The sequence below is a fragment of the Oryza sativa genome, chromosome 4 (genome assembly GCF_034140825.1).
Source record: "Oryza sativa Japonica Group chromosome 4, ASM3414082v1".
In the NCBI taxonomy this organism is placed as follows: Eukaryota; Viridiplantae; Streptophyta; class Magnoliopsida; order Poales; family Poaceae; genus Oryza; species Oryza sativa.
The window spans coordinates 5,795,342-5,939,520 of NC_089038.1; the positions used below are offsets into that span (position 1 = coordinate 5,795,342).

The window sequence follows — 144,179 nt, forward strand, 5'->3', positions numbered from 1 at the left end:
GCACGGCTAGGGTTTTGCTGGGGGAGGGGACTGACAACTAGGGTTTCTCACGTGATGCAATACCTCCGCCGGTCACACCCCTCACGAATATATAGGATCCATCACTCGGGCCTCCAAGGCCCGTAGGACTCCTCTTCGGATCCCTATCCGAATTAAGCTCATATTGGATCTCCATCCAATCCCCTTATTCCGGCCCATTAAGCGTGCGACCTTATAAGTTCATGTACACTCGGCTGTAACCCGAAAACTCCTTTTCGGTCCATGCGTCAACAGCGGCCTCTAGCAGAATGTATTGACCCACCGGGCATACATTAAGATCATATCTGCTGAACTTTTAGTGTATACTTGTATGAACCCCTTTGCCTCACGATATCGATTAAGCTCAAGGCTAAATATGTGCCATCCTCTAATAGCTCAATCATTCACTCGAACCTGTTGATTGATTATATAACTTCTGATTGACTCCTCAATCAAATTTGGCATGGCCATGAACTTCCATAATCTACAACATCGAGGGGCCCAGATATATCTCTCCATAGGAGGGGAAATCCCATCTTGATTGTTCATATCCCACTACATGTTTCATAGCATACCCGAAAACTACTTTTATAATTACCCAATTACGGAGTAGCGTTTAGCAGTCCCTAAGTAAGCTACTACACATGTTGGGAACTATAATAATTTCAGGTCTAAGGATTCAACACCAACACTAAATGAGATAACTGATGACACAACACATATGGCTCTTGCAGTGTCTCATGTTGGGTCTATCCAACAACATGTTCACCAACATGTGTCCACATTATTAATTTGGTATCTCTATACCATGATCCATGAGACATGAACATCAATTAATACATGTGTTGATCATCTAAACATACTAGGGGATTCCCCGCGCTTTGCTGCGTGAATTACTAAGTAATTTTCAATATTATTTTTTTCTTACAATTCAGCTAGGAGTAAAAAGAAAAAAAAATCAAATCTTAGGGCTTATCAATATTTATCATGAAACAAATGAAATTCGTACTTTAATGTAGAACATGTTGATAAGTATATATTAAATATTATAAAAATGATAGAGAGATTTGTAAAACTATTGTGGAAATGATGTGAGAGGTGGTGATTGAATATGCTTGCATGATAATTTGTAGAATTAAATAGACTGTAGATGCTCTTGCATGCTTGCATGAGGTTGAATATGTAATTATTGTTAGTGGCATGTGATGATGTGGCATGGTTGCATGTTAAGCTTTAGAGTTAGTGGGTTATAACTTTATAGAAAGTAGTATAGATTTGTTCCACATATAATATTTGATCAGTGATCCTTTAGAAATAGCAACACACAACATAAAGAGTCTCATGAAAGAATCACATATTCATTAACCAATAATGAGTTATCTATTTCAAGGAACAAAGTCGGATAAATATGTAAACATAGTATGTGATACAATCATCTCTATGATTGCCTCTAGGGCATATCACTAACATGATCCTCCCATGCAGCTGCTCGTTCTCGCGTTGACGGTTTGATATATCTCCGTGCCAACAGCAAGACATGGCCGTGGCTGAGATTTCGAAAAACAGATCAAGCTCATCAATTTGATTTGATTTTTGGTATTGATGAATGGAAACAGATGAGGGGCAGAAGGGACGAGCAGGGAATTGAGGGAAGCATCATGACCTTCATATATAGCAAAGCAGAAACATCGTGCTTGAAGATGAAGCAGTAGCCAACGTGGTGACTTTGGCTGCACATGGCACTACGTGCACACACACGGTGTGTCACGGTTGGCGTGGAAGTAAAGCGGGGCGGTGGCTGCGCTGGTTAAACAAAGAGGAAAGGAGGAGGGGTGCTGCAGCTATATATAGGGAAGAATAGGAGCTAAGCAGCCAGGAGATGAGGAGTCACTGGCTTTTACAAAAATGGCTCATGCTCATGAAGGTGATTTAATTTTTGGTGTTAAATAATGAGATTGGTGAGGGAGAGGGAGAGATTAATTAGTGGGAGGAGGAACTCGAGGAGACAGCTCAGTTTCCCGGAAGATCAGTAATGTGGCTGAGGGAGGACGAAGATGGAGAGTTGAGAGAATTGACTGGGAATTGGAAATACAGGTTTGTCTCGGTCATGGTGATTCAATTGGAGATAATGTAGTGTAATATGATTTGGTGCTTGGTCTGCTTTAGTTTCTTGGTTGATGATCAACAGATGATTAAATTCATGGTGGATGGAAAGTGCAATCAACTAGAAATTAAATGGCTAACGTTTGCATTTGACGCGGCTGTTCATCGTCTCTGCGAGATGCGCGTGTGGAGGAGGAGGTGAGTGGTTGGGAGATCAGAAGTCATCAGGAATTGCAAAAACGGATTCAGATCGACAAGTTGGTTCAATTTTTAGTGTTAGTGGAGAAAATTGATGAAGGAGAGGAAGAGATCCGTGAGGAATTGAAAGAGGCGCTGCTGTTTTGATGGAGAGGTAGAAATGCCCATGGATGAAGACGAAGCAGAAACACGTGCGGGGCAGAACACATGTGAGCGGCGCTTGGGCTGGCTCCTCCTGGTCGGGCCCTGGTGCAGACAGAGAAAGAGAGATCGCGGGAGAGATTAGATTGAACGAGAGATTAGAACACACAAGGGATGTATCAACCAGGACTTAAGGAGGAAATGGAAAAAGAAAGGAATAGGCGAAAAAAAGAAAAATAGAAAGCAAGGAAAATGATAACGATTGGGATGCTTTTATGGAAAAGTATGAACTTGGAAGGATTTGGAATTTTGACATTTTCTGGATTTGGGACTTATTTTTTTTAAGGATTTGACAGAATTCATGAGAACGAGCTCCACTTCCAAAAGCCAAATAAAAATCAAATAACTCCAATTACAAACGATAAAATAAAAGGGTGGCGTAATTAATTTATTTAGTCAAATTAAACCCTTTTCCATTTATGAAATTTTTATTAAGCTATTTTAGGCGAATAAACGCGAATGCTAATTTTCAAAATTAAGCAAATTAGAAGACACGAAAAACGGGACGTGACCAGCGGGGTTCGGCCGAACCTAGGCTGGGCCCTCCCGGCCTGGCCTTCGGCCTGTGGACTCCCCTGACCCTCCTCTGCCCATTTCTCGGAGTTTTGGGCTGAGTTTCTGATATTTTGATAAAGTTCACAACCCATCCTTGTATGGATACATGTTTCTCCTCACTTTAGTCTAGATTTCTTCCCAACTTCGGGGTTTAACACCTGCATACAAATATACACCAACACTTGTGAAATATGTGAGATTAAACAACTATCACTATGTTGGATGTTTTAGTATTTGAACTTTATGCATATGTTGGCGGTATAGAATCGACATTTAACAGCCTCCAACAACCACCACCGATATCAGCTCTAGGGACAATCTAGAGCAATATGTTGCTTCTAATTTTCCAGTTTTTTCCTTTGGGTTCAACGCAGCATTGTCTTTTGTTATAGCTATAGAAACCTATGGCTAAAGCCGAGTTGGGTCCCAGCTATCATGTTCTTGTGCCAACGGCATGAACAAGAGGCCATATGACCGTTTTACTGTTCCAATGACATGGAAATGGAGATGAGCAAAGCTCCAGTAGAAATGACGCATATGAAGTCCACATGCTCTGGTAGAAACAGCTATATGTGTCCGAAACCGTTAATCGTAAAAAAACCATAAATTATTTGCCATGAAGGTAACCTCCTAAAGTAAAATTGTGTGGTTCAGGATCACACAAACATTTTCTCATGATTAACATTTTTCTTTTGACTTTCATGATGGGTTTGTGAGTTTTGTTAATGTTGCATACAAATACAATGTATAGTTGTGAAATATTAAATTCAAATTGTACAACATTCATAATGTATATTTGTGTGCGGGTATGTACGAATATACATATGCAAAGCCCTTTAATTAGAGCAACTATATATAAATATCCAATTTGTAAATTGCAATACAAAGCAAAAGAGACAATTGAACATATCAGTAGGTCTTATCTAGCCATATGGCTCGACCAACAATGCTCTGATCCAATGTGACCAAGTCATTAGCATGAGAAAGACTACATGAAAAAACCCGGCAATTACATTAGTTTAAATAATAAAAGCATTACATTAGGGATATATCGTGATGCTACTTGGTGCATCAGGTGGTAGTTGCGGTAGCATGTTCCATCTTCGTTGATGGATGGATCAGATGAGGTGTTGCTTGCTCAAGTGATTGGAGCAGCGGCTGCTTTAAATGTTTCATCCATTACCCTAAGCTTGTCAGCGGGCGCGGCTGCGTCAACCGCATCAGCAGCAATCATGTAGACGATGGAAACCGCGGCAACTTTTTTCTTTTCTCCTGTAGCCTTGGCCATGTTGAGAGTAGAGGCAGCAACCGTAGCCTGCTTGGACGTGGCCTCCAAAGTTTCCGCCTTATTTGCTGGTAGTGCAACAGCAACAACACCATCGAGGGCCTTTCGGATGTAGGAGCATGTATTACTTATGCACGTGTCAACATTGGCGGTGCAATCCTCCGTTGGCACTAACATGGCCACTTTAAAGATATCAATCATTGTCGTAAAGTTTTAAGCGGATGCTAAAATAGGGACGGCACCAGCAATCTTGTTGGCGCATTCCACGGGTGAGGCTAACAAGGTTGACACTGTAATAACCACAAGCATAAGTGCGATGACCTTGGCCATCATGAAGTATATATCCTAATGATTTGATGAGGGATGATTCAATGCAACAAGAACTAGCTAACCTAGATCAACGAGTTGCTTGCTATTATGAAAGTGTGACGTGATTGCTTTAAATAGTCTGTATGGCGCGGGAGCTTTGTGGTCATAAATTGGTTGGTTGCATGCATATGTGCCATGTCTGTGGGTCACCGTGCATTTCTCCCAATAACATGTCGTTACCGAGCAGCCAGGTGTCCAGTGGATGGCCATGGTAATAGGCTACTTGTTTTAGATAATCGAAGCTTTTATTAAACTCGTTCAATTACGTCAAAGTGATACAACTATGCTAAGAACACTATCGACCTCTCTATAACAAGTATGCGCCTAGCTAAAACACACGCAAACCAATTTAAAAGAAAGGAGGTCCAAGAAGCATTAAGGACCATCACTACCAAGAGTAAATTGCCACCAATTTACCTAGGTAAGACACTCATTCGCCATCTCCTGCAAGTGTAGACTCCCTGCAGTAACCAACTCCTGCGAGCTCGACTTTTTAGTATAACCTAGGTGCGTAACCAATGTATAGTTAAAAATAGCTCCATCAAGGGAGAAGAAACAACTTGGCAGCTTCTTCTAAATCTGATTAGAGTGCAACGGCCAAAGCTACGGAGCAGCCTCTATCGCTTTCCCTACTGTTCTGGTTGAACTAGGGCTTCGGCTGAGCGACCTCCTTCTTCGAGTATTCTTAGCTTACTATCTGCTTCCTGCCTAAGCGGTGCTGACTGACTGTTCTTGCTTGTCTTGGGCCTGCTCTAGTTTTGGTGCAGCTAACTAAGGGTTGATTTTCGTGATTTGATGAAGAGGAAGCCGAGTATCTTTGGTCATGAAACCATATAGTTCCTGCATAAGCAAGCCAACCTACACGTGTTAGCCACCCCATATGGTTGCATATCTTTTTAAATACCTGACAGCCAACTAGTGTGAACACATGTGAAACATTATCAGGTGGAGTAATTCTAGATGGCATATAAATGATGGAACAAACTAAGTAGGCTGAGCAACATTAAAAGAAAAGATGTCTAATTGCCTCCTTATTGGTAGAGAAATAACAGTTTTGATCGCCTTGCCAGTTGCGTTTTGTTCCACCTTTAATATCACAAAATTCAATTTTTTGTGATGCAATTCATGTACTGTCTCGCGTAGATTAACAATACCACCTTGGATGTTGCATCCTCGCATGACGGCAGTTTATGTGGAGCTCACGACATGACCAGTCAGAGAATTAACTGTATTAGTTGCAACCTTGGTGAAAATTTCAAGACCGACATTCAACAAAAATATTGGTCTATATATTGGTGTATTATGTATGCATCTTGAACTTTCGAAAGGGGTGTTATTACCGTAAAATTAAGGCTGGACAGTGGGAGGACTTCCGCATAAAACTCGTTTAATATATTCATTAAAACCTCTTTAATGATATTCCAAAAGTTTTTATAGAACTACACTGAAAAACCATCCGGTCTAGGGGCCTTATTATGTTCTATCCCAAACACAGCTACCCGGACATATTTTTCTGTAAAGGTGTCATAAGGAACTCATTTTTCAACTTCGTAACCTAGGACAATCCTCTGTTCTTTATTCATCCGCTGTAAAATGAGAGTCCTCAGGTTGACTAAAAAGTTGCTTGTAGAAGCTGGTAATATAAGACTTGGGTGATTGTACAAGTTCGCAATATAAGAATTTTTTTTCCTATGTTTACTATTGGTAACAGGTTGTTATAATCCATTCTCAACATAGTACTTAGGTTTGCAAATTGGAATGCAGAGTTTTAGGATCACAAGTGTCCCGTGACGCAAGTAACATAGAAATCATTATTAGAATGGGCTCTAAATGTATATAGATGGTTACATGTTTAACTTACAGTTTTTTATAGTATAAGGTCGAGTTAGTGTGAGACTCTTGCACACCTACCTTCTAATAATTAATTATGCAAGGAGTATTCTTATTCTCTCATGGATGAATGACCATCCTCACCTAGAGTACATCACTATTGCTCTTGCTTTCAATCAGCAACATCGTCACCACAAACAACTTGATTTCTGCCACGGCTTAATCCCAAAGGAAACACTTCTAGTTATTTCCTCGCGCACCACCACCGATACCAATTCTAGGGACAATCTAGAGCAATCTGTTGCTTCCAATTTTCAATTTTTTTTTCCTTTGGGTCCAAGCATAGCATTCTCTTTTGTTATAGCTGTTGATACCTATGGCTGAAGCCAAGTTGGGTCCCAGCTATCATGTTCTTGTGCCAACGGCATGAACAAGAGGTCATATGACCATTTTGCTGTTCCAATGACATGGCAATGGAGATGAGCAAAGCTCCGGTAGAAATGATGCATATGAAGTCCACATGCTCTGTTAGAAACATTTATATTTGTCCGAAACCGTTAATCGTAAAAAAACAATAAATTATTTGTCATGAAGGTAACCTCATAAAGTAAAATTGTGTGGTTCAGGATCACACAAACATTTTCTCATGATTAACCTTTTTCTTTTGACTTGCATGATGGGTTTGTGAGTTTTGTTAATGTTGCATACAAATACAATGTATAGTTGTCAAATGTTAAATTCATATTTAACAACATTCATAATGTATATATATGTGCGGGTATGTACGAATATACATATGCAAAGCCCTTTAATCGGAGCAACTATATATAAACATCCAATTTGTAAATTGCAATACAAAATAGAAGAGACAATTGAACATATCAGTAGGTCTTATCGAGCCATATGGCTCGACCAACAACGCTTTTCTCCAATGTGACCAAGTCATTAGCATGAGTAAGACTATATGAAAAAAAACGGCAATTACATTAGTTTAAATAATAAAAGCATTACATGAGGAATATATCGTGATGCTATTTGGTGCATCTGGTGGTAGTTGTGGTAGCATGTTCCATCTTCGTTGATGGATGGATCAGATGAGGTGTTGCTCGCTCAAGCGATTGGAGCAGCGGCTGCTTTAAATGTTTCATCCATTACCCTAAGCTTGCAGCGGGTACGGCTGCGTCAACCGCATCAGCAGCAATCATGTAGACGATGGAAACCGCGGCAACTTGTTTCGTTTCTCCTGTAGCCTTGGCCATGTTGAGAGTAGAGGCAGCAACCGTAGCCTGCTTGGACGTGGCCTCCAAAGTTTCCGCCTTATTTGCTGGTAGTGCAACAGCAACAACACCATCGAGGGCCTTTCGGATGTAGGAGCATGTGTTACTTATGCATGTGTCAACATTGGCGGTGCAATCCTCCGTTGGCACTCACATGGCCACTTTAAAGGTATCAATCATTGTCGTAAAGTTGTAAGCGGATGCCGAAATAGGGATGATACCAGCAATCTTGTTGGCGCATTCCACGGGTGAGGCTAACATGGTTGACATTGTAATAACCACAAGCATAAGTGCAATGACCTTGGCCATCATGAAGTATATATCCTAATGATTTGATGAGGGATGATTCAATGCAACAAGAACTAGCTAACCTAGATCGATGAGTTGCTTGCTATTATGAAAGTGGGACGTGATTTCTTTAAATAGTCTGTAAGGCGTAGGAGCTTTGTGGTCATAAATTGGTTGGTTGAATGCATATGTGCCATGTCTATGGGTCACCGCGCATTTCTCCCAATAACATGTCGTTAGCGAGCAGCTAGGTGTTTGGTGGATGGCCATGGTAACAGGTTACTTGTTTTAGATAATGGAAGGTTCTATTAAACTTGTTCTATTACATCAAAGTCATACAACTACGCTAAGAACACTCTCGACGTCTCTATAACAAGGATGCGCTTAGCCAAAACACATGCGAACCAATTTAAAAGAAGGGAGGTCCAAGAAGCATTAAGGACCATCAGTACCAAGAGTAAATCGCCACCAATTTACCTAGGTAAGACTCTCATTCGCCATCTCCTGCAAGTGTAGACACGCAACAGTAACCAACTCCCGTGAGCTCGACTTTTTAGTATAACCTTGGTGCGTAACCAATGTATAGTTAAAAATAGGACCAGCATGGGAGAAGAAACAACTTGGCTGCTTCTTCTAAAGCGGATTAGAGTGCGACGACCAAAGCTACGGATCAGCCTCTACCGCTTTCCATGCGAAGAACCCTAGCCTGGCCTAAATGGACCACAATTTGGAAGGTGTGCCTCCTGTAGATTCCTCGGTCCTGTGGTGTGGTGGTTGTGCCCATTTGGTGTTATTTCACTGGATTTATAAGCCCATCAACCTATAAGTCTACCTCTCAATGGAGTTCAATTGATTGTTCGGTTGATTTCCATCGATTCTCCTCCAATTACGTAATTTTCTCTTCAAACAAATAAAATTTCAAGTACTAGTGGAGATAGATTATTCTTAAACAAAATATGCATGCAAGCATAGCTAGTTCCCCTTTATTTTGGATATATTGATGGTCGAAATTTGTCTATAACGACCGTCAGCACATGTTCTTCTTTACTTTTTGAGTGGATAAGGATGTCATCAAGAAAGACAATGACAAACTTATCAAGATAATCCAACAGTGTGTGATTCATCAATCTCATAAACACAGCTGGAGCATTGGTAACTCCAAATGGCATAACTGTGAATTGGTACAGTCCATACCTTGTTGTAAATGTTGTCTTTCGCCTATCTTCTTTCTTAATCATCTATTGATAATATCCTGATCTCAGCTCAATCTTAGAAAATATCTTGGCACCTCTCAACTGATCCAATAGATCATCAATATCTTGGCAACTATCAAATCAATTTGATGTTGTGACTGATCGTCGATTCTGTTAGAAATTAATCTTGTCGTTTGTTAATTTCAGCATGTTTATCTATATGCATGTGTGTGTTGCATGGCCTGGAGAGCTAGCTATATGTACGTGGGTGCTGCTGTGCTGCATGGCTCAGTGAGTAGTGGTTGGCAGTGAGTAGTGAGCCAATAAATTAAGAGCCAGGAGATGAGAGCACATATATGTAGCTTAGTTAGTTAGCCATGCATAATTGTGGGCAAGTGATTAGCCGAGTCTTGCATGGATTAGTTAGTTAGGCCTGCACGTGGTGGATTAGTTCTCCTAGATGCATGCAGCTAGCATATCGCCAGGCCTTGAGGAGATGCGGCCAAGGAAGTGGGGCGTCGTGTGCGAAGAAAGTGGATCAAGTAGCTCATCCAGTGTATGTGTGCATTAGTAGCTTATAAATAGCTGCTCATTGTAACCGTTTAGTGTGTGGAGTAAAGAAAAGAAAGAGAAAAGGCACAAGTTGTGCGTGGTGTCACAAATACTCTGTGTGTTGTGTTCTTCTTCTTCCTTGTACTCTTCACGTGTAAGTGTGATTTGTGTCCACTGTGTTCACATGAGTTGCTTTGATTCCCAACAGATTCATGCCTTCTGCATTATGGTTGTTTGATCTATATATTGAAGTGTATCCATATATTCATGCATGATTCAGTGAGTAGATTAGATACATCGTACCTAAAATAATACACATCACGAGTTGTTGTCTGGTCGTTTCATTGGTGCTATATATGTGTGATCATCTGACTATTCTGGTGCGTGCATGCAGGGTTGTTCTAAGCTTCTGAAAACAATAGAAGAACTATGATCTTGCGTGTCATTGCTACAATTTTGATTGTCCACTGAACTAGATTATGCCTGATTCATACGATCAACATTTGTCATTTCACCCTAATATACACCATGAAATCCCCATCTAGATTTTCTATGAGTTTTCATGATTTTTTTGTTTTTTCAACCTGTAAGCATCGCCTATCCTATGCAATGCTCATAGCCTCATAATATTTGTTCAATCCACTAATCCTGCCTACTCATAGTGTAGAGCAAAATTTCATCTTGTAGGAGCATATTTTAACCCAAACAATGACACATGCAGGTGCATCAGAAGATGAAGTGCACTCATACAGGTGATCTGAAAAAATATTGTCACCAATGCTGAACTAAATGAATAACTAATAATGCATTTCAGATGGTGATTTCTAAATCAATCCTTTTCAGGCACTACTAATAATCCCGGCGACCTGCTCCATCCCAAACTCCCGATGCTAGCTTCATGTTTTCTTGGCGTAGTGCTATGCGTTATTTTTCATGTTAATTCTATGGTGGTTCGTGTGTTCTCGTTGTGTTGCCGACAGTGCTATGTATGTACTTGTATATATGCTGCCTTGCTGTCTCCTCTAGAATGTGAGAATGGTGACGGTTTGGATTGCCACGGCAGCCGTCAACAAGACAGGCGGTGCTATAGCTTGTTCCATTTGTATTATTTTTTAAAACTTTTTGCAATCATATAATTCGATGTAATAATATATTTTGTAAATAAGTTACTGATCGTTTTATTCTTCTCAGTGCAAAAGTTTAACCCTGAATATTGTCTCGTAGAACGGAGTAAATATATTACTAATTAGATTTTCAACCTGAATATTTCAGTAAATAAATTATTCCCTTCACAATGTCATATTTTCAGTTAGTAAAAAAGTTACTATCAAACACACCGAAAGTGATGTGAAAAGTATAAGGGAGTGAATTTTTTCTGACCTTGACAAGTATTATCGACCTCTAACTTGCATGGAGTAAAATTTTTACTACATGTAGATATACGCCTGATTTCGCTCAGGAATCTTTTAACTGAACTACTACCGGATGAATGTGGGAGAAAAAAATACAAAAGATTAATAAAACGATTTAATTACTTAGAGGACAAATTTTCTTAGCAGATAAAAATGGATATGACACGTAGTAAACTTTTTACTTTTAGAAGTTGGTTGATAGTCAATTTTTTACTAAACAAATCTGGTGAACCTAATTAACTGAACAGAGACATAGTAATTTTTTTACTCAAGTCACAAGTCTGGTGGAGAAACTAGTGGTCATGGCCTAGTAACTTTTTAACTTAAGGAATATTTTTCTTTACTACATGAACCAAACAGGGTCCGGATGATTTTTTTTTTTACTCGTTAGAATAGAAACGGGATCGATTTTGCTATATATTTGTCGACAAATTTTCCCCAAAAAATTAGACAGATGTAATTACAGTACAATCGTAGTGTAATTACACTGTAACTTGCATGTAATTACATTATAACTATAGTGTAACTTGTATGTAACTTTCAAAAATCTGTCCATAACATGTTATTTCGGTAAAATGGATGTCGTGGGAACAAATTCTTTCACATATGTGTGTGCTATGATTTGTTTTCTTCCTCACCGAAACAAATCTTGTAATAGATCTAACGATTCAAAATTATGTGAAACTTACATATAAGTTACACTGTAGTTACATGCAAGTTACAGTGTAATTACATATAAGTTACAGTGTAATTACACTACGATTGTACTATAATTACATCTATCAAATTTTTAGGAGAAAATTTGTCAATAAATATACAGGTAGTCCCAAAGGGGATATACGCTTGGAATCAGGAAACCGGGTCAGGGGGAGCGATCATGGGAAAAACGGAAAATCAGGAGGTTAGGCGATGGGACCGTATGAAAAAAAGGGAAAACACAGACGGGGCGCTCCTGCGAGTCGCTCCACCAAAGCAACGTGGCACACACCGTTTGTGTCGCTTCACGTAGCGCCACACACAGACACACACTGGGCTTACAAGGAATATAGTTTATCAAGGAGGTTTCATAACAAGCCTATCATAAATAGTATTTCCCTACTTTATAAAACATTTCATTTGCAAATAGTTGTAAAACGTCATTTTAAAATGGTAGCAATATTAATCACCATTCATCCTCATCTTCTACATATTTCATATGTTTTAATTTAAAAGCTACTCATACCATGATAAATAGGAATCACCCAATGACACAGCTTCTTAACCGGAAGCACGGCACATACGAATGATTCAAGACTCATCTCTACAGAGACTGCCCAGCTTTACCTGCATGATGTCAATAGTTCGCAAGTCTGAGGACAACATAGCTATTCGAGAGTCCCACTTACTACTAGTTACTGCCCAGCGGGATATTGATCTGTCCTAGTAGTCGGGCACTTGCTGGGCCTAAGCAATGCTAGATGATCATTGCTTTCACGGGTTCGTACTGTTATGGATTATGTCAACCTGGCGGAAGCCCCTTCCACAAGTCCACCCCAAACCTGCTCATAGAGTAACCCTGCAGTCTTTCATACAGTGGGACAATGTACTAGTCTAAGTCTGATTACTTAGTCCTGTGGATGGGCGCAAAATTACAACATTTTCCATGGCATAAGAGGGTAGTCCTTATATCCGGGGAAAGCCACCAAAGCTAACACAGGCCCATGCATACTCCAAGTGTAAATATACACATTCCACAAAATAATTATAATAATATGCACGGCCTCACAAACCACAACATCCATCTTCACACGGTATTAATCTTCCATATCACTCCAGGGGAGTGACTTATATCAAATAACCAATTTTATGTCACTCGACACGCCACCATGTGACGACGGGTAAAATAAGTATATGATTATAGATATTTGGTGGTCTTATCCACTACAATGTTATTGTGAAGTATATAAACCTACACCTAGGTTATCAAAGGACACGATATAGCAATTCGTGGGTTTGGCCAATAATAACAACGTAATAATGGGTAATAACTATACTAACAAATTTATTCAAAAATAAATCATACGCAAAATAATTTTATAAATACTCAATGCAAAAAATAATTAAGTGGTTCTCTACTAGGTTTCAATATGATCAAAGATTGGAACTGTGTCTTGCCTTGTGGAACGTGGCCTTCTGAAGCTTCAACGTAGCCTTCTAGGTCCACTTCAGTTCCTGCAGGTCCGGTGGGATCTCCGACACGATCCAACATACACATACGAATAAACGACCAAATAATCCTATAATAAAAACTAGCATGGTGGCCCGCGCAGATTGCGCAGCTAGCATCATTATACTTTTCTCATATAATAGCATATATGTTTTCTTATTATATTATTGAAATATATTAAAATGACAACATAATTTTAATTTTTGCAATAACTTTACAAAACTACTAATGTGTAATATTCCTATTATATTTTATATACGTGTTAATTATTAATTATTTTTAATATCAAGTTTTAGTTATTTGTAAATTATATATATTCGTATCTGGACTATAGACTCATCTTTTAATATTTCTTTTTTTAATTCCGAATTTTCTGTAAATTGTATTTCTATATAGACTCTATGCTCTTCTTCTAATATTATTTATTTTTATTTCTAAATTTTCATATTATATTTTATATATGTGTTAGTTATTAATTATTTTTAATATCAAATTTTAGTTATTCGTAAATTATATATATTCCTATATGGACTCTAGACTCGTCTTTTAATATTTCTTTTTTTTTAATTCCGAATTTTCTATAAATTGTATTTCTATATAGACTCTATGCTCTTCTTCCAATATTATTTATTTTTATTTTTGAATTTTTATTATTTCTAATTGTATTTCTATGTGGACTCTAAACTCATCTTTCAATATTCTTTAATTTTTAATTTCGAATTTCAGTTACTTCTAAATTGTATTCCTATATTTGTATTCTTATATTGACCTTAAACTTTTCTTCCCATGTTTTTATTAACTTCGAATTTTAGTTATTTGTAAATTGTATTTTCATACAGACTCTAAACTCTACTTTAATTTTTATTATGTTTATTCTAAATTTTAGTTAGTTTTAAATTCCTATATGGACTCTTTACTCTACTTATAATATTCCTTATTTTTTAATTCTGAATTTCTATTTTTTTTTCTTAATTGTATTTCTATATGGACTCTATACTCTACTTCTAATATTTATTATTTTTAATTCCAAATCTATATTATTTCCTAATTGTATTTCTATATGGACTCTATACTCTACTTCTAATATTCCTTATTTTTAATTCCGAATGTAAGTTATTTCATAATTGTATTTCTATATGGACTCTATACTCTACTTCTAATATTCCTTATTTTTAATTCCGAATTTCGGTTATTTCCTAATTGTATTTCTATATGAACTCTACTCTCCTCTTCTAATATTCCTTATTTTTTAATTCCGAATTTCAACTATTTCTAAATTATATTTCTATATGGACTCTAGTCTCCTCTTCTAATATTCCTTATTTTTTAATTCTGAATTTCAGCTATTTCTAAATTGTATTTCTATATGGATTCTGCCTTTTCTTTTTCTCCGATTAATGTGAGAATTTTTAGGTCATGAGAGCGAACGTGGAGGCTCTTTTTTCTATTCCTTTAATAATATAATAGATACTACAAATATACGATAAAATAAATATTGTGAATTGGAGCCTGAACAAAAGAAAACGATAATCAAGAGTTAACTTGATTTGGATGGCAAAAGATTTATCCTAGCGTTATGATTCATGGTCTGTGAAGTAGTGGTTGCACTTTGGGATTAACGCTATAGATAACATAGGTGAAAACTGAAATCGATTTGGTTTTTTAGGCTTGAATCGGAGGTAAACCGAACGAAAACTCTAATATATAATAGTTTGGACTGGTTTAATTGTGGTTAGGTACTATTTAAGTGGGTTTTGATGAAGTTGGTTGGGTTCAATAGGAAACAGTGCCAACCGGCACTGTTCGTCTTCTTCCCCTAGCTCTCACGTGAGCAACAGAGGAGGAGGGAAGGACGCCGGAACTCCAGTGAGGAAACAGCGACAGAGATGGTAGAATGATGTGTTCCACAGCCTGACACCCCCCGCAGGATCGGACGTGGACGCTGGGCTGGAAGACAACAGAGCTAGCCGGAACGCGAGTTCCAGATCTAGAGCTATGTTGACCTCAGGCATGGAAGCGAACGCAGACGGGTGAGCGAGTCAAAACGTATTCCCGGACGAGGAGATTCAATTTTTATGGTTAGTTGATAGAGATGTGGCGCTGGCCATGCCGACCATGGTGGCGGCCATGGTGGCGGGCAGGAGCATGCGAGGAGCTCAGTACAAGCATGGAGAAGAGGGGAAAAAAAAATGAGGAGATGGCCTCACCGGCTCAGGAAGAGGCTGGTGGCTAGCGGCAGCGGATCAGCACACGACCACGGCAGCGTGGCTTGAAGAAATTGGAGATAGGGGTGATCTGGAGACTTTGATTTCTTCTTGGGCAAACAAGTACCATGCTTGCTTAAATGGTTGGGCAGTGAAGATGGAGATTGTTGGTGGCAGTGGTGCTTGCTCGATTTCAAGATTGGTGCAACAAAGACTGCACCGTCTGATCAAGTTCCTTCGTGCGCGTGGCGGCGTGCGGAGGAGAGCAGCCAGGAGCGAGGCGCTAATGGGCGGCTGGGCGCGCGTCCAGCCCCACGCGCGGCGCAGCCTAGTACTACTAGTAATATACTACAGTTACTACTACTATACTACTACAATAAAAATATATTCTTTATAAAAAAATATACATGTATGCAAAGTTTATATACGATATACGTATCCAAAGTTTATATATGACGTATACAAATTAATTTTATATATGTACATATTAAAAAAACTAGAAAATACATCACGTATACATAATTTATACACATATACATATACAAAGTGTGTATATGTACGGGATACAAATTTTATATACACATATAGAAAATACATCACGTATACATATACAAAGTTTATATACGTACGGGACATGAAGTTTGAATACGCGTACACAAAGGACGGCGCGAGTGGCGGCTGCCTTTGCTGGCCCAACAGCAGCCATGGGCCAGCACGGCCCAAACAGAGGGAGAAGGTGGACGATGATGGGCTGGGTTGCTAGGAATTCGGCCCGAGAAGAAACACAGCGATCTATTTGAATTTTTGAAGAGATTTTTCTATAGAATTTTGGCAGGATATTTTTAACAGGAAACGATGAGATTGGGGATTTTAGAATATTTGCACGGTGACTCCGAGATAACTTAAAACAAACACGAGCTCTCTGATGGTTTTAGGAATTTTTCTCTGTGATATCTTGGATTTGGCTTGGAGAGGAAGCTAAAAGAAATTATGTGGAAGGTGGAAACTCAGAGGGAACAAAAGGAATATTGTTGACGAAAAATCCGCGCTCAGCCGACAGAGCCAGATCTGTGTTAGCGTGAACTAAATCGACAAGAGCAATGGTCTGGGAGATCTGCTTAACTACAGTGCAGGTCTAAAAATTGATGAGATACGAGCGTGCCAGTCAGTTTGATCCTACAACTGACAAGATATATAAAATAAATATCAAATAGCCGATCGGCTGACAACCCGATAGAGTAATTGCAGCCGATGCCGATAGGGTTTTGAACAATTGGCTATATATCCAATGTATATTCTGATACTTGAATAAATAATAATACAATCCAGTAGAAATCAAACAGCTAATAATAATTATGATAGAATAAGTGATCCGATGGTTAAAGCATACATCGGCTGAAGGTCCGATGTTAATAAATCCAAACGATTAGATAAACAATAAAACCTTCGCCGCGATCAACTAAATTGAACTTGTATGTAATCCTCGTAAGCCGATGCAACATCCAGATAACTCACCGGCTAAAACCCCGATGAAACCCTTATTGGCATTCAAAAAGCAGGCTAAAGATTATGGTTCTAAACACGACTGGGGTTGATGCAACGCAAAGTATGAAAAGAAACATAATATGTAGACAATCAAGCCTTTGACTGATTTTCAGGTTGGTGGATACCTTACTTAATCTAATCTAGCAAGATAATTTAGTCGATACCAGCATAAACCCTAAAACGAATCTCAGCCGATATGATCAAATTAAAATGCTAAGCTAGATTAACTAAGATATATACCAACTGCTGTAAAAGATAGATTAGAATATCTAAAGCGACGCCCTAATATGCCAACGCAAACAGCTGAGACAAGTCATACCTCTTATCATAAGATCGAAGCTGATGCCCTAACTCGAAGCAAGAACTCGCCGAAAAAGTAGAAAGGTAAAAGGTGGCCATGTGCCGAAATTTTATTGATCGAGAGATAGTTTACAATGACCCCTGGTGTACATATTTATACCCATGGGTAGATACTAGTCCTTATTGGACAAGAAAGAAACTTACCTAAAGATATAAGGAAAACATAAAATCCTTATTGGACAGCAAACACACTATCCTAAAGATAAAAGGAAACTAACATATTCTTCCTAATTAATAGATAATCTGCTATGCCGCATCCTTCTTGAACTCGGACTCTTCTAGATAAGCTTCCCTTAATTGACCAATTTCCTTAACCGAATACAACTACTGGCGACTGATAGTTTCCATCGGTCGATTCTAGGACTCTTAAGCCGATACTGACTCTAGGGCCGATGATGACTCCAGGGCTTACCAAATTTTGGCGTTAACAAGTACATAGATTGGGAGGCTCCAATTCGAAACAACGAAGAACAGTGACTTTAAAGATTTTTCGCAAAATTTTTACCATGAAAAATCTAGTATGTTACAACTTGTCCCCCATCAGTGTTACTGTAGTTTTTTTTCGTCTCGCTACTAAAACTGATATCTCTTGTTACTGCAGGACTATTTTTCCCCTACATTGTAAAACTGCTATGCCACCTCCATGTTCAAATAACCACTGCCAAGATGTTAATGGCGAAATTTGGTAAGCCCAGAAGTTGTCATCTTCCTAAAATCAATATCGTCTACAGAGTTCTAGAATCGGCCGATGGGAGTTATCAAGTCACCAGCAGCCGGATTCTTGGAGGATTCAGTTCAGGAAACAGATCTATTCAAGGAAGTTTATCCAGAATAACCGAGTTAAGGAGGATGAGATATGGCAAGTTATCTATTAATTAAGAATAGTCCGATAGTTTCCTTTTTATCTTTAGGAAAGTGTGTTTAGTGTCCGATAAGGACTTTATGTTTTCCTTTTTATCTTTAGGAAGATTTCTTTCTTGTCCAATAAGGACTTGTATCTACCCATGGGTATAAATATGTACACCCGGGGTCATCGTAAACTATCTCTCGATCAATACAAATTCGGCGCATCACCACCATTTTTATTTTTCAACTTTTTTCGACGAGTTTATACTTGTCATGGTTGTTTGCATCGGCGGGGCTAGGGCTTCGACAATCTGATCTCGTCAATGTAAGCACCTATCTATCATATATCTTAGTTAGGCCCTATTTGTTTCAGCTTAAAATTATTGTACTCTACATTATTGAGTCAGAGTACTATAAGCTGGATTATACTAAGCCGATATAGAATAAGTTGTTAGCCATTTGTTTCTTTGGATTATTAGCTAGTTGTTAGGTGTTAGCCACCCAATAATCTAAAAAAGCACCTTTAAAGTGGATTACTAGATTATAGTAATCTGGCTTATAGATTATAATAATCTATCATAATAAGCTATATGTTTGTTTCAGCTTACTCCTAATAATCCAGATTATAATAATCCTAAGCTGAAACAAACGGGGCCTTAATCTAGCTTGGTAGTTCGATTTACTTATATCGGTTGAGATGCGCTTTAGTGTTTATGCCGGTATCGGCTAAATCGCTTTACCAGATTATATTAGCTAAGGTATCTACCACCCTGAAAATTAGTCAAGGGCTTGATTGTCTAGATATTATGTTTCTTTTCATACTTAGTGCTGCATCAGTACATTTGACCTACTAAGTCGTGCTTAGAAACATAATCTCTGGCCTGCTTTTGATTGCCAATAAGGGTTTTATCAGGGTTTCAGCCGATGAGTTATCTGGACGTTCCATCGGCTTATAAGGATTACATACAAGTTGGATTTAGCCGATCGCAAAAAAGGTTTCAATGTTTATCTAATCTTGTGGATTTTATGACATCGGACTTCCAACTGATGTATGCTTTAACCTTCGGATCAATACTTGTTCTATGGTATCATTATTAGCCGATTGGTTTGTACTTGATTATATTATTGTTATTTATCATCATCAGCCGATTGTCTTTATTTGCATAAAGTGTCGGAATCTACATCAAACATATAGCCGATAGCTCAAAACCCTATCGCTATCGGCTAGTATCGGCATCGGATGGAATTGCTCCATCAGCTGGTCAGCCGATCGGCTATTTGATCAACTGTTTACATATCTTGTCAGTTGCACGATCAAACTGACTAGCACGCTTGCATCTCATCGGCCTTTGGACATGCACTAGAGCTAAGCAGATCTCCCATGCCGTTGTGTTTGTCGACTTAGTTTGTATCAACATAGACCTGGCACTATCGGCCGAGCACGGATTTCTTGTCAACACTCTTTTGGCATGCCTGGTGGGACACGAGTTTTACACCTACATGTCTGAATAAGTCAACGCCAATATCCTGGTCGCAATGGAGAATTTGATGGTGGAACAAAGGTAATAGATGGATCAATCAGTGCCTGATTTTCAAAAGCATTGTCTTCGATGTTTCGTCATAACGCAACAAGGGCTGATTCAGTGGCTGATTTTCAAAAGCATTGTCTTCCCAATCCGATGATTGAAACACTTCAAGATATAGTTGATGAAGCAGTTCGTCGTGCTTTGCTTGATGAATCTGGAGTTTTGGTGGATACATTGTGAAATTTGATCAATGGAACAGTTGATGAATTAATTGTTCAAAGACGCCAGCTCGCGCCGGGGGGGGGGGGGAGACTGAAGAACAACAACAATATCGGCTTGGGGTGATGGGGAGTTACTCATTGCATCGGCTTGACCATATTATATACCACATTTAATTCATAGACAAGAACATCAAGATACAACATGAACACACACATAAACATCAAGAACATACAAACATCAAAAACACAACATCAACATAAATAACACATCAATCCTTTATGTTCCTGCTGCCGGGTGAGAGGGCGCCACCACCACCGCGCACTTCCCGTCGGGCCGCTACCGCACGTCCCGTCAGGTCGCCGCCTCCTCTCCCACCGGATCTGGTGGAGGGGAGGGCGCCATTGGACCGTCGTTGACTCCCCTCCCAGCCGGATCTAGCGGAGGGGGAGGCGCCACCACCTCCTCCTCCCCTCTCGCCACTGCCAAGGAAGACGTGCCACCACCGGATCTAGCAGAGGATAGGGCGCCATCGGGCCGTCATTGACTCCCCTCCCGGTTAGATCTGGCAGAGGGGAGGCACTGCCGCCCCTCCCATCGCTACTAGGGAGGACGGGTCACCGCCGCACCTCCCATCGGGCCACCACTGCCCATCCCACAGCTGTTGGGTGAACGAGAGAGAGAGAGAGAGGGAAGGATCGAGAGGCTGGAGGTGGCCTTATCCTCTCCATAGGGGTGTGGGCCCCACTGGGTCAAAAATATCCCCTCGCATCCCGTCGGCTCGGGTTGATCTTATGGAGTCGGTATTTTAAAAATCGGCACCTATATTTGTCGTTTTTCTAATAAACCGACACCTATAATAGTGCCGGTTATTTTAAAAATCGACATCTATATTAGTGGTGTCGGTTTTTCTTTAAAACCAACACGTTCGCTTAAAGGTGTCAGTTTTTCTTTCATCCTTTTGAAGGTGAGAAAAGTACTATAGGTGTCGATTTTAGCTATTCCGACATCTATAGTGCCAGCTTGTATGTGTCTTTTAGTAATAGTGAGACCGATTGATTGTAGCCATCTCCAAATTGATAAGTATTAGAGTATATAGCCACCCAGCATACCAGTCCAAGTGCACCAGGAATGTCATTGGTCCATTGTGTTTTTGCTGTAGGCTACTGTTCTCCTTTTCCTAATTCTTGGATTGGCTCCATCAAGCCAACTGTCCTCCTAGAAAAGGATAGGAGGTTTGACCATTACCCGGGGTGGATGACAAGGAAGCCGCTACGATTCTACGAAGCTTAATTTGGTGGTCTGAGAACCAGGGAGCTCAAGTCCTGCCGAAGCTTAAGGTCTATCAGTAATTATAAATACGAAATTGGTGAAAAGGAAAACATTGACTATCATGCAACAATCACCCTTGCACGTGCTCCTATAGAGACACAAATTAATACATAAGTGAGAGAAAAAGAGATTAGGTTAAAGTTAGTTATTTAAAATACCAATCTTATAGGTATATAATCTATTGTAATTCTACCTCCATTCTTTTTTACTTGTGTTGTACAATGACAAGGTCTTCAATGCAAATGTTTTATCACAACTATTTCTAAAAGCTATTAAAGTATATATAAAAGTGCTTTTCAAGACAAATCTACCAATAGATTCGTGCAGATCGAGAGAGAAAAAAGTGTGCAGATCGGATTTGCTTTATTATTTTGTGTGGTTCTTTTCCACAAACTTTCGGATTCGGTCACATCAAGTTTCGTGCAGATTGTGAGGAAGCCTATGGAGCTAACCAACTGGTCGTGCAAGGTATTTTCATGTTAATTATAAACTAGTTATGTAACTATACTATAATTCACTACTTTAAAAATGGAGCGTTGTTACGGTACAGCGGTCGGTACCAGTATTGCTCGGTACCAAAATCCTAGCCGTTGGATCTGGCCAATCCAACGGCTGGTAGAGTTTGGTACCGGGCAGTACCAATTCTATCCCTGGTGCAGTGCCACGTGAAGAACTGAGGTGGAAGGGCTAAAACGTAACTTCGCGTGCAGTGAGAACAGACTGTAGCCCTAGAAATCCCGATCCGCCGCCACCGTGTTCCTCTTCCGCGCCACTGCTGTGTTTCTCTTCCGCTCCAGCGCCACCGTGTTCCTCTTCCGCTCCGTCGTCGCCGTGTCCACCACTGCCGTGTTCCTCCTTCGGCGCCGCGAGATCGGCGTCCGCATCGTCGGCGGAAGCGGAGGCGGAGGCGGATGAGCTGACGGTCTTAAAAATGATGTATGCAGACAACCCCTTTTAATTTTACAAATGGGCCAAAAGAAAACCCATATGTAAAAATTTTCGGGTCTCCCGTATTAACCCACTTGCGAAAATCAATTCTCACAGGCAGGCGTATTAAGAGGTCAGTCTAAAAAAACAAACCTATTCTCACAGGTAGACATCTTAACCTACTGCGTACAGGCGCACGGACCGACCTGATCAACACAACCTTCTCTTCTTCTCTCTATATATCACCCAACCTCTCTCCTCTATCTCACTATTTTATCTCTATCTTCCTCAGCTTCTTATTTTCAACCTCTCCTCCTCTACCCTCAGCATCTCCATTCTCTCATTCTCACTCTACCCTCGGCATAGTCGATGCAGGTCTGTGATGCGGCGGTGGCACCGGCGGAGGTTGGAGTTCGTCGGCTGAGGCAAATCTGGTGGCGGTGACGAAAGGCAACAGATCCGTTGGCCGTGGCCCTAGCTAGGAAGGATCCGGCATCGGCGGTGACAATGGGAGGGGTTGATCAACCAACGACCTCTTCCTTCCATCACTGTTGGTATTTCTTAACGACATTAATAGAAATATAATTCCTAGCAATGGCGCAGAAATACTCCTGGTATATTATGGTTACAGAGTTCATACGCAAGCGCATGGATATACCATTGTAGCATTTCACCCTAGAGTATTCCAAGGGTATCGTATTTATTTTATCCCGTGGGAAGATCATGTAGAGAGAACTTGACTAATAATTTATATATTACTTGTGATAATCATATTCTAAGCAGGGGTTAAGATAATCCAAGGGTAGAGTGACACACAAGCATCAGCTACTCATTCTCATAATATATTATCTAAGCTAAGTAGAAAGAAAAGAGAAAGATAATCTATTCCTATACTTCTAATATACATAGTATATATACATACATTCTAGTTAACTGATATACTAGCTAATACCATATATCCGATGCCCTCCTGGTACTTCGAGAAGCCACCCCTGACTGCCGAGTTCCTTATAACAGCCCGTCATGACCATACAACCAGGGCTAAATACAGAGGAATACCCTCCCTATGGAATTAACTTAGGATTATATACACGCGCGGAGGAATACCCGTAGTGAGCTGTCACCATCAGCGGCCCACCTCTCATCCGCAGCATATAACCCCAAATAATGATATCCCGTAATCTAGACACTACGTCTAAACTACCAGATACTACTCTAATATCATCGTCATGACATAGAGTAATTGCATATGCAAACATTATACCCGCACCAAAGCATCTCCCAGATAAGCTAGCAGTATAGTCAGTATAATATGAACATAATATAAAGTAGGCATTTATATACTCGGAAAGTATTTCAATATCATAAATGTATAAAGAAGAGTATTCTAATAAAAGTACAAAGCTTACAAAAGAGGAAAGGAAAGCTACTAGAGCCATACCCGAACTCTTCCGAAGACTTCCGGACTCCTGATTTATACTCTATTCCTATGAGAGAGAATATGAGAGAACTAAACTAAACTTGAGAGAATATGAGAGAGCTTTGCTTAAGGTGTGTGAGTGAAGTGAGAAGGTGAGGGGTTTATATAGCCTCCCAATGACGGTTATGACGGTTGGAATGGTCGGAAATACCCTCCAACCGTCATTGGGAGCTAATCCACACCATCCAGAAGAAGCCCTGCATCCAACGGCGACGAGGGAGGTTCGGCTGAACCTGGGGCCGGCCCAACCAGCCCATGGTTTGGCTGGCGGACTCCTCTGTTGTTCTTCTCCGCAGACTTGTGATTTTTAGCCCAGTTTGTCATGTCAATTCTGAGTTCTTGGCCCATTTATACATAAGTCTGGTTCTCGACATCGTCCGATTGATTTATCGTTTGAGTTGATGTCGATTCTCCTCCACTTTATGGTTATTCTCTGCAAAAGGTTAGTGAACCTAATACTAGTGGAATATTATTATTCTAACATATATATGCATTGCAAACATCACTAGTTCTCCTCTATTTTGGTAATATTGACGGTCGAAACTGGTCGATAATGACCGTCAACAATCACTTCCCATTCCTAGTGCGTAGATCATCCGGTGGTGGCCACTAGAGCGCGGACCCGCCGCTGTTGGGCACGGGAGCAGTACAGACGACCACGGTGACCTCTGGAGCGTGAATCCCTCATCGCTCGGGAAGGAGCGACGACGGCAACAGCCGCGGCCTCAGGAGCATGGATCCACCACCGCCAGGAATGGGAGCGGCGACAACGACCTCAACATCCTGGGAGCGTGGATCTGCCGCTATCGGCTTCTGTAGCAACGGAACCGTAGTCGCTGAGCTTGGCAGAGGTGACGATGGCGGTCGAGCATGAGAGCAGCGACGACAATGGCCCTCAGTGGAAGTAAACCGGAGGTAGGGTTTCAATTTTTGGATTTTTTTTTTCTCTTTTTGATGATTTTTTTTATTGTAGGCGGGTGGCACAACTTAACCGCTTGCGCACGGCACATACGACTGCGGCGGCCTCTACACGCGTGATTGCGCTGCCCGCTTGAAAAAGTATTGGCTTTTTAAAAACATCTTGGGGAGGCAAGCCACTGGCCATTTGCGAAAATATGTTTTTGACCATTTCTGTAGTAGTGATTATACTGCACTTGCATTTTAAAATTTTTCATCTATAAAAAATACCGAATATCGAAAAGCTACTTGGTTTTCTTCGAGCAAAGAGAAGAGAACATTTATGCGACAATTAATAATGGAGAAATGGGGGCGTCGTCACTCGTCAGGCGTCCCACTGCTCCGCTGCTATAAGAAACCCACTGTTTTCCACTACTTAGTGTGCTTACTCATGGGCTCATGGCGTTCGTGTCTGAATTAACCAACGCAAAATAAACACGAGTCTGCTGAGACACTGCTCACTGCTTACTTTACTCATGGCTCAGCGGCGGCTGCTACTCGCCATCATGGCTCTCGCCGCCGTCGCCGCCGCCACCGGCTTCGAGTTCCACGAGGCCACCGTCGACGCCATCCAGCTCGGCTTCAGCAACGGCAGCCTCACCTCCACGGCGCTCGTCCGCTTCTACCTCGACCAGATCACCCGCCTCAACCCGCTCCTCCACGCCGTCATCGAGGTCAACCCCGACGCGCTCGCCCAGGCGGCGCGCGCCGACGACGAGCGCGCCACCGGTCGCCGCTGCGGGCCGCTCCACGGCGTCCCCGTCCTGCTCAAGGACAACATCGCGACACGCGACCGGCTCAACACGACGGCCGGGTCGTTCGCGCTGCTCGGCTCCGTCGTCCCCCGCGACGCCGGCGTGGCGGCTCGCCTCCGCGCCGCCGGCGCCGTTATCCTCGGTAAGGCCAGCCTCACCGAGTGGTCCGCTTACCGCCCCGCCCCGAACGGCTGGAGCGCCCGCGGCGGCCAGACACTGGTAACACCAACCACCGCACCAACAATTTCTGCTTCTTTCTCTTCTCTATTTGATCGTATAAGCTCACAAGGTGTTTGTGAAATTGTCCATGAAGAATCCGTACGTGCGCTCGTTCACCCCGTGCGGATCGAGCAGCGGTTCGGCGGTGGCGGCGGCGGCGAACATGGCGGCGGTGACGCTGGGGACGGAGACCGACGGGTCTATACTGTGCCCAGCGTCGCTGAATTCGGTGGTCGGGATTAAGCCGACGGTTGGGCTCACCAGCCGCGCCGGCGTCGTCCCCATCTCCCCTCGACAGGACAGTGTTGGGTAATCACAAGTTTCATTTTCAGTTTAAAAATGAACACAATTTTTCTGGTTAAAAAAGTGCTAACACAAGGTTATTTGTTAGCTTTTTATTCTTTTGATGCCAAGTGCCAAAGGCGTTGCTTTTGTATGAAACAATCTCCCGGTTTAGCTAAAGATATTTTCCAAACAACTCTACTCCACTAACAGCACAAAGTATATATTGTCGTTTTATTCAAAAAATTAATATAAATATGCTAAAGTATAGGTCATAGTTAATGTTTTTAATGTTAAAACATGCAAAACAAAATAAATAACATTGATATAATTTTTTTAATAAAATGAATGATCAAACATTATGTAAAAAATTAACGGTGTCATGTATTAAAAATATTTATGTATTTTTTTAATAAGACGAATGATCAAATGTTATGCTAAAAATTAATGGCATCACATATTAAGAAAACGGAGGGAGTACAATTTAAGCATTAACACAGATTCAAGTGCCCAAAAGCATCAACAAACTCAATTTTGACTTCACTCTTACTAAACCAAACAGATTCAATCACAGTTTTCAAATGTTCCCAGGACCTTAGCTTCTGGAGTACCAAATGATCGACTAAAGGTTAAAATCTCGTCACCTAGCCTCATAACCTCACTAACTATGATGTTTTGCTGGTTACAAATCTCGTAGAGCTCATGAAAAGTGGGGGTTCTATTTCAGTTCAAAAGAGAAATAACTAACACATGTTTGTTTTCCATAAACTATGTAGCTTAGTGATACGGTTGTGTATCTAGTCCATTACATTTTAATTCTAGATTTGTCATCATTTTTTACTGATTTTATATACGCACGCACGTTCAATGGATATGACATTCTAAGCAAGGAAAAAAACGTGTGCATTGAGTCGTTACGGCATCTGTATATCAGTATTTGTCCAGATATATTTAAAATAGAGATACTTAAACATTTTCGGGCTAATTTAGTTTTAACTATTGGTAACTTTTTATTATTTGGTAACAAAAGTTACTGCATTAAAATTTACTTCATGGTAACTACACAGAAAAACAACTAGGACTGTGACATACTATAGGTGTTATATATGGAAGACTATGTATGAATGAGTGGACATTTTGCAGTAATTATATACTATTAACATTTTTAATCTGACAAAATATAGGCCAATATGTCGGACAGTGTCGGATGCTGTCCATGTGTTGGATGCCATTGTTGGGTATGATGCACTTGACGCTGAAGCCACTGGAGCAGCATCCAAGTACATTCCTAATGGTGGATATGGACAATTCTTAAGGATGGATGGATTCAAAGGCAAGAGGATTGGTATTCCCAACGGCTTCTTCACTCAAGAAATATTTGAGAAGAAACAGCTGAGGGCATACCAAAAACATATTCAATTAATGAGGTACACAAACACAAAGCACTTCTAAAAGATAATACATATGCTAGCATATGTGCATTCAGTCTATAAAAGATTTTGGTGATATTCGTATTAGAAGCATCATTTATGAAGAAAGAAATTGTTGCAGTAAAATAATATTCTTTCTATGATGTTTGAAAGTATAATAAAATGTTATAGTCAATATTGTTTGTTTCTGGCAATCTGGCATAAAAATGAGAAAAGAAAGTAAGACTCAGTCAATCATATTAAGCACTGTAATCAGCAAATGATCGATTCAATAATATGATAAAAACTATCGCATATACAACAAATTCTTTTGTTTATTTATCTGGATATAGTAGGAAAATATGCATGTGGAAAACATAGAACAAATTATTTTGTTTATTTATCTGGATATAGTCTTGCAAATTGAGTGGTATACAATAATAAAAAGTGTGCCATATTGTGTAGCGCAGAACCATTAAAATGTTGGCTAAAATAGCTCAAAATGAATTATACTAGCATTCATCGTTTATTAAGTCATATCTTCTTAATGTTCTAAAAAACGTCATTTCTTCTTAATGAAAGGAAACATGGAGCCATGGTGATTGAGAACATCGACATCGCAAAAAATCTGACTGAAGTACAGAATGTTCTTTTTTCCAACGAGCATATCGCAATGATAGCAGAGTTCAAGTTAAGCTTGAATGCTTATTTGTCCGACTTGTTGTATTCCCCAGTTCGTTCCCTTGCAGATGTCATAGCATTCAACAAGGCACATCCGGTGGAGGTATGTATGGGAGCTACTTGAATTAATTAATTAATCTTGCATCACAAATTCTCTTGGCTTGAAAAATTATAAGATTAGATATGAATTTGTTCTTGAAAGTGCAAATTTTGCAACCCAATGCAGAAAATTAAATTTGAGCACACTCTTGTTTAATTACGATTTAATTGCCAAAAAAAAAAGGTACGCAAGAACTTAGTGTTGTATGACGCTTTGTTACAGGAGAGGCTTAAAGATTTTGGACAACCCTATTTTATTGAAGCCGAAAAGACCAACGGCATTGGACCGGTGGAGAAAGCTTCAATCCAACATCTCAATAAGCTGTCTGCTGATGGGCTGGAGAAGTTGATGAGGATGCACCAGTTGGATGCGATTGTCACGCCCAATGACAACGGGAGAGTCTTCTTCGCCGTCAGTGGCATGCCAGCGATCACCGTGCCGGCTGGGTACGACAGTCAAGGAGTGCCATTTGGTACTTGCTTCGGTGGATTGAAGGGCTATGAGCCAAGGCTGATTGAAATGGCCTATGCTTATGAGCAAGCTACCAAAGTTCGAATGATGCCTGGCTTCAAGATGTAGTGTATATAAAATTTGTGTTATATAATTCACGGAGCTTTTTGATCCTTGCCCAAATAAATTGATGGAACTAAATAGCCATCTAGTTTTGTTGTCCAATTCAGGGATGCCAAAAATTTGGTAGTCCAGAGTATTATATGTTCAATGTATTATAATAATTTATAATTCAAAAATTAAATATCTGGTAAATAGGATATCCTATTTTGAAAAAGGATGGACGCTAACGCTGATAGCGTCAAGGTTTGGTTGGGACGCTGCTTTCTGTAGCATACTAGTGTGGTGCATATAAGTGATCTAACCCACAAACAAAGACCGGCATCCATCTACATATCTATGTCCCCATCTACATATCCACTATAAAACTTTCGTTTCACCATTCACCTGTGCTACCGGCAGCCCTAGTGCCTCTTATCATGAGGAAAAAGGGCGAAGTGTATGGGTGGATCTCACCTACAGCATGCACACAGCCTCTTAACTTAGATGTTATACACTACTTCCTCCACTTTTATTTATGAATCACTTTTGGCCACGCCACATACTAATGCAATCAAGTTTAAAATGACCAAAATGCCCCTAGTTAAGTGGGAGTATTATCTTAGGCTCAGCAAGGACAAAATAGGAATCACTACCTTGGTAAGCTTGTTGTGTCAAGTATTTGCAAACCTAAAACGTGGTCAAAGTGACAAGTAAATGAAAACTGAGGTAGTATTTAAAACCATTTTTTCAGACATCCCAATAACATTTTTATATGAGTAAATTGTATTGGTGATACACGAACTTGATACTTTGATTTTTTTTTTTGCAGGGAATAGGTTGATACAATTTAGTACACGAACTTATAAAACGCTTGATTCAGTGCACAAATTTGTCCGGTGCATGTGAATCAAGGCCAAAATAACACATTATAACTAATCATACTCTGTTATAAGCTAATTAGAATGTCGTGTGCACATGTGAGGGGGCATTGAGGCATGTTATAAGTGCAAATAACCTATACATGATACTTATTTGGTCCTTCCATTGTTCTCAACCCATTGTATCCTTTGTCTATATTATACTTTCTCCGTTTCACAATGTAAGACTTTTTAGCATTGCCCACATTCATTTAGATACTAATGAATTTAGACATATAGAGAATTGTGGAAGTAAACAGACAAAGTGACACCCTGTCAGTTACATAGAGCGGACAACAAATAATAAAACAACAATCTTACATCTCACGTTATCAAAATAGAGGACTCAAACAAGTACAACCTACGAGACGACCAGAAAAGCGACTTATAGTTTACCTGGTCACTATAGCTTGGCTTTTTCCGTAGCTTTGAGATACAACTTCAGGCCAAGTTGGAAGCTCCCGGTTGAAAACCCGATTGTTCTTTCCTTTCCGTATTATCCAAAGCTATCAGGGTGTCCAAGATCCTCCATTTTTCCCGCTAATGAAAGCGGCAGGGAGGCGATTGTTTCCAAGTTTTGGTCGCCAAAAGGCACATTGGACCGGAGTTAACAGATTGCACTGTCGTAGCTGATCAGAAGTCCAACAACAACATTAAAGGGCCGCCAGTCGGCCCAGTCATTGATCTATAAGATCTGCAAGACTGCAACTAACTAGAAGAAATATTCAAACCAAACAAGTTGAATTGGTAGTATAAATTGGTATGATTTAAGTACTACCGGTCACTTCTGTTCACTTATGCATATGCATATCCCAACTGATTATTACTACCTCCGTCTCATAATATAAGTCATTCTAGAATGTGGAAAGTGCTAGAATGACTTACATTGTGAAACGGAGGAAGTAGCAAGTAAAAAATAATTTATAAGTAAAACTTTTATATATATGTCCTTAGTAATTCGAAGTTTGATGTCCTTAAATATGTCCTTAAATAGCATCAACACCAACATTAATGGTGAAAAACTACAACATCAACACCAAAATTTGTCTTACAAATTAAAGTTTAAAATTTAAAATTTGTCTTACAAGCACATGCGTAAGCGAAATATTGAGTACTTCCTCCGTTTCACAATGTAAGTTATTTTAGCATTTTCTCACATTTATATTAATGTTAATGAATCTAGATATATATATATATATATATATATATGTCTAGATTCATTAATATTAATATGAATGTGGAAAACGCTAGAATGATTTACATTGTGAAACGGAAGGAGTAGAAAATATAAAGGCAAAATTTTCCGTAATCATCGTAACTTCGTGGTTTTAGTTCTTGCACATGACAAAAGTCAATCTTTGGATCAAAATATGGTTATTTGTTACTAAACACCGCACCCATTAAAATATTATTTTTGTTTGAATATGAGAGAGAGAAAATATAAAAGGCCAAGAACGCCCCTAGCTAGCTAGTCCCACTGGTCAGATCCTTCCTTTTCTTTCCTCCCTGATTCCCCAAATCTCTACATTTCCTTGTCTTCAGATCATGCACCATCACCCGCCAGCTTCACGCACAGCAAAATCATCCTCTCAACCTTGGTCAATGTCAGTAATTGTTGTGGCAGATCGGTGTCTTCGCGGAGTCCTCTTGGACTTTGATGGATGTTGAGTGGTCACCGGAGAGACAATCTCACTGCTGGCCGTTGAGGTTGAAGGAAGCAGTGGTCAGTGGTCAGTGGAGGCATGTAGGCGAGGTGGATGTGGACATTGTGCTTGTGCCCGAACAGGCGATTTATGTGAGGGTTGTGTTCATCTCCCTGGCTTTCCGCTCGTACACTTTTTAAATTGTTAAATAATATTTTTTAGAAAAAAAAATATATTAACCCATTATTCATAAGAAGAGTTTGCAGGATGCCGGTGTGGGCGCTGCCGGCGCTGTGGAGGTGAGGAGTTCGACAAGCTGTTCATCGATCTTGCTAGTCTGTTGAGAGGTGGACGGTGCAGAGAGGAACTTTTCTTAGAAATAATACGATTTGAATGAAAATCACAAAAATATAGGTCGTTCAGATGAAATCGTAAGTTTAACGCTTGTCAAATAATGGTGGTTCAATAGGACCTGTCGATCCACCGTTGTTCGACAGGATCATGGGCTCAGGAAAATAATACTCCCTCCGTCTACTTTTGATAGTTATATTTTTAAATCTGAAAGTTTTATTTTTGATAGGTATATTTCAATCCAACAACCTATCATCTTAATGATTTTCTCGAATTTAATGTGTGACTCTCCATTCTTCCACACATGATTGGCTACATGGGCATTGAGAAATGTAAATATTAATGAATCACTTCTTTACAAGAAATGACTAGTAGCATGTTTAAATGGATAATAAGTAGAATTACTTATCCTTGATCTGTGTGTCAATATGAAATATGACTATCAAAAATAGACAGAGGGAGTAATAAAAAGTGCATGCATGCAAGGGGCATGTCGAACATCCCATGTTCGATAGGTCTTAATACAAAGCCCCTACCAAACAGCCGTTGTTCGAGAGGTCCCTGTCGATGAACCATGGTTGTTCGATAGGGTGCTAAACTTACGATTTCACTTGACCGACATATAATTTTATGATTTTTCATTAAATCATACTCCCTCCATCTACTTTCAACAACCTATCATCTTAATGACTTTCTCGGATTTAATTAATGACTCTCCATTCTTACACACCTGATTGGCTATATGGATCTTAAGAATTATAAATATTAATAAATCGCTTGTTTACGAGAAATGACTAGTATCATATTTAAATGGATGATAAGTAGAATTACTTATCATTATTCTGTGTGCCAAGATGAAATATAACTATATCAAAAGTAGATGGAGGGAGTATTACTTCTAAAGAAAATCGAGCGCGTACGTCAGGTGGCGCCATGCCACACGCAAGCCCTCATCTGACATCCCGAGGATGGAGGCCACACTGCCGCACACTAACAACAGGACTCCCTTTTCCCTTTCGTGCCACGTGCTCGTTGACGAAGTGCAGGTTGGAGAGCTTGAATTGGTGCGCTTCGGACAGCTGAATTTTTTACAATCTGATCCTACTAAAAAACTTATTTCACAAATAGACCCTTAAAAAAATTTATCTAAAAAATGGTTCTTTTGATGGCGCCAGAGTGGCTGTCGCCGTGGTCGAACGGGACAGCGCCAGGATGATTGGTACAGTCCCCCGCCACTGTGGCACACGTGAACCGACGTGGTAGGAGGAGGGAGCCAGCATGGCTAGCGCCCCCCTCCAATCCTGTTTCTCTCCGTGGAGTTGCGACCTTTTTTTTTATTTTAAACTCGAACGAATAAAATATGTGGCCAATAGAATTTTTATGTGAACACATTAGATTAACATAATGCGCTCAATAGATTAACTAGTCAACGTTACTAAATATTTAATCTAATTCAAAATATAACTACATGAAATGATAGCCATAATTTACTTGAACAATATTTTCCAGCAGTCAATAAATTAACTAGTCAACGTTACTAAATTACCATGATAAAAGTGGAACATTGATACATCAAATCCTTGTCACCTTACAGCAACCTTGTCTCCCAAGGGTTTTGCATGCTGGCGCCCCCCCCCCCCCTCTAATTCTACAATCTTGTTCTCTCTACATAGATGCAACTTTTTTACTTTTATTTTAGTTTTTTTATATTTTTTCACACTTAAGAGCACAAGAACCAACCATAAAAAAATAAACTCAAATGGACAAAATATGTGACTTATAGAATTTTCTAAAGCTCTACCGAAAAGCTTCTAGCCTCGAAAACACAATCTTGCAAGCGAAATTTGGAGGTTCTAATTTGTAAATGACCGTGGATATATTATTTGCCTGATTCCGAGTCCGTATGAGAAAGTTACGCCTGTTTTAAGAAATGGCACCCAAATGTAACAAAAAAAATACAAACCCCAACTTTTTGTGTTTATAGGATATAAAAGATGTAAAAAAAGGCCCAAGAATGTTCGAAATCTACAAGTCACATGGTTGGTTCTTGTGAAGAAAATACCAAAAAAAATAATACAAAATAAAAAATGTTGCACATCTACACTAGAGAGGAGAGGAGAGGAAAAATGGTGGGCGGGCTGGGGGGATGGGCGGCGCCAGCCACATTAGTGCGCTCCCCCTGCCACCTCGGCACCGACCAGCTACGGTGGCTGGAGGACGACAACGGCGCCAGCGACTCTGGCACCCAAAAAGGATCATTTTTAGGTAAGTTCTTTTGGGATCTATTTGTGAAATAAGTTTTTTAAAAAGACCAAATTGTAAAAATTCCAGCCACCGACAGCTCGCCTCGGGGCCGATCAGAGAATGGAAACATGGAGGAAGGGGCTAAGGGCAGTTTTGATATTTCGCACAACTTCTTTCTCCTATTCTACTAAAAATAGATAGATTAACTTTTATCATGTTCAGCAGCTAAAATCACAAAATCACAATGCCTTCCAGTAAATTTTGCCAAATATAAACAGTTTGGATAGATTTTATCACTGCAAGAGATCATTATAAAACACCTCGTCTAAATTAAACTGTTACCGTTCTCCTACTCTTAACTCTCGGAGACTCGGATTGGCTCCATTAAGCCAATTGTCCTGCCAGAAAAGGATGTTTTGACCATTCCAAAGTAGCTAGAAAGAAAAAAAAGATATATTTTACTTGCTCGAACTATTTCTTAAGTACAACTTATCCTTCCGCTGTGCTACCAACCCGGCATGGACGACGACGCGTTTAATCTGCGCGACAGCCAAGATAGACGGGAGAGATGAAGGCAAGGTCTCCTCTACCGCTTGTATTGGACCTCTATCCAATGGGCCTAAGGCACTACCATATAAACACACAAAAAGGATGGTACCATAGATGCAGGAAATGATAAAATCGACACTCATAAACCTTTTTCCACCTATGCAGGTTAAAAAATATACAAATGGCACTTTTGAGCAATTATAGGTGTCGATTATAAAGAAAAATCATCACTGATATTATTGGTAACTTTTTTTAAAAAATAACACCTACAATATATTATAGGTACCGGTTAATTAAAAAAGGTACTGTTAACGATCCTTAAATCATAATATCTGACCGTCAATGTCTACATATAATAATATAAAATATGATATCCAACTTAGTAGTAGGGATTATTACTAATTATTTCCACTAGTGTTGGTGAAATATGAGTATGCAGGTATTTTAAGGAGAAAACACACCAGTCATATAAGAAAACATACATCCGGCCAATTAGACACAAGTACACGGATTGAAGGACCCACAAGTCAAGTGAAACCATCATGGAATGGGTCATAACTGTCGTAACTGCCATCAGGACCCACCACTCAATCTCCTAGCTAAAGGAGAGGCTAGGAGGTGGGGCCCAGGGTTCGGCCGAACCACCACTGGCGCCTTTGATCCTGGTCTTCCACGTGTATGCTACTGATAACTTTACAAAGATGGTTGGACGGCATTTTGGAAATTTCGCATACCTATAACCATCATATGGAGCAAATAAAAGGAGTAGCTCATCTCATTTTTAGAACACACAACTTTAAGCTGAATTACAAGAGGATCTATTGTATCTTTTGTATATTAGAGATAGGTAGAGAGTCAGGGAAAGCTCTGGAGAAGTGCTCGGAAGTTTGGTGCTCTTTCCGATTTCTACCTCGACGAGTGTAGTTTCCTAGGAGTAATTCTGTAAGAGTCCAGGTCTTCTATTAAGTAAGTATTCGGGATCCTTTCTAATATTATTTAATTATTTCATCTAAGAAAGATAGATTTACATCTTTACAGGTTCATTGTTTAGTACTCGTACTAAGTGCTATAGTATTAGAACTCCAGATAGAGAAGGAAGTTCATGCGCAAGTATTAGAGAAGTAATTAATACTTAGGCATGGTCCAGCCGGCACCAGGGGTGAGGCGGCACAGTGGGCGCTATGGATGCCCACGCTGCGAGTGGTGGAGCGGGTAGATGGCCATGGTGGGCGGCCGACGTCGCGAATGGCCAACGCTGCAAGCGGCTGGAGGGTGAGCGCGGCCGGGGCGCCAGGCATGGCAACGCGGCGGGCGCAGGTGCAGCCGAGAACTGTGGCGCGGGTGGATGCGATGGGTTCGCGCAGGCGCGACAGGGCGATGGCTTTGCCCATGTGTGGCTGTTGGGGCCGGGCGACGACGCCGTTTGACCATGCGGTGGCGGCGTGCGCGACATCCATCACTCCATCATCGCCTTTTTCATTTTTTTCCATTTCTTCCTCCTTTTTCATGGTTTCTATTTTTTTTCTCTTTTCTTCTTCTTCTCTTTCTTATCTCTTTCTCTCACCCATTTGTTTAGTCCGGTCATGGCGTGGCAGCTCACTGCCATGGGGCAGATCCCAGCGGCATCGGTGCGACTTCAGCAAAAGCAAAACGCAGCTCTTTCTCTCTCTGTTTTTATAAAAATAATAAAATAGTGTGTTCGGTGTCTATTAGCTAATTACCACTATTTTACAGTGTTCCATAGTTAATTTATGTCTTTACGGTATCTCTTAGTTAATTGTATTTTTTAGCGTTCCGTAGCAAATTTTGCCTACGAACATTCGTGGGATTTGGTTAACTAAAGAGCACATTTGTGCGAAAATTAGTAATAGTGGCGTCATGGCATATGTGTCGTATCATATACTCCTCCACTGCTATACCTATAAATTCCCTGTTCGGTGCTTACTCTTACTCATGCCGTTCGTGTCTCGATTAACAAACGCAAATAAAAACATACTGACACTAAAAGCACGTGCATTATGTCTCACCTGCCGCTGCAACTCGCCGCCGCTATCATGGCGCTCGCCGCCGCCGCCACCGCCTGCCGAGCGTTCCAGATCGAGGAAGCCACCTTCGACGCCATCCAGCTCGGCTTCAGCAACGGCAGCCTCACCTCCACAGCGCTCGTCCGCTTCTACCTCGACCGCGTCGCCCGCCTCAACCCGCTGCTGCACGCCGTCATCGAGGTCAACCCCGACGCGCTCGCCCAGGCGGCGCGCGCCGACGCCGAGCGAGCCTCCGGCCGCCGTGGCTTCGGGCCGCTGCACGGCGTCCCCGTCCTCCTCAAGGACAACATCGCGACGCGCGACCGGCTCAACACGACGGCCGGGTCGCTGGCGCTGCTCGGCTCCGTCGTCCGCTGCGACGCCGGCGTGGCGGCCCGCCTCCGCGCCGCCGGCGCCGTCATCCTCGGCAAGTCCAACCCCGCCGAGTGGTCCAGCTTCCGTCCCTTGACGAACGGCTGGAGCGCACGCGGCGGCGAGACGCTGGTAAGTGGTGGTAGTGGCAACCCCAAAACTCTGTGCATGTCATCTCCCCAGCATTTCATCGCGTAAACAAAGTGTTTGTCGAATTGTCCATGAGGAAGAACCCGTACGTGGTCACGGCTACCCCGTGCTGGTCGAGCAGCGGTTCGGCGGTGGCCGCGGCGGCGAACATGGCGGCGGTGACGCTGGGGACGGAGACAGATGGGTCGATAATCTGCCCGGCGTCGTGGAATTCGGTGGTCGGGATTAAGCCGACGGTGGGTCTCACCAGCCGGGCCGGCGTCATCCCGATCACCCCTCGACAGGACACCGTTGGGTAAGTAACCAAAGCATTTTTGTTTTTCCAGCTATTAGACGACGCCTCGTCGAGCACCAGGAGACAAGATGACAATGGTGCAGAGGAGAAAAAAGAGAAGCGGTAGAGACGGAGAGGAGATCGAGTGGAGAGTTTGATGGAGAAATGAGTTGGTGGTGGTGAAGAGTTGATGTCACCATGGCTACTACGGATACATCCGTTGCTCACATCATGGATGAACAACAAGATATCAAGTTCGAGTCCTCCAAGTGCCAAAATCCAATTCGGCCACCTGCTACACTGCTGACTTCAAACGGCCGCCGAAGCTCCATACGACCTCCGTTTTCGGCCCGTGAGTACTTGATGGAAAGCTCTCGGAGTCCTCTTTCCAATGCATCAAGCCTCATTGCCAAATTCCATCTCAGTCGGCAGCAACTAAAGAAACAAGGTGCTGCGACACCTGTAATGGGCCTATGGGCTTGTAACTTCATTTGGGACCCCGGCCCAGGTGGGGCCCATGTGGGGTGCGCCCCAAGCTGGTGGAGCACGACCCTAGGCACCCCTAGGTCGTCCTCCCACCCCTATATATAGCTAGTTACCCCTCAGGGTTTCTGGGGGGTTTTGTTAGATTAAAGTTTAGCCATTGCTACTTGTTTGCAGCGCGCGTGTCGGCTAGACCGTCCGTCTGCTTGTTCTTCGGAACCCCAACTTATCATTTGTATTAAATTCCTATTTGCAATATCAGATTGCTTTTTATCTTGTTCTTGCTTGTTTCTTCGATTTGCTTGCAGGAATAGGGTTGATCTGCACCGGCAAGATCAACAACCCACGGAGAGGTGTATCGATCGCTAAGGCGCAACACAACGTCTCGTACGGTTGTAATCGGATCGTCAACGTTTATCCCAAATCGTAGTTATCACAACTCACCGAAAGATCGGGCCAACAACAGCCTTGAGTGTCGAGAGGAACTCAGGGTTCATCAGGTGGTATCAGAGCTTTCGTTGCTCGGTGAGTTTTTATCTTCCTATAACCAGAAAATAGCCATACAAAAAAATTCGTATTACTTACCTAGCCATATTGTGCCATTGCATTGTTCTTTTCAGTTTTTGCTTTGTTGAATTTTGTGTTGCATCGTCACGTCGTGTTGCTGGTCTTAGCGTCTAGTTCGTTTAGAGTTTCGAGTTCTGGTCACGTTTTGTACCACAGTCGTCGCTGCCACCGTGTCTCTGTTGTTGTCGGGACCTACGAAAACGGAATCGGCTCGCTGCCACGGTTCTGTTTTTGTAGTTTTCAGAATTTTTTATCGGTCAGTTTTGGAGTTGCATTTAGGATTTGCTTGAGTTTCTGGTTTGCCCGTGAATAGATCGGCCTGTGCTTGTTGCCGGTGTAGAGAGGAGGAAGAAGAATTTCCAAATCTGTTTTTGGAAGTGCGAGAGTTTAATCTGGAAAGAAATAGTAGATCAGATTGATTGAAATCAGTTTCCCTTTTTCTCTCACCATAACCGGACTCCTAGGTAGTGCCGCATCCTTCCTTTCCTCACCCACCACCGCCCCGGGTCCGCGACCAGGCCGAGTCCGAGTGTCTCCTCTCGGTCACGGTTTCAATCTATACCGTGATCTTGCATACTGCTTGGTGAAAATTTTTCGAGTATCGGATTGAAAATCCGTTTGCAAAAACGGAACCTACAGGACGAGAGGATTCCATTTTTGTATAGTTCTAATTTTGGGTTTTAACTTTTACATTTGAGTCCCTGTAAATTTTGTATTTACGTTTGAGTCCCTGTAATCTTACATTGAGGTCCTTTAATCTGTTTTTGTAAAATAAAATCAAAAAAAAAAGAAAGAAAAAAAAGGCAGAATGGTGCATAAAAAAAGAAGAAAAGAAAAGCCGCACCCAAAAAAAAAAGAAAAGAAAAGGAAAGGAAAAAAAAGAAAGAAGAAAGAAAGAAAAGAGAAAATATTGTTATGTTTGAGCTGAACTCATATATCAGAGTTGTGCATGAGTTGTTCCTAGTGCTATCTTGTGGTATCGTTTGTGTCTAGGCTCGCGTCTCTAGTACGTTCTAGCCTAGGACCAGCACGGTGCTTGACTTTGAACAATTATTCAACTTTGCATTCTCTGATTTGAGCATTTGCTATTCCTTTGCTACATATTTAAGCCTACCCAGAGCTCCACAGATTTGATTGCAGCCGTACAACAAGTGTTAGCCAAGGCATCGATACATCCAACCTCCATTGGGGTGCTTGGTTGAGTCGGTGTATGTCACCATTCCGCTTGCATTGGTAAGATCTTGTAAGAGCTTGGTTAAAAGCTTGAGTGTGTGTGATTTTTGAGCTGCCACTACCTAGTAGTTAATAGGAACGCGCATATTTTTGTATATGTTTCTTGTTTTCTACTAACAATGGCAGGGATACGCACGATAATTGGGGATAGCTATGCTCACCATCGACATCTTCGTCGAGACATGAGGAGTGATCAACATGACCTTTATGAGGTAAGTGACGATGTTCTAGGTAAGATCAAATCTGCACTGCCTTATTTCGAGGGAAACTATGATCCTTATGCTTACATTAATTGGGAGCTAGCGGTTGATAGTGAATTTCAAAGGCATGTCTTGTCTGAGAAACAAAAGGTTATGTGTGCCTCTAGTGTTTTAGTTAAACATGCTTCTAATGATTGGAAACATCTTTGTAGGCATAACAAAATACCACAATCTTGGAAAGACCTGAAACGATATTTTAGAGATGTTTATGTTCCCATGTATTATGCTGATATTCTGCTCAACAAACTGCAATGTTTAAAACAAGATACCAAAAGTGTTACTTCATACTATTATGATATGCATGCTTGTTTATTACGTTGTGGCTTAGATGAATGTGAAGAAGCTACAGAATTGAGGTTTTTACGTGGACTTAACAAAGAAATTCAGGACACGCTTGCTTGTGAAAAGTATAGATCTCTTTCTCATTTGTTACAACTTGCTTGCAATGCTGAAAGTAAAATAGAGGAGGATATGAAAAAGAAACACGCTATGTCTTTGCCTCCAATTACTAACTATTTGCTGGAAGTGCGTAATCACGAAAAGGAGGAGAGAGACATGAAAGAGCCACCAATTCCATTGTTCACACTCAAGTTCGAGACACCTCCATCATCTAAAGAGGACATCCAAGGTAAAGTAAATGGTACTGAAACTAATCAAGGTGAGTGCATTGTTAACGAAGTAAATTTGTCCACTTTTCATGCAAAAGTAGAGCAACCGTTAGTGGAACCAAATTCTGGAATTCATTTGTCACAAGTTGATTTACTCGCTGTTCCTTGTGATAAAGAAGAGTTGTGTGATAATGCTTCACTTATATCCATGCCACAACTAGTGAATGAACATGCTATTCCTAGTGTTTCTTTGTGTGCTGATTTTAAGCATGCTGTTCACATTGCTAATGAAGTTGAGGAACGTAAATTGCTATCTTCTTTAAATACTTTGGGCTATATTCAGTTTGATGATTTTTGTGAGCTCGATAATTTGAAGGAGAAATTATTTGCTAAGTCTGATTTGCTATGTCCAACTAATGCTATTTTTCATATCTTTGGCAAATATAATGATAGAGGAATATATTTGGTGCATATAGTTTTCATTTGTTCGGATTTAGAGAAACATGTTATTGCTAATCACACTACTTCGAGTTTCTCCAGTTTTGATTGGATGAAACAGGTTATTTTGAATGGACTATATGAAGAACACCATATGGAAAAACCGAGGACGGTTTTCTGTGAAGAAGGGGAGCATGATGTGACCATGGCTACTACGGATACATCCGTTGCTCACATCATGGATGAACAACAAGATATCAAGTTCGAGTCCTCCAAGTGCCAAAATCCAATTCGGCCACCTGCTACACTGCTGACTTCAAACGGCCGCCGAAGCTCCATACGACCTCCGTTTTCGGCCCGTGAGTACTTGATGGAAAGCTCTCGGAGTCCTCTTTCCAATGCATCAAGCCTCATTGCCAAATTCCATCTCAGTCGGCAGCAACTGAAGAAACAAGATGCTGCGACACCTGTAATGGGCCTATGGGCTTGTAACTTCATTTGGGACCCCGGCCCAGGTGGGGCCCATGTGGGGTGCACCCCAAGCTGGTGGAGCACGACCCTAGGCACCCCTAGGTCGTCCTCCCACCCATATATTTAGCTAGTTACCCCTTCAGGGTTTCTGGGGGGTTTTGTTAGATTAAAGTTTAGCCATTGCTACTTGCTTGCAGCGCGCGTGTCGGCTAGACCGTCCGTCTGCTTGTTCTTCGGAACCCCAACTTATCATTTGTATTAAATTCCTATTTGCAATATCAGATTGCTTTTTATCTTGTTCTTGCTTGTTTCTTCGATTTGCTTGCAGGAATAGGGTTGATCTGCACCGGCAAGATCAACAACCCACGGAGAGGTGTATCGATCGCTAAGGCGCAACACAACGTCTCGTACGGTTGTAGTCGGATCGTCAACGTTTCTCCCAAATCGTAGTTATCACAACTCACCGAAAGATCGGGCCAACAACAGCCTTGAGTGTCGAGAGGAACTCAGGGTTCATCAAGAGTGGAGACAAAGGGCATGTTGTCGCGCCTGGAAAAATACATTTTCCTGAACGGTAGTGTATTTATCCCCATCCTTGAAAAGCCAAGGTACACCACACAAACATGATACAAAAGACACATCTTTATTATATCGATAATATTTACATTATTACAAAGGCACTTAAGGCCTGACAAACACAAATAAACAGTAGCGGACTAGCGGGCCTACGGCTCCATCTTCACTGGCGCTCAACTGGGGTATAAGACAGGACTCTACCTAGGACTTTGTTGGTATTTCTTAACGATATTACTAGAAATATAATTTCCAGCAATGGCGCAGAAATACTTCTGGTATATTATGGTTGCAGAGTTTATCCGCAAGCGCACGGATATACCATTGTAGCATTTCACCCGAGAGTATTCCAAGGGTATCGTATTTATTTTATCCCGTGGAAAGATCATGTAGAGAGAGATTGACTAATAGTTTATATATTACTTGTGATAATCATATTCTAAGCAAGAGTTAAGATAATTCAAGGGTAAAGTGACACACAAGCATTAACAATTCATTCTCATAATAAATAATCTAAGCTAGGAGGAAAGAAAAGAGAAAGAGAATCTATTCATATACTTATAATATACATAGTATACATACATTATAGTTAACTGATATACTAGCTAATACCCTCTATATGATGCCCTCCTGGTATTTTGAGAAGCCACCCCTGATTGCCGAGTTCCTTACGACAGCCCGTCATGACCATACAATCGGGGCTAAATACGGAGGAATACCCTCCCCAGGGAATTAACTTAGGATTATATATAGGCGCGAAGGAATACCCGTATTGAGTTGTCACCATCAGCGGCCCACCTCTCATCCGCAATATATAACCCCAAATAATGATATCTCGTAATCTAGACACCACACCTAAATTACCAGATACTACTATAATATCATCGTCATGGTATAGAGCAATTGCATATGCAAACATTATACCCGCACCAAACCATCTCCCAGATAAGCTAGCCGTATATTCAGCATAACATGAACATATTATAAAGTAGGTACTCATATACTTGGAAAGCCTTTCAATACCATAAATGTATATAGAAAAATATTCTAATAAAAGTACAAAGCTTAGAAAAGAGGAAAGGAAAGCTACTAGAGCCATACCTGAACTCTTCCGAAGGCTTCCGGACTCCTGATTCCTATTCTATTTCTATTCCACCAGCTAGATACTACTAAATTAAACTTGAGAGAAATGAGAGAGCTATTGCTTGAGATGTGTGTGAAGTGAAGAGAGTGAGCTCCTTATATAGAGGTAGTTATGACGGTTGTAGAAGGGGAATTGTCCGAAGTGCCCTCCAACCGTTATTGGGATGCAATCCTGGACGTTGACGCCAAAACCTGGATCCAACGGCGCCAGGATTGGTTCGGCCGAACCACCAGGTTCGGCCGAACCTAGGGCTGGTCCAATCCAGCCTAATTTCGGCTGGTGGCCTCCTCTATTGCTCCACTTCGCAGACTTCTGAATTTTGGCCCAATTCATCGTGTCAGTTCTGAGTTCTTGGCCCATCTATTCATATGTCTGGTTCCCGACATCGTCCGATTGATTTATCGTCTGAGTTAATGTCGATTCTCCTCCACTTTATGATCATTCTCTGTAAAAAAGTTAGTAAACCTAATACTAGTGGAATATTATTGTTCTAACAGATTTATGCCATTGCAAGCATCACTAGTTCTCCTTTATTTTGGTAGTATGAACGGTCGAAACTGATCGATAACGACCGTCAACAGACTTCTTCTCCAAAGCTTCTCCTACTGAAAGAGAGAGAGATAGAGCAAGAATGAGTACAACCACAGTATTCAGCAAGTCACACAGGGAGATGCATGATTAATGCAAGGGGGTACAAGGGGTAATAATATAGGGTTAGGTTTTGCAGTAAATAGCATTTAAAAGTCACTTAGTTGCCCAAAGTTATTTTGTAAATATAATCCTAGAGCTACACAATATTATTACTCAAGGCCGTGAACCCATACGAACCTGCCATAACCCAAGGCCTATGATGATTCCGACCGAACTGGCAACCCTACCTGGGTCCCAGTTCGTCCCAAGCCAACCCAGGCCAACCATTCCACGTTTTAGTTGTTAAGCAAGTTTTAAGAAGTAAACCACTAACTTGGGTACATTGCTAGGCTTGCCCATAACCGAGGGAGCGGCTATTCGAATAGATTATACTCTGATCAGAGGTGTACATCTTTACCCACAAGTGTTGACAAAAAAATCGAACACACTGGCCTGGGAGATCTGCTTAGCTCCTGTGCAGGTCCAAAGGTTGATGAGATGTGGGCGTGCAAGTCAGTTTGATCCTGCAACTTACAAGATATGCAGATAGTAGATCAAAGTAGTCGATCGGCTGATAAGCCGATGGAGCAATCTCAGCCGATATCGATAATAGCCGATGCCAATACCAGCCAATAGCGATAGGATTTCGATAAATCGGCTATATGTCCAATGTAGATGATGATATAAAGGCAATCGGCTGATGATAATATAATATTGCAATATAATCCAGTATAAACCAATCGGCTAGCAATGATATGATAAATAAGCATCGATCCGAAGGTTAAAGCACACATCGGCTGGAGGTCCGATGTCAAGAAATCCACAAGATTAGATTAAACAGTGAAACCTTTGTTGTCATCGGCGAAATCCAACTTATATGTATGTGCAATCCTTATGAGCCGATGCAACGTCCAGATAATTCACCGGCTGAAACCCCGATGAAACCCTTATTGGCAATCAAGAAGCATGCTAGAGATTATGGTTTTAAGCACGGCTTAGTAGATCAAACTTAACTGATGCAGCACTAAGTATGAAAAGAAACATAATATCTAGACAATCAAGTCGTTGACTGATTTTTAGGGTGGTAGATGTCTAAGCTAATCTAATCTAACAACACGATTTAGCCTATACCGGCAGAAACCCTAAAACGAGAAGCAGCCGATAGAGATAAATTGATTTGCTAAGACTAGATTAACATAGACATATGATAAATAGGTAGACAAAAATATCATCCAAACCAGAGCAATCCAAGAGGTCGAATGTACTGATGCAGCCTTGAACGACGCCGACGTAAACGATAGAATTGCCTAGGCCTACGGAACATTGGACTTATCCCTTCGCCGAAGATCGAAGACGATGCAGCCCCGCGTCGGGTGCCAAGTTCCGCCGGAACGTAAAAAACAAAAGTAGAAGTAAAAAGGGTGGCGATGCGCTGAATTGTATTGATCGTAGAGATAGATCACATAGACCTCGGGTGTAGATATTTATACCCATGGGTTGATACAAGTCCTTGTCGGACAAGAAAGAAACTTTCCTAAAGATAAAAGAAAAAAAATAAAGTCCTTATAGGACACTAAACACACTTTCCTAGAGATAAAAGGAAACTAACAAACTATTCCTAATTAATAGATAACTTGCCATGCCGCATTCTCTTTGAACTCGGTCTCTTCTGGATAAGCTTCCTTTAGTAGATCAATTTTCTTAACCGAATATAGCAAGAATCCGACAACTGACGACTTGACAACTCTCATCGGCTAATCTCAGGACTTCCAAGCCGATGCTAACTCTAAGCCGATGACTACTCCGGGCTTACCAAATTTCACTGTTAACAACAAGACACGCCTTTACTCTGCATTCCCTTGCAAGTGGAACCCATCATAAAAAACGTGACATAACCCTTCACCCATCCTAGCCGTGAACAAAAGCACCGACCCAACCCTGCCTACGACCGGTATCCCGGGACAGGCAGGCCAGGATTGAGCCCCTAGCAATAGGACCTAGACCGGGTGCACCACACACATAGAGGTGAGACCACCCGCGTGCTAGTCCAGTGCCATGGCATCTCGGCTAACGGACACCGGCCCGTGTAGCCTTCATTTGCCTACATATCTCGACTGCCGAACCGCAGCCCGTGTAGCCTACATTTGCCTCAGAGATATTCATCATAACGACTTCATCCATCTCTATCCGTGTCGTTTTGTTCAGGACTAGACTAAACACCGAGTTAAGCCTTACTCATTAGACAAGTGGTTAGTACGGTAGTGCTTTGCAATAGAGGCCCGAAGACCGGTCCTTATGATGGCCGAGGTGCTACTATCAAAACCATGCACCTCGAGCCCAACCTAAAACCATTTTGGGGGTTTTGAATAGAGGGGGAGGTGTGTGTCCAAATGATATGAGAACTCCCAAAGTCTAAAGTTATAAAACCACCTAATGTTGCCTAATTAATCAGCGAAGCATCTACCTAAGTTCATACTAGAGGAACCATGCATAGATTACCCACTAGTTGGGGTTTTATTTTCCTAGGGTGAACAAGGTGATAATAAACAATAGCAATGATAAGGCTATAACAAGGATTAATAGGGAGTGCTAAATAAAACAATAATAACGCAAAAACTTAAATAAAGCGTTAATGCAATAATTTAAATCAAAATAATTTTATAAACTGGGATTCAATATGCTCAAGGATTATGCGACTTGCCTTGCTTAGAGAGAACGGCCTTTCGAACCTTCGGCGACAACCACGAACCACACTTCGGGAACCTCTGGAACAACGGAAGCTACGCGAAACACACAAGCTAAGCTACAAGCCTACAAAGAAGCAATAACAATACATAAAAAGAAAGGCACATGGTTCTTTAGGTTATAATAAACATTAAGAGACTTGAACAGGTCGATTCGGAGTTCGTATGACCAGGACGTGGTCATCCGAAGTTTAATGCTGTTATACGGAGATTTGTGGATTATTATAATTAAGCTTTACAACTATAAAACATGTGTAAGCGCTAGCCTGGAAAAGACAAGAAGGCTGCGCTGTTGACATGCGGACCCCACATGTCAACCTAAGGGACCACGGTGGACCGGGTACACAGAGACGGTCCACGGGTTGACGGAAGCGGACCCTGTGTGTCAACCGAGGCCAGTGGCCGACAAATGGACTCCACTAGATACCACGCGGGCTACACACGTGGAAACCACGCGGCTACCGAGCGGGCACACTAACACGGTCACCACACGCACACACGAACGACTACCGACACTGGTACACGAGTACCGGGGTCGACAACCGCACAACAGGCACGGGGCGACACCGAAAGGGCGAGGACGGGGCAGCCAGTAGAGTGGTCCTCACCACAACGAGACGGGGCGTGGAACGACGATGACGAACGGGCGCGGCGGAGACGGCTCAGGGACGACGGAGGCGAACGACGAGAGGACGACTTCGGCGGCGGTCTTTGGACGAAGGCGAGACGCGGCCAGTGCAGGGCTTGACGACGCGGAGCCGAGGACGAAGACGACGACGGGGCTGCAGCACACTCTGACGAAACGCGGGCAACGAACGAGCACGGCTTGATGGAGGAACGAACAGCACGACGACCGGTAACGACGAGAGGACGACGACGACGACCGGGGCCGGCGAGGAGGCGAAGATGGCAGCCGGCAGCAGCTGCACGGAGGCAAGTACGGCATGGAGCATGCCGCTGCGATGCCGACGACGGAGGCGGCACAACGGGATGACGAGCCGACGGAGAGGAACGACCGACCGAAGGGGACGTTGTCACGCCCAAAAATTCACGAACCAGAATTTCTAAGCTGAATGTGCATTAAACCCCTGTCCAGAACCAGCCAGGGTACACAAACGACAATTGTTGACATACAGATCCACGTCTTACAAAAATACAAAAGATTACAAATGCAGCGGAAAAAGATAAAAGCGAGCTAAGCCTGAAGGCTTGACTCCTGCAGCGGGCGACTCCATTCCACAGGCATCCTTGACGGCAGCGACGAAACCAACCTCTTCGAGACATCTTCAACTGAGAAGGACTTCAACTCTGGTGTGGGGGAAAAGAGAGCAAGACTGAGTACTACCCACTGTACTCAGCAAGTCATACCGGAAGAGGAGGTATGATGCAAGATATAACCAAAGGAGGCTACGGGGTTCATTTGCATAAAGCAGGCATTTAAAACCAGTAGTTGAAAACAGTAAAAACAGTTGTAGTAATTAAGCAATGTTAACCAGTCACTATCCAACGCTACGCCACGTTGCAACAGGCCCAACCAACCACCTGGACTACACCAGTTCATTAAGCTAAACTAGGGGTGAGACTAATCACGGTGAATCTGGTCGACCGCCCATAACCGCGGGCACGGCTATTCGAATAGTTTAACTCTTATCAGAGGTGTACAACTGTACCCACAAGACACAGCCCCACGACACGTTCCCGTGCGCCGACATGCCACCACGACATACCGGAAAGAGGCCGTGACAGGACCGTTCGCATAACCCTCTCTAACCGATCGCACCACACCTTAGGGTTCGCCCCCGTCCCCAGCAGGCAACGGGCAACCCCCCTTTCGTGCCACGGTGAATCCGGAAGCCGATCAACCGGACACCCCGGCCGACCCAACTCCATCATGCCCACCCTCGCCTGGGTACGTCAGCTAGAGAAAAGCTACACTACAAGCCCAGCCGTTGCCCACGCTGGCTTGTGGTAAGTACGATAAGTTCTTCCAGGGCATCCCGCGAACCGGTCCTTAATCGCCATGGGCACGTCTAGCAAAACCATGCACCCACAGCCCACCATGTAGTGTATTTTAATTAACCAACACCATTGCAGTGGCACTAATCCAAAGCTATTGCTAATAATCAAAGCCTATACTTTAATGTGACCCCCTTTTGTGCACTAGTTGAACTAAGCATGGCTAAGCATCTCTGTCACGCCCGGAATTTCTATCCAAAATTCCAAACGCTTACATGTGTGTGAACCCTCGTCCAGGAATCAGCCGAGGCACACAAGAACAAATTGATAATAGAGTACAATTATTACTCTAATGATTAAGCGTATAAAATGTCATTACAGAGGTAGATAGTTCCTCTCAATCAATAAAGATCTAAGCAGCGGAAAATAAGATAAACGGCGCAGACGGCTCCACTCCACAGGCAGCTTGACCAGGGCTACACCTAATCCTCCACACCATCAGCTTCACTGTAGAACTCTTCCTCTGATGAATGATTGCAAGGTGAGTATATGACATACTCAGCAAGCCACGCAGCAAATATGCAAGTGCACAGGATAACAAAGGATGGCATAGTAGGGTTCATTTGCAAAAGCAGCATTTAGCAAACATTTGAGAATTTGATAAAACAGTTAAGTAATTAAACAATATTAATCCAACGCTATACAACATACCCTGTTGCATAGGCCCAACCATTCTGAACAACCATCCCGGCTGCACAGTTCTATCTCCAAACCAGGAATATACCATTCCAAACCAGGAGCTAATCAAATTATTACCAATTGAAGCATCATTTACTATGGTGAGAAGGGTGAGACTAATCACGAAAGACATTGTTAGACCCGCCCATAACCGCGGGCACGGCTATTCGAATAGTTTTACTCTGATCAGAGGTGTACCACTGTACCCACAAGACACAACCCCACATCATGTCACCATGTGCCTCAATACCACCACGGTACCTCGGAAAGGAGTTGTGACAATACCCCTTGCATAACACAATCCACTACGGCGCACCTTTCCTGGATCATAATCACCCCCTTATAAACAAGGTATGGACTCCCCAGCGACCCCCGTGGGCTTATCTCCGCCACTTCTCAGTCTGGTGCCCCGCAATGAACCATGCTACACAAAAGATAAAGCCGTTGCCCATGCTGGCTTGTGGTTGGCACGGTTAATGTTTCACAACCGAAACTCGTGAACCGGTCCTTAATTGTCATGAGCACGACCATCAAAACCATGTGCTCACAACCCACCATTACCAGGTTTTAGTTGGCACATTAATTAATTAACTAATCACGATTGACCATCGTGAACTATCATTCAGCCATCATTAAATAACAGTGAGTCATAAGTTAACCCAATAGTGAGCTAATGTTTCTAAGCAGGGCTAAGCAATTATATCTAATATCTAGTTGAACCAATATATAAAGCTCAACTAGTCAAGTTATAATAACCCAAGGTATCAAGGAATAAAGTAATCAAGAACAAAAGGGTTGTAACAAACAATAGGTTATTTCCACCCAATGACATTCGAAAATAAATGCAATAGTTGAATAAAAACAGTAGCTTTAAATAGGATCAACATGCTCAAAGGGTTGTTTGGGATCTGTGTGACTTGCCTTGCTGGCCTTGGAACTCTTCAAATTCTTCTCCGGCGAAAACGGACTCTCCGGAAACGACGGAATCTAAGCAAAAAGAAGCAAAAACACCAAAACAGCACATAAACAAGCATGAACAGTATATGTGGATATTTTTAACATGTATATCTCAATTTTAGAAAAATTTAGAGACTTGAACCAACTAAATCGGAGCTAAGATGAATTAGTTATGAATTTTTGAAGATTTAATCGGATTAAAACACTTAAATTGATTTTAATTGAATTATGACGCAATAATGAATTATTTTTGAAAAGGAAAAGGAGGATTATTGCGTCAGCGGGCTAGGGTTTCGGTGGACCGGGCGCACGGCGGCGGTTCACGCGAACGGACGGCCGAGATCGACTTGATCCAAAACGTACGGCCGAGATCGATCGGTCCACGACCGGCTCACGACGGACGGGGACGATGACGTCAGCGATGACGTCACCACCGGCGGCGGCGGCTCGGCGGCTCGGACGGCGCACGCTCGCCGGCGAACGACAGTGCGAGGACGCAAACGAAGGGCACCAGCACGTAGAGGACGACGCGGCGAACTCACCGGTGACCAAAACGGCGGCGGAAGAACAACGGACGACAACGGCGACGAGGTTGAAGCGGCGGCGGTCTTCGGCTTGACGGCGGCGACGGTGCTCCGGTGATCTTCGGCGACGGCGAAGGGGCGGACGAGGACGGCGACGACTTGGCGACCATGACGGCGGTCTTCCCGAGCGACGGCGACGTCTGGAACGGCGGCGGCGCATGGCTGGAGCGACGGCGGCGACGGCGGCGCTAGGGCACACGGCGCTAGGGCGAAACCGACGACGAGAGGCGAAGGCGAAGGGGGCGGCGGGTAGAGGAGAGCTCGGGGGTCCTTTTAAAGGGGCTAAGAGGCGGCGGCGAAGGCCCACGGCGGCCGGCGACGGCGAAGGAAACTTCGGGAAAAACGAATCCGAATCCAACTCGAATCCAACGGTTTCCAAACCGATTTAGCCGATGTTTCCAAAGGAGAAAAGGAAGAGGAGATCAAGAGGATCATTTCCCCTCTATCAATTCGGCCGGAGATGGAAAGGAGCGACGGAATTTTGGAAGGAGACGGCGGCTGCAACGGCTAGGGTTTCGGGCGGCGGCGGCCGAAGGAGGAAGACAGGCCAGACAGGTGGGACCCACCTGTCAGCGGGAGAGAGAGAGAGAGCGGCGGCTCGGCGGACTGGGCCGAACTGGGCCGAGGGAGAGAGAGAAGAGAGGTTTTGGGCCGACTTTCGGCCCAAAGCCAAAAGAAGACTTTTAAAAACCTTTTTCAATTTAAATTATTCATGAAATGCAATTCCATTTATTAAAAATACTCCCTTAGCTCAAATAAATCCCAGAAAAATCTAGGAATTATAGAATTAAGCAAAGTATTTAACAAAATTTTATCTAGCCCAATTTTATATTGAGATTTAACAAATTAAAATTAGATCTTCTCTTTTAAGCTTTTAAAATCATTTCTAATAATTCCTTTTAAACAACAATTTATAATTTAAGGATTTTAAACAAGAAAAGCACTTAACAATTATAATTAGATCATTATTGATCAAATAATTACTGAACTGTTCTTTGTATCATTTAGGAATTGAGCTCTGAAAAATCCGAGAAAATTTCAGAGAGTTGACTTAATCATGGAGAATTTAATAAAAATTAAATCCATCCATGCTTTATATTAAGGAAATTTTGTTTCCCACATTTAACTTCACTTGTAAATTAAAGATCATTTAATATAAATTCTATTAATAATTTATTAAATAATTTATAAACCCTAAAACAAAAATCAGGATGTGACAATCTCCTAAACCAACGTCTAGTGATTTTAATACCCAAGTTATCAATGGCGTAAGGGAAACAACATATAGCTGAGTAATAGGACCCATCCCACATGATATTTTAAAACAATGCAATATTTAATAGAAATGCGGGACATTTGTAAATTGCGTACAATATGATCAATTGCAATGTATGACTTGCCTTGCTCTCGCACTGATGGAACCACAGCAACGTCTTCGAGAAACCACGAATCGACGAAACGGGCGAAATCTACGCGACAAACAAAGCACACAAGCAAGACATGCTATAAGACTACTGAAACAGGAAACAAAACCATTTTTAATGGATTCTATACATTTTTATGAATTTACTGAGACTTGAATGGACTTAATCGGAGCTCGGATGAATTAGTTATGATTTTTAGAAGATTATCTGTGTTTTTACTATAAAAGAAAAACCCTTAATCAATTTATTGCGCAATAATTCATCCCAGGGCTGACGTCAGCATAAGGAGGGGTGGCGCCGACACGCGGGACCCGCGGGTCAGTGACTCAAGGAGAGAGAGGGGCGGCTGGCAAGCGGGCCCCACCGAGCGGCGGCTCAAGAGAGAGAGGGAGGGGCGCCGGCACGTGGGCCCCACTGGCAGTGGCACAAGGCGGGAGGGGCGCGACTGGTGGCTCGGCTCGGCTTCAAAGCCGGCAGGCCAAGCATGGCGAGCGACGGCGGCACGCGCGGTCGCCGGCGACGGCAACCGGCGGCGCGGACGGCAACGGCAGACGGCGCGAAAAGTGGCGGCGGCGGCCGAAGACGACGGTGCGCGCGCGGAGGACGGCGACGCACACGGGAGAGAGGGAAAGAGGGAGGAGGGGGAGTTTTTTCACCGAGGTTGGCCGGCGCGAGTGGAGACGACGGCGAACGACGACGACGAGCGACGGGAGGACGACGGCGACGGGCGAACGATCTCCGGGACCTCCTAGGGAACAAAATGGGAAGGATTAGAGGGAGAGGGGTGGTCTACGGCGGGCGGAAACCATGGCCGAAGGCGGCGGCAATGGTGGTACTCACCGGCGCGCGGGGAGAAGCGGGCCCCGACGGCGGGATTGGATGGGGATGCGGCGGCCGGGGTAGCTTTGGCGGCGGCGAAGCTAATGGCGGCAGCAGATTGGCTCGGCGGTGGCTCCAGCGGCGGCGAGCTGCGACCGGAGGAGTGGAAAAGGCGGCGGCGGCGGGTGTAGCGGTGCGGGAGTGATGGAGGGCAGGGGAGAGAGCGGCGGAAAGAGGAAAAAGGTGGAGGGGAGTGCGGGGAAGCTTTATTGGGGCTCGAGAGAGACGGACGAGGCCGGGAGGCGGCCGGATTTCTCGCCGACGTGGGGAATGGAGAGAGAGAGAGAGAGAGAGATTCGAATTTGAATCCCTCCGTTGCGGGGTGCACGCGCGAGTGGGAGGAGTGGGGATGGTGGGCGGCGACGTGGGCGCAGGGCGCGGAGTGGGGCGCGGAAGGCGGGGGAGGCGGGCGGCGATGGGTGGTGGTTTCGGCGGCGGTTGGCGCAGGCGTGGGCTGCCGGAGGTTAGGGAAAGGGCTGACAGGTGGGCCCCACCTGTCAGCGCCCGAGAGGGAGAAGGAGGCCGGGTGAACTTCGGGAGTAGGAGGGAGGAGCGAGCCGGCGCGGGAGGAAATGGGCCGGGCCCAAGAAAAAGGAAAAAGGAGGGAAAAGAAAAGATAAAAAGGAAAAAGGATTTTCCCAGGGATTTAATATTGCACTTTGCTTATTTTAATTGGTTAAAATTATTTCCAAGGCTCTGAAAATTCAACTAAAAATCCTGTTAGAATATTTTGACATGTAGAATCCAAGAAAAATTCCACATGTCGATTCCGATTATTATTTGCATTTATTAATTAGGGATTCATCTCTAGGTTAAATTAAACAATTTCTTCGGACGATTTATTTTATGAATTTAGAGCAAGGGAGGGGAACTTCAGGGCGTGACAGACGTCGATATGGAGGATGGAGAAGCCGACGCGGCACGGTGGTCTCCGGACGAAACCGAGGGCAGGCCGGGGTGGAGGTCGACGCTTCGACGCCGGAGGAGGAGACAACGACGTCGGCCGGCGCTCTGGCGCGGCAACCAGAGCGGCTGGAGGCGGCACAGTGGCGGTAACGCCACTGGACGTCAACGAGGACACCGTTCCGGCGAGCTTAGGGCGAGGGGACGGTGAGGCCGGCAGAGGGGGTGGCGTCGCAGAGCCGAGGAAGGTGGTGGCGACGTCGGCCGGTGCACAGGCGAGGCGGCACAGGCGGCTAGAGGCGGCCGGCGGCACGGGAGAGAGAAAGAAGGGCGGCGGGGAGAGGTGGTGTGGCCACGGGGGAGCTCGGGAAGAGGCAAAAACGAGAGAACGGAAGGAGGAGGCTCCATTTTATAGTGGAAGGGAGCGATCCGGCCATGGGAGAGGCGGGGAACGGCGGCGGGATTTGGGGCCGACGGCCATGGAAGGTGGCCGGGAATGGCGCGGCTGTTCCGGGCGGTTGAGAGCACGAAGCAAGGGGGAAATTAGGGGGAATTGAAGAGGAAGGAAAGGGTATTAATTCCCCCCAATCAATTTGGAAAGAAGGGAATTGATTCGCGCGGATTTGAGGGAAGAAAGGAGCTAGGGTTGCACGGGGGAGAGAGAGGAGCCGGCGGGAGGAAGGAGACGACCGATGCCTGGGCCCCACGCGGTCGCGCGGTTAGCGCTCGTGCGCACGCGGCTGACTCGGCTCGGCCTGGCTTGGGCCGAGGCAGGCCGGGAGGAGGAGAGGAGGAAGTGGAGGCCCGGGAGAGAGAGGGGAGGAAAAGAGAGGGAGGGAGGACACACTTTGGGCTGGGCTCGGTGTCACATCCTGATTTTTGTTTCAGGATTTATAAATTATTTAATAAATTATTATTAGAATTTATATTAAATGTTCATTAATTTACAAGTGAAGTTAAATGTGGGAAATAAAATTTCCTAAATATAAAGCATGGGTGGATTTAATTTTTATTAAATTCTCCATGGTTAATTATACTCTCTGAAATTTTCTTGGATTTTTCGGAGCTCAATTCTTAATTTTAATCATACAAAGAGCAGTTCAGCAATTATTTAAATATTAAATTAATCATTAAATGGTCTAATTATAATTTTGTTAAGTACTTTTAGTGTCCAAGTATTTTCAGGATTTTTCTTGGAATTATTTGAGCATTGGAAGTATTTTTAACAATTGAAAGATCATTTAAGTGATTATTTTAATTGAAAAAGTTTTGAAAATCCTTCCCTAAGTCGTTGGGCCGATTTCGGCCCAACATCCTCTCTCTCCCGCGCGGCCGAGCCGGCCCAATCGGCCCAGCCGACGCCGCCCGCTCTTCTCTCCTGTGGAGACCGACAGGTGGGCCCCACCTGTCGGGAGCTCCTTCATCCTCCGGGAGTTTTTTTTGTTTTTAGATTTTTTTTTTTAATATTTACAGAAATATTATAGCGCCGAAAAAATTTGCAAAACTAGACCCTGCCGCCCTTCGCAAGGGCGGCAAGCCGACGTGGCACACGGCGCCGTGTGCGTCTTGACGGCGCGCACGGGCCGCGGGGAGCCGAGGGCTTGCCGCCCTCTGCAAGGGCGGCAGCTTCCTCTCTGCACAACGGCTGGAAAGGACTCCTGTTTTTGGAAAACGTAACAGCGAAGTGTAGGAATGCGAGTCCCGAATATAAACAACAACATATTCAGTTTACAACCATATAGTACAAGAATGTAAAGAAAAATAAAGAGATGTCTGCTCTACTGGCCGTGACTCGCGCCGCGACCCCGCTTGGTCCTCCGGGCCTGTGCTCGCACGTGGTCCTGGGAGTACGTGAAGCGATCCGGTGGGACAGCACGGGTAGCGCGAGGGTCTGGGAGTGGGGTGGAGGGCGACTGCTCCTGCGTGTGCACCGGCGGTGCGCCTCCAAGCTGTGAGGGACCGATAATGTCCGGGAAGTCGAAGTCACTAATGTCGAAGTGCGTGGCGGAAGCCCACCCGTGCTCGGACGAAGTCCCGGTAGGACCCTGCCAAGACGTGCCGGGCGGCTGTGACGAAGTCCCGGCGTCCTGCCAGAACTACGCAGACAGCGAGGCCGACACACCTGCCTGTGACGATGACCCCGCAGCCTGCCAGGAGTGGGCGCCCGGCGTCGTCCCAGGCTGAGCGAAGCCTACACATCGACGACGCGACACTTGTAAGCTTACACATAAATTGAGTATCAATTGATTGATGATGTACAAATAGACCTTGAATATACGTACCTCCGAAGGGAGGGGGTGTCGGCGTAGGAACGTGCGCAGCTGGACGAGGAGCAGTCGGTCGGGGACGCACCTGTGGTGCTGCGTCTGCCTGAGCAACGTCGGCAGCACGACAGGTCAGCGCACGGAGAACCGAGCGCATCGAGTCCCGTATCCGCGTGTACGTCGACAGGTGCTCGTCTGCCCCCACCTCAATCCCCGCGCCTAACCGTTGGATCGCCGTTGTAGCATCAACGACGACCCTGTTGCACTCAACGGCCTGCACGGTTAATTACAACGTAAATATTCGTAGCCTTTGTCCAACAGAAAGGATGATGAGACGATGGTGCGATGCAAGGTACTCACCGCACGAGCGAAGTCCTGGTCGCGGTGCCTGGCGTAGAGGTCTCTGGCGCTCGCGGCGTGGGCCTGTTGCTCCGTCGGAGCGTAGGTGACTCTAGTACGGGTGCGTGGCTGATACCAACGTAGGTACGCCTCATACCCCTCCTCCGTGTGTGGCTCTCCCGCGTGGTCCACGACCTCCTCGGTAGCAAGCAACCAGTCGTCGAGAAAAGGCCCCAACTTGGCAGGCCAGTGACCAGCTGAGTGCTGACCCTTGCGCGAGTACCTGCAAATTAATGTATTGTATTAGGGCAAACGACAAACAAAGCAAATTATTATGGACAGCCCGATGTTAATGCAACATATTAAATCGTAGTAAAACGGCTTACCGGTGAACGGCAGCCGTGACGCCCGCCGGAAACGGGACTGGAAAGGACTGACGGAAGCCGAACTGCCGCATCACGCGGTAAGGTGCGTGCGGCTCGACACAGATGTCGAACACCATCGGAACCGTAGTCATCCAGTACGCCTGGTCCCTCGTGCAGAGTGTGGACAGGCCTAGCGGCGCCCGACTGTGGGTAAGCAAGGCACTGTAGGGCTCCCACACTACGTCCGTCGGCAGAAGGCGGTCGAACTCCATCACAAACTCCGCGTACGACCGCCTAACCTGCACGTGAGCCCATCGGCGCTGCAATACAATAAGGTCAGTGTGACGTAGGATGAAGTTAACAATAGTAGGACAACATTACCAAATACTAGCGACGTACCTGACGCCGGCACCACAGAGTACCCATCGTTGGGTAGTCGACCGCCGGTCTGTTCTCGTACAGCGACGCGTCGTAAGGGTGGTGCTCCACAAGGGGGCGGCCGATCGCAATCCTCTCAGCCGCCCAAAGAGAAATGAAGAGAGGGCACCCACCGAAGATCGCGCCAGGGTCCGTCCTGGTACAAGCCTCGCAGAGGCCACGGTACTGAGCCGCCAGCAACGCGGAGCCCCAACTCCACTGAGGCACCTCACCGACCGCGGCGTCGGCGATGCTCCTGGCGTAGTGCACGAGACCCCGGTCGACCGAGTGTCCGTGACTACCACAGAACATCACCCACCCAAAAAGCCACAACAAGTACGCCTCCAAACAACGGCTGAAGGAGTACTCGTCGGCCTCCTCCGGTAGCTGGTCAACCTGCAAGCGTTGGATGAAATGTTAGGCACTTTACAAGTTACGTACATAATACACGTCAGTTTAGGTAGAAAGAACTTACAGTGAACTGAAGCAGCCACCTCTTCGTAGGCCCGGTGTTGCGGTGCTGCTGCAACGGCTCGAGCGGTAGACCTGGTAGGCGCTGCACGGGTGCGAAACGTGCCGTCAGCTCGTCCTTCCAGTCGACACCCATGTCAACTGGCCCGACAGCGTCTCCCGCGAGCGGTAGCCCCAACAAGTAAGAGACATCCTGCAGGGTAGGGGCTACCTCACCGCACGGCAGGTGAAAAGTGTGCGTCTCCGGCCTCCACCGGTCGACCAACGCTGCTAGGAGGGACCTGTCCGGGTCCCAACGTCTCGTCACGTCATCGTCGCCGGTCGCGGCCTCAACTAGCCGAGCCAACGGTAAGAGACCGGCCTCACGCAACCTGCGAAAGCGAAATAATACCAGACGTTAAAATGAACACATTGCTAAGCCCCCTCCACCGTAGTAAGGTAAGCCCGGTGTCGTGAACACAGTAAAACCATACCTCTCGACGAAGGAGTCGTGAACCAAAAGTCGCTCACGTGACGACCGTGGACGGAACGTCCCAAGCTGAGCCCCCTCCACCGCAGTAAGGTACGACCGGTGGCGCTGATCTATCGCCGGATCCAACAACTCAGGATGTGCCATCTCTGCAAGTAACGTGTTACATGTTAGGGTAAATAAGAAGGTAATAATATAATTGTAAAAACAAGTTATCTGAAACGGAAGAATACTTATAGAGACATGCAAGAGTGCAGATTATTGAGAACATAACTTTCGTTACACAAAGGCACGTAACGAGAATGAAATAACATAAAACAAAATTACAAGCCGTAAAACATAAAGACATTACATGCGGAAGTCTAACAAGTGGTTCGCAACACAACACAATGCGAACATATCGATAAGTTCGAACGAAATTACAAGCAAAGCCTTTTGCCAACATACAACACACGAACTACACCACGTAACCGGTCGTTCCACGAGAACGTCTAGGACGGGGTCGCCTTGAAGTAGTGCCTTCACCCGTAGGGCGAGCTCCATCTGCTGCTGATCCTGATAGACCTGCCTCCGCCGCACTTGGTTTTTCCTTGTCTTTAGGACAATACTTGTAGGTGTGGCCACGTTCATCGCATTTGCTGCACCGCTTCACCCTGCCTGCCTCCGACTCATCCATATCGTTGCGGATGCGCCGAGTCTTCCTCCGTCCCGCCTTGTCTCGGAGTTTCGTTGGGTCAGGAATATAGATTATCAGATCGTTAATATTTGTGAACTCCCCAGCTACACCGAAGCCAAAAATCTCGCCACTCCATGTGTGATATATTGCTTGCTTGGAGAAGTATTGTGACACATATACTGCATCTTGGATGCCACACTCAGATGCCGCGGAAATGACATGGGTGCATGGCCTGTGGAGCAGCGTCGGCTTTCTACAGGAGCAGTGACATGTGCCGTCGTCTTTGAGAACGCACTCCTGCTTTACTCTCTTGCGGTAGATACCCCTGCCTGCCTTGTCTTGGCAGAGTACCTCAAACCTGTGTTGTTGGGTACCTTGCACTAGAGCTCGATGTTTCATGGCCTTTGCACGCCACTCCGCTAGTTTTTTCTCCATGAAAGTTCCAAATAAAATGTTGTTGTTCGGCATAGAGGGAAAAACTGCTTGGAACCGCTCCCTGAAATACTTGCATGTCCCATGTAAAATGAACTCCACTATACCAACTAGTGGGAGTCCACGGACACCGCGCATCACCCAGTTGTAAACTTCCGCCAAATTTGTTGTCATTATACCATATCTAGCACCACCTGTGTCATAAGTCTTAGCCCATTTCTCTTTTGGCTCATTCTCAATCCACTGAGAAAATTTTCGAATTTGCTCCCCAGTTCTTCTAACCAATGTTACACTGTCTGTTGGGAGAGCTCCGAGTGCTTGAGGAGGGTCAGGTACAGCGGCCGCTGGTCTTGTTGCACGCTGGTCACTACATTTGCCTGTCAACTCATCTAATCTCTTCCAAAGCTCATTGAATTTTTTCTCCTGGTTCTGATTGCATAGCCTCTTGAACATGTTCATCAACTCCTTGTTCTTAAATTGCTTGAAGAAATTAGCTCCCATGTCGCCATGCCCCGAAGTATCACCATGATACTGCAAAGGGGGAAATCGTGACAAGACCCTCCACATAACCCTCCCCTAACCATCCACACCACGCTAAGGTTTCACCCCCACCCCTCAAAAGGCAGTGGGCGGTCCCCTCTTGCGCCGCGGTGAATCCGGCAGCTGGACAACCGGACACCCCGGCCGACCCAACTCCATCACGCCCACCCTCGCCACCGGTGCCTAGGAAAGGGTCGAGCTATACTTCAGATCAAGCAGTTACCCACTCCCGCTTGTGGTAAGCACGGTAAGTCTCCCAGGGTTTCCCGTGAACCGGTCCTTAACTGCCATGGGTGCGACCAGCAAAACCATGCACCCACAGCCCACCATTCAGTGTATTTTAATTAACTCACACCATTGCGGTGGCACCAATCCAAAGCTATGCTCATAGTCAAAGTCTATGTAATAATGTGATCCCCATGTGTGTGCTAGTTGAACTAAGCATGGCTAAGCATTTCCTAAACCAACATCTAGTCATTTTGATACCCAGGTTATCAATGGCATATGGTAAACAATAAATGGCTGAGTAGTAGGACCCATCCCACATGATATTGTAAAAGAATGCAACATTTAATAGAAATGCGGGATATTTGTAAATTGGGTACAATATGGTCAAACGTATTGCATGACTTGCCTTGCTCTCGCACTGATGAGACCTCAGCAACGTCTTCGAGAAACTGCGGATCGACGAAACGGCCGAAATCTACGCGACAAACAAAGCACACAAGCAAAACATGCTATAAGACTACTGAAACAGGAAACAAAACCATTTTTAATGGATTCTTTGCATTTTTCTTGATTTACTGAGACTTGAATGGACTTAAACGGAGCTCGGATGAATTAGTTATGAATTTTAGAAGATAAACTGTGTTTTTACTAATAAAGAAAAGTCCTTAATTAATTTATTGCGCAATAAGTCCCAGGGCTGACGTCAGCGGAAGGGGGGCGGCGCCGACATGCGGGCCCCTCTGGTCAGCGGCTCCAAAGGGAGGGAGGTGGCGACTGGCAGGTGGGCCCCACCAGGCGGTGGCTCAAGGGGGAGGCGAGGGAGGCGCCGGCATGTGGGCCCCACGGGCAGCGGCTCAAGGGGGAGGGAGTGGGCGGCGGCATGCTCGGCACGGCTCAAGCCGGCCGGCCATGGCGAGGCGACGACGGCGCACGACCGCCGGCGGTGCGGGGAGACGGCGGCGGACGGCGCGAAAGGCGGCGGCGGACGGCCGGAGCGGCGGCACGGCCAAAAGCGGCGGCGCACGCGTGAAGGGGAGAAAAGGGAGGGGGAGGGAGGTATCGGCCGGGCTCAGCTCGGCCTCAAGACCGAGCGGGGCGAGGCGGCGGCGAGGCACGACCACCGACGGCGGGGACCGGCGGCGCGGGAAGCGGCGGCGGCGGCCGAAAGGTGGCGGCGCATGGCCGAAGCGCGGCGATGCACGTGCGGAGGGCGGCGGCATGCACGGGAGAGAGATTAAAGAAAGAAGGAGAGAGAGGTAGTCCTCACCGGCGATGTGGGGGAATCGGGGTCCGGCGGCGGCGGACGGAAAACGAGCGGCGGCCGAGGTGCGGGCGGGCTCGGTGAGCGCGACGGCGGCGATGGTGCGGCGCGGCGGCGGCTCTAGCGGCGGCGGCTCGCGGCCGAAGGCGGCGGCAAGCGGCGGAGCTCGGGTGTGACGGCGCGGGCGCGGTAGGGGGCACGGGAGGAGACGGCAAGTGGGGGAAACGAGAGAGGGAGCTCGGGAGAGCGATGTATAGGTGCGGGAGGGGGCGGACGTGGCCGGGGAGGTGGCCGATTTGGCCGGCGACGTGGGGAGGAGAGAGAGAAAGTGGGGGATTCAAATCCCCCACCACTTGCGGGCGCGCGCGCGCGGGAGATGTGGAGGGAGAGGGCGGCGACGTGGGCGCGAGGTGCGGGCGCGGAGTGGAGGCGCGACGTGGAGCGGAGAAGGCGGCGGCGATTGCCGGCGGAGGCGGGCGGCTGGAGGAAGGGGACGGCCTGACAGGTGGGCCCCACCTGTCAGCGTCCCGGAGAGAGGGGAAGGGGAACGGGCCGGCCCAAACGAAGGAGGCCGAGCGCGGGAGGGAGTGGGCCGACGGCCCAACAAAGAAAAAAGGAGGGAAAAGAAAAGAAAAAGAGAAAAAAGATTTTTCCAGGGATTAAAATTGCACTTTGGTGATTTTTAATTGGTAAAAATTATTTCCAAGGCTCTGAAAATTCCACTAAAAATCCTGTTAATATATTGTGACATGTGGAACCCAAGAAAAATCCCACAATGCCAATTCCAATTATTATTTGCATTTATTAATTAGGGAATTAGCTCTAGGTTAATTAAGATAATTTCTTCGGACGATTTATTTAGCCAAATTTTTTTTTAAAGCAAGCAAAAGGGGAAACTTCCGGGCGTGACAAACCTACCCCCCTTAAACGGAATCTCGACCCCGAGATTCGGAAGAGCTGGCGAAGAGGTGCGGGTGGGTGGCCTTCAACTCATCTTCTCTTTCCCAAGTGGCCTCTTCCTCTGAGTGGTGGCTCCACTGAACCTTGCAGAATCTTATTACTTTGTTTCTGGTCCTTCTCTCGCTGGTTTCGAGGATACGAGTCGGCTTCTCCACATATGTCAGATCTTCCTGAATTTCGATGTGATCCGGACTTGCCTGTTCCTCAGGAACTCTCAAACATTTCTTCAACTGAGAGACGTGGAACACATTATGGATGCCAAGCATGTTGGAGGGAAGCTCAAGCTGGTAAGCAACTTCACCTCTACGTTCCAAGATCCTGTATGGTCCCACAAAGCGTGGTGCCAACTTTCCTTTGGTTTGGAAGCGATGTACTCCCCTGAGCGGAGTGACACGGAGATACACATAATCCCCTGTTTCGAAAGCGAGCTCCCTTCGTCGGTTGTCTGCATAGCTTTTCTGCCGAGATTGCACGATTCTCAATCTTTCCCTGACAGCTCTGACTTTCTCTTCTGCCTCATTTAAAACTTCTGTACCAAACAACTGGCGTTCCCCTGTCTGATCCCAGAAGAGCGGGGTACGACACCTCCGTCCATACAGTGCTTCAAACGGTGCCATCTGCAGACTAGCTTGGTAGCTGTTGTTGTACGAGAACTCAGCATACGGCAAGCTTTTGTCCCATGCCCCACCAAAGTCAAGCGCACAGGCTCTCAACATATCCTCTAGTATTTGATTGACTCGCTCGGTCTGGCCATCTGTTTGTGGATGGTAAGCGGTGCTGAAATTCAACCGGGTTCCCAATTCTTCTTGTAATTTCTGCCAGAACTTTGAAGTAAATTGGCTTCCTCGATCAGACACGATCTTCTTAGGTACACCATGTAAACACATAATTCTTGCCAGATAGAGTTCTGCTAATTTCTTCCCTGAGTAGGTAGTGTGCACCGGAATGAAGTGAGCCACTTTGGTGAGTCGGTCAACGACTACCCAAATAGAATCATGCCCCGATGATGTCCTGGGCAAACCGGTGATGAAATCCATTCCGATTTCTTCCCACTTCCATTCTGGAATCTGAAGTGGCTGTAGCAAACCTGCTGGCCTTTGGTGTTCTGCCTTTACTCGTTGACAGACGTCACAGAGTGCTACGAATTCAGCTATTTCCCTTCTCATGCTGATCCACCAAAACTTCTCTTTGAGGTCTTGGTACATCTTAGTACTACCGGGATGAATGGAATACTGAGTTTGATGAGCCTCGGTTAGTATCAGGTCTTTTAATTCCTTGTTTTCGGGTACACACAATCTTTCTCCCATCCAGATTGTTCCTTGTTCATCCTCAACAAAACCTCGGGCTTTTCCAACTCTCATGTTCTTTTTGAGCTCTGCTATTTCAGGATCACTTGCTTGAGCTATGCGAACCTGCTCCACCAGTGTGGGCTGTGCCTCTAGGGCAGCCACGAATCCGTGCTCAACTATACCAAGGTTCAGATGTTCCAAATCGCGTTGAACCTCACAACATAGTTGCTCTACCCATGCAACATTGCAGTAGCTCTTCCTGCTCAAGGCATCTGCAACCACATTAGCCTTGCCGGGATGATAATGTATTCCCATATCATAATCCTTGATCAGCTCCAACCATCTTCGCTGTCTGAGATTCAAATCAGGTTGAGTAAAGATGTACTTTAGACTTTTGTGATCTGTATATACCTCACAACGGTTACCGATGAGATAGTGCCGCCAAATCTTTAAAGCATGAACGACTGCGGCCAATTCCAGATCGTGCGTCGGGTAGTTGCCTTCATGAGGACGCAACTGCCGTGAAGCATAAGAAACCACTTTGCCATCCTGCATCAACACACATCCTAGCCCCTGGCGAGATGCATCACAATAGACCTGAAAATCTTTCGTCTGATCAGGCAGGATTAAGACTGGTGCAGACACCAACCGTCGTTTGAGTTCTTCAAAACTCCGATTGCATTCAGCAGACCAGATAAACTTTTCTTCCTTCTTCAATAGCTGTGTCATTGGCTTAGCAATTTTAGAGAAGTTCTCAATGAACCGGCGGTAATAACCCGCAAGTCCTAAGAAACTCCGAACCTGAGTGACTGTCCTTGGTGGGGTCCACTTGGTAACTGACTCCACATTTGCTGGATCCACAGCTACTCCTTGAGCATTCACGATGTGACCGAGAAACTGAACTTCCTTAAGCCAGAAGTCGCACTTGCTGAACTTGGCATATAGCTGGTGCTCTTTTAACTTTTCAAGTACCAGCCGAAGATGCTGCTCATGTTCTTCCTCGGACTTGGAGTAGATAAGTATGTCATCGATGAAAACCACGACAAACTTGTCTAGAAATTCCATAAACACCTTGTTCATCAAATTCATGAAGAAGGCAGGTGCATTAGTAAGTCCGAAAGACATAACTGTGCATTCGAACAACCCGTACCGAGTGATGAATGCTGTCTTTGGAATATCCTCTTCGCGGATCCTCAACTGGTGATAGCCTGATCGCAGGTCTATCTTAGAGAACACAGTAGCTCCTTTCAACTGATCAAACAGGTCATCAATCCTTGGCAAAGGATACTTGTTCTTGATGGTGACCTCATTGAGTGCGCGGTAGTCAACGCACATCCTCTTGGTTTTGTCTTTCTTCTCCACAAAGATAACCGGAGCACCCCAAGGCGACGTGCTCGGGCGGATGTATCCCTTCTGTAACTGTTCATCAACTTGCTTCTTGACTTCCGCCAACTCGTTGGCTCCCATTCTGTAAGGCCTCTTGTGGATCGGTGCAGTTCCAGGTACCAAGTCAATCCGGAACTCGATATCCCTTTTTGGTGGCATTGTTGTCAGATCATCCGGAAAAACCTCTGGATACTCTCTGACTATGGGAATATCCTCCAGCTTCTTAGTGGTTTTCTCCACTGCTACCTCTTGTTCTTCACCAGCAGCCTGGTTTAAACTGATCCCTGGCTTCCGCGGCACTGGAGACTGGAAGGTTACCACCTCTCCTTTTGCATTGGTCAACTTGATGGTGCGGCTGGCGCAATCAATCACTCCTCTGTGCCTTGTCAACCAATCCATTCCAAGTATGACATCTAGGTCCTTGGATTCGAGAAGAATGAGGTTGGCTGGAAAAATCAACCCTTGGATTTCAACTGTCACAGATGGGCAGTAGTGAGTTGTGGTCATGCCACCTCCAGGAGTATGAACTCGCATTGGTATCTTAAGCTTCACTAAAGATAACCCATGTGCACCAGCAAAACGCTTGGAAATGAAGGAATGGGTTGCACCAGAATCAAACAATATTACTGCCGGTGTCGAGTTGACGGGAAATGTGCCCAATATAACCTCTGGTGCTGACCGCGCCTCCTCTGCAGATGCATGATTAACACGGGCCTGAACGAACTTGGGTCCAGTACGTCTTGGCTTCGGGCACTTTCCAACCGTGTGTCCGGGTTTGTTACAATTGAAGCAGAGTTCGGGTTTTTCTCCCAACCTCTTGGGCTGTTCTGGCAGAGCTGGCCGAACTGATTGAGCTGGAATCTTTAGTGAACTCGGAGTAGGGTTGAGACTGTGCTGCTCACTGTTGTTGTGACTGCCACTATGGTGGTTCTTGTTGAAGCTACCCGGGTGGTAGGGACGGTGCGGTCGGATAACCATGGTGGAAGGTCCACCGTGATGTCCCATTGTGAAACGAGGCTTCTGACTCTTCCCCTAGGGAGTCCTGAACTGAGCTGCCTTCCTCTTACAGTTTATTTTGTTACAGTGCTCCTCCTGACGGATAGCCTTATCCACCAGCTTCTCAAAGTCCTCATAATCTCTAGAGATCAACTGGTTAGTCAATTCATCATCAAGACCAGACAGAAACTTCTCCTGCTTCTCGGCATCGGTACGCACGTCCTCAGGGGCGTAGCGCGCGAGGCGGTTGAACTCATGCAAATACTCTATAACTGTTCTGGTTCCTTGTTGCAGAGAACGGAACTCTCTCTTCTTTTGTGCCACAATTCCCTCGGGAACCTGTGCTTTATTGAAACTATGACGAAACTCTGTCCAAGTAACCTCTGCCCCAGTTGGACGGGTCACCATGTAGTTGTCCCACCAAACAGAAGCGGGGCCTTGCAGCTGGTGTGTAGCAAAAGCAACCTTCTCCTGCTCGTTGCATTGCAAAAGATTCAGCTTCTTCTCAATGGCATGAAGCCAGTCGTGGGCTTCGATTGGGTTGGTGGTGCTTGAGAAGGTGGGCGGCTTGACACGAAGAAATTCTAACAGTTTGGACTGAGGAGGTGGAGGACCAAACTGCAGGTTCTGCTGTTGCTGCTGTGCTTGCTGCTGCACCTACTGCATCACCTGATGGTACTGTTGCTGCATCTGTTGCATCATCATTGTCATCATCTGAGTCTGATTGTCCAACACCTGAGCAATTGTTGGGTTCTCGGGCGGTGGGGACGGACTGTTGTCAGATGCACCGTTGGCACGTGCTCCATTGATCGGCTCTTCGCTGCCACTAGCGTTGTTCGAGTCGCGTGAACCATTCCTTGTCTCCATCTGAAGGGGATAGGTAGAAATATGAGAAAAGAAAGAAAAACAGGGGGCTCAGAAACTAATCTTGCTTATGAATTTAAGTGCAATTATCTTAATCTTGATTAAAACACTGAAAAAGAGGCACGCAACTCCTAATTGAGGCAGTCATACCACTGACACATGATATCGACCGCCGACTAACCCACAAGCAACAAACCTAAACACGAAAACTAGCAAGCAAACAGACTAAGAAGGCGATAAAGCTAAGGGCGGCGACTCTGAAGCTTGAGGCGGCGCTTGCAAACGAGGGATAGGACTGACATCTAAAGTAGACAAGGGATAGGGACCAACTCATGCTCAAATCCAAATTAAACAAAGCAAAAGAAGACTCAAATAAATAACCGAGCATGATGATTTTTATGCATAGAACATTTTTCATGAACTCAAATAAAGATACTAATGCAACTAAACAATAAATCAATACATAGACTAGTTGCATGGAAAATGATGCGCATAACATTGCCCCCATCGAATATAGACACGACCTAATGCATAACCCCCAATAAATTCCCGACTGACTGTCGAATAAACTCCAACTAAAATTTTTCTAAAGCCCTAGGCTGAGCTCATTTTTAAAAAAAAAAATCCGATCCGAATGAACGACCAAGATTTTTCCCGCAAACCAAAGAGGCGAAACTCCAAATTTTCCCGAAACAATTCCAGGTGCAAAAAGGCATATGCAGATGAAAAAGGGGTTCAGAGGGCTCTTAGGGTTTCCAGTTGGCTTGTCCTACGGTCAAGGTCGGCTCTGATACCAACTTGTCACGCCCAGAAATTCTCAAACCAGAATTTCTAAGCTGAATGTGCATTAAATCCCTGTCCAGGACCAGCCAGGGTACACAAACGACAATTGTTGACATACAGATCCACGTCTTACAAAAATAGAAAAGATTACAAATGCAGCGGAAAAGATAAAAGCGAGCTAAACCGGGAAGCTTGACTTCAGCAGCGGGCGACTCCACTCCACAGGCAATCCTTGACGGTAGCGACGAAACCAACTTTGACAAAACAGCTCCAACTAGGAAGATCTTCAGCTCTGGTGTGGGGGAAAAGAGAGCAAGACTGAGTACTACCCACTGTACTCAGCAAGTCATACCGGAAGAGGAGGTATGATGCAGGATATAACCAAAGGGTGCTAGAGGTTCTTTTGCATAAAGCTAGCATTTAAAAGCAGTAGTTGAAAGCAGTAAAACAGCTGTAGTAATTAATCAATATTAACCAATCACTGTCCAACGCTACACCACGTTGCAACAGGCCCAACCAACCACCTGAACTACACCAGTTCATTAAGCTAAACTAAGGGTGAGACTAATCACGGTGAATCTGGTTGATCGCCCATAACCGCGGGCACGGCTATTCGAATAGTTTTACTCTGGCCAGAGGTGTACAACTGTACCCACAAGACACGATTCCACACATGTCGCCATGCCCCGAAGTATCACCATGATACTGCAAAGGGGGAAATCGTGACAAGACCCTCCACATAACCCTCCCCTAACCATCCACACCACGCTAAGGTTTCACCCCCACCCCTCAAAAGGCAGTGGGCGGTCCCCTCTTGCGCCGCGGTGAATCCGGCAGCTGGACAACCGGACACCCCGGCCGACCCAACTCCATCACGCCCACCCTCGCCACCGGTGCCTAGGAAAGGGTCGAGCTATACTTCAGATCAAGCAGTTACCCACTCCCGCTTGTGGTAAGCACGGTAAGTCTCCCAGGGTTTCCCGTGAACCGGTCCTTAACTGCCATAGGTGCGACCAGCAAAACCATGCACCCACAGCCCACCATTCAGTGTATTTTAATTAACTCACACCATTGCGGTGGCACCAATCCAAAGCTATGCTCATAGTCAAAGTCTATGTAATAATGTGATCCCCATGTGTGTGCTAGTTGAACTAAGCATGGCTAAGCATTTCCTAAACCAACATCTAGTCATTTTGATACCCAGGTTATCAATGGCATATGGTAAACAATAAATGGCTGAGTAGTAGGACCCATCCCACATGATATTGTAAAAGAATGCAACATTTAATAGAAATGCGGGATATTTGTAAATTGGGTACAATATGGTCAAACGTATTGCATGACTTGCCTTGCTCTCGCACTGATGAGACCTCAGCAACGTCTTCGAGAAACTGCGGATCGACGAAACGGCCGAAATCTACGCGACAAACAAAGCACACAAGCAAAACATGCTATAAGACTACTGAAACAGGAAACAAAACCATTTTTAATGGATTCTTTGCATTTTTCTTGATTTACTGAGACTTGAATGGACTTAAACGGAGCTCGGATGAATTAGTTATGAATTTTAGAAGATAAACTGTGTTTTTACTAATAAAGAAAAGTCCTTAATTAATTTATTGCGCAATAAGTCCCAGGGCTGACGTCAGCGGAAGGGGGGCGGCGCCGACATGCGGGCCCCTCTGGTCAGCGGCTCCAAAGGGAGGGAGGTGGCGACTGGCAGGTGGGCCCCACCAGGCGGTGGCTCAAGGGGGAGGCGAGGGAGGCGCCGGCATGTGGGCCCCACGGGCAGCGGCTCAAGGGGGAGGGAGTGGGCGGCGGCATGCTCGGCACGGCTCAAGCCGGCCGGCCATGGCGAGGCGACGACGGCGCACGACCGCCGGCGGTGCGGGGAGACGGCGGCGGACGGCGCGAAAGGCGGCGGCGGACGGCCGGAGCGGCGGCACGGCCAAAAGCGGCGGCGCACGCGTGAAGGGGAGAAAAGGGAGGGGGAGGGAGGTATCGGCCGGGCTCAGCTCGGCCTCAAGACCGAGCGGGGCGAGGCGGCGGCGAGGCACGACCACCGACGGCGGGGACCGGCGGCGCGGGAAGCGGCGGCGGCGGCCGAAAGGTGGCGGCGCATGGCCGAAGCGCGGCGATGCACGTGCGGAGGGCGGCGGCATGCACGGGAGAGAGATTAAAGAAAGAAGGAGAGAGAGGTAGTCCTCACCGGCGATGTGGGGGAATCGGGGTCCGGCGGCGGCGGACGGAAAACGAGCGGCGGCCGAGGTGCGGGCGGGCTCGGTGAGCGCGACGGCGGCGATGGTGCGGCGCGGCGGCGGCTCTAGCGGCGGCGGCTCGCGGCCGAAGGCGGCGGCAAGCGGCGGAGCTCGGGTGTGACGGCGCGGGCGCGGTAGGGGGCACGGGAGGAGACGGCAAGTGGGGGAAACGAGAGAGGGAGCTCGGGAGAGCGATGTATAGGTGCGGGAGGGGGCGGACGTGGCCGGGGAGGTGGCCGATTTGGCCGGCGACGTGGGGAGGAGAGAGAGAAAGTGGGGGATTCAAATCCCCCACCACTTGCGGGCGCGCGCGCGCGGGAGATGTGGAGGGAGAGGGCGGCGACGTGGGCGCGAGGTGCGGGCGCGGAGTGGAGGCGCGACGTGGAGCGGAGAAGGCGGCGGCGATTGCCGGCGGAGGCGGGCGGCTGGAGGAAGGGGACGGCCTGACAGGTGGGCCCCACCTGTCAGCGTCCCGGAGAGAGGGGAAGGGGAACGGGCCGGCCCAAACGAAGGAGGCCGAGCGCGGGAGGGAGTGGGCCGACGGCCCAACAAAGAAAAAAGGAGGGAAAAGAAAAGAAAAAGAGAAAAAAGATTTTTCCAGGGATTAAAATTGCACTTTGGTGATTTTTAATTGGTAAAAATTATTTCCAAGGCTCTGAAAATTCCACTAAAAATCCTGTTAATATATTGTGACATGTGGAACCCAAGAAAAATCCCACAATGCCAATTCCAATTATTATTTGCATTTATTAATTAGGGAATTAGCTCTAGGTTAATTAAGATAATTTCTTCGGACGATTTATTTAGCCAAATTTTTTTTTAAAGCAAGCAAAAGGGGAAACTTCCGGGCGTGACATTATTCCTTTTAGAGAATGATTTTTATTTCGAGATGAATTTATTAGGACGTGACACATGTATGGGGAGTTTCCGGCAGTTACAACTAGTTCTAGAATCATAAGCACCCCTAAATAGTCTAGTTTTTTCATTCAGATTTTAAAAAGCTATGGTTATAGAACCCGGAAAATAAACTACAATCCAAAAGCTAGGGTTTTCAGTTTCTCTAAATTCTCTAAATTCTCAAAAACTGACTACCAATCTTGCTAGAATTTTAAAATTCCCAAACAGGGCCAAACAACCAATTACAATTTAATATGCATAATATTTTTCACCTTTTTTACCATTTATGAAAATAGAGTATACTTTTACAGGTGTTTATTTAATGGTCCACCTATAAAAATGGAACCTAATGTATTTGGAAAATCATTTTTTATAGTAAGATCTATAGATATATGTATCTAAAAATAATTGATTATTGTTTGTAGTGTTAATTTACTGTCAGTATCTTTTCACTTTGCCAATAGTTACACCATTAAAATTTAACCCATGGTAGCGATAGCAAAACTACCGAGTACACCCTCCATCCACAAACAAATACAAATAATCCAAGTATTTATAAATTAACAACAAGTATAAGCATAATAACATTTTAGAGTACTACTTATTTAAAAAAAACTCGACCGCCGGGTAAATAGCCACCCACACGGCATTTTATTAAGAAAAAGAAGTCTCACCCAAACCGGCGGACAAAAGCCACCCCAAGACCAGCGTGTTCCTTTTTTAAAAAAAGTTCTAAAATTCGCTCCCGTAAGAAGTCAAACCTTAGAACTAGAGATGCTACTTGAGCACTGTAACCGCTAGGCTATAGTGTAACAGTCGGTCTCCAGAATGCTAGGCTATAATGTAACCGTCTATCCTCTAGAACCGCGTCGCGCAGTTCGTCCAACGAACGAGCCCACTTACGCTTTAGTTCTCTCTTCGTGTTAAAGGTTTAACCCAAAAGTGATATGATTGTAAGGACATGTATTTATAAGTTAGTTCCGCTCTGGCTCGACTAAAAAGTTGATACTATTCAATGTGCGCACAATAATCATGATCACACAGGCTACATCTCAATTGGATTAGGATGTTACGTATATGCATACAGCAGTTTAATTAATCAACTCTCATTAAATTCATCCTCATCTTATCCCCAACCACCTTTTAACCCCCAACCATTCCTCATCTAATGAGAAGCACCCAAATCCTTTAGGACAATTGCGTTCATGCCCTTACTTTCAATAGCAATTATGATTTTACCCCTATTTTTTAGGGTTTGCGATTTTACCCTAGTTCTTTTGAAAATACAGCAACATGTTACCCCTGATTTGGATGGTCAGTTTGACGGTGTTAAATCAGTGATGAAAAGATATATTTACCATTGTTTGTTATTGCATATTTGCCCTACTTCTATGCATTGAAATGTGTATTTATCCCTGTTTTGGACTGATATTTATCGAACTTCTAGCAAGCTTGATGATATGACAAAATAGCATAAGTATTCATGCAAAAGAGGCACAGAAACCACAGAGTAGAAGCAACGTTGGGAATTAATGTTTTGAGCAAGGTCAGTAAGAGAGCCGGCTGCCGGCTCTAAAAAAATTAAATTGCCGTGTCATCTATAGTAAATGCAGCTAATATCTACAATAACAATACTATAACAAAATATTTTACTATCCTTGTGAGGTCCACTATTTTGTCCTCGTTCTCCTTCTTCCTCCTACCCCTCCCATCTTGTTTCTTCTCTTCCCATCTTTTCTTTACCATTCCGTCGATGACTCCTGTGAAGATGATGTGGGCTTGAGCAGGTGGATGACGACGGCCATCCGGTGCACGCAGGTGATGGCGGTAGTCCAGCAGATACATGTGAGTGTGGTGGCTAGGCTAGATGACGATGGCCATGGCGGATGTGCGCCGGAAGCGGGATGGCGATGGCCGAGCGGGACGAACGCCGAAGCGGACGACAATGGCCGGACTTTAATTTGCGGCTAACACGGTATACGTCAGCGGTCGGGCAGGACAAAGACGGCAGTCATGTAGCGAACGACGGCGGCCATGCGACAAATGGCGGCGACCGCGATGAAGGAGGCGACGGACGCGGGAAACGGCGGCGGGCGAGCCGGGCGACGGCGGCAGTCCGACGGACGCAGCAGATGGCGGCGACCGAGCCGAACGACGGCGGCCACGCGGTTGACGTTGCAGACGGCGGCGACCGAGCAGGACGGCTGGCTGTGTGGCGGACGCGGTTACGGCGTCGACCGAGAGGGACGAATGCGGCGCGTCGGCGGAAGTGAGGAGACGGCGGCGGCTGGGTCAACAAGGTCCGCGGTCGCGGTAGAGGAGGAGCGCTGCTTTCCCATCTACGGTGTGCTGGCGCGCTGCTTTTCCATGATTCCATCTACTGGCGGGCCCCACAATCTTGGACTGCGTGTGCAGCTGGGCGACAAAATAGTCGCCCCGCTCCTTCTCTCTCATTTCTCCTCTCTCCTCCACGTCATCCCAAAATTATATGTGGAGCTGGTATCGCCCACTATTGTACCCGCTCTCATCAAGAAGCCGCCGAAGCCTCCTGCTGTTGTTGAGCACTAGCAGCGCCGGCCTGCTTGCCTTGCATCGGCTCGCCACGCGGAGCCGCCGAAGCCTCCTGCAGTCCTGCCTTGCCATTGGCTGCTCCTGCGTGCCCGCTCGCTCGCCTCGCCTTGCAATTGGCTTGCTGCGCCGCCTCTTCACCCTGCAGGTTGCAGCCGGCTGCTCCCGCCGCCACTGGCTCGCCAAGCAGACTTGCCCCACCGCCGCCCGTTTTGCCTTGCTGCACCTGCCGGCTTGCTAGAGCCTTCGCTGCTTGTTGTTTCTCCTCGCTAGGATTCGGGGATAGGGAACGGATAGGGAATTGTAGAGCTTTAGGTTAGTTCATACCTTCAAGGGTAAAGCGGTAATCTGGTACTCCCTCCGTTTCTAAATATTCAACACCGTTAACTTTTTAAAATTATATGTATACATAAAAGTATTTTAACAATGAATCAAATGATAAGAAAAGAATTAATAATTACTTAATTTTTTTTAATAAGACGAATGGTTAAACATATTTAAAAAAAGAGTAAATTATATTGGTGGTACACAAACTTGTTAGATATGTGCAATTTAGTACATAAACTTGTAAAATGCTCGTTTCAGTACACAAACTTGTCTAGTTCATGTGAATGAGGACCAAAATAACTTGGCAATGTTAATTTTATGAAGCTGATGTTAACTACGATGTGACGTGCATACGTGTAGTGAATGTGCATAAGATATTCAATATTTATAAATTTAGTCTCTACTTTATTTTCATCCTAGAATGATGAATTTTATATATTTCTAACTTTTATATCATTGCTCGGTTTTTTTAATCTTTTTCTACTATCATTGTATCTCATTCTATTTTTTAGTGAAGAGGTGTATGTCTAATAGCAACCTTCCCAAATTTATCCCCTAAATCAATAAGATTAGCCATGTAGTATCTTCTTGCCTTCCTCCGCACGCACCAGACAAGTTCATGCACCAAAACGAGCATTTTACAAGTTCGTGTACTAGATTGCACCCGCCTAACAAGTTCGTGTACCGGCGATGTAATCTACTCTTAAAAAAATCAACGGTGTCAAATATTTATAAGCAGAGCGAGTATATCAAAAATCATTTGTTTTCTTTTTATTTTCAATTCTTTAACTCGCAATTGTGGGACCCATATAACTGTCGTCCATTATAGGGGCAAACGGCGATTTCATTTTCAAAAACATGGTGAAATCGTAAACTCTAAAAAATGAGGGTAAAATCACAATTACAATTGAAAATAGGGGCGAAGTGACTAAAACTAATTGAAACTGTGACAAACAACAGTAACGTGATAAATTCGTGTGGACAAATTCGTACTTCCTCCGTTTCAGGTTATAAGATGTTTTGACTTTGGTCAAAGTCAGACTGTTTCAAATTTAACCAAGTTTATAAAAAATAGTAATATTTTCGACCCAACATAAATTTATTATAAAAATATATTTAAGGAAAAAGTATGAATTACCCCCTAAACTATTGCGGTCGTCCGAATTACCCCCTGAATCACAAAACCGGATATTCTTCACCCCTAACTATGCAAACCGGACGAATTACCCCCCTCGACCCAATCTGCGGTGGTTTTGGTCTACGTGGCGTACGCATGGTAGTCTAGTCAGCAATTTATTTATTTAAAAAATGTGGGACCCACATGTCATTCTCCTATTCCACTATTCCCTCTCTTTCTCTCTCTTCTCTCTCACTCTTCCTCTCTCTTATCTCACTCTCTGTCTCATGCGCACAGCGGCAGGCGGGGGGCAGCGAGCAGCGGCGGCGGTGGAGGAGGCGAGCGGCGGTGGGAGCTCACACTGCTCGAGCGAGGCGAGGCGGCGACGGAGGAGGAGGCGAGCGGCGGGGGATGAGGCGGCGAGCGGCGGCGGGGTGCGGCGGGAGCTCGCGCTGCTCGAGCGAGGCGAGGCGGCGGCGGAGGAGGAGGCGAGCGGCGGGGGATGAGGCAGCAAGCGTCGGCGGATGAGGCTGCGAGCAATGGCGTGGTGCGGCGGAGGAGGCGAGGCGAGGCGGCGGCGGCAGCAGAGGAGGAGACCCCGCGGCCACCGATCCGGCGGAGGCGGGCATTCGCCTCGCACCAACACCTCCACGCTCCACTTCCGCCTCGCCCACCGCGAGCACTTCGCGCTCAACGTTGCCATCCGCCGCCCGCCCCCGTGCACGCCTGCAAACAGAGAGAGATTGAGAGAAAGAGGGGAGGAGAGAGAGAGAGATTGAGAGGATAGTGGGGAAGAGAGAGAGGTGGGAGAGTATGAAAGACAGGCCCCACCATTTTTTAATTAAAAAAACGCTAACTGGGATGCCACGTAGACCAAAACCACCGCGGATTAGGTCGAGGGGGGTAGTTCGTCCGGTTTGTATAGTTGAGGGGTGAAGAATGTCCGGTTTTGTAGTTCAGTGGGATAATTCGGACGACCGCGATAGTTCGGGGGGTAATTCATACTTTTTCCTATATTTAATTATGAATTTAATAAAACTAATTTTGTAATGCAAATATTACTATATTTATTAAACTTAAAGCCGTTTGACTTTCTAATATAACATTATGCAGGCCAATATGCCGTACAGTGTCGGATGCTGTCCATGTACTGGATAACATTGTTGGGTATGATGCACTTGATGCTGAAGCCACTGGAGCATCATCCAAGTATATCCCACCTGGTGGATATGGACACTTCTTAAGGATGGATGGATTGAAGGGCAAGAGGATTGGTATTCCCAATGGCTTTTTCACTAAAGAAAAATATGGGAAGAAACAATTGATGGTATACCAAAAACATGTTGCATTAATGAGGTAAGCAAAGCGCGGCTAAAAAATGCATCCTAGCATACATGCAGTCAGTCTGCATAATTTACGAACAAAAGAGTCGTTGCAATATATTGATGATATTATCTTCCATGGTGTTCGAATGTATAATCAAATGTAATAGTTAATATTGTTTATTCATGGCCTAAAAATGAAAAGAAGCAGAGTCAGTCAATTATGTTATAATCAGTTAATGATCAATCTCTCGTTCACCTTTCTGGATAAGTAGGCAAATATGCATGTGGCATATGACTTTTTCCCCCATGCGCTGGTGGATCTAATTAACCATAAGTTTTTATAGAAAATGGAACAAATCATGGTCTTTGCTTCCAAGAAACTACAGCTACTTGCTACAACCAAAGTTCGCTCGATAGAGAGCAACTAAAATATTCCAGAAAATGGGAGTCAAAAGACTAGCAACTCCAACATATAAGAAGAAATACGTTTATATTTGTACATTTTCATTCGAAGTTGGCAAATATTTGTATAACTATGGAGTCCAAGTTTCGACATGCAAAATATATTAGTTTTTTTTTGTTTTCGTCACACCTTTTTACTTGTGCCTAGAACCGAATTCAGTACGTTATCCTGAAAAGTATTTACATATAAGATTTAGATGAAGATTTATGAAAAGCTATATCATAAAATGGATACTCCTGCTAGAATAAGTTTCTTGGTCTTCAAGTCAATACCCATGAGACAATTCCTACACATATGAGAAATACTATTTGAAGGTTTTCGGCTAAAAAGATATCTGTAAAGAAATTTAATAAATGATGAATAGTCTTATTTTCATAAAAAGCATCATCTCTTGCTACAATTCCAATTTATTCTCTGTAAAATATCTTTGGTTAAAATTTGTTCTTAAAACATATACCACATAAAAATCTTTATTTTAAGATGCATTTAGTTTCCAAAAAACTTATTCATGTCTATGTGTCCATTGTTGATTAATGCTAAATACATATAACGGATTGACCATTTTGATGAATTCCATCTAAAATGCCTTTTTCTTTTACTTGAAGTACTGCCAAGGCTTTGCCTCGTAGTGTGAATTTTATAAAAAAGAACTCAAAATATTTACAAGTTACAAGTTACAGAAGGAGAAGGAAAATGATTACACAGTTTGTAACCAATCAAAAACTATCTGCTTTAAGGGCCCCTTTGAATCGCAGGGTAGAAAAAACGGAGGAATAGGAAAAACACAGGATTCTGACAGGAATTGAAGTGTAAAACAGAGGATTACAAAACACAGGAAAAACACAGGAATGGTCGTTTGATTGGAGCGCAGAAAAAACGCAGGAATCGGATGAGAGAGATAGAGTCAGAGGAAATGTTCCAAGAGGTTAGACCTCTTGCTAACTTTCCTCCAAAATATGTATAGGATTACCCATTCAATAGGAATTTTAAAGGATTGGATAGGATTCAATCCTTTGTTTCAAAGGCCTTCATAGAATTTTTTTCCATAGGATTGAAATCCTCCAAAATTCCTATATTTTCCCTATAAATCAAAGGGACCCTAAAGGATCCTTCATTCTACACATGCAGAAGAACATCTGATTTGAACAAGGCCCTCCAGGAATTGAAGGAGGGAAGTTCATTCTGTTTTTAAAATGCCGTTTTTATCATTCAAATGAATATGAGCAACTGGAGCAACTAAATTATACCAATTAATTAAGTTTTGATCTATCAACACTCTTCGAAAGAAAACATAAAGTGAAATAGAACTAATAACAGTTATAATTGACACTACGAGAATGGGTCTTTACTGCCGGTTCGTACCCCCTTTATTACTGGTTATAGCAACCGAGACAAAGAAACCGAGACTAAAGATCTCAATCTTTAGTACCATTTGAAGGAACCGGTACTATAGATATATACTAAAGAAAAAAATATGAGGGATTGTGGGGATTCAAACTCAAGATGTCTCACCTCAGCCCTCACGTGCGTTACCATTCTACCTACTACACACATCTGATTTAGATAGAGATGCTTTTGCTTTCTTTTTGAACTAAACATGAAGACATCTTTAATACCGTTTGGTAACACCAACCGATGTTATCAACCGGTACTAAAGATGCATTTTTAGTACATCTAATATATTTGTGTTTTGGGGACTAGGATAAAAGATGAGCTCTCTAGTAGTGTGAAACATTTTTTCTTCAAATAATATATAAAAAGATGGGTATCTATCATTTAAGAAAGAATTCCCTAAACATTTATCCACCCAAAATCTTAATCTTACTTATTTTTGCTCTGTAGAGTTTAGTAAGCGTAGGCCTAATCTAAAGGCAAGACAGTGCGGGTCAAACATTATAGTTACGTTCGTACAGTATATAATTGGTTCATTACAGTAGTCATAGTCTTGAAAACTTAGTGGTAAACAATTATAAAAATTGTTCCACATCATGTCAATTTTTTTTAGCAAAACGACTAAACTAGCGCTGAACAATTAAAATGCTGGCTAAAACAGCTGAATTTGCATTTATTTATTAACTCATATTTTCATCAAGGGAACATGGAGCCATGGTGATAGAGAATATCGGCACCACAGAAAATCAGACTGAAGTAAAGAATCATCTTTTCGAAATTGATCTTGTCGCTATGAAAGCAGAGTTCAAGTTAAGCTTAAATGCTTATTTGTCAGACTTGCTGTACTCCCCAGTTCGTTCTCTTGCAGATGTCATAGCATTCAACAATGCACATCCTGTGGAGGTAAGTGTAAAATTTGCTTTGAATAAGTAATCTTTCATCACAAGTTCTCATGCCTTAAAAAAATCATGAAATTTACTTTCTTTTTTTTATGTATTTCATTTATATGTTCTGAAAAAATATATTATTTTTGTATAGATAAACTGGAAATTAGTTTTGTGCACACTGCAATGTTTATGTAATTGCCAAAAGAAGCTCATGCAAGAACTTATTGTCGTATCACACTTCGTTGCAGGAGAGGCTTAAAGATTTTGGACAGAGCTTTCTTACTGATTCCCAAAAAACCAATGGCATTGGACCCAGGGAGAAAACTGTACTCAAGATACTCAAAGAGATATCTACTGATGTGTTGGAGAAACTGATGAAGAAGCACCAGTTGGATGCGATTGTCACACCCAACTCTGACGCCTCCACCATTTTCGCCATCGGCGGCATGCCGGCGATCGCTGTACCAGCTGGGTATGACAATCAGGGAGTGCCATTTGCTATCTGCTTCGGTGGATTGAAGGGCTACGAGCCGAGGCTTATCGAAATGGCCTATGCTTTTGAGCAAGCTACCAAAGTTCGAAGGATGCCACGTTACAAGCACTAGTGTATGGGCATTGGATTTCGATCATGCCAAAAATAAGTTGATGGAACTATTTTGCCATTTGGTTTGTTACTTTGAGTAGTAACAATAAGATTGTATGTGCACTTGATTTATTGACAAAATTTTGAAAAGCAAACCAATCTAAAACCCAAACACTTCTAAAACTTTTGGCAGATTGAAACTACTAACTTTAACGGCATTTTCGTAATGCACAAATCTTGCATCCACATAATTTTGATGAGGTTAATTTACAATGGCAACTATCAAAAAGACCCTAAATAACCAGCAATTATTTATTAGAATAGTACACTCCGGTACATACAATTGCTGAAAGCAGCACGCCTGTACAAGGGATTCAGATCAGGTGCAGTTGCTATATTGACTGCAACTTTAGCTGTCATGTCATCCACCACGTACAAAATGAATCTAACGGCCAACCGTTAAGGCAACCTGCCAAAGTTACAGTCGATAGGATTGGGTTACAGACTGTACCCCAATCCTATCGACTGTAACTTTGACAGTCACGTGATCCATAGCGTCCAAATTGAATCCAACGGTGTTCACTGATAAGAGGTTCGTCATGGCTCCACTTGAGCATTAAGGGGTTGATCTGGCCAGCGGTAGCGTCGGCGGACGGCGGTCGGGGAAAGGCTGGTGAACTAAAAAATGAGTTGCCCAGCTCTTGAGGATCCCGTGCATGGTGAAATGAAAGAGGTATGTAGGCCCCGTTTGGTAGGGCTCCAAACTCCAACTCCCAGCTCCAAACTCCTACTCCAGTTGGAGCTAGCTCCTATTGGAGTTACAGACCCATCAAAAGTGTTTGGCAAACTTTTAGCTCCAGATCTGAAAAAAAAAGAAAAAAAAAAGGAATCCCCGCCGCCAAGCGGCACGCCGCCGTCAGCCGGCCAGCCCCCGCGCCGCCGCCAGCCGGCCAGCCCCCGCGTCGCCGCCAAGCCCACGCGCTGCCGCTGAGCCCGCGCGCCGCCGGCCAGCCCCCGCGCCGCCGCCAGGTCGCGCGCTGCCGGCTAGCCCCTGCGCCGCCGCCCGCCGACCAGCCCCCGCGTCGCCGCCGAGCCCGCGCACCGTCGGCCAGCCCCCGCGCTGCCGACCTCGCACGCCTCCGCCAAGCCCGCGCGCCGCCGCTAGCCCGCACGCCGCCGCCGAGCCCGTGCTCCGCCGCCGCCAGCCTGCCCGCCGCCGGTTGCCGCCGAATCTTGCCGGAGAAGATGGGAGAGGAGAGAGAGGATGGGAGGAGGAGGAGGAGTTTAGGGGTAGTTCAATGGCATTTCTGTGTAAATACATCAAAATTTTAAAGGGTAGTGGGTCTTTTGGGGTGGAGTGGAGCTGTGGAGCAGCAAAAACCCAGCTCCACCCCCGTAGTACAAATTTGTGGAGCTGCTCTGCCAACTCCGCTCCAAAAAAACAAAGAATTTGTACCGTTTGGCACAGCTCCAGCTCTAGGTAAGTTGGAGTTGGGAGCTGGAGCTGTGCCAAACGGGGCCGTAATATATATGTTCCTTAATCCGGGCAGCACTGGGTTCTTACTACGGATCCATTAGTTCTCAATCGAGATACTAATGCATATGTGAGTATAGATGGCCACGAGGCCCGAGGCCCGAAGGCCCGGCCCACGGCACAGCTTTTTGGCCCCGCCCAAGCACGGCACGGCCCGACTTGTATTGGGCCCGTGCTGGCCCGGCCCGACCACCGGGCCGTGCCTGGGCCTCCCCACCGGCACGCTGGGCTGGCCCGGCACGATGGGCCGGCAGACCAGGCCCGGCACACAAAGTATAGGGACTGAAAATAGACATATAAATATCACTGTCCAAAGAATAGGGACCTTAAATTGACTTATTTTAGCTATTTATATACCACAGCCCAAAGAAGAGGGAGGTAAAATGGACTTTTTTTAGCTATATATATATCACAGCCCAACAGGAGGGAGGAAAATTAGACTTATTTTGAAAAAAAGCACAATGGCCCATCTTGCCTTCGGGCTAGCCCGGCACGGCCCGAGGAGTGTTGGGCCGTGCCTGGGCCGTGAGTGCAGCACGTGGGCTGGCACGGCACGGCCCGGTGCATCAGTCGGGCCGTGCTGGCCCGACAAGTCTCGGCCCAGGCACGGCCGGGCCTGGGCCGTGCCGGGCGAACCACATGGCCATCTATATCTGTGAGGTTTGAGATATTTAAATTTAATAAGCTGCTAATTAATTGAGGCTGTGTTCTGCTTCACTTTTTTTTTAAGTAATGGTGAGCTTCTACTTCACGCACGCATATCAGCATATGTTCAAGGCTTGCTTGATGGGGAGATGAATAGTTGATGATGGAAGCGGGCAAGCGACCAAGCAGGTGCTTGGGGTTGGCATGTTGAGCAGCGGGAGCGGCGGTAAGGCGCCAGGCAAGGAGCGGCTAGCTAGCAGCATGCTCAGGTCGCGTCGACATGCTCTGGCCTCTTGGCTCTGGTCTATTGGTGCTGGGCTGAGGTAGATGACGATGTGCAGGGTTGCCTTAACGTTTGGCCGTTAGATTCATTTTGTACGTGGTGGATCACACGACTGCTAAAGTTGCAGTCAATATGCACCTGATCTGAATCCCGCAATGAATAATGTTTGGTACTGAACCTTTGCTTGCCAGGCGTTGCATGGTTTGTTGAATTGGTCCGATGAATTGAGATTTTTTTTTTTGAGAATAATTGAGAATTTTTCGGAACAAGGTAATTTGTTACTTCAAGCTTTGAACAGTAGGATTCCAAATAACTGTTATACAGATCCAATTGAGAATAGAATCTTTTTTCTTTTTTCTTTTTAAAAACAGAAAAAAGAAAAAAGATCCATTCAGATGCCAATAAGCACCTAGTTGTTTAATCTTCCACTTCAGTCAAATAATCAGCTGATTTCCTTTATACTACCTCCATCCTAAAATGTTTGACGCCGTTGACTTTTTTAAAAATATTTAACCGTTCGTCTTATTCAAAAAATTTAAGTTATTGTTAATTCTTTTTCTATCATTTGATTTATTGTTAAATATACTTTTATGTATACATATAGTTTTACACATATCACAAAAGTTTTTGAATAAGACGAACAGTCAAACATGTTTAAAAGAGTTAACGGTGTCAAACAACCTCTGCAAGGTTGCACATAGAAAAATATCCAGCTGATATATAGATCTTGTTCTGATGTAATTCAGGAATGCATAGTGAAACATCTGAGAGAGCAAGACATAGTTTCAATAGACACATCCTTTCTTCTGGATTGATGCCATTCAAGGCTTTACAAATAGAGTTTACACACGATGGAACAAAAAAACAACAGCAATCAGTTAGCAAGGCTGGGTTATCTATACAAGTCATTCATTTGAGCTTGAACGGGATGTGAAGACTGCAATATGTTGATTAAACTAAATTAATTCCGATTTGTTTAATCTTGATTTCTTCAAGCCTCTGTGGTTGTAAAGTTGCTATCGATAGGCATCCCTGCAGTACTAACCAAAATGTATCCATACTGCAGTTCCTCCCTATTCAGCAGCATACAGCCTCTGTCGAATCTCTGCTTGGCTCATTGCTGTATCCACACTGAAAATGAATACCACCAGGAATTAGATTATGTATTTGCAAAAGAGAGCAGTGATTCACTTTCCCTACAATAGTACACTAATGACATTCATGTATCAGAAAAACTTGCTTACCAACAGAGAACATCACCAGTTCGTGCGGTTTTCTCAGAGATCCAGTCTGGAATTATCTCTTCCAACAATTTTAACTGATCTTCAACTTCACCTATATATGTAAAAGATTCAGCATCTGGAATCACATTGCACAGAGCAGTTGAAGCAACAAAAACGAAACCACAGCTAGCACATACCTCTGTCCACAATTTTTGGATTGCTTGCAATTATCTTGTGGATGAGCTCCTGCTTTGTCATCACAGTGCGCTGCCTTGATTGATAGATAAGGAAGATAATGTCAAAGATGCTTGGCAGTGATGCTATTAGTTTCTCCCTTTTAATGTGATCTGCAAATCCGGTTTGCTTCTCCACCAAAGCTCTGTTTTCCTTGTCCTTCACCTGCAACGGACACATATTTTAACATTTGATCGATGGAGCAAACTAAGAAAATCATTGTCACCAACCACAAGAACTTACCGATTGCAGGAGAGACTTTGGGAGAAAACTGAGCAACTCATCATCACCATCAAGGGTCGACGCACTTGTGCTTTGCTTTTTCTCATCCATGCTGCTAGCATCTTTCGTCGGTGTCATGAAGAGCTTCGTCCTAGCAGATCGCTTCGCCATCTTGAGAGGTGGAGTATCATAGCCTGTACCAGACACAGGCCTTTTGGGGGTTTGAAGGACTGGTGTCTCTGCCATTAACCTCACGGGCGTAGAGGCAAACTTTGCAGGAGTTCCTTCTGAAACACCAGACTGGAATGCAACACCCTCGACACTTTTCTCTTGGCCTTCGGATTCACGGACTAAGCTCACACTACCAGAAACAGGAGAACCGAGCAGCGACTTCCTGCTCAATGGCGAGGTAATAGAGGGCTCAACCTTTGAAAGCGGACTGGTTGTGCTTGTAGTTGCAGCAGCAGCAGCCGCAGATCGCTGTGAAAACATTCTCTTGAAGGAATTAGGCATGTGAGACATTGCAACAGGCTGCCGATCAGTTGCAGATGACAACGGTAGCGCAGAAACAGTTTTGGGAATATCTTCTTGAATGGCCTGGGGTGCACTTGATCTTGTTGGACCAAATGGATGTGGCAGTTCATGCTCTGGAATGTCATGTCCCTGAAAATCAAGCAACACAGGCACCAGGATTTAGGATAATATCAACTGCAAATACATAATAGTATCAAATTGCACATTCAATTTTCATAGAACAAACTAGCAATAGCCATATATCAAGGGGGATTTCTTCCAGGATCATACCTCAGGATGGTCTCTGAAGTAATCCACAAGCCTCTGCCTGAAGATCCTTCTCAAGGCCGAGTATCCGGTTTCCCCCTTTTGCTTGGCAACACCCTCAACCGCATCAACCAGGAGGTTCACCTGAAGATCAGGCTTCATGCAGCAAGTCGTCTCGTCACGCAAAAGGATCTTATTGATAACAATAACCTCAGGCATTATGTACTTAAGCTGAGCAAGATGGCTGTAGGTAAACCTCCTGCACACACAATTATCAGTATTAGGAACTGAATTACTACAATCCAACACACCAGCCATTGTCTGAATATCTGTCAGAGAGAGGTTATACCGTTCAGACAAATGCTGGATGCTAGCACAAATGTTGGGGAAGGATGCCTTGGATCCCTTCATACGGAGCAACCGGGTGGAACTCTCGAAGCAATTGAAGAACTCGCACAGCATCTCGTAGCTGACCAAGCAAACCATCCACAAAAACCAATTGAAAGTCAGCACCAGTACAAAAATTAGCATCTCAAACATATATATAAAAAAGAGATTAGCATCTCAATATATCAAATTTAATGGTGGGTATGAAGACTATATTCACTGAAGGAGCGAGATTTGCAATCAGGCATCAGAAAAATTGTCTGAAACTAAAAAAAATGTAAGAATTCAATTGAACCAGATCCAAATGGTGGAGCCTGGATCTTTACCTCTCCGGCAGCTTGGCCGTGCGCTTGACGGGGCTCCGGACGGGCGCGGGACCAACACCAAGCTGCCGCTCCACGGCCTCGAGCTCGTCCTCCGCCGCCGCCGCCGCCGCCGCCGGCGACGCCGCCCCCCTCTCCGACCGCCGCCGCAGCTCGAGCGCCGCCCGCCGGACCCCCTTGACAGAGAACGCCACGCCGCCGCTGCTCCGCGCCCTCCGCTCCGCCGCCGACGGCTGCTTCGGCTTCTCCGGCGTCCAGATCTGCTCGGCCGCCGCCGCCGCCGCCGCAACCTTCGGCGTCGGCTTCTCCGGCGTCAAGAACTGGTCGGCCAACGCAGCCGCCGCCGCCGCCTTCCCCATCTTCTGCGGGGTGGCGACACCGGCCGCCGTCTTGGCCCTCTTGGATGGCGTCGCGGATTCCATTTCGGAGGTGGATTGGATTTGGTGGAGGTGGAGGAGGCGGCGGTTGCTAGGGTTTCGTGGGGTATTTAAGTGAGAACAGGCCGATTCGAGGAACGCCTTTATATTGAGGGGGTATACCATATAGGGGTCAGATATGGCGCGAAATGTTTTGGCGGGAACAGGGGGATGGCGCGAAGGGATCTGGGTGGTGCCACGTGGGTGGGCGCGGGGGCGTTCGCGCCAAGGTGCCAAGGTGGAGCCGCGTTCGCGCCAAATACCTGTAGCACCCTCGAGCATTCCTTTTTATGCCGGCCCAGAAACGCTCTTTCTTTTTAAGCCACTAGCTCTCTCTTTCCTTTTACAAGATATTTTCATAAAATTATTTTCTATAGATAATGGATTAATAATCTCTACATCTACATCCATAAGGACGTACCAACATTTTTTTCTACATATGCGTGTATTTCTGTTTTTCCAATTATATGCTTTTACATACGTGCGTATTTATTTTTTCCATTATACTCCTTCTGTAAAAAAAAAAATCCAATTCTAAACATATGATAGAGGGAGTACATGGTGTAAAAGAGATTCCTTTGTAAATATTTAGAAAACAAAATAAAAGTAGATCATAACCTGGTGTGTTTTCGCATTGATATGCACCGAAGGTATATAGATGGTCAAATTGACCGCCCGGCATGGCTCGGCCCAAGAACAACTGGTCCGACTAGCTCATCGTGTCATGTTGTGCCCGCTCACGGCTACATCTATGACCCAGACATAGCCCAATAAGGTTCGGGGCGTGCTATGCCGGCCCGAAGACACGATTAACTCACAGTACTCGTCCTTAACTAAATTTATTTTGCCTTCCTCATTTTTTTGTCATGCTTTATATGGCTGGAACAAGTCTATTTTACCTCTATCATCTTTGTGAACCGTGCCTTATATAGCTAGAAATAAGGCTATTTTGCCTTCCTTAACTCTTTGAGTCTGCTGATCGTTGGGTCGTGCTGTGCGGGGATGGCACGTAGCGCTGAGGAAGAGCCCAGACACAGCCCAATGGTTGGGTCGGGCCATGCTTTGTGTAGGCCAGGGCAAATATTCGTGCCGTGAACCGGGCCATTGGACTACTGGCCTTTTTGCCAAATAAAACTGAAGGTAAAAGGAATTCAAAATTGTAGTCAACAATCCATTCTCAAGCAAGGTTGTCAGGATCAGGATACTAGGGTTGTATCATAGTATCGGGATACTATGAGATTTTCTTTTTTTAAGTTTAATTAATATTTATATTAATTATATATAATCATTCTATATAAAAAAATGTAGTAATGATATATGTCATGCAAATAGTGACTTTTATTAAGAGAAACCACGTTGATTTTGATATATTTAACTGATTTTTATATAAATTTGAGCATATTTGTTTACATTATTTTCAAACCATATTATTTTAAATAATATTTTGTAGTATCGTAGGGATCGTAGAATCGGGATACCATCTAAGATTTCGTAGGATCGTGTAGTAATGAATAGTAGGATCGAGATTCTATGAAAATTAGGATACTAGGTGGGATCGGTATCGTTTCGGTTTGGTAGGATCGTAGTATCATAAGATACTAGGATACGAATCGGGATACTGACAACCTTGTTCTCAAGTCCCAAAATTGTTACTAGCACATTGTGTTCTTTTTGTGTGGGATATAGGGCATGTTTGGCATAGTTCTCTAGAGCTCGAGCTCAGCCAAACACTTTCAGCTCCACCGAAAATAGGAGCGAAGTTGGGTGGAGCGCTATCACAAAATAAACTAGAGAGGTAGAGCTGGGTTTAGATTGCTTCACAACTTCAATCTAAACCTAACTCCTAAAGCTAAATTTAGAAGTTGGAGCTCTACCAAACATACGCCATAGTCAACTAATAAAGCAGTAAAAACGAACAGAGCATATGTAGAACTTGTTGAGTTGTCTAGGCTACTGAACTTTTTATCGGCCCATTAAGTATTAGAAGTGGGCCTGAATCACGAAGCTCATATCACGTTTGGCCCATCTATGATGGAGGTTGTTGCATATACGGCCACAAACTTAAGCAAGATTGCCAAAATTTTCAAATGGATGGCAAACATGTACACAGTCCCCCTAGTTTTGTTTTAATTTTTCCACCAGAAAGTTTCTTAATTTCTAGTTGAAAATTTCTATAGAAAGTTCTCTACACAAGTTTCTATTTAAATTTTTATTCACTAATTTAAAAGGAGAGTTTCGTTCATCCCACCCATCACACGCAGTGCAGGAGCAAACCTTCTCATCTCCTGAACAGAAAAAAAAAGAGGAAAATTGCCAGATAAACAGAAAGGCCGGAAAAAAGAAACGATCACCTGAGGCCGGAGGCCCAATCATGAACCCATATGATCTCCTCCAAATGTGCTGATGCCAATGCCATCCTCCTATGGGAAAAATAAGAAATAAGTTCACTTTAGGTTTCTCATTAGGACGATTAAATCATATCCAACCACAATACTATATATCTCTCAACTAATAAAACTAGTGCAAACAAGATCCTAAGTCTGTTTGGATAGTGGTTTTGATTGACGTGGCGCCTACGTAGCTGGTTTTACTTGGCCCTCATCCCACGTGGCATTGACGTGACACAAGAAAGCAAAATTAAAAATTTTAAAAAAATATGGGCCCACATAGCAGTTGAAAAAAATTAGTGGAACCCACATGTCAGTGGGTCCTATTTCATCCACCTCACCCTCTCTCCTCTTTATCTCCTTCAGCCAACTACGCATTATTCCTCCATTATTCCCCTTCTCCCCAATCCCTCCCAACCTTCCATCCTCCCTCGTCATGCTCCCTCATCATGCTCCCTCATCACCCAGCCACCGCGCTACCACCTTCCGCAGTCAGCAGCAGTGGACATGACTACACCCATGCCTCGCAGTAGATCTCGCATGTGCCGCTAGCAAGCAAGATCGAAAAGCGGCGTAGAGCTGGAAGACCGTTGCAGGTGTGGGCGGAGATGGCAGGGAGAAGGATGTGGCATGCAGAGGTGTAAGTTCAACTCCCTTAATTTGATTTTGGTGATTTGTGATAAATCTAATTGTACGAGACTAACATTTTTATGAGCTTTTCTTTGACTAGTCTCATTTGGATATTAGAATAAAAATGATGAAAGGTATGCATTAAACTTCACATATTTTAACTTGGTCTCTCTTGTGGATCTAAAATATAGTGTGAGCTCCCTCATTGATCTTGATTGATTATGTGTATATGTGTTCTTTTATATCCATATGCATGCACATATTGAGGGGAGCTTATTATATATTTTGTTTATTATAAGATTTCTATCTTGATTTGAAATCATCTTTCATCTTATCTCTCTATATTGTTTATATATCACAAAAGAGAAAAAAGATTGAAAGATCTTGGATTAAACAATTTGTGTAATTATTGCTTTGGTGATAGATGATAAACCGATGTTTATGGGATTAACATCTCTTTTACGTAAGTTTTCAATTAGGTTATTTCCCGATAATGAGATGTGGTAGATATGCATACTTTTGTGATGGACCTTAATCATGATAAGGATGAAATACATGGAGATAAGGCGATATGTATCACTTCTTATCTCCTACTTGTTGATAGTCTCCTTTACTTTGAGAACATAGAGATCATGAAGGGATGTGTTTTTGTTTATCTTTATCATTGCTACATGCCTTCTCCATGTGTATAGGATAAACCCCATTGGTTCTTTTTTATTTATGCATACACTTGTCTCTCCTATACTCCCTCTATCCCATAATATAAGACGTGCACGTATTTCAAGATTAAAACATTTGACCAACACTTAGTATAATACAAAATGAATTTTATTTGTTAAAAATTATATCATTAGATTGAGATTTAAATTTACTTTCATATGGTTATAATTTTGTTGCTACAAATCTTATAGTATATGAGAAATTATAATTAAGCTAAATATTAGTTTTGGAGACCGTGCCAACTTTAGCCGCGCCTTATATTATGGGATAGAGGGATTATTTCTTTGTATGCATATATTTTCGCATACGGTTGCGCCACCCGTATTCGAAGTTCTCTATTTTCGCATACCTTCTCGTGCAGACGGGCCAACTAGCCGCATGCGAAAACCAGGTTTGATGGTATGAAAAAGGATTTTTATAGTAGTGAATATACAGACATACAACAGATTAGGCGCCACTCAGTTTTCTAAGCACAAATCAGAAGACAAGACATAAAAACATACATCAGATTGGGTGCTCAGTTTTCCAAGCCGCGTGCACGACTTCCTTTAGAGTGTCAAACTGCCTTCACATCCACACCTAAGTCGATTCCAGGTGATTATTCAACTCAACCCTGAATACAATTCCATTAGATTTATACAAGTGTAAGTCATTCCATTAAGATAAAGTGTCGAGCATAAGCTTTAAACCTATATGTAAATGGAAAAGTAGGAACAAACAAATTCAACAGGACTTGGAAATAAATCAATCCATCTTTAGTTGTGTCATAATCAACTTGATAACAGGCTTTATACTGGACAAGGATGGTCATGATCTCATAAACAAGAAATATTGTGTGAAGTAAGCGTAGCTCAACTGGTTTGTTTTCATGTGGTAGAACCAGCCCACCCAGGTTCCAATACTAGATTTGACACAGGAGCAGGAATTTGTATTTAAAGCTAATTATTCTTTTATTAGTGATAGACGATGTACGCAATGGCGTATCTAGGTATGGGTGATCCGACTTTTTTTAAAAAAATTGTAACAAATGCCTATATATACGATAGAATTGGCGAAAAGTGCATCATAATATTTTAATAATGTTATTTTAAATTAAGTAAACAATTTGACTTGAAAAAGCTTACACCGCTATGAAGAAGATTGCTATACTATTTCATCCTCAATATCTTGTTCTTAAGTGTGCTCTTCTACATAACCGGCGAAAGAGGTAGTTCATCCGTTTCACAATGTAAGACTATATAGTATTGCCCATATTTATATAGATGTTAAAGAATTTAGGCATATATATGTTTCTAGATTCATTAACTTCTATATATATGAATATGGGCAATGCTAGAAAATCTTACAATATGAAACGGAGAGAGTAATTGAGAGCATTCTTTACATACAGTATTTCATCTTTATTTATGTTTTAATGATCTAGAATACAGCAGTACAAACTAAGATGAGATTTGAGTTGGGTTAAAATTGAAAACTGAATAGAAGAATCACTACTAGGAGAAGGGTTTTTTCTGCGGTCGAAACTGATTTTTGCATTCGGGTGGGTGGCCCGCACGCACCTAAGGGTCTGCAAAAATCGTGATTTTCGCGTGCGGGTGCTTACGTCACTACTACACTAAAGATTTTCCTGGACACCAGACTAGTTTGTTTCCAGGCGGCCCATAAGTGCAACCGCACAGAAAAATGAAAAAGAGGCATCAGGACATCGCCCGCACAGGAAAATCTATTTTCGTGTGCGGGCCACTTAACAGGCCCGCACGCGAACATTTTCGCGTGCGGGCCTGTTAAGTGGCCCGCACACGAAAATAGCCCACCCCCAGCCGCACCCTTATCTCGTCACGGGCGCACCCTCCCCACCACCTCTCCATCCATCCTCCCTCTCCCTCTCCCTCTCCTCCTCCCCATCCTCCCATCTCTCTCTCCCTCCTCGGCGACGCCGGCGCCATCGGTAAGGGAGGCGAAGGCGGCGCAATCGATGGCGACGGCGGTGGCGGCACGGCGCGGCGCGGCGCGGCGAGGCGGTGGCAGCGCGGTGGTAGTGACGACGGCGCGGGATCCGGCGGGCGTCGGCCGTCCCCGCACGGATCCGGCGGCGGTGGCCATCCCCACACGGATCCGGTGGCCGGCCGCCCTCCCCCTCGCCACGGATCCGGTTGCCCTCCCCTCCCATCCCCTCCCCTCCCCTCCCCGGTGGACGGGAGCGCGCGGGCGGCGGATCTGGCGGGTGGGCTCCCCTCCCCGGCGGCGATGGGAGCGCGCGGGCGGCGGATCCGGCGGGCGGGCGGGCGAGGGATCCGGCGGGCGGGCGGGCGACCCGCGGCCGTCCGTGCATGGATCCGGCGGCAGCGGCCGTCCCCGCCCGGATCCGGTGGCCGTCCGCAATCCCCCGCCACGGATCCGGCGCGGGAGGCCGGCGGGAGGCGGTGCCGCTGCCACCGACGACGACGACGAGGCGGGAGCGGCAGCGACGACCTGATCTAGGGTTTTCTCTTTTTTGAAAATTTATTTTTTTTCGGTTTTTTGTTTTTTCGTGCGGGCGGCATAAGCACCCGCACGCGAAAATCGCGATTTTCCCAGGCGATTTGTTCCAGACGGGCCGAAGCTCCACACGCCAAATTTCGATTGACCGCCTAGGGAAACGCTTTGTGTAGTAGTGTGTCGCCCGCACGGGAAAATAAAAATCCGAAAAAAAAATAAAATTTCAAAAAAACCAATCTGCCGGCGGTGCTGCCGCTCCCGGCCGCCGCCTCGTCGTTGTCGTCGTCGTCGTCCGAGGACTCCGCTCGCACCCTCGTCATTGTCATCAGTGGCCTCCGCACCACCTGCAGCCTCGTCGGCGGCGGCGGCCGAGGACGCCGCCCTCGCCCTCGCCCTCGTCGTCGTCGCCGCCGGCATCCGCAGTCCCCTCCGGCCACACCACCGCCGATGCCCCTCCCCTCCGCCGGATCTAGGGAGGGAAGGGAAGGGAGGGGAGGGGAGGGGAGTGGGATCCCGTGGGGGGAAGGGCGGCCGTCCACCGGATCCCGCTTGCTGTCGCCGGGCCACCGTGCACCGTCGGGACTCGTGGAGAGGAGAGGACGACGGCGAAAATGAGGAGAGGAGTAAAAGAGGAGAGGAGAAAAGGAGGAGAGGAGGGAAGAAAAAGAGGGATAGAGAGGAGAGATAAGAGGAGAGAAAGAGGGAAAAGTTCAAAGTGGGTGGAAGGGAAAGAGAGGGTAGGTATTTTTACGTGCCGCTCTTTTAATAGGTCCGCACGCGAAAATAAGATGCGGTCCATTTAATATGACCGCACGGAAAAAGATCACACGCGAAATGGGCCCTATTTTCTCAGACGCGATCAGTTATGGTCCGTCTGTAATCTTAATTACTCCCAATTTAGGAAAATATTTTGTGTAGCAGTGAATAGAAGAGAAAATTTAATCGGCTAATCAGTAAACAAACCTTGCCGTTCCTGCCTGCCACTGTGCGCCCATGCTGGTGCCGGCTTGCTGCCGCCGGCCGCCGCTGCTTGCCGCCAGACACGCACGCGCGTGGCCACCTCTTGCTGGCTTGCCGTCGCCACTTGACCGTCGGCTCCGGTCACCGCACGTGGACGCTGGTCATCGAGAAGGTTGAGGCAAGCAGCCAAGCAGGAGCCCTAACGACTGGGTAGATCGATACGCGAGCGGGTGAGCAGACGCATTTTAGGGGAATTTTTTTTTTGTTAATTGAATCTATGCTTTGGGAGAGACGAAGACTTACTTTGTACTTTGTTTCATATTATAATGAAGGGAGAGATGAAGACTTACTTCGCTTCGTTTCATATTATAAGTCGTTTGATTTTTTTCCTAGTCAAATTTATTAATTTTAACCAAATTTATAGTAAAATTTAGCAATATCAAAAACATTAAATTGGTTTCATTAAATATAACATTGAATATGGTTTGATAATATGTTTATTTTGTGTTCAAAATGCTACTATATTTTTCCATAAACTTAGACTTATAATATGAATACAAGCAGCTACTTAGGGACATAGGATTTGGCATCAAACAACATATTATTACAGTTTTTTTTTTTTACAAAAGGATTCCTGAAATCCTCACATCAGTAAAACAAAGAGCATCCCGTACTTTTCTTCAAAGGAATCCTGAGAAAAAAAATCTGGCAACAGAAAGCACAAAACACAGTTCACTGATTAGAAATAGCTGTTTTATTGACTGATAATTACTATATTGGAACAAATACGGCCGTTATTTTAATCCAATTTCTTTATCATTACAAAAAATATCATCACAATATGATATTCTGTCCATAATGCCAGTTTTCCCGGTTTAAATTTTACTTGAGTACTAACCACCTTGCCACAATCAAAAATAAAAAAAAAATACAAACCGATTAAAAAACAGAACACAAGAAATTTCTTGAATTAACTAGAACACTCAAAATAAGAATATTGCACTTGTGTTTGGATTTAGGACTTCTGAAAGTCAATCGTTGTCCAGTACTACTTCTGTTAAGTCTGAAGTTGCAGTATGCAAAGCATTTTAACTCTAAGACATAGCTAGCTTTACACTTAAAATTTCTAAATTGTGCAGCACACGGAATAGGGGTGGGCATGTTTGTAGAAAGCAGAACCTTAATTTCCAGTAATACTTCATTTCTAAGTTGCAATATGAAGAAAGCATGTTTATACTGTTGGAACTAATTCTTAAAACATGAACATAGGCTATGTATGATCACCTCATTAAGCTTATGCTGAATTTGGTGGTGGCACTGATCGGTGCTTGATGAGGACATTAGTGCCGGCTTTAGTCGTTGTTGGCACCAAGGTAACGTGTGTTGCGGTCGTAGGGTGCTGGTGATGAAGAACACAGTACGGCGGCGGCGATGGGAATTGCCAAGATGGAGTTTGCCCTTCGATTCCCCTTAGCGCTCCTTAGGATCAGTAGAACTTAGGGTTTAGGATATCTAATCTCTTGCTTAGGTCATCACTAATGTATGAGGATTTAGTTCCCTTATATATGAATGCTCTAGGGGATGGGGGGCAACTCCGAGGCATGGGCGAAACAGGTTCAATCATTGGGCATAGGATGAGAGCATGTGTGCAAGGCTGAGAGAATCAGTCCTCACCGTTAGGAACACATGGGTGCAGGGTGGGCCAAGCCTATGTGTGCATCCCTCTGGCTCGGTTGCCTGGGATCAATCTAAAACATTCTCCCACTTTATATTTCAACCTAATGAGTCCAGTAACAACAAACTAAAGCAATGGGTCGCAATAGAAATTAATATGCCATAGTGACGCCAGTATCTATACTCCACTATAACACCTCGATAGAAATCAACTTACTTTTATTGGGTGTTGATTGATTCTTATGCCCCTCTATATTCAGGATCTTGTCAAAAGCATTACTTTTCATATGTGCTGGCTAGCAACACAAATATTTCTAACTTATAGCCTTTGTAATTTGGATCCAAGAGCATGAACTAATGTGCTCATTCAGTAGTTTGATCCTGGTACTTATCTTTCACAACATAATGTCAGTGTATTTGACATAAACACATGGCATTGTTACTCAAATAGAAAACTAGGGTTCATAATTTTGCGCAATTTCAATATCACACTACAATGAATGGCTTAGGAAAGTTGTCTACCACTCTTAGTTTCGAGAAAAATATTCTCAAGTCATACTTTTGCTCGTGAACATGTGACAAACTTAGTTTGCATTGTCGACTATGTAGTAGAATAATATTTGAAGCCCTTAACCATAGATGTTTGCTCCTTATGTAAGGACGGAAAGTTTGTGAAGACTTCGATTTTATCTCCACAAGGGAAGAAATCAAGAGTGAAATTGAGGAGTGTAGTTGTGCAACCTCGTGAGGAAAAGAGCTGAAAGAGACCCGACTATTGTGGCCCCTCAATAGAGACGTAGGATCGGTGGATCTAAACTTCGGAAAACAAATCACATGTCTGCTCTCTTGGTTTGTCCGTTCATACCTTTACTCATATTGTGCTTAAGCTCATTTTTGGTTGATCTATTTGTGTGTTTAGTTGATCTAGTTGGTGACCATCATCAATACATTGTGTGTAGATACCATTCTTCATCATTTCCTATAAAACACGATGCAATATCACTAGAAAAGCATTGTTGGATCCTGTTGTACTCACATTTTTTCCGATGTTTGATTGGTTTGTATAAGAATAAGTGTTTATTTTGTTATATATTTTTTCCTAACATTTTTTTTACTTTACAATCAGTAGTTCTGAATTGTTGTCTCTCAATTTGTGCTAAAGTTGCATCCCTAGGTTTCTATATTTCTACTCTGACACGTGTGGTGTAGTATCTAGGTGAGCACCATATATATCTGAAAGGGTTCATTGCCACTAGACTGGCCGTATTTCTTTCTGAGTTGGGTTAATTGGATCCATGCCACTACAAATATGCCATTTTAGATAAATGCCACTACTATTCACGATATCGGCTACGTACCACTTCAATTTAGGGAAATTGAAACCGTGCCACTCCGTCACGTTTTTTGTCAAAAATCTCTGTTAGCCTCAACTACACGTGGGGAAGAAAGAAGAGAGAGGATGGAACTAACATGTGGGTCCCATATCTAGGGGTCTGAGGGAAAACGCGATGGAGTGGCACTGTTCCAATTTTCCCAAATTCCAGTGGCACGTAACCGATATCGTGAATAGTAATAACATTTATCTAAAAAGGCATATTTGCAGTGGCATGGATCCAATTAACCCGGGTGGGTGTGTATCTATGTTTGCACTCTCTCCAATGTCGCGCACTACACAACCCATGTCCTCGATCTATCTACCCAGTTAGTCGTGGATGCCCCAATCGACAGTCCATATCCTTCATGTGGAACGATAGTCATGTCACGAGGTAGCCACCCACTTTCTTTATTTAATATAATATGTTCTTTTTAAAGTATGAAGCAATCCTATATTACTATAATTAGATTTGTAGTATAAAACTCAAGATGTATTAGGCCATGTCACCTAAAATAGGAGTTATCGGATTCTGTTTTACTAATGTTAGTGTTCACTTTTGTTACATCACTTTTTTTTGTTGTTTTTTACTTTATATGGGTTGTCTAATCATCAATCAGCTAATTCTTTTGCAAACATCTATCACTTTTTGGTTGTGTGTCACCTTGCTGATGTGTGTGTGCCTTTTTTCGCAGAGGAGTCCTTTATGATCTTTTCTTTATAAACATTTATTTCTTCTTAATGCAATGAAACATAGTTCTCTTGTGTTTTCGAAAAAAAATCTTATCACTTTTGAACGGTCAGGATGGTGCCACAGATTTTTGAAGCATAAATAAACCCTAACCTTTTCTTCTCCTCACGCCGCAATCATTCACTCATTCCCCTTGCAAGCCCCTCACGCGCCGCCACCCTCACATGCCATCGCTCTCAGATCCGGCGAGGCCAGCCAGCCACCGCCTCCCTCCTCATTCCTCATCACCATCGCCATCGTCTCTACTCTTCCTCCAAGTCCGGCATAATTGCCTTGACCTGCCTTCCTTCTCCGTCTTTGGTGGTTAATGCCACTAGATCTGTTGCCTCCTCCTAAAGAAAATCGTCTATCGCCGATCTCAGCCCACCACCTTCCTTCTCCCGTATGGCCAAGGTGGCATCATCATCGGGCTTCTGCCTCCTAGAGCTTCCCTCTAAAGGCGCCCTCTCCACACCAACCTCTGCCCACTTCCACCATAACATTGGTGACCTAATTCAACATGCTTGTTGGAGTTGGGATTGTTGTAGGTGTCACACAACCATCAGAGAAGATGTCGCCGGAATTGAGTTCTTCCCCAATTTCTCCATTGCCTCCACTTGTTCTTAGGATAGAAGGTTGAAGACGACTGTGCGGCTTTTGAGTTTATGAGTCAGTTGATGCAAATGACTTTATATTTAGCATTTCTGAATATTTATCTCTTATTAATTTTTATTCTTTTAGATATTTCAAAATTCCTGTCATAAATTCTGGGTATCCACTAATTATTATCTAGACTTATTTGACCATGATGTCTCACTAACATGTTACCATAGGAGAAGATGTTGTCATTGGTGAGTTCTTCCTCAACTGCTTTGTTGCCTCCACTTGTTGAAGACTACTCTATGGCCGATGGATATTGGACAAAATGTGAGTCATCTATTGCATCACAAGGCTTAGTTTATTTGTATTACTTTTAATAGTTCTCTCTTATTATTTTTTCAATAACAATGTCCATTTGTGTTGCACTTCTATACTTTATTCTTTGAGGGGTTTTCTAAATTCTTGTCGTAACCATTAGTTATATGTAGATTTATTTGTACACAACGTCTCATTAAGAACGAGGAACGAATAAATATTGGATCAACTTTAGAGGTAAAAATAGGGATTTCATCCAGTACCATTATAAACAAAACTATCCAAAAATGTCCAACATCAGTACTGATGTATAGCAACACTAACTTTATATTTAAAATTTGTGAGTGTTTATCTATTACTATTTCCAATTGCCATATTGTGTTACATATTTATTCATTGAGGGGTTTCTAGATTCTTGTTTGTAATGCCTAGGGTATCCACTTGTTAGTAGTATTAAGACTTGATTGTCAATGCATATAATTGAGACCACTTGTAAATGAGAGAAGAGTAGATCAACTTTTAGAAGCACATAAGTATATACAAGGGGTGTTTGGCAAGGCTCAAAATCTCAAATCCCCATTCGGAAAGGTGAAGTTGAACCAAACATTAATAAGTGATAAAAAAATAGAGTGGAGCAGGACATTGAGCGCAACTGAAAACAACTATAGAGGTGGAGAAGCCTTCACCCAGCTATGCAGCTTTGCTCCACTTTGCCTTTGTAAGTGTTTTGGACCTAAGATTTAGCCCAATGCTCTTCCTAGATAGATCCAAATCCATGGTAGAGAGGATATTTTGTAGAGGTAGATATAATCTACTACCAAAACCCCCTATCAAGCATCTTAGTAAATACCAACAACTTTCTGAAAGTGTTCATCATCACCACGCCTAATAGTATCTATTTCTCTCGAATATACAAGTGGGTTATGTTCATACACCAAGTACACATAACCTCTCTCATTATTTCTTAAACGACTAAAGGCAGATTCGCCATTCATCTCCACCATTAGGGCTTTTTAAATGATTATAGATATAGATGATGTTTATCTGTGTTATGCCTCTAATCTTCGAGGGGTTTCTTAATTCCTTCCATAACACCTAAGGCATCTAATAGTTATACGTAGCCTTATTTGTCCACATTGTCTCATTAAGAATGATGATCAACTTTAGAGGTAGACAAGGATTTTATCTAGTGCCGTTATAAACAAAACTACTCAAAAGTCTTCGCCATAGCAATAATGAACTTCATATTAAGAATTTGTGAGCATTCATCGCTTATTATTTTTTCAATGGCTATATCTATTTGTGCTGCAAATTTATTCATGGAGGGGCCTGTGGCTTTCCATTTGTAACATCAGGTTATTAACCGATATCAGTAGTATTTATACTTGATCTCTACAATATATAACCAGTACAACCTATAAGCGAGAGAACAAGAGACAAAACAAGGGATTATATGGATGTTCAGATGCAAATAAAGATTTTACCCAGCATCTCTCTCTAAGCACCAACTATCATCAGTTTATCACTGCTATCCTATTGTCTGGAAATTGCAGGTTTGGGTTTGGGCCTGGCTTGCGTCCATACACCCCTCCTCCTCTCACTGTCTCCCACTGCACTGCCGTCCGGGCAACCCCGTCCACACCCCTGGGCCGTCGGATCCCCCGATCCGACGGTCCACATCCCCGCGGTGTCGCGTCCATCGCACTTTCCCCCCACACCACCCACTCCCCCAAAAACACGCCGCAACGCCCCCCTCCCTTCTCCCATCCACCCCAACCCATCCATCCCCCCTATTTTTTCTTCCCATTTCTCCCCACCTCCTCTCCTCCTCCTCCTTCCAGCCGAAGCCACGCGCGGACGGGAGAGAGGGGAAGGACGCGGCCGCGGCTCGCCTCTCCCCCCCCCCCTCGCTTGCCGCCGATCGGCGATCGGGGCGGCGGGACGATCCCCGGAGGGAGCAGCCGGCGCGGAGTCCGTACGGTTTTATTTCTATATATTTTTTTTCTTTTTTACCTTGTCTCGTGGTTGTGGTTTCGAGTTGATGGGCTTGATGCTTGGTATGGGTGGGCGGGCGGTAGGTAGGGGTTGGGGGAGGCGCTTGGATTGGGGACGGATGGGTTCGTTTCGGTGGGGGAGGATGAGATCTGTGGGGGATTTCGGGGGAGGGGATCTGGGGGCGAGGTTTTCGGCGGAATTCTGTGGAATTTCGTTGATTTGAAGGGGGTAGGGTTAGGTTTCGGAGGGCGTTTCCGTGGTAGAAAAGTTGGGATATGGGTGGATTAGGCGGGATATGGTGGTTTGGGATGTGTTTATACCATGGATATTATGTTGGTAGGAGGCTATCTGTCCATGTATCTTTGGTGGAAATCCTCTTCCTAGTGGTTGCAATCCGCGCGAAATTTAGGAGATATGAGATTCTGATTTTGTTAAATGTTGGATGCATAGAACGGGAGTTGTTTCATGGAAGACACTAGAAAACCTGTAATATTGCCTGTGATAACTTGGCCAAGGTGGAAAATCGTGAGCTGTTCTTTTTGTTGTCCTGCATTATAATATATTCTTCAGAATTCTGAACTGTTCATTGTGTATTCAATCTTATTTGCTTGTTTGCAGACCTAATATGTTCATACAACCTATCAATTTATTAGATAATAAGCTGTCTGTCCTGATACCAGCTCATATTAGAAATGCTTTGAAATGTTTACTTTTGTTTTTTTCATTTGTATTTGTAAGATTGCATCACATATAGAAAACTAACTTATGTCCCCTCTCTTCTATTTGCTGATGCCAGGGAAGCAGTTTTGTAGCGTTATCCAATTGGCTTCCGCTATCTGCAACAGTTTCCACCATTTGTCAATAAATTACTGACCTTGTAGTTGAGGTATGTTTATTGCAGACACCCCCACATTGCTACAGTTGATCATAATGATTGATGTTGATTTACAGTGTACCCTACAGTATATATTGATTTGCAATCATATTACAACTTGTAATCTAATTTATTTTTTTCTATTCTGACAAGAATCCTCCTTTTTAAAATTTATCATAGAAAGTTTAATATGCACTCATGATTTTAGTATTTCTCGCACCCTAGATTGACGTTTCTTTATTGTGTTTGAAATATAACAAGAAATTTTGCATCCAGTTGTATTTAATGTGGTATTAAATGACATGGTTTTCAGCATTACAATTTATAAGCAAAACTAAGGCAATGTTCATGGTAGGATAAGGTGCTTGAGTTTAGTCTACCAGCCAAATATCCGTGCTGTGCTACGGATTAAAACAAATTAATAGTGAGGTTTTTGGGACAATTTTGTACCTGTAGATGTTATATTGTATAGGTGAAATATGATAGAATCATATATGTAGAGGGATTATTTTATAACATAAAAGTACATGGGCTAGTTGGTAGAAAACATGATGGAGTAGATGGTAACTAAAAAAAAATACTACTTGGTGAGGTGGTGGCAGATTCACTGCCACCACCATTGCCCTCTTTTAAGAAGAGTATAGATCCATGGGTATGTTGGTAGGAGGCTATCTATCCATGTTTTGCCGGTGTATCTGTGAGAAATTTAGGAGATTGGGATGCTGATTTTGTTGAATATTGCATACGTAGTGTAGAAATGGTTCTCTTTGCATACATCTTTTTGTTAAAGCTGTAGACACTAGAAAAGTGATAGCATTGCCCGTGATAACTCGGCCAAGGCTGGAATTTGTCAGTTGGTTTTTTCCTGCAGTATAGTAAATTTTTCATAACTCTTCAATTGTTCTGTCTCTGATTGTATTCAATCTTATTTTCTCGGATGCTGACCTAATATGATCATACGACTTATCAGTCTAGATAATATCTGTCTGTCCTGACTCCTGATACAGGGTCATATTAGAAATGCTTTGAAATGTTTACTTATGCCTTTTTGTCTTTGTTAGGTTGCATCACATATAGAAACTCACTTATGTACCCTGCCGGTTTTTTTTTTTTTTTTGCTGATGCTAGGGAAGCGGTTCTGTAACATTAGCCGATTGGCGTCCGCTATCTGCGACGGATTCCACCATTTGTCAATAAATTATTGACCTTGTAGTTGAGGTGTGTATATCACTGACACCCCCACATTACTACAGTTGATCATAATGATGGATGTTGATTTACAGTATTACCTACAGTATCTGTAGATTCACCATGTATTTAGGAAACTAATAATTATAAATCTAATATAACCTTTTTATTCTGAAAAGAATCTTCCTTTAAAATTTCCCATGTGAAATATAATATGCACTTGCGATGTTAGTATTTCACACATCCAAGATTGATGTTTTTGTTTGTGTTTGAAATATAATAAGAAATTGTGAGTTCAGTTGTATTTAATGTGCTGTTTAGATTTTGAATGGCATGTTTTTCATCATTATAAGCAAAACTATGTCAATGACCATGGTAGGGAGCATGTGTCATTGCACCTCTGTTTAACAGACTGCAAAAGGAACTGTGCCGATGCAGGCTCTGCATGCATGTTTATCTGGCCATATACCCATATGTAGTATTCAAGGAATTTCTGGCAACACAGTGATTGCGCATGACTCAGTCCATTTCAGGATTTGAGCATTTAGATTGTTTTATACTTTTTTTTTAGTTTGTCTGTAATTTGTAACTTTGATATACGATTGTGTAAAGTACTGATTGGTTCCTTCATTTTGCTTATATTTGCCAGGATCGTCAACCTCAAGTTGTAAAACATTGATTTTTAATGGGTGATGTTTTATTACATTGAACTCATTTAAGTACCTCATAAGTTATCCAAGGAAGACAGTAAAGTTTCGATGCATCAACATAGGATCACTATGCTATCTTCCTCAGAAACATGTCACCTTGGTTCTAGTTCGAACAACCAAGCCATGGATCAGCAGAATTTACTGCCCAGCAACCCCACCGCAGATGAACAGAATTTACTTCCAAATACTCTAGAGGATGATGATTACCCACATTATTTACTTGGTAGTCATGAGGTGGAAATGCCAAATGGAAGCGTGATTGGTCAGCAAAATACAAGCTTGAACTTATGGGATTCAGCTGGATCTAGCTCGATGGGCTGTGTAGCTGATCATGATAGTCTTTTTGAGGCCAAAAGGGAACATTTTGCTCCTGCTTTGTCTATCCGAGCTCCCTTAATTATTGGAGGGAGAAGACATGAAGGCAGTAGTTCATTGCCTTCACAGAGCTTAAACTTAGACCTTAATCTTAATCAGGCTGATCAGTTTGATTCTGAGGATGTTGATATGATTCAGAGTAATGGACAACCAGGGATAAACGCTTTTCCTCTCAACAGGGGCCTTTCCATTCCTGAGCATGTTCTGCGCCATACAAATTCTTCCAGTGCTACAGGAAATCCTTCACAGGTTGCAAGCTTTTCTGATGGAATGACAGGCCAAGAAGTTAACCTGTTTGGTGGGCATCGTTCATCTTGCAAGAGAAAGAATATTGATGGGAGTCTTGCAGAGTCTTCTGCCAATGGTAGTTCACGTAATAATCAGCGAAATAATATTATACTGGAACCTTCTCCATCCAGTCATGAAAGCACTTCTGGTTTAACTGCACCTGCCCCTACAAACCATGTTTTTTCATACTCTCCTGTGGAACAGCTAAACCAGAATACCAATATGTCTGCAAATGCTATGTTGTCTGATCATTATTCACTATATGGTGATCATGAGCGTGAGAGATTTCTGAGGAATACCCGGATGAGAACAAGCCCTAATGAGTATGATCAATCATCGTCCAATCTCTTGCCTGAAGGAAGTCTCAGGTGTTCTGTTTATCAGCCTACTCAGCAACAGTCTTTGTTTATTCCAGTACAACCTAGAGCATCGAGCTCTTCAACAAGTTCTCTTAGTCGGCCTTATGTGCCTGCTGTCACTCAATTCTCACAAAATTTGCACCGTGCTCCATCAAGTGGCAATTTTGGTTCGAGAATAGGGATTTTTCCTAGTTCTGCTGATACAACAAACCAGTTATCTTCACAAGATCCCAACAGGAGCTCGGTGAGAGGCAATTTTCCTGAGCCCCTTCTGTTAGGTTCTTCTCTGTTTCCTTCTGACTCGGCAGAATTGCTATCTATGCCGGGAGGCAGAAGCAACCAACAAAATTCCAGCTCCACAATTCGAACTGCTGTAAATATAGGAGCTCAACAGATTGCTGGGTTAAATGCATCCCAGCCTACTTCAAGCTCAAGGGGTTCGGTTGATATTGTTAGGAGATCCTTGCAGGCTGCTAGCGTTCCTCAGTCCAGAGGTTCAAGCATTACATCACAGCAGCAACGTGGGCATTCATCCACATCACATGAGATTCGAAGCCATCAACCTGGATCCAGCTCTCGTGCCAATCAGCAGCATTATGTCAGGGCTGTTCCTCACTCTGTAGATAGGCAAAACTCGAATTACTTGGACCTGCAGTCTTTTATGCAAAGCATTGCTGCTTCAAGAGACGGAATTAGGACAGTCTCAGAGGTATGTCGCTCTAGAGCTCCACCCAAATCTCCTGTTTTAATTAGCTGTAATATTGTGCAGAATTGTTTTTGTTTCTTTGATAAGTACTGATCTGATAATGCTACATATAGTTTCTAAATATGAACTTTTATCTATAAATTGAGAAACTTTCTACCTAGAAACTTTCAACTATAAATTAAATACTTCACAGAAATACTACGTAGAGAATTTTTAAACCGAGAAGAAACTTTCATCTAGGAATTAGAATACTTGTTACGAAATAATTGACTAAACTCTTGTGATTAGGAAACTTTCACTTACAAAATAAAAAGATCGTACAGTAAAACTTTTACATTAATTGTGAAAATGTAGAGATTTAATGAAAATGGGAAGTATCAAGGAAAATAGAAAAAAATAGGAATGCATGATATCCATGTAGCCCATTTGACCTGGCTGACACAGGCCCACAGCAGACAGTTTCCATCGAGAGAGGCTACCAAATTTGGTATGTACCATGTGTAGTAGGATTTTCTGGCACACTGCACTCTCGCGCTGTAGGTATTCCTGCTGCCACACCCTTATAAGCATTGGTCAGGCCACCACGCCACTGCTTGAGCTGCTTCTTGATTACTCCCTCCTTCCAAAAGTCTAAGACCTATTACATGTTTTGGTTTTTCCAAAAATCTAAGTCCTATTTGTAGTCACTATGTGCTATATTAAATTTTTTATTGGAACCCAAGAAACCATTTTAGTACTTATTGGTTGCATGTTCATTGGTTTTGTCACATGATGAATGAATCAATTACTCCTTTGTCTTGATGCAAAAAGAAATAGGACTTAGACTTTTGGATGGAGGGAGTATTTGGGAGTCTGGTTTGCGAGGCATTGGGGTAGATGGTAAGCGCTGCCTCATGAGGCGCTGCAGATGCCGTCGCCATGCCTTCAGATGCCATGAGCACTGGTCCTGGATCTGCGCATGTGCTGTTCACTTGTTGTTACTGAGAAAGAACCATGTGAAAGATAAAACTAAGGAAGATGAGGGTAATTGGGGTATTTGAAGAAAAAAAATTGACGAGAGCCAGGTCACTAATGGTAGAACAAACTAATAAGGCTAACGACAGTGGCATGTGAGGGTAGCAAAATTTAGTTTGTGGCAAATAAGGTGACAACAAATTTTCAGTGGCAAATAAGGAAACTGGTTAATTTTGAGTTGCAAATAAGGAATTTTCTCCTCTTGGTTCTGTTCATTATTCATTGTTTTGTTAGATTTTTAGAATATGAGCTATTTGAAGTTAGTAGATTTATGGTTTACACAACAATGCATTGCACAAATATTTTGAAAGGTATGCTGGGCATGATGACAAGGAAAATAGAAATGTGCGATTGAACTAGTCAGAAAAGGACAGTAGATAGAGAGGTATGCGATTTCCTTCATTGAACCAAATTTGTTGTGAAATGGAACGATTCCTACAATGGTGATCCTTAAGATCCATTACGATGAGATATTATTTTGTTTCGAGATAGACTGTCCTGTTTTTGTGTTTTGCTAATGAGATCGGTATCACAAGCTATATTGAATTTGGCTAGTCATCCTGTAGCCCTTGTATTGAGATTAAAACTGTTAATCATTTATTTGGTTAATTTCCCTAAACTAAATTTGACGCTATCGATTCGGTTATTAATTAGTCCTATACAAGGTGTATTTGCTTATTGTAAGAGGTGGATCTTAGTTGCCTATGTTGTCCATGTTTAACTAATAACAGGTTGATTTAACTGTAACTTGGCTTCCTTCCATATCTATCTCAAAATTAGCATATGTCAACATTTTGAAGAGATCTGCTATTAAAGTCACTAATAATTTCAATAACTTCATCATTTCTTTTGTGGTTGTCAGTCTGCCAATCAACTTGTGCATCTTCGCAATGTTGTTGAACAAATTCGTCAGGGAAGAGGTGGAAGGTTTGAGGTCAGAATTGAATCTTTTGTTGTAAATTATATTTTCCAATGGTGCATGTATTTTCTCTGCGGGTCTGTTAATTGTGTAACTTGAGCCTTCGATTTAGTGAAGATAATGCAATCGATTTCTTTGCTCTAGATAGGACCTTGCAAACTGCCTCATCTAGGAACTATTTGCCATGAGATAAGTCTTAGTGTACAACCTGCTATTGAATTTGCTTCAATTAGGTAACTCAATAGTGCCCATGTTTCATTTGAAATGGTAAATAGCATCTTTCTGGCTTTTATTATGATGTATGCAACCTTCATTTCTTCAAGTACACTCCAAAAGCTCTCTAATCATAACTCTGGTTTCAAATTAATGAATTCAACCTTGTTATGTACATTGCAATATCACTTTATGCTACTCCCTCATCCTCAAATAGAGATCAAATAGAGGTTTTGGAATACGTGATCAAACTTTAAAACATTTTAACACAAATATGCACAGCATATTATTGGGATCTTCATTATGTGAAAATGCACTTAGTAGATTAATCATGAACAACATTTTGAAATGATTATATTTTAATACTTCTCATGAAGATACAATTGGAAAAAGTAATTTTCAAAGGTGCAAATTGAAGTGCCATGTTGATCCATCCTAGTTACGAAGAAGTACAAAAGAATGGAGGAAGTGTATATAATCTTCGATTGAAAACTATGTTGAAATTCTATTTGTATTGTTTCCACGATTTAAATAGCATGTCCAGTAATCTTCCAAGGAAATATATTGGTAAAAGTGGAAGACAAATCAACTATGACATGTGATTTGAATTTTATTGTAATAATGCTTGTACTTCTGAAGTAATCAGGGATTATCATGTATAATTTCTGCCATTCATCTGCTTATGGAATATCTTTGTCACTTTGATCCGACTCTTATGTTGTATCTTTTTTGGGACAGGATCCTAATTTTGAACGTGCACTTTTTGCAAGGCGTGCCAGTTTAATTGACAGACATCGTGACATGCGGCTTGATGTGGATAATATGTCATATGAGGTAATAAGTCATAGCAGTAGTTCCGTCCATGATTTAGGATTTGAGAATTAGCTAAAGACGATCACTGATAGGTATAAACTTAAAAAGAAAATGCTAGAATTTGTGTTTATTGCTGTAATTTGCTGTTTTCCCCAGGAATTGTTGGCACTTGGTGAACGCATTGGGTATGTAAACACTGGACTTAGTGAGGATAAAATTAGGACTGGTTTGAAGCAATGGAAATATGTGAGCATACCGATTGAAGAACCTCTAACTGGTGTTGAACCATGCTGTATTTGCCAGGTAATTCGAAGACCCTATATTTTCTAAACTTGTTAGGTAATTTCTTGATTATTCTTGTTCTGTTTACTGCTTCTGCTTTAAGACTTGAGAGGTATAGGTAAGGAATGTTAATGAGTGGTGAAAAGCAATTAGTCCAATTGATTTTAGCACTAGTTTGTAGATTAGGCTGCATCTCTTTACAATCTGTATTCTGCAGTGGTTAATTTTTGTATAAAGTCCAAATAGAAAGTGCTTATTTGTGCCAAATTAGTATAGAGTCCAAATAGGAAGTGCTTATTTTGAATGAGCCTCTTCTATAGTTTGCTAATTGCTCTCACAGTAGCGGTTAATTCTAGATGCAGTCGACTTTGTTTGTTTTACATAGATCCATATGCCAGAATTACCTTTTTAAAGGCATGTACAATGCAAGATGCTTGCAGTTGGGGCTTATTGAGAGAATGCAGTGACATCACCAAACATCCATTGGAGCACGTGTCTGATTTTAGTTTAGCACCTTAATTGTATCTTATTGCCTTGCTGAATGTGCATTGTTGGGTCTTGCAGGAAGAATATGCCGAAGGTGAGGACATGGGCAGACTAGACTGTGGGCATGACTTCCACACCGCATGCATCAAACAATGGCTGGTTATAAAAAATCTGTGCCCTATCTGTAAAAAGACAGGACTGGGCACTTAATTTTGCGTGCTTCCGCCTGCGAGGAAAGCGGATAAGCCTCTTTAGACCGAGTGGTTGGTTATAAGGCATGTTACACCTTCCAAGATCCAACATACAGGTGGAATTTATACTATAGGGTGGTACATGGTACTTTACCAGAAAGGCGATGGTTGTAGACCTGGAGTTTCTTTTTCCCTTTTGTTTAAACCTAGATTTGAAGTTTAAAATTTATTCAATAACATTCAATTGCAATTGGGCATTTCCTAAGTTTTGCCTGTCATTTTTTTGTCCCCTTTGGAGGTTGCCTGTGTTCTTGCTCTGAGTTGGGAGTTGGAAGTTGTAACCAATTTCTTCGAAGAAACATCCATGCTCCTCAGAGTTATAAGCATCAGGGTGAAAAAGACGTGGATGCAATGCCGCTCAAGGAACATTATCTCATTTGCCAGTATCAATTGCTCTGGAGCGTTTAAAGTTTATCTCATTTGCCAATCTGTGAAATGAGACTCAGAGGGCACCAAGGTGCCATGTGAGAATTCCAGGTGGTCTTGCAGACCATAGAAGAGATCCAGAGAAGCTGTACCAACATGGTGAAAATCTGCTGGTTCCCAGAATCCTAGTCATGGGCAGTAGCAAGATTTCGAGATTATTATTATACGGCCTGAGGCAAGAATGGCAGAATGCAACTAGTGAGAGTATACAAGATCAGATACAGTAATTGCGGTAATTTATGTTTATTTACTCGGACTGTCCGCTGTCAGGGACGGTCTGCCTGTAGGAGTTAGTTGCTGCCGCCGGCTCAGCCTCCATTTCGTTCTCGCCGGAGAGCTCCTCCAGCGACTTCCCCTTCGACTCTGGCACCAAGAACGTGAACAAGAAGCCGACGACGTTGCATCCGGCGAGCAGGAACAGCGAGTTGCGCACGCCGATGCCCCGCGGGTAGCCGGCGTCCGTCTTGCTCGGGTCGGTGCTCTGCGCGGCGTACAAGAACCCGAACGACCCGACGATGGCGCCCATCTTCCCGGCCGCCGACGAGATGCCGTGGCAGGTGGAACGCAGCCTCGCCGGGAAGATCTCGGCCGGCACGATGAAGGTCGTGGAGTTTGGCCCGAAGTTGGCGAAGAAGAAGGTGAAGGCGTACATGACCACGAAGCCGACGTGGTTCCCCGGCGTCGTCCAGTGGTGGTACGGCACGGCGAGGCCGAGCATGAACGCCGTCATGAGGAAGAAGCCGCCGAGCTGGATGGCGAAGCGGCCGACGATGTCGATGAAGAGGACGGTGAACCAGTAGCCCGGGATGGTGCCGCACAGCGCCACGAGCGTCTGTGCCCGGGAGATCTTGAACATCTCCTCCAGGGCGCTCATGGTGTCCGCCTTGGGCAGCCACTGCACCGCCGTGTAGATGTCCTTCTGGAACAGGTTCTGCGAGTAGTAGGCGATGTCCAGCACGAACCAGCACACCGTCGTGCCCAGCAGGTGGTGGCCATGGCGCCGTGCGAATTCCCGGGAGAAGAGCCCGTACTGCTCGCGCCGTGCTGCCTCCTCCTCCGCAGCCGCCGCCGTCGCCGCCGCTGCCTTCTCCTGCTCGTCGACGAGCTCGACGTTGAGAACGCGCGCCATGTCGGCGGCTGCCTTCTTGTCGTTCTTGGCGACCAGCGCGGTGTAGCGCGCCGTCTCCGGCATCTTCATCCGCCAGTAGTAGGTGAGCAGCGCCGGGATGGCGCCGAACATGAGCACGATGCGCCACGCGTAGTCAGCCTGCGGCACGGTGGAGCCGGCCCGGTCGTCCCTGTACGCCGGCGCGTCGAACCGCAACTTGAACGCGGCGGACACGATGATGGCCACGATGCCGCCGGTGAGGTTGCCGAAGCCCTGCATGGCGAACACGGCGGCGATGAACGCGCCACGGGTACGCTTGTTAGCATACTCCGACATGATGGTCGCCGAGAGCGGGTAGTCGCCACCGATGCCGAACCCAAGCCAGAAGCGGAAGAAGCAGAGCGTGGCCATGACGCCTTTCGCCGACGACCCGAACGAGAGGCCGGAGGCGAGGCAGCAGATGACCATGAGCATGAGCGTCATCCCGTACACCTTCTTGCGCCCCATCTTGTCGCCGAGCCAGCCGAAGAAGAGCTGGCCGGCGAGCGTGCCGCAGAAGGCGACGCCATTGACGGCGGCGGAGACGTTGGGCGGGAGGGAGCCGGGGCTCTTGGACGCCGGGTTGAAGTAGTAGATGCGGCCGAGCAGCTTGGTGACGAGGGAGATGGAGAAGAGGTCGTAGGCGTCGGTGAAGAAGCCCATGCCGGCGATCACCACCGCCGTGAAGTGGTACCACTGCGTCTTCGCCGTGTCCAGCGCGTCGAGCACCTTGCGATCCTGAACCATGGCGGCGCCGGCGACTATCTTTGATATAATACTCTAAGTTATTGTGAAATTGTTATGGCACTAGGCTTGCATATGGTCAATGGCAATGGCATGCATGCATGATTTATTGTAGCTATATATATAGTGCAAGGAATTTGGTGTAAGTGACAGGTATTAGCTAGAGAATAAATCCTGGAACATTCTGGTTTGTTCATGCATGGACAAAATTAATTTGTTATGGCTGGTATGCATGGTTACCATCATACTATAGGGCAATGCATATGCATGCATGTCATAATCTCATTGGTATTTTGGCACAGCTTGTGAATGGTCTAGAACATATACAGTTTGAACCTCTGGATCATATAGGCCATTATTAACTAATTTCTCCACTAAATAGTAGGTTGTACTGTTATGTGAATTATCTTGTAAATTGGAGGAAAATACACGAAAAATATTTTAAATGCTGATCTTTAGGTTTATATGTTCCCTCTATTTTTACTTTTCTGACGTTGGTTAGTTCTATTTTATACTTTCCAATGTTAAATAAAAGAAAACAGTGGGAATATTTCATTGGGTATATATATTAATCTTGACTTGTGTTGTTCTATTGTAATGTAGTTGCTTATTCATACCAGGTATGTTATATAAGAGAACATATGTTGGGTGCACAAACTTCGAGTGAAAATTTTAGAAAAGTTTATAAAATATTTTCAATAATATTATTCATATGTATGTCTCAACTGTAAGTTCATTATATTATACCTGCAAAAAAGAGAGAAAAAAAGTTGAGTTTTATGAGTATTAACTACAAGAATTTTGTTTTTTTCCTCTTTAAATGATGAATTTGAAGATGAAACTTTCTATATAGGTGTTTTCATTCTCTATTACTATAGGAGGCACATGTATATTTTTTTTAAGAAAATTTCGATGATATTTTTATGTTAGTTTGTGTGTGCACGAGAAGCTTATGTATATATCACCTATATATAATACTATATGGATCCACCCAAAAAAAATAAAAATTTCTATTTTCTTATAGAGATTAAGACGAAGGAAAATCAAAACAATTATAGTTTTTTGGACGATATGCCCCTAATTGAAGGAAACCATCAACTGGAATGTTCCTGTCCAGTGAATAAGGGGGGAAAGAACAATAATAAAAGTACCTCATAAATGTTTAAGTTTGTGGGTATGAGTTCTAAAAAAAACTGACCTCTCAAATTTTAGAAGATACTTCTTCTGTATTTTAATGAATGATACCGTTGATTTTTTTTGACCATTCGTCTTATTAAATATAAAAATATTTATATTATGCTTAAAAAATATTTGATGATAAATTAAATCACAATAAAATAAATTATAATTACATAAACTTTTTAAATAAGAAAAATGATCAAATGTTAGTGAAAAGGTTAATGACGTTCTACATTAAAATACGGAGGGGTACTATTTTGGTACTATTTTATATTTGAGGATGGAGGGACTAGCTGGCTGGTTGTTTGAACTTCTGGAATGACCCTTGAAACTGTGTTTCCAAACTTCCATCTGCGTGGATTTGGACACATCTAACAGGTCCAACATATCACGATATTCTATACCTGAGCTTGACGACGACTAAAATTAAATATAAGAAAATATTTTGTTTTCTTGGCATCTTGCATGAATCAACGGAAGACAGCAAACATGCCAACGTACTTTCAAAACGATAAAAATATAATAAGTACTCAAATATACCAAACACCCAGCTCGATCAAAGCTTGTTAGTTTAATTAATCTTTTTGGTAAAAATAATTTGGAGTTAACGGGATATTTCCATCTCACCTTATGTGGATTTTTCCTGAAATATCAAATTAGTTAAAACATCGGGTAATTTCACAACCCAACACAACGGCAATTTATTAGATACCCACTCTATCCCATAATATAAGGCACTGTCAAAATTGGTATGGTCTCTAAAACTAATCTTTAACTTATAATTTCTCATATACTGTAAGGTTTGTAGCAACAAAATTATAACCATACGAAAGTAAATTTAAATCACAATCTAATGATATAATTTTTGATAAATAAAATTAATTTCATATTATGCTAAGTGTTGGTAAAATATTTTAAAAGTTAAATCTTGAAATGCGTGCGTGCATTATATTATGGGATGGAGGGAGTAAAATAAGAATGCGAATAATCGCTGGTCTTGATTATTAATGTTTCAACTCCGACTATCTATAACTTTTAAATGGTTACTTGGTTAATCTATAATCAATGAAAGTTAAATTGTCTGTTTATATTTACGATGCAAAACATTTTCATAATATGGTATATTCTAAAATATTTATAATTTTATTGGTACAAAAGATAAGATCAAAATGTGAAGATAAATAATATCAGGTGAATACAGGGAGTATAAACGATGTTGGATGAACTAGAACAACAAATTAACTATATTGAGTAAATTTTACACTATTTTAAGCAAATTATCACAAAACTACAGTTTTAAGGTGGTGTATCACAGAATTACAAATTTAATAACAAATTTGTCACAAAACTAGAAGTTTAAGGCTAAGTATCTTAAAACTATAGATTTAATAATAAAATTATCACAAAACTACAGATTTTGAGGTTTAAATTCTTATTACTACTGCTATGATTAAGTTATAAACGTTCTACTTTTGTAATTAAATTGACGCTATTAGTTTTGTGATAATTGTGTTATTAAATCTGTAGTTTTATGATGCTCCACCTTAAATTGTAGTTTAATTTGTAATAAATTTGGTGTTAAATCTGTATTATTGTGATACATCATCTTAAATCTATTGTTTTGTGATAATTTAATCTTAAATCTATTGTTTTGTGATAATTTAATGAATATATATATGTAGTGTTATAAAATTTACTCTCGTATATTCTTTGGTTAAAAAAGGGAAAGGATCCAAATCCTGGTGCACGCCTACAGTTACATTCATGGAATTATACTTTTTTTTATCAGAAATTCAGTGAGATTTTTAATTTATTTACGTTATACTCTATCTCTTTCAGTCTACGCTAAGGAGGCATGCTCATGGGTGTATGTGGAGTGTCCAAGTGTGGGGTAGCTCTATACATAAAAAAAAAAAAGAAGACATGATCCAAAGCAATACCATTATCTAACAAAACATAACTACGAAATGGACCGAACGGGTTTAACAATTAAGAAACAGGACCACACAAACTGCAATTTACACCTGATAGAAAGAAGCTGCCCTCTTATTTAGTACTGTAAAAGATTCATACCTGGAAATAGTTTATTCAGCTTCTTTCTATCATGTCTAAATTGCAGTTAGGTGCTGCATGCACATCGAGGGAAACTTTATGGTTGATATGGTACATATCATTTGCCTGCTTTGTCTTCCAATATATACAGTGCTCAGAAGAGCACTATGACCCAATTAGTCAAAATATTCCTTCTTAACCATGTAACAACACCGTACATGTGTCTCCTTTTGATCTGGTTTTCCCATTTGCGTGCAAAATTGGGCTGTCAATGGCTCAATGCCATCCACGTTGCAAAATCGCACACCTCACGTAGAGATTTTTGGTTGACTTGTCACTCCTTTTTTCCATTCGGATTCTTCAGGAGGCAATAAAACATAAACGTCTAGTGAAGGTAGGTATGACACTTGTTCGTATTGCAGCTAATGCGAATATGCCACTTGTTACCGACGATCCTTGATCCCAGTGTCCCAGAACAACGAGAATTCTTGAACACACGTGAGAATTGAAACAACACGAACACACGAAGATTTTGGCGCAGCTAACTTGCTTGCCGCTTTTCCGTTTACTTTCCCTTTTATTGAAAAAACATAGAAGTGGCCCATAGGCCGGACTAAGCGCTCCACGATCGCGTGATCGTGTGCCACTAAACGCTCCACGATCGCATGATCGTGTGCCATCCCACACGAATAAGCGCAGAGCGCATACTATGCTATGACTCCACCACACCCAACCCCCGACGTGAACTCGCACGTCTCAGGTGTTCAACGCAACGCGCATGGCGGACTGGCTAGCTCTGCTTAAATGACGAAACTGAAGAAACCAAAAATAAACAGGACGTGCTACAGTTGACCGAAGAAGAACAAGAACTGCAGAAGCAGAGGATGACCGGCGCTGGTTTATTTGCCAATATTTCTACCCCCTAAACTTTGTGCTGATTCTTGATCTCGATGACCCCGATCTGAGTGCGGAGTTCATGGAACCTCACGCGCCCAAGAGCCTTGGTCAGAATATCTGCAATTTACCCTTTAGTACGAATGGAATCAACATCTGTCTTCCACGCATGAGTGAATGTAGTGATATCTGGTAGAGATGTGCTTGCTTCGTTCATGAAACACAGGGTTCTTACTGAGGGCAATGGCTGACTTGTTGTCAACCTTGAGTTTGAAGGCACCCGGCTTGAATCCGCTGAGCTCTCCTAGCAGCTGGCTCAACCTCACGCCTTGGCAGGTTGCTTTCGTAGCCGCAACATATTCAGCTTCACTGGAAGACTATGCCACAATTTTTTGCTTCTGAGATTGCCAACTCACCGGATTTGTGCCAAGGAAGAAGAGGACTCCCATGGTGCTCTTCCGGGTGTCAACATCTCCAGCCATGTCAGAGTCGCTGAAACCCGTCAATGTCGCCGGCCCGACACTTCTGTTGTAGCAACAACCAAAGTCGAGAGTGCTGGCGACGTAACTCAAAATTCGTTTCACAGCCGCCATGTGCTCACTAGTGGGGGTCTCCATGAACCTGCTCACATACCCAACTGCAAAAGCTATGTTAGGGCGCATGTGAACCAGGTAACACAAGCTTCCAACGATGCTGCGATATTCAGTGGTGTCCTCCGGCGAGGCGGAGCTTGATCTGCTTAGTTGTAGGCGAGTCTCCATGGGAGTGGTGTAGGCATTGCACCCATCCATCCTAGTCTTGGTCAGCAGCCGGCGCGCGTAACCACCCTGATGCAGAGTGATTGCGGCCGTGCTCTGGTGCACCTCGATGCCCATGTAAAAAGTGAGCTCTCCCAGATCGCTCATCTTGAACAACTGCTTCATTTCTTCCTTGAACACCTCGATCTCCCGTGTTTCACCGCCGGCGATGATGAGGTCGACCACGTATGCGCCGACGAGCAACTGTGATGTGCCCCGTCTGCGCACGTACACTGCGTGCTCAGACTCGCTATGAGTGAACCCGTGCTGTTTGAGATTGTTGTCCAGCTTCTGGTTCCAGGTGCGCGGCGCCTACCGCAGCCCTTACAACGCCTTGTCCAAGCGTAGTACCTTGTCCTCTTTACTGGCGAGGATGAAACCGGGTGGCTGCTTGACGTATACTTCTTCAGCAAGCTCACCGTTGAGGAAGGCCGACTTGACGTCCATGTGATGCACAACCCATCCATGCTCAGCAGAGAGGGCGACCAGTAGCCGGATGGACTCCAGCCGCGCCACCAGCGTGAACACCTCCTCAAAGTCGACGTTGGCTTGCTGCACATATCCCTTCGCCACGAGACGAGCTTGGTACTTAGCGATCGCACCTTGGGTGTCCTTCTTCACTTTATAGACCCACTTGAGGCCTATTGCTCGATGTCCCGGCGGCAGATCAGCGAGGTGCCAGGTGCCGTTCTGAATGATGGAGTCCATCTCTGCCTACTTGGCAACGCGTCACTGCGGATAAGATTCTGCCTCCTTGAGTGCTACCGGCTCCTCTAATTCTGCCTCCTTGAGTGCTACCGGCTCCTCTAACACCTGCAGGTGCAGCTCGCCCTCCACAAGCTTATGCATGATTGGACGGGGAGGATCGCACTCACCAAGAATTTCGTCCAGCTTGCGAAACCGCTGTGGGCAGTCATTGTGGTCGTTGTCGATGTTCTCCGAACCACCTCCCGGCGGCGAGACGAAGGTAGGAGTCCTGCTCGCATCGTGCATGCCTACGGGCAATGTGCCAGCCGGCATGGGCGAGACCATTTCACTGTGTGGCGGCGACTCCCCCGAAGCTTGTGAGCCCGGCTGGGTAGCTTCAGCCAGGTATTCGACGGTGAATTCAATGGCCGGGGTTGCAGAGGAACCCTCAGAGCTGTGCCAATCCCAGCTGGCAGCCTCGTTGAACACCACGTCACGAGACGCGTGAACGTGGCCAGTCACCGGATCGAACACCTTGTATGCCTTCGAGCCCTTGAGTGGCCGAGGAAGACCATCGGCGTACTTGATCATCAAGCTTCTTCAGGTTCGGGTGTGTGTCCCTGACATGCACGATGCAGCCGAACGTGCGTAGGAAGTGCACAACCGGCTTGTGTCCGTGCCATGCCTCATCGGGCGTGCGCCCTTCGACGATCTTTGTCGTCACCCGGTTGTGCAGGTAGACAGGCGTGGTGACGGCTTCTCCCCAGAACCGCGCCGGTATCCCTCTTGCCTTGAGTAGGGCACGTGCAGTGGCCACCATTGTCTGATTTCTCCTCTCCACAACCCTGTTCTGTTGTGGTGAGTGAGGTGCGGAGAAGTGCCTCTGCATGCCCCGGTCAGCACAATACTCAGCGAATTGAACTGATGTGAACTCACCACCGTTGTCAGTTTGTAGAACACGAAGTCGCCTTCCCGTCTCCGTCTCGACGCTAGCCTGAAAACACTAGATTTTGGCAGCGGCGTCGAACTTGGCGGCGAGGAGATGCAGCCACATGAAACGGCTGCCGTTGTCCACCAGCAAGAGGAAGTACTTCCTCCCTCCCAGTGTGGCCGGGGTGATCGGTCCGCACAGGTCACCATGGACAAGGTCCAGGAGGCCGTATGCGCGGAAGTGCGCCTTCACTGGGAATGGGGTGCGACGATGCTTGGTGGTGATGCAGCAGTTGCATAGTTTCTCTGCCTGCTCGAATTGGAGGGAGACCGCGCACCATGTCGTGGCGTGCGAGATGCCGAAGCGCGTCGAAGTTCAGGTGGCCGTAATGGGTGTGCCAAAGCCACGTCGTCTCCTAGCCATGGGCTGAGAGACACACCGGGCGAGAAATCAGCAGGCGTACCTTGTAAAGACGATTTGCACTCCTCTTGATCCTGGCAAGCACCTTGCAGTGAGGGTCCCAGATGCGCATCATGCCACAGTGGACCTCAACGTGACACCGTATCTCGTTGAGCTGCCCTACACTGATCAAATTAGCAGTGAGGCGAGGGATGTAGTACGCCCCAGTTACTGCGCGATGTTGGCCATCTGCCGTCTAGAAGAGGATCTTGCCACACCCTTCGATCGCCACCACCGAGCCGTCTCCAAAGCGAACGGTGCTGCGCACTGCCATGTCCAACTCCGAGAAGGCAGCGTGCGACCCCGTCATGTGATTGGTTGTGCCGGTGTCGAGGTACCACAGGCCATAGTCACAGCGTTTTTCATCATCAAGGTGAGCAAACACCTTTGCCTCTTCGACGTGAAGCGACGACGGCGACGCCGGTGGCGGGGTGCCACCGCGCTCTGGTTCAATCACCGAGCACACTCGGGCCATGAGAAGCGTTGGCTCCTCATCGTCGTCTCCTGACTCTGCTTTGGCTTGATGGGCTTCCTGCTTCTTGGGCAGGCGGCATTCTCGGGCCCAATGACCCTTCCTGCCATAGTTGAGGCAAGTGTAGCGGGGCACGTCGCGGTTCGTACGCTCGCCGTCATGCGAACTTGAGTCCACCTTTTTTCGCGTGCCGCGCGAGCGACGTCGGCTGCCCTTGACAGCTTGGGTCTTGGATGAACCCGCCTTGGCTTGTTTCTCCTTTTGACGTGCCCCACTGTTCCTCCGTGAGATACAGTTTGCCGGCGTCCTGGCCGCCCTTGCCACCGTAGCCCTTGCACTGCTCCGCATTGCGAAGTCGCCCGGTCACCTTCTCGAGTGACAAGGAGTCGATGTCGAGGAGAGTTTCCATGGAGCAGGCAATGTATGAAAGATGCGCGAAAGATGTTTGGGATCGGTGCCCCGAGCGTGGCCAGCGACGTGACAATGCTGCTTAGCCGGAGTGAGAATTCCTCCACGGTCTTGCCCTCAGCAAACTCAATGGAGTTGTACTGTCATTCGAGCTGATGCGCCTTGGATTTTCGCACGCGATTGACACCGACACGCATCAGCTTGATGGCATCCCAGGCGTCTTTGGCCATCGGCTTGACAACGAGCGTGGACAGCATCTCGGGTGGCACAGCTCGGAGAATGGCCTCCATGGCCATCGGATCTTCCTGGAAGTCAGTGTCTCCGGTGTTCACAGCCTCCCAGAGGCTGCGAGCTTGAAGCATTACTTTCATCATCAACGCCCAGTCTCCGTAGTTGGTTTTCGTCAAGATCGGGTAGTTAGCCGAACTCCCAACCTCCTTCACGACATGTCGGACGACCATGTCTCGATCACCGCCAGCAGGGCGGGGACCACAGCGCGGAGGTGATCAGAAAACACGTCGCTGCTGTCAAGTAAGACTCCTCGAGACGGGCGGCGTTACCGTCGGCGTCGGAGCCGACATGGCTCTGATACCAAATTTTACCGACGATCCTTGATCCCGGCATCCTAGAACAACGAGAATTCTTGAACACACACGAGAATGGAAACAACACGAACACACGAAGATTTTGGCGCAGCTAACTTGCTTGCTGCTTTTCCGTTTACTTTCCCCTTTTATTGAGAAAACAGAGAAGTGGCCCATAGGCCAGACTAAGGCCCTGTTTCTTTCAGCTTGGGATTATTATAATCCAGATTACTGGGAGTAAGCTGAAAGAAACAGACAACTTATTGAAGTAGCTTATTATAATCTGGAGCCCAGCTTATTATAATCTGATAAGCTCATTTAGGTGAGCTTTTTCCAGATTATTGGGTGAAAAATTACCCACCATACCACCCTACTCCCTCTTTAGACTTGCAAACCAATAATCTAGGATCTAATAATCTAGGAAAGAAACAACTAACCGCTTATTCTACTACAGATTATAACAATCTAGCTTATAGTAATCTGACTCAATAATCTAGATTATAATAATCCCAAGCTGAAAGAAACAGGGCCTAAACGCTCCACGATCGCGTGATCATGTGTCATCCCACACAGATGAGCGCAGAGCGCATACTACGCTACGACTCCACCACACCCACGCCCTGACATGAACTCGCACGTCTCAGACTTACAACGCGACACGCATGGCGGACTGGCCGGCTCTACTTAACTGACGAAACTGAAGAAACCGAAAATAAACAGGACGTGCTACAGTTAACTGAAGAAGAACAAGAACTGCAGAAGCAGAGGAAGACCAGCGCTAGTTTATTTGCCAACAATAATATCCTATCTTTTGTGCTAGTGTGAAGCCGGTTGGTGTGCACACAGAAAAACTTGAGCTGACGAAGCAAGTATAAAACCAGTATCTCCCAAGGAATAGGAACAACCAGTTGATACTCTCGTTCTCGGTCGTGATTACCGGACATATTCAGTTCTGTTGGCTATGTTTATCTTAGTCCAGTAAGTTGGGTTTTATCCACCTCTCTGATGCATGATCACACATGTTTTGGTTATTTTGGATGAAGTAATTGGCCAACTATTGAAACTTGATCATGATATTGTAGACAATCACTTTGCGTTTGTCGCAGTGCCTTCACCAAGCCGAGCCTTTGATGATCGATGGTGATGGAACGGCGATGGAGTGGTGTTTGGCCACTTGGTTCGTGGCCCAAGGATTTGGTGGATTCAGAAGAACGTTACTGTCATCGTTGTTGTTGTCGTTGCTGCCGCTGTTTGTGGCGTTCGCAATGTTGACAGATGTTGCAGCATCATGGTGGCTGCCACTGGAGCCTAGAGCTTTTCGTTGTTGTGTTGCTCTGATGTTCATGATGATGTTGGAGGTGTGACATGGTTGTTGGTGATGTTGAAGGTCTGAGGAAGTAGAAGCATGGCCATGAATGCACATCCATCATTGTCATGGTGATCGATTAGCAAATTGGTCGCTGAGGCAACAAAAGATGGAGCCACCACCACATCCTCAATATCAGTGGCAAATACAGGCGATGGCTAGGAAGTCGATCCGAACACCACACCGGCACCACTGGCTTCCCTCCTCCGGCAACATCTTCACCAGAGCGCAGGAGGAGGTGGAGTCGACGTCCACCACGATTCATAGAACACTGGACCGAGCGACAACTTCAACCACGATGGCAACTGCACACTGTCCCAGGAATAAATTGGTTATAACGCTCTAGATATGTAGAATATAACATGCTATCCTTTGCACCAATACGATGCTGGTTGGTGTGTGCACATAGAAAATTGAGCCGATCAAGCGAGAACAAACCCAACATCTCCCCAAGTAGTAAGAACAAATAGTTGATAGGCTTTTTCTCGATCGTGATTACTGAACACATTCTGTTCCGTTGGCCACAATTGTGTTTCATCCACCTCTCTGCTTTGGTGGTTTTGAATGAAGTACTTGGTCACCTGTTGTTACAACGGAATTTTGCATCAGATTCGGAGAAGGAAGAACAAGATCGAAGCGGATTTGGTGTAGAATCGAGCTGATCTCCAAGTCAGACTGCGCATCGGCTGAGTATCGTATCGGCTGAAAACAGGACAGTGGCTTGACTTAGCCGATATGGCAAGCAGTCGATACGATATAACTTGGGCCCGGTTTGGGCTTGTTATGGAATACTCCCTCCGTTTCTAAATATTTGACACCGTTGACTTTTTGGCACATGTTTGACCGTTCGTCTTATTCAGAAACTTTTATAAAATATGTAAAACTATATGCATACATATAAGTATATTTAAAAATGAATCAAATGATATAAAAATAATTAATAATTACTTAGATATTTTGAATAAAACGAATGGTCAAACATTTACGAAAGTCAACGACGTCAAATATTTAGAAACAGAGGGAGTAATTGTTATTGCCAGTTAGAGAGTTAGAGATAGAGCTCGATTAAGGCAATTGTCTCTATTAATTAGGATATTTAAGTCGGTTTGTTTGGGATTAGGCAAGAGACCGCCATGTGGTCTTGTTTGTATCTTATCTTTAGGAAAGTTTGAGTCGTGTCCATAATGGACTAAGTTTGTACTCGGGGTATAAATATAGACCCCAGACTACTATAATCGGGGAGACAATTCAATACAACTTTGGCGCATTGCCACTCTTTTTGTTCTTCTTTTTGGCGAGTTCTCTTGACAAGAGGTAACCTGTCTCGATGGCTTGTGCCATCGGGGCTATTATATTGTTTTAAACGTTTTAGTACTTTTATCATAACTATCTGCTATCATATGTCTTAGTTAATCTAGTCTTAGTACCTCGATTTAGCCCTATCGGCTGGTTCTCGCTTTAGGGTTCCTACCGGTATTGGCTAAATTGCCTTACTAGATTAGATAAACTAAGGCATCCATCATCTTGGAAAGTGGTTAATTTCTTGATTGTTTAGACTTTAGGTTTCTCTACCTACTTTGAGATGCATCATCCCTAGTCTTGTTTAGAACCCTAAAAACTAACCTAGAATTAATCATAATTAGAGATAGTATCGGAGTTTCAGCTGATCTTACCTAATATGCATGTTTCTTTACTTGTTTCATGTATATTCACCATCTATATAGACAGATCACCTCATAGGAATATATCAAGTCTAGGTCATATCGCGGCTAGGCTATCAAGTTGAGAATTGGCCTCTACTTGATGTATTTCTATAGATTGATTTGCCTATATAGATTTGCACTAGAGTATTAGCTGGTACGTTATCTTTATCTATCTTTTTGCTCTAAACACTGTTCCATCGGCTATTTTCATAATGTTGTCTTAAACTTCTTTATTAAACCTAATAGGCAGTATTATATCAGATGAGGCATGTTTAGGGTCTTATATTCCTTGATCTGCCCAGTCTATAGCCGATTTGGTCTAACTTCATTGGCTGAGACCGCCAGCGATACACTATCGGCATATCGGCCGATCGGCTATCGGCTGACTAATCCTTTATTGTTTCCTTGCTGGTTGCAGGATAAAACCAGCTGGCACGCCCTTAGCACACTTGAGGCAAGCCTTGGACCTGCACTGGAGTTAAGCAGATTTGTGACTTAACTTTCACCGGGGGGCTAGGGGGATGGCGCCACCCATGTTGGACCACGGTGCCAATGGCATTCGCGTCGCAAAAAGGATCATTTCTAGAATAAGTTTTTTTAGGGGTCTATTTGTAGAATAAGTTTTCTAAAAGGATTAAATGTGTAAAATCCAGGAGGTGACGAAGACTAGTCTATCAGAACAGGGGTGGGGAGGGAGAGAGGAGAGAGGTGAGTGGCTGAGGAAGAAGTTGAGAGGTTTAACCACTTAAATGTAGGCTCTATGTCTATTTATTATTTTTTTATTGTGGTACCGTATAGGCGCCATATCAGCTAAAACCACCTTTAAAACAGCTCAAAAGTTGTTTTATCCTGGTTTTAATACTTAGGGGAGTTGATATGCATTCAGGATGTGAATCAGATTAGGCTAATAGTTGAGAGAGACAAGTTGGACTTTCTCCTTTCTAGATGCTCATTTTATTTGTATTGAAAAGCCCATAAAGTTATTAAGTGAACTCTATGGCCCAGTTCAAATGCAAGGCCCGACACTAATTAATAATACTGTAATCCATATCATAATTTATGTGAGAACTGGTTTAATTTTAAAGGAATGGGTACACAGCATGGACCAAAATATAACAACGTCAACAATATTGTGAGCAAATGTTAACAGAACCTTCTCACTGACAGGAGAAGATTATACGATAATATGCAATCAAATAAGCACGCGAACAACGTGTGTTGATACTATATATATGTACTATTGTACTCTAAAGCTGATTAATCGAGCAGCTACTAATTAATCACACAGCCTTTTTTTTTTAAAAAAAAATAATGGGATAAACCCGGCCGGTATCCGTTTGGATGTATGCAGCCAACACAGCTATATTTTTTTTTTTTGCGGGGAAAAACAGGACATTCAATTACTCAGGAATAAAATCATCCTTTACAATTTGTGATATATCATCACAGTTTGGATTTAGCCAAGTAATTGAAGATGACTCAGCCCTAGCCTTATTAAGCTAAAGAATGGCTAGCATGGTTTTGGCTGCGGTGAATCTTCCTGAGCAAAATCTCCCTGTCTCCATTCATGAGGTCACGCACCTCCCTGACAACGAAGGCCAATTCTGATAAACACCTCTCTTTTGAATTGATCATCTGTATGGCTATAAGGCAGTCCGATTCAAGAACAATCGGCCGAAACGTCCATTGCAACGCAAAGGTGATACCATCCTTGATTGCCAACAACTCTGCCTCAAGAGCAGTACAGCATCTATTCAGGAAAGTGCACGCGGCAGTAATGGGATTCCCTCCGTCATCTCTCCTAATCATTCCAATTCCCCCCCTTTTTGTTAGTGTCATCGAAAGAACCGTCTACATTCACATTCATCCAGCCCAAAGGTGGAGGTTCCCATCTCTAGGGGGGCACAGATTAGGATTAACAAAGTGCTTGCCCTTCTCTAGGTTGATCACAGAGTTTTGCCGGATTTCCAACAGTGTGTGGATATAGCTTTGGATGAACCTCTTGGACACCTCAACTGGAGGGGCTGCTTTGCCATGGGTTATCTCGTTGCGAACAAACCAATTCCTCCACGGTATCATAAGAAACATCTCCCTTTGGCCATTAGAGAGAGGATCCAATTGATCAAAAATCCAGTTTGGCTCGGTTCTCAAACTGTCCAGTGAGACAGGAATAGTACCTTCCTTTTGCATAGCTTGCCAAAGAGATCCTGCGAGGGGGCATCGACACAGCGCATGGATGGTGTCCTCCACCTCTGTACCGCACACTTCACAAATAGGGGAGACATCCAGCTTTCTGATGAATTTGTTTTCTCTGGTGGCAAGACAGTTAGTCACTGCCTTCCACGCGAAGATTTTGATTTTCTGGGGGATTTTACACTGCCATACTGACTTCCAGGCTTTTTCCAACCTAGCCGACGAGGAGCTTGAACTCTCCTTCTCATATTTAAGCCTAAATCCTAACCGGTATGCACTTCTGACAGAGAACAGACCCAATTTATCCGGATGTCAGGCCACACAATCTTCCTCCGCCCATGAGGAAATGCGAGTGTTCAGTATGATTTCTGCATCAATGGGCCAGAAGAAACGTTGAACTCTCTCAACATCCCAGACATTATCTTCAGTGATGAAGTCTGACACCCACCTAAGACGACAGTTCCCTCTTCTAGTAATTGGTTGCCTGGAGTGATCTCTCTGAATCCAGGGATCACGCCAGGCCCTTATTGGTACGGAGGGACGGAGGAGGCTAGGTTAGCCAAAAGATGGTTATAGGTTGACCGGATGGATTTACCATTCCCAACTCGCCAAATAATTCCTTTCTTCAGTAAGTCTAGGACATATTCAATCGCCCGCCATCCCGGGGAGGCATTACCACCAAAGGAGGTGCCGATAAGCGAGCCATTGGGATAATATTTCGCTTTGAGAACTCTTGCACACAGTGTTTCAGGGAACATAAGGAGCTTCCATGCTTGTCGTGCCAGCAGGGCTTGGTTGAAAAGCTTGAAGTCTCTAAAACCAATACCGCTGCTGCACTTCGGTTTAATCATGCTCTCCCATGATTTCCAACAGGTCTTCCTGTCGAAACATGAATTCGGCAATAATAAAAGGGGGTAGCGCACGAGACCTAAAAGTGGATGGATGTGGAGACAAAGGATTTAGACAGGTTCAGGCCCTCTCGATGAGAGGTAATACCCTACTCCTGTTTAGGGATTTGAATCCACCGGGTGTAGTATAGATCTGACGATCATATGTGCTCATGCCCCCTAGAGGGCCTCCTGCCCACGTTATATAGGATGGGGGGCAGGATTACAAGATAGAAACCTTAACCAATATGGTATCGGTTTCCTAGATCTACTTTAGAATCTTATCAAACCAGGACTTTAGGCCGTTCCATAATATACAGGGAAACGTAATACCCAAGTCATGATCCGTTACATATTCCATAGATATAAGTTATCCCCTATAACTAGTCGGATAATCATGCCGTGTGGGTATGTGGTACCTATAATCTCCACAGTAGCCCCTGAGACCTTCACAGTCGAAAAGATAATCTTCTCTCGAACCAGATTACTCCAAAGCCGAGTGCTTCAATCATCTTCACCATGATCTCCCGAGAACTTTTACCAAATCTGAAGACTGTGGAGGGCTGAAAAATAAAGTTGGTGCATCGACTAGATGCACCTAATAGGTGTAGCCCCCGACTATGTGGTTAGCTTGAACAAACTAAGCATATAGTCAAGGAATAAATAATCCAACCAACAGAGTGGTCTTGATAATTGTAATCAACCAAGTGACTTGATATCAATATATAGCATATGCGGTGTAAATCCCAGAATAATATGATTCAAGTGATATACCGACTGCTTTGTAAAATATGATGCGTGCAACCTAAAGTTGACTAAATCATTGAAAAATTCACACGCAAAACAGCTATAAAGAAGCTTGTATGTTGTGAATAAAGAAATTTCCAAAGTATTGGGCATACACCAAGCGCACACTGCTTTAACAGATGTGCTTAAGTCCCTAAAAGACACATGGTTTCACCACACCTGGAAATATACGACATATGTGGTGTAAAATCCGAGTAAATAAACTCATAAAGGATTTACCAACTGCCTGGAAAATGACCAAGATATATAATCAGCCTAAGCCATAATATTGGTCAATAAAAATGCACACTTACGTGGCAAAAAGCAACGATATTGTATCCAATCAATTGCTTAAAAACCCAAACAACACCTTGACTTATATAAAAAAGTTAGCGGGGCAGCTATATAAAGCTTTACTGTTTGACACCTTTTAAGATGCATTGTACCAACTCCTAAAAAGTTGAGTAATTGCGGTATAAAAGGATTTTAAGGTATTGGGCACTTAATCACGCGCACTTTGGACTAAGCAAAAAGTGCCTAAGTCCCTAAAAGAACGTGACAGGCCACACCTGAAAATATGGGCTGCAGACATATTAGGCCTAGGCCAAAAAATATGCCTTCGACACCCTTTAAAGGATGACGCATATAACATGCTCCCGAGTAATACATCTTCCGGGTGATATAGACCAAGTGTAGCTCATATCAATAGCTTCTGATCTGAATGATTATCCCTTATGGGATACTCCAAAATAGATATAATAATTGAATCCCGACTGGCGCAAGTATTCGGTTGATAACCCTTACGGGGAATAATAAATAGTCCAGTCTTCGAGCATAGAAAATAATCTCAGAACAAAATCCAACTTGAAGGTATGATCCTTGTGTTTGAGTTGATAAGCCCCTGAGCATATAACTTATCCTTCTATTGTAGTCACATTTGTCCATTGATAGTAACTGACGCAGTTGGCATGGAGACGAAATGACCAACATGAAGATGATATCACCCATCAAAGCTGACGAAGATGTTGGTGGTGGTAAAGACAATGACACCAATCAAAGGTGATGAAATTGCATAGCCATGGAGACGAAGAAACTAGTCGGCAGCAGACAAGTCAGCCAGCAATGAAGACAAAGGCGCCCAGCAACGGTGACAAAGTTGTGCAGCCATGGCAGCAAAATAATCAGTCAATAACAGACGAGGCGCTCGATGAAGAAAATGAAGACGGCCATCAGTAGAAGCATAATAAGCCATCCGTGGATGCGAAGATACCAGCCGGCGGCGGCGGAGGCAGGCCGACAATAAAGACGTAGACGCGCATCAACAACGATGATGAAATCCACTAATCATGAGGATGAAGAAAATAGTCGGCGACAGTAAACGCAACCGATGGTAATGACGATTAGCAGCAACAGAGATGGTCAGCTGTGAAGATGAAGTTGCCAATCAATAGCAGTAGAGTTGGCTATGTTAAATAAGCTTGACAGGATGTTGATGATGATGACGATGTCGGTGATCCAGTCAATAGCGGTGTAGTAGCCAATGATAATGACGAAGACGCTCATCAGCATTTGCGTAGTAGGTCAACCATGAAGGCGAAATAACTAGTCGGCAATGACAGAAGTAGCCAGAGGTGAAAACGTAGCCATCCATTAGCAACGATGGAGACGTCAGGGCCGATGAAGTAGAGGTGCTGGTGATGATGTCAGTGACAATAATCCATCAAATTGTTGAGAAGATATCAAAACTCGAGTAGTTTCCTTGATGCGAGCGTGTGCATAACAAAGACTGATGCAACGCTCTTTAATTATAAAGATGTCAGTAGAACTTGGTGCTATAGCTGTTGCAGATGCTTCACTTAGAGGAAAGTATATGCTGTTGTTCAACTCATTGAATCTGATATGAGTTGATTGGTTGATGACTCCAAACTCTCAGACATGTAAATTTAATCTTGACCTGCTGCTCTGAAGCGAAGACAAAATTGATGATTCCCAGAGTTGACTCGTTGGCTGATTAATTGATTGCTTCATCTTGACATAAAGCTTGTCGAATTTTGAGCCATGTATTTGTGTAGCTCCCGATTCTTTGGTTAGTTGGGAAACAACTGAACATAGAGTCGAGAATTATAGCTTCTTGTCGTCAAGTAGTCATTGCTTGATTGAAGATATGTGTTGAAGATGATGACGCCCATTAGCAGCAGCAACGACGTGGCTAGCCGTGAAGACGATAACACCAGTTAGAGTCATACGAGGCAGCCAGTCGGTGAGGACGTAGACGCCCAACAACGGCGGCATAATAAGCCAGCCGTGTAGACGGAAACACCAGTGGGCGGCGGACGAGGAGGCCGGTCGGTGAAGACGTGGACGCCCAACAACGGTGGTGTGACCAACCAACCGTGTAGGCGGACACACCAGTCGGCGGCGGCAGAGGCCAGCCGGTCGGTGAAGACGAGGACGCCCATGAACGGTGATGTGAGCAACCAACCGTATAGGCGACGACACCAGTCGGCGGCGACGAAGGCAAGCCGGTCGGTGAAGACGTGGACGCCCAAAAACAACGGCATAATAGGCCAGCCGTGTAGGCGGAAACACCAGTCGGCGGCGACGAGGCGGCCGGTCGGTGAAGATGTAGACGCCCAGCTACGACGGCATAATAGGCCAGTCGTGTAGGCGAGGACACCAGTCGGCGGCGACGAAGGCAAGCTGGTCCGTGAAGACGTGGACGCCCAATAACGGTGGTGTGACCAACCAACCGTGTAGGCGGAGACACCAGTCGGCGGCGGCAGAGGCCAGCCGGTCGGTGAAGACGTGGACGCCCATGAACGGTGGTGTGACCAACCAACCGTATAGGCGAGGACACCAGTCAGCGGCGACGGAGGCAGGCCGGTCGGTGAAGACGTAGATGCCCAATAACAGCGGCATGATAGGCCAGTCGTGTAAGCGGAAACACCAGTGGGCGGCGGACGAGGTGGCCGGTCGGTGAAGACATAGACGTCCAGCAACGACGGCATAATAGGCCAGTCGTGCAGGCGAGGACACCAGTCGACGGCGACGAGGGCAAGCCGGTCGGTGAAGACGTAGACGCCAAAAAACAGCTGCATAATAGGCCAGCCGTATAGGCGGAAACACCAGTCGGCGGCGATGAGGCGGCCGGTCGGTGAAGATGTAGACGCCCAGCAACGACGACATAATAGGCCAGTCGTGTAGGCGAGGACACCAGTCGGCGGCGACGAAGGCAAGCCGGTCGGTGAAGATGTGGACGCCCAACAACGGTGGTGTGACCAACCAACCGTATAGGCGAGGACACCAGTCGGCGGCGACGGAAGCAGGCCAGTCGGTGATGTTCTGACTGATCCATTCCTGAAGCGTAGGAGATAAGCATAAAGCCATGAATCCCTATTATGCATATCTGGATCTGGATCCTGTGGAACAAACATATAGAATGAGTAGTATCTGATGTAATATAATACTCGAGAAAAATTCAAGTATTTTAAAATGTTTATAAATATGTATTTCTCCTCTTGTCAATTTTGATTTCCCCGAGAAGATGACTCTTTACGTTTAAACACTCTGCCCGACTAGTCATAGCCCCCAAGCACCAGGAGTCGGCCTAGGCACTTCCCAAACATGCATACGAGTGATATGAGTTCGTCATTAATGGAACAAAGTTTCACGGGTCAGAGTTTACTACTTGGGTACTTTTGCAATTATTAAGAGCAGAAAACAAATTTATTTTATCTCTATGCTTTTGATTTATTCTGAATAATACTTAGCACCTTGCATTACTCGGTCCATCCAACGAGCCCCCGGGTACTAGGAATCGGCCCAAAGGCAACTATCCATCGACAAACCAAACGGAAAGCATAGGAAAATAGAACTGCATAACTCGATAGGCACTTTTGTACTCAGATTATGTCGCAAGCAATCAAGATAAATATTATGAAAATTGTTAAAAAATATGATATAACATCTGTAGCCCCCGACTCACTAGTCAACGGCGAACCAGTTGATATAGTGAGGCAGAGGAAAAGAAAAATATCATATAAAGAAAATTAACGATGACTTAGCTTTGTAATATTCCCCTTGGTGATGGCAGAGGTGGCCAATGTGGGAACAAAGTCGTCCATCAATAACAATGAAGACACCAGTCGGCGGCGACGAAGGCGGTCGATGGTGAAAGCGAAGATGCCGACCAACGGCGGCATAATAGGCCTGCCGTGTAGGCAGAGACTCCAGTCGGCGGCGGCGGAGGCAGGCCGGCGGTGAAGTCGTAGACACCCAACAACAGCGGCATAATAGGCCAGCCGCGTAGGCGGAGACACCAGTCGGCGGCGGCGAAGGCAAGCCGGTTGGTGAAAACGTGGACGCCCATGAACGGTGGTGTGACCAACCAACCATATAGGCGAGGACACCAGTCGGCGGCAACGGAGGCATGCCGGCGGTGAAGTCGTAGACGCCCAACAACAGCGGCATAATAGGCCAGCCGCGTAGGCGGAGACACCAGTCGGCGGCGGCGAAAGCAAGCCGGTTGGTGAAAACGTAGACGCCCATCAACAGCGGCATAATAGGCCAGCTGTGAAGGCAAAGACACCGGTCGGCGGCGGACGAGGCGGCCGGTCGGTGAAGACGTAGACGCCTATCAACAGTGGCATAATAGGCCAGCTGTGAAGGCGAAGACACCGGTCGGCGGCGGACGAGGCGGCCGGTCGATGAAGACGTAGACGTCCATCAACAGCGGCATAATAGGCCAGCTGTGAAGGCGAAAGCACCAGTCGGCGGCAGACGTGGCGGCCGGTCGGTGAAGATGACGATGACGCCCATCAGCGGCGGCGGAGTCCACCGACCGTATAGGCAAAAACACCAGTCGGCGACGTCGAAAGCGGGCCAATGGTGAAGACGTGGACACCCATCAATATATTGGCGATGGAATAGGTCAGCCACGAAGGCTAGGGCACTAATTAACGATGACGGAGACGACCGGCAATGAAAGTAGAAGATCATCTTCGGCAAAGGAAGATGGCAAGCAGCCGGCGCTGCACATCGGTCAAATTGAGCCCAGCTTTAGTTGTGTCCTCGTTGGATATGTGAATACATGCGAACAAGCAAATCAGTTTGATTAGAAAACAAGAACAAATATGCGTGCATGCTACTGTATATGCTCTTGTATATCAATTGAATAGAATATTCTTGTTGGTTGACCGTTGTCAAGCTTGCATGCGAGATGCATATGTGTAGGCGCCTGGATCGTCGACAGCTCCGTGCGGCTGAATCGTCGGCAACGGATTCCTACTCAGCCGTTGTACTGTAGACGTCCGATCACACCAACTCCATACGTCGAGCGAAGCGTACGTGCTAGCGCCACCTCCCACGCAGCTCGCGGCGCACAACCGATCGAACCGTGCGGTGACAGCAAACGGCGTGACCTGAAGGAGACCGTTCGGCCGCGCATGTGCCGCTCCAGAAAAAGTCGCGCGTGGCTACCAATCGGATCGGCAACGACGACGATACTGCAAGCAAAAGCAATACCATAGCAGATCAATCTGCATTTAGAAATTAATCTAACAGAGCAACAGATTTGAACGAGAAACCTGGCGTCTCTTTGTAGATTGATTTGATAAGAAGATGATTCCAATGGCAACAGATTCCACTGGCAGATGAAAAGAAAATACTGAAGTTGAACTTGATTTTTTCTCCTGTTCTGTGTATGGATCATGTTGCTATATATCCGGCTCCGGCGACTTGATAAATAAGGAAGGTGGAAGGGCAGCAGCGGCTCCACGGCAGACTTGAAGCCCTGAAGGTCAATTTGATCTTGGCAAAATCAGTCTCGCCGAATTAATCAGTCGACGTACACGCCGGCAGCAGGGTTGCGGAGTCGTCGGAAGATTAAACCCGGTAGTGTTGGAAAATTGGCTGCTGGTCTTGCCGATCAAATAGAGAATTCGGCGGCAACAGTGATTAGGTCCATCGCCGAGATTAATTCTTCCATGTACTTGACAGGCATACGCCTTAACCACTCGGCCAAAGCGTTGCGGAGTAGGCTCACGAGCAGTCGGCTACACAGCGACGCCACCAATCCATGAGCCGGTGATATTGGAGATTAAATCGTTGAATCTCGCCGAGATTGATCTTCGTGACTCCAACGACATCGGAGATTGGTTCCATCACACTCGTCGATGAGGACCTCGACGTGACCCCTACCTGGCGCGTCAACCGTCGAAACATGAATTCGGCAATAATAAAAGGGGGTAGCGCACGAGACCTAAAAGTGGATGGATGCGGAGACAAAGGATTTAGACAGGTTCAGGCCCTCTCAATGAGAGGTAATACCCTACTCCTGTTTGGGGATTTGAATCCGCCGGGTGTAGTATAGATCTAACGATCATATGTGCTCATGCCCCCTAGAGGGCCTCCTGCCCACCTTATATAGGATGGGGGGGGGGCAGGATTATAGGATAGAAACCTTAACCAATATGGTATCGGTTTCCTAGATCTACTTTAGAATCTTATCAAACCAGGATTTTAGGCCGTTCCATAATATACAGGGAAACGTAATACCCAAGTCATGATCCGTTACATATTCCATAGATATAAGTTATCCCCTATAACTAGTCGGATAATCATGCCGTGTGGGTATGTGGTACTATAATCTCCACACTTCCTCTTACCATTTCCAACTCCCATCAGAAGTTACGGGTCATTTTGGTTAACTCATCACAAACTGAGTCTGGCGGTTTGAAGAGACCCATAACATAAACGGGAATTGCTTGAATAACAGCTTTAATTAGCACCTCCTTACCCCCTATCGATAGGAAATTTTCACCCCACTGAACCAGACGTTTCAAGATTCTGCTCTGCATGGTTTGGAATTTCCCTTTGTACAGCCTTCCTTCCGGCATTGGGAACCCCTGATACTTATCGTCAAAACTAGCTTGTGTAATTTGCAAGGTGCTTCTGATCATATTGCAAACCGAATTTGGATAGCAGGACTGAACATGACAGAGCACTTCGCCGGTGCTCTGGGCATAGTTATCTAGAACCTCCTGCACCACCTCTGCCTGATGGTTATCGGCACTAAAGAAGAGAAGTGTATCATCAGCAAACAGCAGATGCGAGATGCCTGGAGCCTGTCTACAAATGCGAACAGGAGTGATGTCACCACTCTGAACCTTTTCATCCAACAGAAGAGAAAGGCCATCTGCTGCAAACAGAAAGAGGAAGGGGGATAGCGGGTCACCTTGCGTCAAACCACGAGTTGGAGCAAATGCAGACAAAAGGGTTCCGTTGAATTTCACTGGGTATCTCACCACGGTTATGCACTCCATAATCCAGCCAACCCACCGATGAGAGAACCCTAGTCTGATCATTGCTTGCTCCAGGTAGTGCCAATCAACCCGATCATACGCCTTTGACAGATCGAGTTTATACGCACAAGCAGCATTTTCTGGATTTTTGTTCTTCTGTAAGTAATGAAAACATTCGAAAGCGATGAGAGCATTATCCGTAGTCATTCATCCAGGGACAAAAGCACTCTGATTAACAGAGATAATCTCATCCAAGATTGGCCTCAATCTATTCACCGAACATTTAGATTCTAACCTTAGAATAATCTAGGTTAGAATCTGCACTGAAGATTGTCTTGAAGTATTCAGTAGACATCTGTCCCAGCACTTTTGTCGAACAATGAACAGTGCCGTCCTGATCTCGTAACTTTGTGATTTTGTTCTTTTTTTGCTCTCCACACTGCCTTGCTATGAAAAAAACACGTGTTCCGATCACCTTCTTTCAGCCAATTAATTCAGGAACGCTGTAGCCAAAGCATTGCCTCACGGTACAAAAGTTCGCTCAACTGATCGGTGGCAAGACGGATAGCAGAGCTCTCAGCGTTGTTCTCTAGGAGTGCGGCCAACTGCTTCCTTCTTTTTTCAATTTCTGTTCCTACATTTTTGCACTTTCGTTTGCTCCAGGAGTGAAGCTCGGTCATCACTTTGCCCAAGGACCTGGTGATGTTGCCTAAATCTGATTTATCACCTGTGGAAGCCCAACTATCCTGAATCACCTCAGAACTTTCTGGTTCTCTTTCCCAGAAAATCTCGTATTGTAGGCATTTACGACGATTCTGAATCTGTTCTGCAGGGTTAAAGCACAAGACAATAGGGCAATGATCAGATCGGACACAGGCCATGTGCTCGACCTGCAGATTTGCAAACAAGTCTCTCCATTTGTCATCTGCAACTGCACAATCAAGGCGAACCTTAACGTTATTCCAACCCTCTCTCTTGTTGTCATAGGTGTATGGCACACCTTTAAAACCAATATCACGAAGCTCACACAGATTCAAAGTGTCCCGAAACGCTTGCATATAGGGCTCATTACGCATCCTCTTCGAAAAATGCTCAAACTACCACATTGTCTCGTTGAAATCTCCCAAAACCAGCCACGGTAGGGTAGAAGTTTGTTTCAGATCTTTGAGTAAGGAACACATAATATGCCTATTTTCTGCCCGCGGTTCACCATGCACAAAGGCTACATGCCATAAGGGATCACTTAACGACAAGCGAACATACGAATCAATACATCTTTCGTTTATTCCTTTAACTTCGACATGAACAGACTCATCCCATAACAAAGCCAAGCCACCGCTCATACCCTCACTGCTAATGCCAGCACAGCCTTTTAACCCCAACCTATTACGAAGACGTCTCACTTTTTCAATCTTTTGCCTAGTCTCACCGAGGAAAACAATTTTGGACCCTGTTTCCCGGACCAAGGAACTTAACCCCCGAACTGTTGTGGCATTCCCCAAGCCACGACAGTTCCAACTTAGACAACTATCATAGGACCCGCCGGTGTACCAGCAGCCCCGGGGCTGGTTGCTTCCGTTTCCACCTTACTCAACCCACTTGCATCAACCTTTTTGAAACGCTTTTGTGCCCTGTCTTTAGACCCAGACCCAATTTGGTCCTCGTGCCACACCTCCATATCCTTCTTGTACTCCAGCAGAGCTTGCTGCACTCGCCCTGTGATCTTCGGCTCTCCCTGTTTCGGCGTTCTTCTCTTCTGAGCACTTGAAGTCTCATCTGTGTATGTGTCCCCGAAAGAAGCAGGCTGATGTAATTCAGCCATGGTCGGGATCATATCACCCGACTGATGCCGGGGTGATCCGCCTGAAACCTGCAACTTCCTTGTTTGGGTAGCAAGTCATCATGTGCATCCTCCCGCAATAAAAATGTCATCACGTGCATCCACCCTAGGGGGAAGATCGACATCCCCATGGCTGTTATGAGACTTCCTGGAAGATGCCGAAGCAGCACTCCCGCCCCCCCTAAAAATGAGCTTACGTGAAACATTTGATTGGGCAGTTGCTTTGACAGTGCTTACTTTCCTCTCAAAAGCCTTCAAGGGGGAACACCGTAACTCAGCAGAGAATTGAAACGGCGCATCCATATTTGATATCTTCTTTTCACAGTCTTTCACAGAGTGCCCTATGTAACCACAAATGAAGCAGAAGAATGGAACTCTTTCATACCTAACATCAAATCTTCTGACAGCCTCAACACCATGTACAGTAGTCTTGATCGCAATCTTCGACTTCGGCGGTTTCTTAACGGGCAGCTCCACCCTTATGCGGAAGAAATCATGACGATTCCTCCCATCTTCCTCTACGTCCACTTCTCGCACTTTTCCAAACTTGCTCCCATACAGTTCACCTATGGCTTTTGTCATCAAAACCAGGGGAAGATCATAGATCCTGATCCAGATGGTTACCACATCCAAAGACACCTCCGAGGGGCAAGTGAGGCCATCAAACTCTGCGACTAGGAGAGCATCACCCTTGTGCAACCATGGGCCACCTTGGATGACAAACTTGTAATCTCCTTCAGCCTTGAAGTTGATAATGAACAGATTATCATGCAGGGATTTATAGCTCATGTCTGATCGCCGCCTGCTAGCTTTACTTATATCTTCAAACAAGGCTGAGTGATTTGGAACTCTCATGGAATAGAACCTTGCTAATATTGTCCATTGGACAACCTGCTTCATCTCATCATCAGCTATATCCACTTCTACCACCTCTTCCTCCTCCTCAGGGATCTCCCCTTCAGTAAACGCTGATGGACCTTGCGGAAGATCATCTGATCTGCTAGTACTCGGCAGGACATCCCCCCTTCAAATTCTGACTTCTTGAAGGGGCAGCAAGACTTTTGCCCAGATCTTGACCAGCAGTCATCTTTCAACCTCCACGATCGCCAAATCCTTGCGCCCCCGATCAGCTAAGCTATCGTCTTTCGGCTTCGGGCGGGTAATCATTGCATTGATGATCCCTTGATCGCCCCCACCAATCGACAACTCGATGGACAAGTTTTGGAGAGCAAAGCCGGCAAGGGGAAAGCAATCTATGTAGACGACCCCCAGAAGGCAAACGATTTGTGCCCGGAGTGAAAGCATGCTAGGGTATACCCTTGATGCACCGTGTTCTTATGGGACTCATCATCCTACCAAGGAAACCACCCTAAAAAGGATCGCCGAATACCACTCCAGCTACCTATCTGATAACATCCAAATCCGATATGGCAACCACCCAGAGAATCCCAACCAACACCGAGTCCGATCGGTGATAAACTAACCAAAGATTGGAAGCCCCATAGAAACCCTAGATCCGATTTCCTCCAAGGAACACCGAGCAAGAACGCCCGAAGGGAGCACACCCCGAAAGCAGGCGAAAACCCTGCAAACTTCAATTGCAGATTGGAGAACATCTCCATCCAAAATCCAAACGAAGGCCATGGGAGGTTCGCCGCCCCCGGATTAACCGGAGGGGGATCAACCCTAACCCAAGTCATTGCTTCCATACATGCACGGTTAACACAGCTAATTAATATAACATTGGTCATACAGTGACAGTGATCATATAGATTATACTAACAAAAATCTCACTAATGTATGGGAACGAGCACCAACACATAATACATTTAATTAAGATGTGTAAAATTTACATGTGAGCAGTAGACCTGAAGTTAGGCGGCAACATAACGTGTACAAATGCTTTCCCGCCACGCCACCACATGCATCAACTTCGAAAAGAAAATTAAACGGTAATAATCCTTGGACTTAACACACTCCTGATGTGAAGTGTGAACTTCTCTTCAGGAATATGCTTTCCGGAGCCCAAACAAACAATGCCTCCTTTCTTCCGGGAAAAAAAAACAGCGGAATCCATTCAATAGGAAAGAAAATTATGTGTGATCATTAAATTTAGAATTGCTTCAGAAGAATTTGAGGTGTTCCAATGTACTCCTTTTTAAGGTATGACTCCGTATTGACATTTAATATAGAGTAAATTGCATTGGTGGTACACAAACTTGTTTAGGTGTGTGTAATTTAGTATATAAACTTGTAAAATGCTTGTTTTAGTGCACGAACTTATCTAGTTCATGCGAGTGAGGATCAAAATAACTTGACAATATTAATTTTACGAAGCTGATGTTGATTAGGATGTAACGTGCATACGTGTAATGAGTACGTATAAGTCATGCAATATTTATAAATTTGTAACGTGCATCCTTCGTTATGGAAATGATGAATTTCATATATTTCTAACCCTTATATCATTGCTCGGTTTTTTAATCCTTTTCTACTATTATGATATTCTTTTTTTATTGAAGATGTGTATGTCTAATAGCAACCTTCTCAAATATATATCAGATATATGTTTACATAGTATCCTAACTAACCCCCAAATCAATAAGATTAACCATGTAGTGTCCTTTTTGCCTTTCTCCTCACGCACTCGACAAGTTCATACACCAAAACGAGCATTTTATAAATTCGTGCACTAGATTGCACCCACCTAACAAGTTTGTGTACCGATGATACAATTTACTCTGTAATATATATTTTGACCATTTATCTTATTTGAATGGTATAAACCAGACGAACTACGGGTTAGTCCATTTGTTATCATCATGTAGCATTTGGATTTTTTCTTCTTATGGGTTGGTCCATTACTCCATTTACATCCATGCTTAATTATGCTTACGCCCATGACCACAGAAGATATTCTAATAAAAGAACAAAGTTTCATTCATATGAATTGTCAATTTGGTCAGTCATGGCAAGTCTGCGCTTGAAAAATGATAGAGATATTCAGACCGCGTTTTTATAGTCAACTTAGAACGCGTGTCAAGAAACACGCTGTGACGCTTGTTTGCTAGGAATACTCTATCCCGTAGTACGTAGGATGGTAGCTCACTCAAGTTAGAATACTAGCTTAATTAGCTAACTAGAAGTATATTCCCCAGATTTGCATAAATTCCCTGGTGTGAACATGGGACTGTAGCTTATACAATTGCAACAGCTAAGGAGAATAAAATGGAAAATGCACGAGACACGTATGGGCACGCAAGGGTTTGAAAAATGTACTACCTCCGTCCCAAAATAAGTGCAGCTATGAGTTTCAGCGCCCAACTTTGATCGTCCGTCTTATTTAAAATTTTTTTATAATTAGTAATTTTGTTGTTATAAGATGATAAAATATGAATACTACTTTACTCGTGACTTATGTTTTTAATTTTTTTTCAAAAAATTTTCAAATAAGACGAGTGGTTAAAATTGGGCGCGGAAAACCATGGTTGCACTTATTTTGGGACGGAGGGAGTATATATCCTTATTATCATTATTACTATTATTATTATATGATAAGCTAATTAACTAATGGCTTGTTTTGCTTGTCTTTGCATGCAAACCAGTACCAGCCTCCCAGGTAGTGTCTAGCTATATTTGTTTTTTATTTGTGTAATCAAACACGCTTCATATAATTTTGGATCCTGGTGTGTTGTTTTGCGCTGAATGGCTTTATAGATGGATAATTCGTGATAATCATCCAGGGATAAAAATGGATGAGTTAACAACGAAATTGATATACAGAGTTTTTGCAAAAGCGCACAGGTTAGGAGTTTGGAATCGTGCACTCTCATTCATTAAGTTGAAAAGATCAAAAGTAGTCATTCAAAATTTATTCTTTTCAACATATACCATGTAAAGCACGTTAAAAGTATTTCTGTAAAATTATACGATTTTTTTTATCGTACTTGAAGAGGTACCACCAGGAATACAAGGTACTATAAGATACCAATAAAATCTCACCATCCATTAGCTAGGAGTAAGATTGGACTAAAAGATTTGCAGCGCCACCAACCTGCCGTCCCTCGTCGCGGACGGCATCGGTCGTCGACCGCTGATAAAAAAAAGGTCACTTGGTCATAGGAATGCTGCTGGTATAGGGGCGGATCCAGCATGGGTGCTGGGGGACTCGAGTCACCCTTACCTTGCTGGATCACCATTGTTAGAAGGGAAAATGAAAGGGGAAGAATAGGGAGAAAATAAAAAGTAGGAGAATTGAAGAAGTAAAAGGAGATGAGTCACGCCTTAAATCTTGTTCTAGATTCGCCCCTGTGTATATGGGAGCTCTCTTGATTTAGAGCCGACAGATGGTGAGGTCGATATGCACTAATGGAGTTCTTGCCGAGGAACATCGATTGGCTAGTGCATGGCCGGCTCATGTCGCTCATTGAGGCCAGTGCTACGAGACGGGGAGGCCTAGCTTTGACCTCCAGGAGATGCTATGCATCTGGGACATGCCGGCGTTCACGGCGGACGCCGGCTACCTTGCCGATGGCCTCCTCGACGTGCCCTTCGCACGCGAGCTGGAGCTCGCCACGAAGCTCTTGCTCCTCCGCTTCGTCATGCCGCCGTTCATCTGAAAGACCAAGCGACAGTGGCGGACACATGATTAAAATACAGATGGGGCGGCAGAGTTAGCCCTAATTAGGTGATGGCACAATGCACATAAACCATAGTCGATGGTTCACAGCATTGGCGTAACACCGCACGGCACGAACATCGAGAAAGTTAACAACAAAGATTGGTAGTCGAACAAACGTATATGACTTGTAAGTAGAGAGATGAAAAAAAATAAGAAATGTTGTTACACAATAAGGAGAACCACTTTTAATAGTTTGGGGGTATAAAACGAGATGAAAACTTATTAAGGGGTTTAAGTGCTTCGCCAAAATAGTTGAAGTGAGTAAAATGGATTTTTTATATATATTTACCAATTCAACTATTTAATGTAGACTGTATTATACGCTAAAGAAATAGAAAGAAAATTGAATTTTATGTATGGCCAAAATCAGAAACTGTCAAAATGGTAATGCTTATACATGATTTTTCACAAATGATTTTGTTCCTATCTAAAATACTTGATTTATCTTATTATTTAATAGTAGATTGATGACTAATGTGTTAGAAATATAACTAAAATGAGGTTTGGCAAGCGATTCGTCAAGACCGATAGCGAGTTCCGCTCCGCTTCGAATCCGGCGATGTATGCGAAAGTACAGTCTAACCCTCGCACCATCGTCATGCATTCCGCTAGGGATGGCAATAGGATGGGTTGGGCTCGAATGGCCCCGCCCTGATCCCCCAACTTCTCCACCTGGCCCTGGCCTCGGCCCCGAGTGGAGATGCGGGGCCAAATTAGGCCCCGTCCTCGACCCCTTCGGGGCCCTGCAACCTGACCGGGGCCCACATTAGGTAGCATCTCCATCCAATCAACACAAAAAAACACAAGAGACTCATCAATTCAACAAGAACAAATATTATACATAATTGACACACCATAAAAAATAGCATGAATACTTGAATAACATCTAAAAATTTCAGCAAGAAACAAAATTCAGTGCGTGAATCGTTCGCGGCTCGCTTGTGCAATTTTGCTCACCGTGCCTGTCACTTGTGCAGCCTGCACACCACGCCTGTCAGCTAGCCGGCCGCCGTGCCTGCCCCTCGCTGGCCGCCGTGCCTCAGCGCTACGCCCCTCGCTAGCCCCCGCACCTGTGCGTCGCGCCCCTCGCCGGCCACACTCGCCCGTGCATCGGAGGGAGAGAGGACAGAAGGCCGGAGGGAAGAGGAGGGGATGGGAGAGGGCGACTGGCGACAGCGAGATCCAGAGAGAAAGGGAGTGCACCCTGCGCCGCCTCCGCCTATGTGGCTGATTGGGGCAGACGGATTGGGAAAGGATAAGGTTAGGGTTGGATTGTTAGGTTTTTGCTTACATATCTCAAGTATTTCCATTAAGTTGGGCTTTTTGGGTTTCTATGGGCTTTATTTTGATGGGTAATATACCAACCGGGGCCCCATGGGTGGAGTGTCAACCATGTCCCCTCCCCCGCCCGAATGCGGGACCCCGCGGGGCCGAATTGGCGCTTGCCCCCATAGGGTCGAGTCCCCACAGGGGACCCTCCCCCGTGGAAGAAAGTGCCATCCCTAAGTCTGCACCTGCTATGGGGAAGATGTGGTACTATTAGGTACTAAGCATTTCCTGCCGTAAGAGATTCGGTGAAATCAACATCTAGGATACGGTACAGCTCACCCTAGACTCTAAAAATATACTCCCTCCGTTTCATATTGTAAGACTTTCTAGCATTACCCATATTTATATAAATGTTAATGAATCTAGACAGATATATATGCCTAGATTCATTAACATCTATATGAATGTGGGCAATGCTAGAAAGTCTTAGATTGTGAAACGGATGAAGTATATAGCATTGTTAACATCAAAATTTGGTAGGACTGTTCGGTGGATTCGGTTATGGAAATAAACTAATTGGTAGATGGAAATGGATAAGATTGAATTTAGTATATGCCTTAAATAGGTAGGATTAATTAGTTTTCTTTTCTTATTAGGAAATCTTATCTCGTGTGTAACTTGTAATTTTACAAACCCAAGGTTATAAATATGTACATGTAGGGTTTTTTAATCTATCTCTCATATCAATACAATTATTTTCAACGCATCAGCACCTTTTAATTCTGGTGAGTTCTTAGTTTCGAGCAAGGATGAATCATTTCATGAGGCATGGAAGTAAGTTCCACCAACTTCAATTGTATGGCTTAGGTAGGACTTTCTAGGTTCGTTCTGATATTCTAATTAGTTGTTATAATCGTTGCATATACTAGCTTTGGCTAAAGCTGCGTTGTTTCAATCTTTTGGTCTTATCTGATATATCCATCACTCTTGTATAGATCTCTCAACTAAATAATTTTTCTTATTATCTACAATTTTATAGTGTTTTGGTTAGGTTTGATCTATTAGATTACTACCAATAAGTTTAATTCTACTAACTCAAGTTTAATTCTACTAAGTCAATAGGTTTTTATACAACGTTCATAAGAGTTCTAGCTAATGAGTTATCTTGTTATAATTTATGGGTGTTACATCGGCTCATGTTTAATTGAGTATACTCACTAGTTAGATACTCCATCCGTTTCAAAATGTTTGACACCGTTGACTTTTTAGCACATGTTTGACCGTTCGTCTTATTAAAAAAATTTGTGAAATATATAAAACTATATGTGTACATGAAAGTATATTTAACAATGAATCAAATGATATGAAAGGAATAAATAATTACTTAAATTTTTTAAATAAGACGAATGGTCAAACACGTACTTAAAAAGTCAACGGTGTTAACATTTTGAAACAGAGGGAGTATCTTTTTATTAACTTTAATCTTATACTGTCTTGATTTGGTCCGATCTATCAAGGTTATTTTTAATGTGAAACAATCTATTACTGATTATACGTTGCTTGGTTCTAGCCGATGGAACCATAGCCATTGATTGAAATGTTGTTGACGTCGGCTGGCCACGATACAACACATCGACCTATTAGCCGATCACTCGTTAATCTTATACGATCGATCTATCTATCTTGTTAGTTGTAGAATTAAACTAACTGGCATGTCTTATAACCCGGATTTTAGGACCTATATAGCTAAACAGATCTGTCAGGTTTTGGTGTGTTGTACAAATTTCGAGGCAACAGGCTTTTTATGTATTAATAAGTGGTGTAAATCATCAGTATCGTTGTCTGAGTGAAGCCATTCTTGTCTTTACAGTGCAGTGTCATAAGAAAATAACCAGTCTTCTAACAAATAGGCGTACACAGTTAACTTAATTAAACAAGTATAATTGTCCAATAAAACGAGAACATAGTTGAGTATTACTTCTACACACCAGTTGCAAATAGAATCTTTTTTTAATGAATATCAACCCGACGTCTGTATTTCGCATTGATATGCACAAACAAAAATCCCCGCTCTTAAAAATGGTACCAAAAGTCGTGTTCTCTTAAAAAATTAAGAAATGTCAACCAGTTTGATACTCACTTCGTCTCAAAATATATAAGCGATTATAGGTTTTGGAGAACTTATCCCTTCGGAACACACTTTGTTTACATTTTATCCGATCCTACCCCATCCACCCACACGCTATCCAATTACTCGTCGAATTGATAATAGTCTTTTTCTCTCATTCTAGCTTGATCTCTCTAAAAGACCATGAATCCCTTGAATACGGAGATAGGTAAACCTTGTCTTGTTTTGACTAGACAAATTATTGATTCCTCGAGCATCTAAATGGCACATTAATTGGGGACAAAAACGAGATCGTTGTATTTGTCTATCTGGCCCCACAGTAGAAGAAACCTGAATATAAACCAATGATACAAAACAATAAAAAGTCAAATTCAACATCACTGGTAGTAGATGGATAACATAGATAACACGTACGCTGCCCAAATTTCGAAGATATTAGTACGTGATTTGTTTGACTAATCTTATTCTTATAGGAGTATTGCATTAGGAGAGACAAACAAATCGAAGCGATGACGTGGCTCTTTCTAGCTAGTTTTGTCATTTGCTCCCTATAAATACCATCCATGTGTACCTTGCCATCGGTTCTTCAGAGTTACAGTGCTAACGGCCTGCAGCAGAGTGCAGTGACTCCCCTGAAGAAACTGGTATATTAATATCAGGTGTGTATATATTTCACATTTTATTCTAGTACTACTATTAATGACATGTCTATATATGTCAATTTTAAGTACATACATGTATGGGAGATTAAATTTTTGATATGTTCACAAGTTTCTTGCTGATGAAACATGCGTCAAGGCAGGATGTTGTGTAAGGGTGTTAATTACTGATTGGTCATTAGTTGCCCTCATGAATCCATGAAAAAGTTCTTCATAAAGTCATCACAAGAAGAGACCTTTTGTGCTCTCTTTACGGCATGCAAAGGTCACGAACAGTTTAACAAAAACACCTTTGCATACTAGTCTCCCTCCTCGTCATACTTCAGCAACCACAAGATTTCTTTTCTGAACTTTTTACTAATGAACATTCAGAAATTTCTGTGCAATATTATCTCATGACCTGAACCAAACGATGCTTGAGCCACGAAATAGTAGAGGAGACAAAGATATAGTTTCGTCAATTCGAGAAGTTTGTCCGGATACTACGGATGATAGCGGCAGATTTGGACTGGTTCCATGAAAGTTGTACAGTAAGGTGCGAATCTTGAGTTGCAGAGATGCACCTGGATCCGGCTATCTAGCTTCACGAGAATCCCATCTCTACTCTCCTAAATTGCCCACGAAACTGAATTTATGTAGGGATTTT

At 44.1% G+C, this 144,179-nt stretch overlaps 8 protein-coding genes, 2 long non-coding RNA genes and 2 pseudogenes across 12 annotated transcripts in view; 5 read left to right on the forward strand and 7 right to left on the reverse strand.

Moving 5' to 3' along the window:
* Positions 1–3,935: 3,935 nt before the first annotated feature.
* LOC107278656 (uncharacterized protein OsI_031781-like) lies at positions 3,936–4,768 on the reverse strand (annotated as a pseudogene).
* Positions 4,769–7,563: 2,795 nt separating this feature from the next.
* On the reverse strand, positions 7,564–8,145 carry LOC107277199 (uncharacterized protein OsI_031781-like; annotated as a pseudogene).
* Positions 8,146–9,921: 1,776 nt separating this feature from the next.
* On the forward strand, positions 9,922–11,052 carry LOC107280727 (uncharacterized). The gene is made up of 3 exons (XR_001545286.3): positions 9,922–10,023; positions 10,591–10,621; positions 10,713–11,052. It is a non-coding gene; the product is annotated as an uncharacterized lncRNA (long non-coding RNA).
* A 14,212-nt stretch (positions 11,053–25,264) lies between these two features.
* On the forward strand, positions 25,265–29,116 carry LOC4335108 (probable amidase At4g34880). Its single transcript, XM_015778508.3, has 5 exons — positions 25,265–25,857; positions 25,952–26,166; positions 27,324–27,566; positions 28,131–28,332; positions 28,552–29,116. The coding sequence occupies exons 1-5, from the start codon at positions 25,360–25,362 to the stop codon at positions 28,906–28,908; spliced, it is 1,515 nt and encodes a 504-aa protein (XP_015633994.1). The 5' UTR covers positions 25,265–25,359; the 3' UTR covers positions 28,909–29,116.
* A 6,612-nt stretch (positions 29,117–35,728) lies between these two features.
* On the forward strand, positions 35,729–79,576 carry LOC4335110 (probable amidase At4g34880). The gene is made up of 5 exons (XM_015779230.3): positions 35,729–37,113; positions 37,212–37,426; positions 76,018–76,260; positions 78,786–78,987; positions 79,220–79,576. The coding sequence occupies exons 1-5, from the start codon at positions 36,604–36,606 to the stop codon at positions 79,574–79,576; spliced, it is 1,527 nt and encodes a 508-aa protein (XP_015634716.1). The 5' UTR covers positions 35,729–36,603.
* LOC112938789 (uncharacterized) lies at positions 56,094–75,607 on the reverse strand. The gene is made up of 9 exons (XM_066309394.1): positions 75,182–75,607; positions 58,887–59,961; positions 58,327–58,471; positions 57,858–58,224; positions 57,365–57,778; positions 56,987–57,285; positions 56,622–56,883; positions 56,280–56,535; positions 56,094–56,188 (listed from the first exon to the last, which is right to left on the reverse strand). Exons 1-9 carry the CDS (start codon positions 75,605–75,607, stop codon positions 56,094–56,096), a joined length of 3,339 nt encoding a protein of 1,112 aa, XP_066165491.1.
* Positions 79,577–82,785: 3,209 nt separating the features above from the next.
* On the reverse strand, positions 82,786–85,678 carry LOC4335111 (CDT1-like protein a, chloroplastic). Its single transcript, XM_015778965.3, has 7 exons — positions 85,189–85,678; positions 84,825–84,944; positions 84,500–84,734; positions 83,717–84,358; positions 83,437–83,638; positions 83,261–83,351; positions 82,786–83,147 (listed from the first exon to the last, which is right to left on the reverse strand). Exons 1-7 carry the CDS (start codon positions 85,605–85,607, stop codon positions 83,090–83,092), a joined length of 1,767 nt encoding a protein of 588 aa, XP_015634451.1. The 5' UTR covers positions 85,608–85,678; the 3' UTR covers positions 82,786–83,089.
* Positions 85,679–99,232: 13,554 nt separating this feature from the next.
* LOC4335112 (probable E3 ubiquitin-protein ligase HIP1) lies at positions 99,233–108,300 on the forward strand. 2 transcript variants are annotated; one of them, NM_001419080.1, is made up of 8 exons: positions 99,273–99,442; positions 100,259–100,348; positions 101,465–101,554; positions 102,174–103,965; positions 105,839–105,910; positions 106,847–106,942; positions 107,078–107,224; positions 107,768–108,300. In NM_001419080.1, exons 4-8 carry the CDS (start codon positions 102,283–102,285, stop codon positions 107,897–107,899), a joined length of 2,130 nt encoding a protein of 709 aa, NP_001406009.1. In that variant the 5' UTR covers positions 99,273–99,442; positions 100,259–100,348; positions 101,465–101,554; positions 102,174–102,282; the 3' UTR covers positions 107,900–108,300. The 2 variants fall into 2 exon arrangements, with proteins under 2 accessions (XP_015635982.1, NP_001406009.1); XM_015780496.3 differs by lacking the exon at positions 101,465–101,554 and having other exon boundaries at positions 99,233–99,442; positions 107,768–108,145.
* Positions 108,301–108,500: 200 nt separating this feature from the next.
* On the reverse strand, positions 108,501–110,919 carry LOC4335113 (probable inorganic phosphate transporter 1-5). The gene has a single exon (NM_001419081.1). The coding sequence runs from the start codon at positions 110,258–110,260 to the stop codon at positions 108,614–108,616; it is 1,647 nt and encodes a 548-aa protein (NP_001406010.1). The 5' UTR covers positions 110,261–110,919; the 3' UTR covers positions 108,501–108,613.
* Positions 110,920–134,475: 23,556 nt separating this feature from the next.
* LOC107280594 (uncharacterized) lies at positions 134,476–135,585 on the reverse strand. The gene is made up of 2 exons (XM_015779231.1): positions 134,994–135,585; positions 134,476–134,732 (listed from the first exon to the last, which is right to left on the reverse strand). Exons 1-2 carry the CDS (start codon positions 135,583–135,585, stop codon positions 134,476–134,478), a joined length of 849 nt encoding a protein of 282 aa, XP_015634717.1.
* Positions 135,586–138,781: 3,196 nt separating this feature from the next.
* On the reverse strand, positions 138,782–140,738 carry LOC136356308 (uncharacterized). Its single transcript, XR_010741023.1, has 2 exons — positions 140,435–140,738; positions 138,782–139,411 (listed from the first exon to the last, which is right to left on the reverse strand). It is a non-coding gene; the product is annotated as an uncharacterized lncRNA (long non-coding RNA).
* Positions 140,739–143,454: 2,716 nt separating this feature from the next.
* The window catches only part of LOC4335115 (probable inorganic phosphate transporter 1-4), a 3,043-nt gene continuing 2,318 nt past the window's right edge, over positions 143,455–144,179 (forward strand). The window contains exon 1 of one of the 2 annotated variants that reach the window (NM_001402343.1): positions 143,455–143,533. The gene's annotated coding sequence lies outside the window, so the exon portion shown is untranslated. The other variant, NM_001402342.1, reaches the window with a different exon arrangement.

Excerpts from the sequence above, each read along its gene's own strand:
- LOC4335108 (XM_015778508.3), top strand. The coding sequence starts at position 25,360 with ATGGCTCAGCGGCGGCTGCTACTCGCCATCATGGCTCTCGCCGCCGTC. Across the intron at positions 27,567-28,130 it reads AAACATATTCAATTAATGAG|GAAACATGGAGCCATGGTGA; the intron begins GTACACAAACAC and ends TCTTAATGAAAG. Across the intron at positions 28,333-28,551 it reads ACAAGGCACATCCGGTGGAG|GAGAGGCTTAAAGATTTTGG; the intron begins GTATGTATGGGA and ends GCTTTGTTACAG.
- LOC4335110 (XM_015779230.3), top strand. The coding sequence starts at position 36,604 with ATGTCTCACCTGCCGCTGCAACTCGCCGCCGCTATCATGGCGCTCGCC. Across the intron at positions 37,427-76,017 it reads CCTCGACAGGACACCGTTGG|GCCAATATGCCGTACAGTGT; the intron begins GTAAGTAACCAA and ends AACATTATGCAG. Across the intron at positions 76,261-78,785 it reads AAACATGTTGCATTAATGAG|GGAACATGGAGCCATGGTGA; the intron begins GTAAGCAAAGCG and ends ATTTTCATCAAG.
- LOC112938789 (XM_066309394.1), bottom strand. The coding sequence starts at position 75,607 with ATGGCAACGTTGAGCGCGAAGTGCTCGCGGTGGGCGAGGCGGAAGTGG. Across the intron at positions 57,779-57,857 it reads GGTGGCTGCTTCAGTTCACT|GTTGACCAGCTACCGGAGGA; the intron begins GTAAGTTCTTTC and ends CAACGCTTGCAG. Across the intron at positions 56,884-56,986 it reads GTCACGGCTGCCGTTCACCG|GTACTCGCGCAAGGGTCAGC; the intron begins GTAAGCCGTTTT and ends ATTAATTTGCAG.
- LOC4335111 (XM_015778965.3), bottom strand. The coding sequence starts at position 85,607 with ATGGAATCCGCGACGCCATCCAAGAGGGCCAAGACGGCGGCCGGTGTC. Across the intron at positions 83,639-83,716 it reads CAAAGTCTCTCCTGCAATCG|GTGAAGGACAAGGAAAACAG; the intron begins GTAAGTTCTTGT and ends TGTCCGTTGCAG. Across the intron at positions 83,352-83,436 it reads TCCAAAAATTGTGGACAGAG|GTGAAGTTGAAGATCAGTTA; the intron begins GTATGTGCTAGC and ends TTACATATATAG.
- LOC4335112 (XM_015780496.3), top strand. The coding sequence starts at position 102,283 with ATGCATCAACATAGGATCACTATGCTATCTTCCTCAGAAACATGTCAC. Across the intron at positions 105,911-106,846 it reads GAAGAGGTGGAAGGTTTGAG|GATCCTAATTTTGAACGTGC; the intron begins GTCAGAATTGAA and ends TTTTTGGGACAG. Across the intron at positions 106,943-107,077 it reads TGGATAATATGTCATATGAG|GAATTGTTGGCACTTGGTGA; the intron begins GTAATAAGTCAT and ends TGTTTTCCCCAG.
- LOC4335113 (NM_001419081.1), bottom strand. The coding sequence starts at position 110,260 with ATGGTTCAGGATCGCAAGGTGCTCGACGCGCTGGACACGGCGAAGACG.
- LOC107280594 (XM_015779231.1), bottom strand. The coding sequence starts at position 135,585 with ATGAGCTATAAATCCCTGCATGATAATCTGTTCATTATCAACTTCAAG. Across the intron at positions 134,733-134,993 it reads TGCCCAATCAAATGTTTCAC|ATGAGACTTCAAGTGCTCAG; the intron begins GTAAGCTCATTT and ends ACACATACACAG.